Genomic DNA, 144179 nt, shown 5'->3' with positions numbered 1-144179 from the left:
ACAATAAAATAAAATCTATTTTCCAATGACCGTGTAGCGTGTGACGGCTGCGAGAATTTAATCTTCATCGAAAGCAAGTTTTAAGGCTTGCCTAGATGGTCCAGCGGTCTAGCGCGCTGGTTACATGCTGCTGTGAGATTTGGTTCTGCGGGTCATGAGTTCAACCCTGGATACCTATACCTGAATTTCACTTGCATATCGGATTTAATTTGCAGAACAACACTTCTAATTTTTAGCCATAGAGAAAACCAAGTTTTAGAAAGTAACAGCGTTTATATCGTCACATTTATTTCCTTTTTCTACAAGATCTTTGGGTATGAAAAGTGAAGATAACGGATATTGATAAATCCCACAAATTCAGTGAATTCTGAAAAACACAATAGTCAATGTGTTTTTCAATGTTAGCTACTTCACTTTAAATGAAAAAACCTGACTTGTTTCATAGCAATTGTTAGGCCATTCTTGGCACACCGATTTTGACTACGGATAACGCCTTTTACTTGATCTAGATACAGGACTCACGGCGGGTGTGACTGGTTGGCACCTGATCCAATCTCTGGTATACCCAGGGGTCCGTGTTTGCCCAACTCTCTATTTTGTAATAGGAGTTGTGAGATTGATCACTGTACCTTTCATTATATGAATTGTTCCATTTTCTACCAAGAGGTCCGTGCGCTACTAGCACTACACCTCTATCAACGACTTTTTACAGAAATCTTGTAAAAGTTTTTAATATCCAAAATTTAAGTTTAGGTCTAAATAGTTAGTCATATTTTGAAATGCTTTTGGTGCAACGCAATTGATGCTTACTCTAAATTGTTTAAAATCGCGGTTTTCCTATTCTAAATTTGAAACTACTTCGTAGTATGCATATGAATATAGGACAGTCACGTGGTGGAGATTTAATGTAAACATGAGACCAAAAGTAAAAAAAAGGCTGTAAAAAAATACGATAACAATGAAATAAACGACAAACAGCTAAATGGTGAAAATGTACTTAACATACTGCCAGTGGGTTATGAAAATAGTCTGATGCATCACCTGTTGCCAGAACTTTTAAAGGGAAAGGAAACGAAAATGACTGTTTATATCATGTGACTACATTATGTATATTGTCACGTGATCCTAAGCGTTGACAGAGGTGTAAGTGTAGCTTGTGTGACACACTTTATCATTCAAAACTGAAATCAACAAGATTTGGATTGATTGATCGATTGATTATATCTTGCTTAACGTCTCACTCGAGAATTTTTCACTCATATGGTGAAGTAACCAAGACAAGTGAAGGGCTTCAAATTTAGGCCTATGCTTGGCGCTTACGGCCATTGAGCAGTGAGGGTTCTTTAGCGTGCCACACCAACTGTGGCACGGGTCATCCGTTTGTAAGGTCATCTCCGAAGACCCGTGACATTCACATCTGATGCCGAGCGTTTGGCGATGAAACTGTCACTACCTGTTTTAACAACTTAGGTGTGTCGCGGCCGGGATTCGAACCTCGGGCCTTCCGCATGCGGGGCGAACGCTCTAACCTCTCGGCCACCACGGCGGTAACAAGATTTGGAAGGAAAATTGAAATCCATTTAGTGGCTACATGTTTCCTTCAACTTTAAAGCGGACATCTTTTTTTTTTAAAACATCCCATAGTACTGTAGAATCATTTAAATTCGTGGGGGCCAATTTTCGTTGATTGCTGAATTTTTACGGGTTCGTGGGGACGTAATTTCGTTGATTTATATATTTGTAAGAAATATAACTCTGGAATATTTGCATTTGGTTTTTTTTTTCGTTGAGGATGTAAATTCGTGGGTAAGGGGTACTCACGAATTCCACGAAAATTGGGCCACAACGAATTCTAATGATTCCACAGTATGCTGTCTAAAGCTCTTATAAAGTTTACTATTGTAACAAAATATTAAGATTGAATGGTTTTAAACCGACAAATTATAGGTCAAATGTTATTTTACCTCATTCTATGATACGAATTAATGCAATATATGAAATATACACTGCTCTTTCTCTTCAGTTTCCACAACCGGTTCAGATCTCAACACTACAAGTGCAGTCACCGAAATTCCCGAAGCAGAATCCAGCTCTACCGTAACTGACGCCATCACTATTCGTCAAGAAATCAGCACTACCGGTACAGCTACTAGCAAACAAATTGATGGTACAAGGGTTTAAACAGTCTCGTTTAGAGTCAGTGTTTCGCAAATTGTATGATCGTTGTAACGATCTAGTTTGACATCACAACCGCTTATGTTTTCTATTAACATAAAATGAGAGTGCTTGAAAAGGGAATTTTTTTGACACAATCATAAATTATTGTCAAAAGAATTTGTACATTTCGCAAATTCTATGGTCGTTATAATGATCTAATTTGTCAAGACAACCTATCATTGGGTCAAATGCTGTCTGACATGTTTCATACCGAATGTTAGGCCGTTCTTGGCACACTGATTTTGACTATGGATAACTCGGTTTACCTAATCAGGAGATAGGACAGGGGATTCTTACTCTTCCTAGGCACCTAATCCCATCCCTGGTGTGTCCAGGGGTATCTGTTTGCCCAACTATATATTCTGTATTGCTTATAGGAGTTATAAGATTGATCACGGTTCCTTACCCTCACCTTTTATACTCAGGAATATTTACCGTCATAATAATAGCAATACTAATACTAATAATAATAATAATGACAATAATAATGATGGTGATAATAATAATAATATTTTTTGAGATGATAATAATAATAATAATATTAATAATAATAATGATAATAATAATAATAATATTATTATTATTTTTTGATATAATAATAATAATAATAATAATAATAATAGTAATAGTAATAATAATAATAATATTTTTGATATGATAATAATAATAATATTAATAATAATAATATTAATGATAATGATAATAATAATAATAATAATAATAATAAAAATAAAAATAATAATAAAAGTAATAATGATAATAGTAGTAATAATAATAATAATAATATTTGCTATGAATATGAACATATTATTTTTTGTAGTAAGAATTTTTGACACAATATTTCGAATCAGGCAGTTGTTGAATTAGATGTTGCTGTTGCTTTTTTAATTGTTTTACATTTGATAGGATATCAAGAATACATATGTTGCAGCCATTCATTATTGCTATGCGTTTCTAAATCATCTAAAATGAATAATTTTTATATACCTTTAAGTATTTGATGTAAAAAAAGATCATCAGGAGGAGAAATCCGCCGTGAGCCCTACATCTTGATCAGGTAAACGAAGTATTCTTTTGTCAAAATTAGTGTGTAAGGAACGGTCTAACAAATGATATGATATACGTCAGACAGCGCTTGACCCAATCGCAGGTTATTTAGGCAAACTAAATAGTGATAACGACTGTAGAATTTGAAGACTGGCTATAGATAGATATTGAATAGATATTGAACTCTAATTTACCAGTCGAATTGAGATTTCTCATGCTAAAATAAGTATAATGTGTCATTTGTTTTCAAGGTCAACTGATAATTATGTTCACCAAGTACATGTAGAAAAAATGTATACTGCGAATTACTGTTTTATCGGAGTCAATCTTGGGAAATTTTGTTGGAGGCTAAATACTTAGTAGATCCGGTTAATTCTGAAAAATCCGTATCTGCATCGGTGAAGGATATGATAGAATCTAGATTAAAAAAATTTAAAAAAAAGTTATTGATGTGCATATCAATTAATATTTACCGGAAACGGGATACATGTCCATGTGTTTACTAGGATTCTAACGCATACGATTGACATCCAAACTTTCTCGATTCCGGTTCCATGTTTCAACCAAGGCGTTTAGCATAGGCAGGGGTTGTTACTCCTCCGATCAAACAACATAGGCAGGGATTGTTATTCTTCCGATCAAACATTAGAAGTGAAACTCACTGGACTTTTTTAATATGACCTCTAATGTAAAACGTCAAAGAAGTATAGTCACTACGCGTGTTAAATATCTTTGAGTTATCACAATAACCGGAGCTCCAAGTGCAGTAAAGCAAGCATCCAACATATTAGACTATCACACCCATCCGCATAAAGAGATACTGTGTAATTTGTTGTCAGATTCATCTGATGATTCTGGACATCAAGTATGTATTATGGGTATTGCAAATTACTGTTTTATCAGAGCCTTATATTGAATGATTGATTGCTTTGATGTTTTCCGCCACATTTAACCATTTTTTCAGTTATATGGTGGCGCCCAGTTTTTATTGGTGGAAGAGAGAACCCAGATACAATGTACCTGGGAAGAGACCACCGACCTTCAGAAAGTAAACTGGGAAACTTTCTCACTTACCGGCGCGAGCCGGATTCGAACCCGCGCCGACAGAGATGAGAGACCGTGGGATTTTTAGCGCGATGCTCTAACCACTCGGCCAAAGAGTATCTTACTATAAGATGGGAAACTAAAGTGATACCGCTGTAAAACGTGAATTTATTGAAACTGTGTTGATTTATCATTCAATAAGTTATCTGACTATAAGATGGGAAACTAAAGGATAAATTAGTTCCCTTACTATAAGATGGGAACTAAAGGATAAATTAGTTATCTTACTATAAGATGGGAACTAAAGGATAAATTAGTTATCTTACTATAAGATGGGAAGTAAAGGATAAATTAATTATCTTACTATAAGATGGGAACTAAAGGATAAACTAGTTATCTTACTATAAGATGGGGAACTAAAGGATAAATTGGTTATCTTACTATAAGATGGGACACTAAAAGATAAATTAGTTATCTTACTATAAGATGGGACACTAAAGGATAAATTAGTTATCTTTCTATAAAATGGGAAACTAAAGGATAAATTAGTTAGTTTACTATAAGATGGGAAACTAAAGGATAAATGAGTTATCTTCCTATAAGAAGCGAAACTAAATGATAAATTAGTTATCTTGTTATAAGATGGGGAACTAAAGGATAATTTAGTTATCTTACTATAAGATGGGAAACTAAAGGATAAATGAGTTATCTTACTATAAGATGGGAAACTAAAGGATAAATTAGTTATCTTACTATAAGATGGGAACTAAAGGATAAATTAGTTATCTTATTATAAGATGGGAAACTAAAGGATGAATTAGTTATCTTACTATAAGATGGGATACTAAAGGATAAATTAGTTATCTTACTATAAGATGGGACACTAAAGGATAAATAAGTTATCTTTCTATAAGATGGGAAACTAAAGAAAAAATTAGTTATCTTACTATAAGATGGGAAACTAAAGGATAAATTAGTTATCTTACTATAAGATGGGGAACTAAAGGATAAATGAGATATCTTACTATAAGATGGGAAACTAAAGGATAAATAAGTTATCTTACTACAAGATGGGACACTAAAGGATAAATTAGTTATCTTACTATAAGATGGGAAACTAAAGGATAAATTAGTTATCTTACTATAAGATGGGACACTAAAGGATAAATTAGTTATCTTACTATAAGATGGGACACTAAAGGATAAATTAGTTATCTTTCTATAAGATGGGAAACTAAAGGATAAATTAGTTATTTTACTATAAGATGGGAAACTAAAGGATACATTAGCTATCTTACTATAAGATGGGAAACTAAAGGATAAATTAGTTATCTTACTATAAGATGGGAAACTAAAGGATAAATGAGGTATCTTACTATAAGATGGGGAACTAAAGGATGAAGTTATCTTACTATAAGATGGGAAACTAAAGGATATATGACTTATCTTACTATAAGATGGGAAACTAAAGGATAAATTAGTTATCTTCCTATAAGATGGGACACTAAAGGATAAATTAGTTATCTTTCTATACGATGGGAAACTAAAGGATAAATTAGTTATCTTACTATAAGATGGGAAACTAAAGGATACATTAGTTATCTTACTATAAGATGGGAAACTAAAGGATAAATTAGTTATCTTACTATAAGAAGGGAAACTAAAGGATAAATGATTTATCTTACTATAAGATGGGGAACTAAAGGATGAAGTTATCTTACTATAAGATGGGAAACTAAAGGATAAATGAGTTATCTTACTATAAGATGTGAACTAAAGGATAGATTAGTTATCTTACTATAAGATGGGAAACTAAAGGATGAATTAGTTATCTTACTATAAGATGGGACACTAAAGGATAAATTAGTTATCTTACTATAAGATGGGACACTAAAGGATAAATAAGTTATCTTTCTATAAGATGGGAAACTAAAGGAAAAATTAGTTATCTTACTATAAGATGGGAAACTAAAGGATAAATTAGTTATCTTACTATAAGATGGGGAACTAAAGGATAAATGAGATATCTTACTATAAGATGGGAAACTAAAGGATAAATGAGTTATCTTACTATAAGATGGGAAAATAAAGGATAAATTAGTTATTTTACTATAAGATGGGAAACTAAAGGATATATTAGTTATCTTACTATAAGATGGGACACTAAATGATAAATTAGTTATCTTACTATAAGATGGGAAACTAAAGGATAAATTAGTTATCTTACTATAAGAATGGACACTAAAGGATAAATGAGTTATCTTACTATAAGATGGGACACTAAAGGATAAATTAGTTATCTTTCTATAAGAAGGGAAACTAAAGGATAAATGAGTTATCTTACTATAAGATGGGGAACTAAAGGATAAAGTTATCTTACTATAAGATGGGAAACTAAAGGATAAATGAGTTATCTTACTATAAGATGGGACACTAAAGGATGAATTAGTTATCTTAATATAAGATGGGAACTAAAGTGATACCGCAGTAAGACGTGAAATTATTCAAATTGTGTCTACTGTATGTATACATGTCAAGTGTAATTCAATATTCTACAGATGACACAGCTGAGCTGATAGCTATACAGCGGAAGATACTGGAGTTGATCATGGCTATACAGAGGGAGAAACTGGAAATGATGTGGAAGGTGCATAAAGCATTTGAAGAGTTTGTAGCTTCTAAAAAGAAGATTGACAGTTAGAAGATGGGACAATCGTCGATCATATTTTGAGTTGTAGATTGTTAAATATGTAATTATTATAGTTTTTCATTATCTTTGAAATTATCTCGTATAGAAACATACCTAAGTAAAGGATATTTCTGACATGTTGTATTGCAATAAATTATTTACATTATCAAAACGGCTCAATAATTAATTCATTCATATTATGATTACGGTCCACATCAGTAAAGTGCATTGGCTCTCGGGTGTATATGGAAATACTTCAACATGAAAGATCCGTGTCATAATAGTGGATCTTTCCATGTTCATTCTAGCACCTAAATTCAATATTTATCTATTAAACTAAATTACTTTGATTTGTTTATATCGACAACGTTTTATCTTTTGGCAAAACTAATTTGCATTCATATAGCGATTACCAGTGGCGGTAGTATTCGTTTCCAAACGGGAGGTGGTGAGTTTGAGCCCCGCTCGTTCCATGGCTGCGTCCAAAATAAAACGTAAACTTATGTAGTGATTGCTCCTTCGCTGGACAATCGACATTTGGAGATGACAATCGAAGGTCTTTCGGATATGACGGAATTGAAAATTCTCACTGATACTGCCCTGAGCGAAAACTATAGGTCTGAATTTGTGGAACTTCACCTATAGCTGGCGATGTATCAATACGAGTGAACAATCCTCGATGGGACGTAAAACAATCAGTCAATCGTAGGTCGATTCGATATATCCAAGTAAACTAAACAAAAGACATCACAAAATCTTCCACATCGTTTTCATACTTGGATATTTCATTGAACATGTATGTCAACAGTAGACTAACGTTAACAAATTACTAACTTCCGATAGGTATACAATAATTCAGTGTCATATGAGGGCTGATTAATTATACATTGATTAACATCCCACTCGAGAATTTTTCACTCATATGGAAACGTCACCACTGCCCTTAAATGGCTGCAAAATTTAAGCCTATGCTCGGCGCTTACGATCCTTGAGCAAGAGGGAATCTTTATCGTGCCACACCTCCTGTGACACGGGACCTCGGCTTTTGCGGTCTCCTCCGATGGACCGCCCCCATTTCGTCGCCTCTTACGACAAGCAAGGGATAATGAAGACATAATCTAGCCCGGATCCCCATCACACACAAAACTGTCACAAATCGGATGTCTATTCCAATCAAAGTGATTCATATAGTCCAAATTTAGCTTGATGGTCCCTAAGCTAATTACGAATTCTTTCGAATGCTTACTCACCAGTCTTAATATCACAGAAATCCCCATGTGATGAACTTTCCAGAGCCTTCATGAAAGACGCGGTTATATGATATTTACAGCGAAATAGGTGTTACATCACCTTTTTATTGAAGCGATAAACATCGAACATCTACAAAAATCTAGGTCACAGGTGTCAATCAATTACAAATACATTACATAACTTGGATATCATTAGTTTCATCCGATCATTCCAAATCTAACAATTATAAAAATTTCCAATTTACCCCCACCCTCTAGAGGCCCCAAAAGGTACCTCTACAACCCCAATATGAGGGCGAGGAATGATAGTACATGAGATCGTCTACCTTACTTCCATACTTCTGTGATTAAGATGATTATCTCGGTTATGACTCTATATGATGTATAACTAGGAACTTTCAGTGAGCTCAAAAGCAGTTGAAACTAGGCTAGGGATGTATGTGTTCAATGTCCCCAATATTGTGATCAATTTAATTTCATCCGACCTTTCCAATGTCCTCAAAGGCGGTTTTGAGTGGTATGGGTTAATCTACTTTGTACCTATTATTCATTTTATTCAGTCATTAAACTAGCTAACTATGGAGCTCTAAAATGTGAACCTACCCATGGACACTCCAAGGTGTTATACCAACAGCCCCAAACTGAGGTACGGGAAATAATAACCCAAGAAGTGTCCTGTACTCTCTCCATAACTATTTTGTGGTACTTCAGATATTGACCTATCTACCTTAATTATAACCATTTGATGAGGAAACGTAGGAACTTTCCGGTGAACCCTGTTGCCCTAAAAGACCAATGTGACCTATTGCTTTAGTTTTAGAATTCTATTCATCTATATTGTTAGGTAGCTTTCGATCGGTTTAGTTGCATCTTATCTCGCTATATAGAGAATAGTTATAGATATTTGAAGAAACAACGCCTTTGAAAGGCCCTGGTGGTAAGACAACAGCTCCAAACGAAGGGAAATGACAGGCCCTGGTTTGCCTCAAAACTCTGTTTGTGAAATCTTAAAGTATTGAAGATGTGTTAGTCTTTATTGTGACCCTCTGATAAATAGCATTTCGAATTTTGGGTGAGGTGAATTAGCTTTAAAGACAAACATCATTTCTCTTTTAAGCTTAATTCTTTTTTTTTCTTTCATCCATTTAGTTACATTTGGTCACCAATGATCCATGATTGTAATGTCCAGCAAAGTAAATATTCAGTAAGTGTCTACTATTCACAAATAACAATATGTTTTTTTAATCCGTTTAAAACATTAATTGAATATTCCGTCTGTGTACTCGCGGTACTTTGATTATTTTTCTTATTAGCTGCTTCTTTCAACAGACACATAGACTGCTCGTTTGTGTCTGTTATAAGCTAGTATTCAAGTTAATGAGGATATAGATGTCATGTAACCAAAATAAATAAACAACAGCATGCATACTCCAACACAAAGTGTTTAAAAAGTGATGTGTTAACATTGACATGTAAAAATAATCATTGGGTAATGGTTAAATCACCGACATACCTTGAATAATCTTGTAACATGTTACTGGATTCTTTAAAAGAGATGGATATCATATAGTTATACTTTTCAACTTACTCTACTTGCGTTATTCATTGATCATTAACATATCTTTTTCAATTTCTCTGTCCGGGCGTTGATTGGTATCGAGTTACTTATCTCGGGTTTATAATCATATACAGAGGGTAGTTCGCTGGCTACTCTACTCGCACCGTGTTCCTGAGCCAAGTTCCTATTGCTTAGTGAAAGTACAAGGTGACACACCTTTATTCAGGATAATTGCACCCAGAATACCACTGCAAATTCCTTAAGCGCTTTCCTCTAATTCTTTGATTATTCTTAATTCTTATAAGAGACTTATAAGCTTATTCTTTTTCTCCCTAGCCTATTTATTATTTTTATTGTTGGCCTACCTATTCCTTCTTCTCACGTTTAGACCTGTTCACATCAGATTGACTGATTTCTCCACTGCAGGCTCTTATATACTACTGGGCCATGTCTATCGAAAAGGGGCGATCAGTTCCTTGGACTATTCTATCATAATTCACTTCAGCGTTTGGAAGACATGGACCTAATACACTAAAATTATTAATCATCACATTAGGCCGTTCTTGGCACACTGATTTTAATTACGGATAAATCCATTTACCTTATCAGGATATAGGGCTCACAGAGGATGTGGTCGGTCAACATGGGATGCTTACTCCTCCTAGGCACCTGATTCCACCTCTGGTGTGTCCAGGAGTCCGTGTTTGCCCAACTGTCTATTTTGTATTTCTTATAGGTCATGCGATTGATCACTATTCGTTATCATCACCTTTAATTGATTTAATTTTCACACACATGTAAGATTGTAATCGGGATACACCCATTACTATTATGATGGGTAACCCGGGTAGCGGAGAGGTTAACACACTGGCTTTTCACCGCTGCGACCCGAGTTCGACCCCGTGATCGGCAGTGGTTGTATGTGAGAGGGTATGGTGGTCGCCCACTTGAACACCTGGGTTACCTCTGGGTACCCCGGTTTCCTCCCACTCAAAGCCCCCCCCCCCCCCCCCCAACGCAAATATCCGTGCGATTAGTTAAACTAGCTAGTATATAGGTGATGTTAATTATCCGACTGTGAAAATAAAGATTACTATTATTATGAAATACTGACACAATATCAAAAACAACGATATACACGATGTTGCTATTTCAAACTAAGAGTAATTTCCAATTAATGAGTAATGACACTGATTCATTAAAGTGAAACTTATCTCAGGAAAGTATATCCAGGGGTCCGTTTTTCCGTAACTCTCTATTTTGTATTGCTATAGGAGTTATGGGATTGATCAATATTCGTTATATTCACCTTTCATACTTCAGTTGTCATGGATGATAACATATAACTTTTTTTATCATCTACCCGGGTCGGCGATGCCCGGTAACTGTTTTAGGAATATTTTTGATGACTGCGGATACTGCTATGATCGATTGATTGTATATTGTTTAACGTCTCTCTCGATAATCTTTCCTTCAAATGGAGACGTCACCACTCCCGGTCAAGGGCTGCAAAAGTTAGGCCTATGCTCGGGGCTTACGGCCATTGAGCAGGGAGGGATCTTTATCGTGTCACACCTGCTGTGACACGGGACCTCGGTTTATTTGGTCTCATCCGAAGGACCACCCCATTTAGTCGCCTCTTACGACAAGCAAGGAGGTATTGAGAACCTATTCTAACCACGATCCCAACAGGACACTGTTATGGGATGTTTTTGATGTCTGAGGACACGTTTATGGAATTATATAGAGAAGGTTTGGAATTCCTTGTCGTACAATATGTAAAATAGAAGAAGTCAAATTCCCATATTTATGTAGCAATATTCCATTATCACCCGCATATGGTATTTATATATCTCAACTGATTCGATATGCAAGAGCTTGTTCTGCGTATAGTCAGTTTTTAAATCGAGGTAAGCTGCTGACAAACAAGTTGATGGTACAATAGTATAAATAGTATAAATATTCTCGATTGAAGTCAGCATTTCGCAAATTCTATGGTCGTTATAACGATCTAGTTCGTCAGTATAACCTCGCATTGGGTCAAATGCTGTCTGACGTGTTTCATACCAATTGTTAAGCCGTTTTTGGAACATTGATTTTGACTGCGAATAACTCCGTTTAGCTGATCAGGATATAGGGTTCACGGTGTTTGTGACCGGTCAACAGGGGGTGCTTACTCCTCCTAGGCACCTAATCCCACCCCTGATGTGTCCAAGTGTCAGTGTTTGCCCAACTATCTATTTTGTATATCTTATAGGAGTTATAAGATTGATCACTGTTCGTTATCTTCACCTTGCATTCTAATAGAAGCTATGAATTGGTGCTTTGCATAAATACAGCGAACTATTCTCGAGCGGGGCGTTAAATAATATACAATCAATCAATCGTAAGGTGAAATTATTCAAAATCATGCTTCTGGTTTCAACACATTTAACATTCCAGTCAATTGGTCGGATGAATATGATTTAACATGCCTATACTAGATTCCTGAACTTCATAAACCCTTACAGAGATACATTTCTGGATCCAGTAAATGTTTCACCGGGCCCTAGCTTTGCTATCCATGAAAATATTAACAGCTGTGAAGTAGAAACTTTAAACGTAGTGTGCCACTACATGTGCCAGAAATAATGTAAATCAAATGTGGTTTCTAACAAGTTCTAAAGAACATTTTAGTAAGCTGAAAGTAGCAATTCTTTTGTAAAAGTAAACTCTGTCATTGAACACTACAGTTACACCTCAATGTTTATGTTCATAATGCTGTATTGACAAACTATGTCTGTGTATGCCGCATTTACACCTCAATGTTCATGTTCACAATGTTGTATTACCACAATGTGTCTGTGCTTGAATGTAAAACAATCAGAAAGCCAATTTTAATCAAAATTGAATCGGCGAAGATTTTCAATATATATTGAATGATTAAATTGATTATTTTGTGAAACATTTCAGTCCATCCCATGTACACTTCTACACAATTATCTCCTGATTATTCATAATGATGGTATTTACATTTCATGCCAAAAACTATAAGAGTATCATTATTTCTGATGTGTTTCAAGAAATCATTGTTGATGAATTAAGATGCTTTTGTTATTTAGAAGACTACACTACGGATCCTGTAAGTATCTTTGGATGAATTTCTATTTGGTATGTATATTCACTTGTTTGACAATTGAATAATACCTACAATGAAAGAGAAAGATAACGAAAAATGACATACATTTTAGGAAATGTGTGGTCAAGAACATTTAAATTACAAACTGTTAAAACATGATTCTTTTTAGGTCTGTGATCTTTTTCTCACTTCATCCCGCCCAATATATGTATGATTCCCTGTAGAATATATAAAAATATATTGATGATAGTGACTTGATTGGTTCGTCTATTATCTCTTCTCAAAAATCATAATTGCTTCATTATTACGCTTCAGGTCCTTATATACTTACTGGCGCTGATTGTGGAGGCTTAATTAGAGTGCCGCTTAATTGCATCTTTCATTTTACAAGTTCATATTTTGATGAATGAGTCTGTACTCAGAACGAGGTAGTTCAATGGCAGAGCGTTTGCTTCATAACAAGGGGTCGTAAGTTCAAGCCCAGGCTATGTCATGGCCGCATCAAACCTAAGATGTAAAAATACGTATTGATTGCTTCTTCGCCAGGCGCTAGTAAGAACCATAGGTCATCCGTATATCACCTTATAAACAAGTCCCATGTCGTCAAAGACTTTGACACGTTTTTTTTAAGAGTAAAAAATTATGGACGGGTCGCAAAAAAATTGCAATAATAAATCACAATACGAATAGACAATCTATAAATTTTGTTATTCTATGCTTAACAAAAACTGGAAATATACTACGCATCATTGATACTGTGCTTTTTTTAAGAAATGCCCCTTTTCAGACACCTTAATCTTCTGAGAACTATAGTACAATAAACAATAATAATAACTTATAATAAATAATTATTAATTTTGTTGAAAAGAATGAATGTATGTTCCTTGTTATTCTATCTCAAGAACAACTGACACTAATCCTGGCCTGCAATTAAACACATGTATTGCACAGAAAGCAAATACTAGTGCTGCGCAGAAAATAGATTTTCTAATATTCTACTTCCTGTCTGCGGTATTTGTTTACACGTATACCTTATCAAGACATGGGGTACCCAGTACGTAGCTAAGTATGGAACCTTGATATGCATGTCAGTCCGCAACTTTGACCATTTCTTGTAGTTTGACATGCTTCAAACGACCTTTCTGGTAAAAAAAAAAAACATGTGTCAATGGTAGTCCAGTTGAAGAAAGTTTATTTAATAAGATAGAACATAGCAAACTACCAAATTAGTCTGTGTTTTACGAACAATGAATAACCTTTTGAAAATGATAATGACCCGTAATGTTAGCTGATCTGCCAAAATTGAGTCATCATTGGGTATTACTAGTGATTTATATTGTCAGCGAATTTGTACATAAGATTTCGACACTTGCATAGTATTTAAATATTTTTCACACAATCCACATTGATATTTTGGAAATGTGTGTTTGTTCGGCATAAACGCATTAAATTTTTAGGTACATACACAAAAAATAATCTACATTCGTGTTAGTGTGTTCGCTAACTCTGACAGTCAGACACCCCTGTATCGCTTATAACTTTCACATGACATTATAAATGTATCTATTTTGTATTGCTTGTGGGAGTTATGAGATTGATCACTGTTCGTTATCTTCACCTTTCATGTACCAGATGCTTCATAATTGTAGATAGGAGCTTAAATTCGTTGTCAGACTGGAAAGAAATCTATACAAGTGACCTTCGGTTTTAATATTATGAATGCGGAGCTATCCAATTAATTTTTTAATAAAGTTATGATGCAAATAAATCAATGGTTGATCTTTTTAAAACTTTTATTTGATACTTTCTTATCAGGAGTAATCAGGTTAAACCAGATATATATCATGCTCTCAGCAAACACATATTGCATCAAGTAAATATCTTAGTAGAAAACCCAGGGAGTTTCAATTACAAATCAAGCCAATTCCAATTGAATATAAATGGTATATTATGAGAATTGAAGATAACGAACAGTGGTCAATCCCATAATTCTTATCAGCAATACAAAATAAAAACTGTGGCAAATACGGACTCCTGGATATACTAGAGGTGTGACCAGGTGCCAAGGAACTCCATAATCGGTAAGCAACAATAAATAATTTAACGGAAAACTCGCAATACAGATTAGATAGTTGGGCAAACATGGATCTTTGGATATGCCAGAGATGGGGTCAAGTGTCTAGGAGGAGTAAGTATACCCTGTCCACCAGTCACACCCGCCGTGAGCCCTATATCTTGATCAGGTAAACTATAGTCATCCATAATTAAAATCAGTGTTTCAAGAATGGCCTTGTTACGGCAAGGTTGGTCATTTTGGCACGTTTGGTCGCCGACGACCATTCGTGCAGCATGATTGGTCGCAGACGATCATTTGTGCCGCACGTATCGTCGCTGGGCGACCGAACGTGCGGTGAGGGTGGACACAATTGGTCGCCAATTTTAGGCCATACCCGAGCCCGAATGGTCGCCACCCAGTCCCAACTCCAAAACCCCAACTTTGCTTTTCTCTTCCTCCTCCAGCACATATTCCCCTTCCTTCTCTTTCTCCCTTCTAATCCTCATCCACCCTCTTCTCTAAATCCTTCATCAATTTCTTCCGGTTTAATCAAATCGAACGAGTCTTTTGAATTGACAGGTACCGGTAATAGCTATAAGGTGGATATGGCGCTTTCTAATAGCCTTCAATTAACAGTCTTATTTCGATTCGAAACAGCTCTTCAAGCTTTCGACATGTTTAAGTGTGCAGAGAATAGGCCCAATCTTGTATTTAATAAATGTGGCGTAAAAGGGAAGGCCTACAAGAGGAGCCCCTACAATCATCCCATGCAATTTCTCTCTCTCTCTCTCTCTCTATCTCTCTTTCTCTCTCTCTCTCTCTCTATCTCTCTATCTCTCTCTCTCTCTCTCTCTCTCTCTCTCTTTCTCTCTCTCTCTCTCTCTCTCTCTCTCTCTCTCTCTCTCTCTCTCTCTCTCTCTCTCTTCCACGCCAAATCCAATAACAGAGAGAAAGAAAACCGTGTTTCTACTAAATACATTAGAAAATAATGGCCCTATTATCTGAGAACCAATTTCATGTTTGAAAAATGCTTCATGCCTGCAACTCGTGTGTTTGCGAAATAAATTCCCATCAATTCCATCTAGTAATGTCCAGATATTTTGTTTGTTGGCTTTGTATCGTACTTGACTTGTGTCACAAAGGTGTGTACGTATGCGCGTATGTAATACAAAACAAACTTTATTACACATGAATGCACACATAAGCACGCATGCATACGCGCATATATATACACACGTGTATATATACGCGCATACATGTACACATACACGCGCGCACACACTCACACTATCACTCAAATACACACAGACAAGCACGAAAGAACATAAACACATAAACGCACACCCCTTTTGCAAAACAAAAGCAAAGTTTGGGGTTTGGGACATGGGGCTTCGGTGGGGACCAATCGTGCTCGGGTATGGCCTTGAATTGACGACCATTCGTGTCCACCCTCACAGCACATTCGGTCGCCGGGCGACGATAAGTGCGGCATTTTGGTCGCTGGCGACGAAACATGCCGCACGAATGGTCGTCGGCGTCGAAACGTGCCGCACGTATCGTCGCCGGGCGACCAAACCTGCTAAGGCGACCAAACGTGCCGTAACATGGCCTAACAATTGGTATAAAGCACGTCAAATTCAATTGTTATAATGATCACATAATTTGTGAAATGCTGACTTTAAACGGGACTGTTGAAACCCCTACACCACCAAAATACTGTATTGATCTATAAACTGATCATATGTAGAACAAACTCTTGTGTATTGAATCAGTGAATCAGTTGAGAAATATTTGGGCTCACGGTGAGTGTGGCCGATCGACAAGGGATGCTTACTCCTTTTGGTCACCTGATCCCATCTCTGGTATATCCAAATATCCGTGTTTGCCCAACTCATTATTTTATATTGCAAGTTTTCCGCTACATTAGTTATTGTTGCTTACAATTTATGGAGCTCCTTGGCACCTGATCCCAACTCTGTCCGTATTTGCCAATCTTTTAATTTGCATTCCTTAACGGAATTTTGAGATTGATCACTGTTAGTTATTTTCACCTTTCTTGAAACAGCAGGATTCAGATAAATTGAAAACTTTATGATCGCCAACAAAACTTCTTTCACTTGAATGTTAGTTGTCGATGTCAATTAGCTCAAAAGATTGTTATTGTAAACATTAGTTGTTAAACAGAATATACAAACTGAGCCTATGTTTTAGTGTAAACAAATGTGTCAACGCAACACTACTGTTTTTCTATTCTTAAAAAATCTTCTGAAATCCTGAACACGCTTCTGGAAATGGAAATAAGATACAATAAGATGAAGCTAATAGGATACTGATCCGAATATATCTCTGCTTTAGATACTTGTATGATAATCGAATAACAACGATACAGAAAGAGGCGTTTGTTGGATTGGTAAAACTACGAAGAATGTAAGTGGTTTCTGTTCACTTTTTTGACATCTGTATGATCTGTATTTCTCACTATCATTATAGAACAGGTGTGAGATCTGTATTTCTTACTATCATTATAGAACATCTGTCTGATCTGTATTTCTCACTGTAATTATAGAGCATGTGTGAGATATGTATTTCTCACTATAATTATATAACATGTGTGAAATCTGTATTGCTCACTATAATTATAGAACAGGTGTGAGATCTGTATTTCTCACTATAATTATAGAACAGGTGTGATATCTGTATTTCTCACTATAATTATAGAACATTTGTGAGATCTGTATTCCTCACTATAATTATAGAACAGGTGTGAGATCTGTATTTCTCACTATAATTATAGAACATCTGTCTGATCTGTATTTCTCACTATCATTATAGAACAGGTGTGAGATCTGTATTTCTCACTATAATTATAGAACAGGTGTGAGATCTGTATTTCTCACTATAATTATAGAACAGGTGTGAGATCTGTATTTCTCACTATAATTATAGAACAGGTGTGAGATCTGTATTTTTCACTATAATTATAGAACATCTGTCTGATCTGTATTTCTCACTATCATTATAGAACAGATGTGAGATCTGCATTTCTCACTATCATTATAGAACAGGTGTGAGATCTGTATTTCTCACTATACTTATAGAACATCTGTATGATCTGTATTTCTCACTGTCATTATAGAACAGGTGTGAGATCTGTATTTCTCACTATAATTATAGAACAGGTGTGAGATCTGCATTTCTCACTATCATTATAGAACAGGTGTGAGATTTTTATATACAATACAATCTAGTGTTATATCCTGGATGAAATAACCTGCGTGTTCTCCTCTTAATTCCATACTCCACATAAGATCAGTGAGATTGATTAGTGTTCGTTATAGCATGGATCTCAAATTAATCATATACATAAAAAAGCAAAAGGAGGGGTAAAGTGATACCAAATCTATGTTCTTTGATAAACGTCTTCCTTTAATACTTATCTATCTTAATGGAAATCAGGATTTACAAAACTCTGCTGAGACTAAGCGTTTATATATTAGGAATTAAAATCGTACACCCTAAATAAATCGGTTATAATAGTTTTCTTTATATGTATTTGTTATTCCCTTATCAATATTGGTGAGGGGTTTCGTTATCCAGGATCCTGTGTTTCGTTCTTCAGCAACACCCTCTTTCAATCTTTGATTACGCCTACTGTAGGTGTCTTGCGTCACAGTCTACTTCATTTTCTTCTTTATCAAAATAAATTAATGTATGCATGATTAACATAGATAATTATTTACTACTTATAAAAATAAAAAAAAAATGCTAAGATCTTTCCAAGGAAGTAAAGAAATCAATTACTAGTGTTGTGGATCATAACAACCCTCTTCGTGACCAGCAGAAATGAGTCACAAAAAGATTTTTTTTTTTTGAAAATTACAATATATTTACAACTGTATACTGACAAATATCATGAAAAAAACTTACTTATGGTGGACATAATTAATTAATAATGTATCTGTGATATCTGGAACATAAAGTGCTACGACAAACAAGTATTACATCATCTTTCTAGTGCACTCGGATAAACGACGCTCTAGAAAACGTCCAGAATATTTTATAAATGATGGTTGTCATACACGTTCGGTATAATACCAAATACTAAAAGATGAAAACAATGCGCAGACATGGAAATATCTTTAAATTATTTTTTTCGTTAGTAGAAAATAATGAAATAGCTAATTCTAACAATATTCCACATATTCATTGGAGATAAGATGTATAATATAGTGAGTTATCTACTTTTGTGATATCGTATAACAGATTTAGCTGATTAAATAATGGGATACGATACACAACAGTGGTCATGTCCCCGTTTTATACCTTTATACCTTTCAGTGCAATAGGAGGAAACCCTCTACGTTGTGATTGCAAAATGTCCACCTTCATCCATTTTGCAAAATCGAGACGATTGCATTTAAAGTTAAACAAATGGAGCATTGAACCTTCCTGTAAAAATCCCCTCGGTTTGAAGAAATCATTGCTGAAGGACCTAATATCTCGAGAAATAGTTTGTGATCCAGGTATGATATTTATCCTCGATGATTCAAACACTAATCTGATATCCAGAACAGGTATGTTCCCTGGTGTAGTTTACGAAATATACTAAACTAAAGCAGGCATGTCTTTCGGTATAGTTACTAATCTCATGCAACTATGAAAGGTGAAGATAACGATCTGTAATTAATCTCATAACTTATATAAGCAATAGAAAATAGAGGGTTGGGCAAACACAGACCCCTGGATGTATATGTACTAGAGGTGGGATAAGGTACCTAGGAGGAGTAAGCACCCCCTGTCATCTGGTAAAGTTCACGAAATGTACTCATTCAAAACAGGCAAGTTCCCTGGAATAGCTCAAGAAATGTACTAATCTAAATAGTATTTGAAATGATCAAATGTGTAAACCACCTATAAGGAATACAAAATAAAGCGTTGGACACACAAATACCCCTGGACATGCCAGATGGGGGATTGAGTGCCTAGCAGGAATAAACACCCCCGTCAAATGGTCACACTAGCAGTGAGTTCTATGTCTTGATCACGTAAACGGAGTAATCCGTAGTCAAAAACAGTGTATCAATAAGAGTCTAAGAATGAATGCTGGACAACTCGCCACCAAGACAACACGCCCCTCTTAAGAAAGCTGGCCCTCTCTCGGGGCAAGTCGCCCCTTTCCTTGATACATCTCGCCCCCAATATTATATATAAATATATTATCACACTTTATTTTTATTTTTTGTTTGTAATTGTACAAACATTTACACTTTTAATCGTATTAAGGTACGCCTTTTTATTTCATACTTTAACACGAATGGTAAATTCTAATAGACTTATGCATACATTTAATTAGTACATTTCAGAAAAAAATGATACATTTTTCATGATTCAATTGACTAGGAAATTAGAATTACTGATATTCGGGTAATTAATTAAAAATCTCCAATATTAGAAAATTAATTGGGATGGGGGTGAGGAAAGACGTGTGAGTATGTGTTTTATCGATATAGTATGTATACCACATGTGAAGCATGAATATTCTGATCCATGTAATCGAAAGGACATTCTGTTGAATCTATAACGCCCGAAGGGTGTATTGAAAGTACACAATTTTGAACTGTTTTCATCAAGTTGCATTTGCCAGAAACCTGACACTGCATCAAGTTGGCTAAAATATTTTGCATTTGGCATATTCACGATCACATGCTCAATCGTCTTTAGAGGAAAATGTTCCCTCATGATTGCACAATTAAGATCCTTGGGGTCAATACAGATCCTGATCTTTGTTCCTTTATTGACGACAACCATGCTATTTACCCGTTCAGTAGGTTCTTTCTGTTGTACTATTATTCTTACGTTTTCCATCCGGGTAAGTTCCTGGCGTACCTTATCCTGGAGTGGAATTAGTATTTTCCGGGGAGGGTGAATAGTTGGAGATACTGCTGAGTCAAGTTTGATGGAATATTGGCCTGGTAGACAACCCAGTCCTTTGAAAAGTTCCTGATATTCCGGTCGATCCAAAATTTCATCTCGTGTTTTTTGTACATGCTTTTCTTCTACAGTAAGACTCTGAACTCTTTGAACTAAATTCATTTCTGTGTACGTCTTTTCTCCTAGAGTATTTGGTGACTTCACGTTTACGACGTAGAATTTCGTCCAAAAGGTATTATCCTTGTGCTGTACAGGTAAATTAATAGTTCTATCAGCTTCAAATCTTTGACCTGAGAATGACTTAAGTGAATTTTCTGGAACAGATAATGGCACAGTGTTTTTAAATTTGTCATACAACGTTTCACGCATGATGACGTTACACTTTGCCCCATTATCTAGCTGTAAATTCACAGGTGCCTTGTTTATCTGAAGTTCCACTGACCATTTATCATCAATATCTACACTATTCACATCCAGTGTGAGCATTCCTAGAAATAAATGGTGGTCATCCTCTGAATGATCACTTTCACTATCTTCTTGATGCACATGTTTACCTCTGCTGTCTCTGTGATGCTGAAATTTCTTGTTTGTTTTTGTTTTACACACTCGTGCAAAATGATCTGTTCTGTGACAATTTCGACATTTTTGTCCAATTGCTGGGCATTTTTCTCCTGATCTGTGATCCGGAAATCCACATCTACCACACGTTTTGGAGGAATCCTGTCGGCATTTTGTTTATCTGAAGCAGTTTTATGTTTCCTTTGTTTCCCATGTTATTTCATTCGACTTACTGTATTCACAGGTAGCTTTATGTCTTCCGCAGTCATAGTTTTTAACTGTTCACGTGACACTTCATACCTACATGCTATTTCAATAGCTTTATCGATAGTAAGCTCTGAATCTTGCATGATTACTTTTTCTCGAATTTAATCGGACTTTATCCCAAAAACGACTCTGTCCCGAACTATCTCATCCGAGTTTTCATAACCATAGTCTTTTTACTTTCATTTTCAACGCGGTAATAAACTGTTCACAAGTGTCACATTTTCCTTGCGTAATGCACTGAAATGTATAATGTACAAACACTTTGTTTGAATTTGGTTAAACATAAGTCCGAAATTTCTCGAATAATACAGTTAGGGATTTCTTTTCCTCGTTGGTTAACTGCCAAGTACTTTATATAATACGACCCTTGTTTCCTACCCACAACATTAGATAGTTACATTTTTCTTCTTCTGACTTTTTCTTTAGAGGACCTTTGAACATGAACTCCAGGTGGGTTTGAAACTTTTCCATGTCAGAGGCAAATCATCACTGTCCCAGTCTAGAGTGGGATTGCTCCACCCAAATTTTCAGACATTTTGGTTATGTGTATTTGTTTCTTTCACTTACTATTTTCTTTTGCTTTGACCTGACTGGTATAAAGTCAGTTTAGCACTGATTCTGACATCATGTCGTATACTTGGCCAGTACTCAAGATGGAAGCCGTGAACAACAATTTATTATAACAAACAAAATCCATAAGGTAAAGATTACAAATTCCGGAAATATACAACACTAATCACCAAATAGATCATCGAATACTGCGACGATATTGTCATTGAGGAACTCCAGCATATTTCAATTAACCTTTAATGCAATATATGAAAGATATCTTGTGCATTACCTTTTCAGATTTCACTACTGATTCAGATCTCAACACTACAAGAGCAGTCACCGATATTCCCGGCTCTACCGCTTCAGACGCCAGCATCACTCGTCCAGAAATCACTACTACCGGTATAAACGCCACCACCACTCGTCCAGAAATCACTACTAACGGTATAAACGCCACCACCACTCGTCCAGAAATCGCCACTACCGGTACAGATGTCCGCACTACTCGTCCAGAAATCACTACTAACGGTACATACACCCGCACTACTCGTCCAGAATTCTCCACTAACGGTATAGACGCCATCACCACTCGTACAAAAATCACCACTAACGCTACAAAGAGCACTAAAGTATCCACTGGAGTAACAGGTCCTGACCAGTATTTATTTATTTACAGTATTTTCATGAAATTTTATAAATTTTACATGAAACTTATTTGTCATGCTACAACGACAAACCAAGACTAATGGTACACATACTGAACGTGGTAGTCTGGTGGTTAGGACGCTTGCTTCTCTGTACTTTGAGCACCAGCTGCTATGACAGCTCAAAATATCTTTAGTGTTTGTTGTGATTATTCTTCCGTTAAACGTTCTACATGGACAGGTCATATCCTTAAAAAAAGAGTGCCAAAAAAGTGAAGTCAAATTCATCTAAGGATAAGAGCTATGCGGGAGGGAGATCATCCTTAATTTTGAAATGAATTTTTAAATTTTATAACAGCAATTACATATACATCCGTATTTTCAAGCTTGTAACGAAGTACATAGCTACTGGGCTGTAGAGACCCTCGGGGACTACCAGTCCACCAGCAGACACCTCGACCCCGGGGGTCATAATGTAAAACTTAAGCAATACAAAATAGAGAGTTGGGCAAATACTGATCCCTGTAGACACCAGAGATAGGATATGTTGCCTAGGAGGAGTAAGCATCCCCTGTTGACCGGTGACACGCGCCGTGAGTCCTATATCGTGATGAGGTAAACGGAGTTATTCGTATTTAAAATGAGTGTTCAAAGATCGCTCTAACAATCGGTATGAAATACGTCAGACAGCATTTGACCCAATGATAGGTTGCATTGACAAACTCGATCGTTATAACGATCATATACTTTGCGAAATGCTGTCTTTCATCTAGATTTTTGAAAGTCCTTTCCTAGTGTTTAACGAACCGTTGGAGAATGTTTCACTCATGTTGAGTTGCCACCGTACCATTACCGGAGAAGTGCAAAATTTAGGCATATGGTCGGCTCTTCCGGTTTTTGAGCAGGGAAGGATCTCAATCATGACACGTTTGCTCTTACATTTCGCGGTATCATCCGAAGGAAGATAATGCGAAAGGTATTTTACCCATGTTTGAAATTCATTTCTATATTTTGTGTGGGGTAATTAAAACAAAATTAAATATGCTCGCACTTGAGTTTTGTAGTTTTATCAGTTTTGGATTTTTTAAGATCTGTACATAGAAAGATTTTTATGAAATTAAAAAGAAACACTGGAGTCATGGTGCCTGTTATTGAACTACACTAGATTAAACGTTAGGCATCATTTAATAACGAATTCTACACACGCATATTTTGTGGGATAATCAAGTTAAGATTAAAGATCCTCGCACTTCAGTTTTGTAGTTTTATCATTTTTGTCATTTTTTCAATAGGACATTAATTACCTTAAGGTACTCAGGGGTCATAATGTAAAACTTACACGGTACCAATTTTGTTGCACCACATGCGCATTTAGACAAATTATGTCTCTTCAGTGATGCTCAACCGAAATGTTCGAAATCCGAAATAACAATGAAGTTTTAGAGCTATTATAGGCAAAAACAGTGTGCCAAAAAAGTGGAGTCAAATTCGTTAAAGGATAAGAGCTATGCGTGAGGGAGATAATCCTTAATTTTGAAATGAATTTCTAAATTTTATTACAGCAATTAAATACACATCCGTATTTTCAAGCTAGTAACGAAGTATTTAGCTACTGGGCTGTAGAGACCCCCGGGGATTAACACTCCACCAGCAGAGGCCTCGACTCAGGGGTCATGATGTAAAACTTATACGGTACCAATTTTGAAGCACCCGATGCGCATTTCGACAAATTATGTCTCTTCAGTATATGTATAACGACCATACCCATGTCTACTAAATAGATGGTGGGATTTTGTATACATGGTACGAGTCATTTTGAAGAATTCATAAAAAATCCCCATAGGAATTTTCACAATGTTGTTTACTGCTTGATTTGTTTTAGCTAGAATTTAACATTGAAGTCTATAGTAAGAACATGAAAGGCGGATATAACGAACAGTGATTAAGATTAACATTGAAGTCTATAGTAAGGACATGAAAGGCGGATATAACGAACAGTGATTAAGATCGTAACTCCTATAAGCAATACAAATCATCTTTTATTACAATATCTTAAAAAGAAATTGTATTTTCATACAGAGTTGCATTTCACTTTCTCTTTAGGACAGTATGAAATAAAATGAATCATTTACCACACACAGTTTTAGAAAATGAATTTTCTTTACTTCTTACTTTCCAAAAAGTCTATAATGCAAATAGGACAGCTTCTAATCATGTATCAGTCATGTGAATTTCATCCACGTCACTATTTACAAACACAGTATTAGTTTGATTTGAATCTTCAAAATCTTCCAGTATACTTTTGTTATGCTTTGTCTACCTCATCAAGATATAGTGCTCACGGTGGATGTGACCAGTCGAGAGAGAATGCTTACTCCCCCTAGGCACCTGATTTCACCTCTGGTATATCCATGGGTCCGTGTTTGCCCAATCTCCATTTTGTATTGCTTATAGGAGTTATGAGATTGATCACTGTTCGTTATTTTCACCTTTCATTGATCACTGTTCGTTATCTTCACCTTTCATTGATCACTGTTCGTTATCTTCCCATTTCATTGATCACTGTTCGTTATCTTCACCTTTCATTGAATGCAATAAATTTTAAAATGGAATCTGCGAATGTGGGAATTATAGATCAGTTTTTAATTGCTTGAAAAAAATACTGTTTCAATGAAAATAATTCGAAGTAATATATATGAATAAATGTTTTTAAAAATCGTTGTTTTGTATTGATAAACATCTGAATGAAATTTAAGAATTTACAAAATTTGAATTCGTTCCAATTCTGTTCTATCTGTATGATAACTCACAAAGTTGAAAAATACATGTATGTCAAGGGGTATAATTATATACATTATCATTGATACAACAGAATTTCTAAACTCGTGCAGATCTGGAACATTTTGAATTAACAGTCCTTCTTTTAAAAAAAAGTCCTTTAAGGTAACTCCATGCTCGCAGTTTTATCTGATACAAGTTCAAAATGTGCATTTATTTCCATTCATTATAGTTAAAACTAACAAATTGTCAAATAAAATACATAGGTCATCACACTTTTTAAGATGTGAGACGTACATAAACAGAATCATATATCACCGTCAGAAAAGTGCAATTTTCCATTAACAGTGATATTAAAATTTCATACAACCTGGTTATGACGATATAGTAGCATTCATAACAATTTCATGAAACTATCTTCACAAAAATATACAAAATGTCTATAAAAAATAAAGGAAATCATCGCATAATAGACTTGATAAAGAAATCAATAGAAACAGAGTTATTGCCCTTGGATTCAATATTTTGAAACGTATCATTGATTATTCATCTTTAACTTAGACTTTTGAAATATTTTATTCTAACAAAATTTTTTACAATAACTATAGGAAAAGACTACAACAAAATTTGTTCCTAACATGCAAAAATCTAAATAAATCATTGATTTTGCAAAATCTGATGACATCACAGGAGGGTTGAATTACTTTAAAAACTTTTTAATTGATTTTTTTCTCAATTGTACATTATATATGTTAACTAACGCATGATATGTTTGGATAATACCAGAAGTCTTGAATCAGTCTTTTTGTATCATTTTATGCAGTTTTCCTCAGAATCTGATTAACTAACGTACCTAGAACTAAGAGATAATCCATTTATTCAGAATAGAATAGGAAACTGAAATCACTTTGAACTAAATGTTGAATTTATTGAAAATGTGTTTTCTATGAGTTTTGCAATGTATTCTTTATATAATGTAAACCAACTTTTATTCGAGTGAGAGAAAATTTCGCAAGATTTGCGAGAACCTCACCGTCGGGAATACTTCTCGTCGCGCATCAATCCTTAAATGTCTGTCATAGGTTCAACCAAGGCTTGGTCTAAAATACATGATTGCTGCGAACCAGTTTACCATAGATAAATCACGAAATAAAGTATCTGAGAATAAAAGTTGGTTTACAATATATGAGTGTGGTTTTTGTAAGTATATGGCAGTAATTTGAGATATAATTTGATGAAGTCTATATGAGAGGTGACGGTAACGAACACTGATCGTTCTCATAACTCTTATAAGCAATATAGATGCTCATTATTATGAATATGTTACGGGGAACACGTATGAGCTTCTATCTATACAGAGGGAGATGCTGGAGTTAACGAGACAAGACATTGCCATCAAGCGGGATATATTCCAAACTCTCAAAGCGTTTGTCGCTCACAACACGAAAACAAATGGAAAGAAGCACAAGTCGTGGAACAGATTTTGAATTGTACATTGTTATTTTTGTAATTATCTTTTCATATCCCTCGAGTGCTTATTGTATCGCATAGTACCGTATAGCTACACACCTTTCTTTTATTTCTATATGTAAGCAAATATTTTATCTGACATTTCGTATTCCAATAAATCAGTTCTTTGAATATCAATAAATATTATTGATATTATGATCAAGGTCCCCATCTGAAAAATACATCGGCTCTCTGGATACATTTTCACCAACCGTACGGTCATGAGAGAGGTCTTTAAGGAAGTTAGCTCCTGGACTTTTCAGTACTACTCCGCAGGATGGTACAATTAAGTTTTTACTGGTTCAATACTGATCCTATTGGTGCAAACATATTACATATGTATTGCTGAACACTATCCAGTTGAAACTTGTTTGTGTCAATTCAAATTTTGAAAGGGTTTGGCAGGGACTATAATTTGTGACGGAAGGATTCGTTATTCAAAACGTTCTAATTCTGCATGGTATTCCAGTTTCTGTTTTATCCAATATATCGTCTATTTTTATACTCCTATACCTGTATCTCAGTTTTATGATATATGATATAGGTGTTTGAGACTTGGAACTAGTTCAAATGTTGTAATTTGTTAACTTGGTTGATATATTTTTCCAAACAGAACACCGATTCTTAAAAAAGTTTTAATTAATGTACTCGAAATTTTGTATAAAAATTAAGTATTTTCGCCAATAATTCAAAAATGTGATCTCCAACCCCCACTTTTTTTAGTTTCATTTTAAATTATGAGACCAGACCTTGAAAATGTAAAATTTTAGAAATTGACATTACTCATATGTCCTTTTAAACTATTAATTTTTATATCATGAAGTTTTCGTATTTCAAGTGCAAATGGTCATTATTTATTTCCATTACTAATATTAATATATTTATTTTTTATTTGTAGTGTTGGAAGATATGATTATGTATCTATTTTAAGAAATGATTGATTTGTGTTGCTTAGGTTGTGTTGGCACCGACAGAAATATCAAGTTTAATTCAATAAATTTTAAGTGCAAAAAGGTCATGTTTTTGAACACTGTATCTCAATAACAAGCAGTGCGACCCCAGTTGTTCTTTTTAATTTCCTAACTACCCTTCGATGTAGAAATCAAAGAGATACACTTCCCAAAAATTTGACATTAACCTAAATCTCAGGAGCGAACCTCTTTAAGTACTGAATTTACTTTATCAAAACAAAGCGTTCATGGTGGATGTAATTGTTCGAGAGGGGATGTTTACTCCTCTTAGGTAACTGAATTAATCTTTGGGCCCATGTTTACAAACTGATTTTGATTACGGATTACTTCGTCTATCTGATAAATGTATAGGTCTCATGACGGGTGTGACCCGGCGACAGGAGATGCTTAACTCTTTCTGGGCACCTGGTACCACCTCTAGTGTTTCCAGGGGTCCAGGTTTTCCCACCTCTCTATTCTGTATGGAGTTCTCGACTGAATGGGGCTAGGATACCCATATTTGGGGAGGGGTCTTCCCTGGAATCGCCCTGGACTCCCTTGGGACAAATTGTCCCTTGGGGTCGAGTGCCTTTCAGGATGTCACCCTTTACTGGAGGACGTGTGGCTCTGAAGTCGATGGGGCTAGAGGACCTTAATTTATTGGAGGGTCATCTAAAGGGAAACCTTTCTACCCCATGTAGGGCCAACTTGTCCCCTTGGGGTCCCCAGGGGCGGGGCTTGGTAACGAAATGTGAAGAACAACGATTAAGCAATCCCATAAATCCCGCAAATAATAAGAATGAAGAGTGGAGCAATCCTGGGGCATGGACACATCAGAGATGATTAAGCATCCCCCTCGATTACCAGTCACACCTGCCATGGGCACTTGATTACTCGGATCATACACTTTGAAAAATTAAAATTCCCGATCACTTAAATTATAATGAGACATTTACTTTTGCCGATTAGAGAATAATCAAAACACCATAGTCGTTGAGAATGTTTGCTTCATTTTTATTGGAGAGTCGATACCTATGGTCCAGATGTTAAAATCATATGGACGTGCAACAATATTGCAACTAGAATGAGTTTAATGAATTGTGAAGGCCCAATACAATTGAGGGAATAAAAACAATTCAATAAACATTAATAGAATTCGATTAACTATATAAGGTATACTTACAAGATGGCAACATCTTCACTCTCAATAGGTCTGTCCAGTGTAGAATAATATATTAAACGTTCTAGAAGACAGACAGTAAATGGCTGTAAAATAACATATATATTCTTTTCAGGGGGTCTCCATCAATTCACAATATGATATCATGACTTCTGGTGAAATCAATTTTCGTGGATGTTTGGCATATCGAGCGAATTACAGACCCGTTGTTTTTTTTATTAGGAACCATAGAACGGTGAATCACCCCCTAAGACCTGCTCTGGTACACACCCTCGATCACCCTAACTTAGTATCAATTAGCATTTCACAAAACAACATACCTGGACAAAATACTGATAAGTAGATTTATATGATGTCTGATAAATCAACCAATAGAAATTACGTCATCAGACGTAGTTTCTGTACCAAAACTTTTCAAAAGAGGTACGATCAGTTTTGAAATAGAAGCAAGCAGGCTACTGGCGATCAAGCCCATATTCCTTATAGAAATTATGAAATTGATCAGTGTTATTTTCACCCATTCACGATAAGGTGAATTAACACTCACTCTCATTTGATATTTGGGTTAGAATAGGTTATCAGTACCCCTTGCTTGATGTAACAGGCGATTGAATGGGGCGGTCCTTCGAGTGAGACCGCAAAAACCGAGGTTCCGTTTCACAGCATGTGTGGCCCGATAAAGATCCTTCATTGCTCAAAGACCGTAAGCGCCAAGCATAGACTTAAATTTCACAGCCCTTCACCGGCAATGGTGACGTCTCTATATAAGAAAAAAATTATCAAGAGGTATGTTAAACAATATGAAATCAGTCTATCAATTCACAAAACCATCCAACACCTAGCTCATAATTTATAAATTAGAAAACAAACGCATTGCTTTATTGACATAATATTGAATCAGTAGGACACTAAGACACCGGAAGTAAATAATGAAAAAAGATGCTGAAATTCTCACCATGTAAAATATATCATTGTGTACGATATTGTAAGACAGGAAGAGGGAAGTTGCCCATCAAAAGTCATGTGACATGCGAATTGCCTCGTAAATTGATACTGTATATTAGTTCACAGCGGGTGTGTCCAGTCGACAGGGGATGCTTACTCCTCCTAGGCATCTAATCACACCTCTAGATATACAAGGGTCTGTGTTTGCACAACTTTCTATTTTGAATTCTTTAAAAGTGTTAACAGACTGATTATACTTCGTTATCTTCACCTTTCATTATGATATCTTAATTATACTCAGATGGTGTCCATTGAAGAAGCAAACTCTTTATGCATGTTTTTGTGCGCCTTAAATCGAGGGTTTTTACAAGGAGTGGATCTATAGTTCGCTGATCTGTCCCAATATTTTTTTCCAGAGATCCACAGTTCTGCAGCTACACAATTATTTGATCTGGTCTGTAACCAATCAGGTGTGCTTCGTCTGGTCACGTGACCAATATCGATTTGCTTACACAAAGGAAAATCCACGTTATATATGCTGTCTGAATTTTGTAAAATTTTCGGGGTTTGTGTGGGAACCTGAATGCTACTGTTTTGATGTCAATCGTATACGGTACGAGTTTTGATGCACCAGATGCGAATTTCGACAAATAATGTCTCTCCAGTGATGCTCTACCGAAATTTTGGAAATCTGAAATAACAACAAACTTGTAAGAGCTGAAAGGAAAATAGAGTGCCAATGACTGAAACCAAATTCGTCTAAGAATCAGGGCAATGCATGAGGGAGATAATCCTTAATTTTGAAAGTAAAAGTATGTAGCAGCCGAATTCTGTTTTCCGTGATTGTGTTTTTCGAAATCCAGCAGTGCAATTTCTCCTTTCTGCAGGTGTCGGCCAGTTGAATTGATGTGCACCGGTCTGCAATTTGGTTTTATCTTATACTTGGTACTGATTATGTAGATTACCTGATCCCATCTCTGGTGTGTTCAGGGGTCCGTGTTTGCCCAACTATCTATGTTGTATTGCTTATAGGAGTTATGATATTGATCACTGTCCGTTATCTTCACCTTACATTATGCACTGCGTGGTACGGTTGACGTCACAATAGCCAATATCTACGACCGGTCCCAAAATCCATATCACTTATTAGACCGGCGTGCAAATATGCATATCAACCCAGGAATTACGTATTCGCTAATAACATCAACGTATCAATGCTTTTACCATGGTAAATCAATGTATCAATATGTTTACTGTAGTAAATCAATGTATCAATATTTTACTGTAGTAAATCAATGTATCAATATTTTACTGTAGTAAATCAATGTATGAGAGTTTTTACCATAGCTTATTATAATTGATATATCAAAGTTCTTAGCACCATAGTTAATCAATGTATCAGAGTAATTCAATATAGCAATTTTTTTTTACTAAATCAGTGTACCAAGGTTTCTACCATAGAAAAGTAATGTATAAAATCTTCTTTGATCAGCCTTTATGTAAAAACGTGACTCGCATGTGATAACAAGAATGCTATTTTATAAAATCAGCTTTCGAACTCCTTATCAAATTTACAAAAAACATGAACAATACTATCCCGTTCGTGTGAAATATCTAAGCATAAAAAAGTGCAGTATGTGAAACTTATATGGTACCAATTTTGATGCACCAGATGAGCATTTCGACAAATAATGTTCCTTCAGTGATGCTCAACCGAAATGTTTGAAATCCGAAATAAATAAATATGATCAATAAAAGATTACATGCCTTCGGCCCTCGAGCTGATATGGGATCCCTCGGGCTGATACGACATATGATATGGATTTTAGCATGTAATATTCTCTATATCACGGATTTGGAGGTGATATCTAATACCGGGACCAAAATTTGCTTCATGTTGCACGGAAATGACATCCCTTTATTACATGTTTGCAATGCTTTCACACTTGAGTGAGTAAACAACATTGCATTTCTTGTCAAGATACACAATAGCATGACAGATGTTTGTGGAACAAATTAGTTTTTACAAGAGCTGAGGGTGTTTATTTATGGAGGTTAGACCTAGTCCTGTTGGATAATCCAGACTTAATCCAGATGCTGTTGTTTCTTCATCTCCAAGGCATGTGCAAATCTTGGTAAAACATCAAATCAGCCATGCATACATCAGTGTCATTTTACATGTCTCAGACCAGTATACCTTATTTTATTGCTTAGATAGTTTTTAGTATCGCAGCCTGTGCCTTCGGTCATGCCATGTTGCAATAATTCTTCATCTGATTCATGTACTCATACTTATACATTAAACCTGCACAAAAATTCGTGGTTGTTTTTTGTTTAACATCCATGCCCTGGATTGGATTGATATTCAAGCACCACAGGACCAGACACATTTTCTATATCTAATGTTCGTCGTTACCTCCTGATTTGCCGTTACCTTTTGTATGACCATATGTGTGCTTATATACTTGCATTTACACAATTCGGTTTCAATGGGTATATATTTGGTTTGAGGAGGGGGTATATATTTGGTTTCAGGGAGTGGGGTTTATATTTGGTTTGAGGAGGGTCCATACAGTGCCCCAGGGTCTCTGGGTGTCTATCTATAACCTGTGCTTGTGTTTGTCCCTGCATGTTGCTCTAAACAAGTTAATGTGCATGCATCTTCGAGCCAATGATTCATATTATTTGCTTTTTGCTCCTTTTATTTGTTTATCACTTTGAGTGGCTCGTAATGACATTCATTTCCAATACACATGTATTGTATCCTAATTTGTTTGTCCATAGCGGGACACCACCGCGGTTGTCTAGAGGTAGAGTGTTCGCCCCGCATGCAGAAGGTCGGGGTTCGAATATCGTCCGCAACAGACCTAAGCCGTTAAACAGGTTGTGACAGTTCCATCGCCAAACGCTCGGTATCAGGTGTAAATGTCATGGATCATCACAGTAGGTGTGGTACGCTAAAGAACACTCACTGCTCAATGGCAGAAAGTGCCGACCATATGCCTAAATTTGAGGCCCTTCACTGCGATTGGTGACGTCTCCATATGAGTGAAAAATTCTCGAGAGGGACGCTAAATACAATACAATCAACAGTCATTCAGTCATTTATGAATTTCTTGTGCAACATATATTGATTGATTTTTGTGATTATGTAATTGAATTACTATTCATTGGCGTTATTGTTCCATTGCAAGAGAGATGTGTATTGATTTTCTCATTATCAATTGATACGAATGGAGGTATATCGTAGAATAATGTTGATGAAATTTCTTTGATATTTACGATGAACGTTGTAGAATACTTTATAAACAAATAGATAAAAGGGGCAGTTCTGTATAACCAAAGAGAATACATTATCATGGGAGTTGGCCACTACCATCTATGATTTAAAATAGTCTAGTCTTTAATTCATATTTTCCCATACAAAGTTTATAACCTTTTATTATAAACTTTCAATTTCATTTAGAAACTAACAATACTTTCATTTTTAATTTTTTTTTTATTGGTTTAACTGAGTAAAAGATGAAAAACACGAAAAATTTGAAAATTTTAACGACGTAGTTCCGGCTTGTGGATTGATTTTGACGTAATGTTTGCGGGCCGGACTGTTTCCGGGCATATATCGTGTGATATATGCCCGTAAACTCTTAAAGAAAAAAGAAGAGATGAAATTGAGAGTATATAATGATAAGTGATATAGACTTATTCTTGTTACATAACCTTATGATCATGTTCGTGAGACTGTTTTAAGTGCTTATATTTGTATATAATTGTATACGGCGGGTGTGACCGGTCAACAGGGGATGCTTACTTCTCCCGGGCACCTGACCCCACCTCTGGTGTGTCCAGGGGTCCGTGTTTGCCCAACTATCTATTTTTGTATTGCTTATAGGAGTTATGAGATTGATCACTGTTCGTTATCTTCACCTTGCATATATCAAGTGGAAGGCCCTGGGGAAGAATAGTGCGTGCACTAATCAGGTCACCTTCTTGAAATAAAGTATTACTATTATCTTCATACAGGATTTTAATTTTCCTCTTATATTTTAAATTCATTCTGATAAGGTATCAAATTCGTTTTCATTGTTAGCCAATCGTCTGACATAATCTTCGACAGAATTTATAAAATAAGGACCTCAAATATATTAGGTCATAAATGCAGAGAACCTAGATCTTACATTTGGTGACAAAACTTCATCTTTATTGATTATGACGACAATTATGCCAGATGATGGGATAAATATGGAAATTAATAACTTGATTAAAAGTATAAGAGGAAATATTAAACTCACACGAGAGACATATCAAACTAAAAGTGCGTACCATGCGTACCATGAAAAGGTGAAGCAGTGATCAATCTCATTACTCCAATAATAAATATAAAATAGAGAGTGGGGATAACATGACCCCTGGACATATAGGTGGAATTTGTTCTGGATCCAGCTGGAAAAGCTTGTAACAGCATCCTTTTAGTTTGTAAGACTAATTATTGTTCACTATTCTACATTGATTTGTTATAAAGCTAATTTGTTAGTTTGCCGTTAACATTTATGTTCAATACAATATGCCAGTATGAAGCCGATGTGGAAGACACTGTGATGTCATTTATTTCGGGTTTACTGCGATATATCGAATCGACATTTGAATGCAAATGAGTATTGTTAAAAGATCATACGTCGACCATATAAATAAATAAAAAATTACTTTATTGCATAAATATGCATTTCAGGTGCTTGTATTGACACAAAAATGTTCACTACTATGATAATCTTTCATTGATGTTGAAATATTTCATTATGATCCAGAGATGTGATGTATTTTTTCTGGTATAGACCAAGATCACTGCATGAATTCATCAATTAATGTATAAACCTTTTTTGGGAAATGGAACTATTTTATTGCAATAAAACATGTCAGATATAGCCTTTGCTAGCGCATACAGGATAGGATTCCCCACGAGATAATAAGTTTACACGGGAAATGAAAAGATATTTGCATATTTAACAATCTACAACTCAAAAAATGTTTGACGTTTTGTCCTTCTTTCATTAATCTTCGTTTTGCGAGCCACAAACTCGATAAAGGTATGGAGTATCTTTCGCTTGATGTCAATGTCCTGTTTCGTTAACTCCAGCATCTCCCTCTGTATAGATAAAGGCTCAGATGGGTCCCCTGTAATATATTCAAAATAAGAATCATATAGATAAAAGATATATTATATCAAATTGAACTTACAATAAATACATTTTCAATAGATCCACGCATTGTTGCAGAATGAATCTAGATTTTCATTTCATATTAAAATAATGTATTAGTTTAGGAAAATCAGCGCCTCAAATTTTGAGCAGAAAAGCAGAGGATGATATGTAGGGACTGGTTCGATACTTCTATATGTATCCAAACATATCATGCAATTATTATTGAACATGATATGCAATCTAAAAATATTAACCCAAAGGTTTGTAAGGAACTATATTTTGTGAGGGAAGGATTGTTTATTCAAACTGTTCCAAATCTTCACTAGTGCACGCGCCCTGCTTTATGAAATTTCAAATCAGCAAGAGTTTACAATTTCAGTCGTATCCAATATGTTGCCAATAATTTTACTTCTAGATGTGTATTTCAAATTTGCAATAACAGGTAGTAGGGAATCGGAACTAAATCAATTACTGTACATTCATTCGGTAAGATGTTATTTCTATTTATGTCTTTTTTATCTATACATTTATTGTTCTTTGGTTTTAGTTACTTGTAAAGCGCTGTGGGGTAAGTGTATTATATAGATAAAGCACTATTCGAAAGGTGAAGATAACGAATTTACAATAATAATGATTCATCAATTTCGTTCTGATGAAAGGTGAAGATAACACACAGTGATCAATCTCATGACTCCCATAAGGAAAACAACATAAATAGCTCGACAAACACGGATCCCTAGATATGCCAGATGTGGGATTAGGAGCATAATAGGGGTAAGCATCCTCGGCCGATCGGTCCCACTCGCCCTGAGCCATATGTCTTAATCAGATAAGCGGAATAATCCGTAGGTATGTTTGTCAATAGCGCAACAACGATTCCTAAAAACGTTATATGATTTAGCAGAAATATCTTATCAAAAATAACATTTTGCCAAAGATAATTCTAAAATTTCATGGTACGAATTTGTCAATTTTGTCATATTGGACAAATTGACAATGCTCTTAATGGGTGATTTTAAACTCTCGAATTATTTATGATCATTTTCCTTATGCTAAGTAAACAAAGGTCATTGTTTATTTCCAATCCCCAAGTATTAAACTTTTTTTTTAAATCGATATAAGACATTAGTATGAAAGGTGAAGATAACGAACATTTATCAATCTCATAACTCCTACAAGCAATACAAAAGAGATAGTTGGGCACACACGTACCCCTGGACACAAGATGTTGGATCAGGTGCCTAGGGGGAGTAAGAATCAACTGTCGACCGGTCACACCCGCCGCGAGCCCTATATCCTAATCAGGTAAACGGAGTTATCCGTAGTCAAAATCAGTGTGTCAAGAACGGCCTAACAATCGGTATGAAACATGTCAGACAGCATTTGACCCAATGATAGGTTGTATTGACCAACTAGACCGTTATAACGACCATAGAATTTTCGAAATGCTAACTTCAATCGAGACTGTTGAAACCCCTGTACCATGTATGTATGTCATAATATTAATTGGTTTGCATTATGTGGTGTACTTATAGCTATTTGATATATAGAGTCTATGCATAAATTTTGTTAGTAAATAATGCCTAAAAATCAAATTTACTGTAGTGCAACTCAGTAAGAAGCACTATAGCCCCAGTGTTTCATTTTAATTCCAGAATGCTCCTTCCATGTAGAAATTCTAAAAAGCAAATTCAAAAAATACTAAAACTACAAAACCGAAGTTTGAGCAGAGCGAACGATGAGCACATGCTGAACGCACGCAGAACAAACACTGAACGTAATTTGGTGAATGGTGAACGCACGGTGAACGCAAAATGGTCTATCTATTCGGAATATTTCGGATTTTCCCCTTGGACTGTACTTATTTTATAATCAGGTAGGGAATGAATATATATGAATACATATGCTTCTTTATTTTTGCGCAAATACTGGATGTATGTTTCTCATGAACTGATCGTAGATTTCATTTATTGTATTGTTTGGTATTGATGATTGATCTGCAATTTTTCTTGAATTTTCGCAGTTGATAATTCCGATGTTTGTACTGTATAAATTAAATTCCTGATATAATAAGAACATCTACTTTCACTTTTACGCGCCCGTTCCTTTTTCTTTTTTACCTTGCTATGAAGATCGGTTCTTTAACCTTGGGGTTCCAAATGAAAATGAACAATGAACGCACCGTGAACACTTTATGAACTGTGAACGAACGGGGAATGATTTGTGAACGCAAATCTGCAAACGAAGAGTGCACGATGAACGCACGACGAGCGCATCGCGAAAGCACGATGAGCGAACGGAAAATGATGAAGTAGAACGTTTCAGGAACTGTGCAATAAAGATCCATCCCTACTCAAAAACCGTCGTCAGAGCGGGACGTTAAACAGCATGGATTTAGCCAACCAAATCATCTGCATTGTGATGGAATTCTACCTTGGATGAATGATGTTAAGTATGCAGATATCAATGAATATATATCGGTGGAGGAATAGAGGGACACATTCTACCAGAGGTGGGGACCAATCTGTACTAAAAATATATTACTTATAATTGGCAACCAAATATGTAAAATAATATGGAAAACTATGGAGTTCTTAAATTGATCACTCTTCGTTATCTCCACCTTTCATGTATAATATTTTATACCAAATAAATATCTGATTATTTCCAGTACTTAGCAGGAGATATTGGTGTCATATTAAACCCAAGGCTTTTAACATATCAAGTGATTGTTCCTTCTCCAGTCACACGGTAAAGTCACAGGTCATGCAAAAGTCGCGGGTCATGTGAAAGTCACAGGTCATGTGAAAGTCGCGGGGATTTTGGAAGAAAAGGTGATAACGAACATTGATCAATTTCAGAACTCCTGTAAGGTATACGAAATAGAAAGTTGGGCAAACATGAACCACTTGATATACCCTGGATCAGGTGCCTAGGAGGAGTAAACATCCCCTGTCGACCAGTAACACCCGCCATGAGTCCCTTATCTTAATAAAGCAAACACGGTAATCCGTAGTCAGAATCAGAACGACCTGACAATTCGTATGAAACAGCCACACAGCATTTAATATCACATTTCCATGCATAGCGTTTAACAAAGGAATAATCACAATAGATGCTGAATATAGTATGAGTTGTCACAGCAGTTGAAGCTCAAAGTACAGTAAAGCAAGCATCCTAACCCCCAGACTATCACATTCTTAGTCTTTGTAGTATTAACAAATGCAGATTTATAAAATTCATGAAAACAAGTATGAATAAATGAATACTGACCAGTGGTGGTGATTTCTGGACGAGTAGTGCTGGCGTCTGTACCGGTCAAGCTGGAGTCGCTACCGGGAATATCAGTGACTGCACTTGTAGTGTAATCTGTAGAGAAAGTACACGATGCATCTTTCATATATTGATGTCATTGGTTTCATGGAATGAGGTGATAAAGATTCTGTGTGCTAGGTCAATAACAGTATTTGTCCATCTTCTGCTACAATATTTAACTGTCCATCCGGGTTTCCTTGCTTGTCGTACGAAGGGACTAAATGGGGCGGTGCTTCGGATGAAGCCGCAAAACCCGAGGTCCATGTTACCGCAATAAAGAGCCTTCCCTGCTCAAAGACCGTAAGTCCTGAGCACAGTCCTAAATTTCGCAGCCGTTCACCGGCAATGGTGACGTTCCCATATGAGTGAAAGATTCTCGAGCGGTACGTTAAACAATATATAATCAATTAACCAATCAGTCAATCCTCTGTTACAATAGGAAACTGTATGTGAGTTAAGTCATAAAACCATTCTTATCATATCTAGTTTTGATAGTTCCTACCAGTCTATGATGTTTTAGATTGATAGATAGCTACCTGAGATGAAGTTTGACACAGGAGATGTGTACTCCGCCTAGGCACCTGATCCCACCTCTGGTATATCTAGAGGTCCGTGTTTGCCCAACTCTTTGTTTTGTATTGCTTATAGGAGTTACGAGATTGATCACTGTTTGTTATTTCACCTTTCATTATATGACCTTACTGTCACCATAGAATGGCACACGTAGTTGTCTCATACACTCATTGTACATGTTTTACACAATGTGTTGGTTTACCTTTATCTTATCAACCGAAACACATTCAACTATAGAGATTAGATCAATATGTACAGTGATAGGTGAAGATAACTCCTAAAATCAATACAAAATAGAGAGTTGGGTAAATCCTAAGAATAAGTGGTTTACCTGAATCACAAACCATTTCCTGAAGTCTTTTGTCCTTCAACAGTGTTTCAGTGAAATTAAGAGGATTTTGACACGATAGTTCTACATTCCTCTTCAAATTCAAATTTCTCGATTCGGCGAACCTGAGAAAGGCGACTAATTGACAATCGCATCGCAGAGGGTTCATGTCTATTGTGCTAAAAAGACAAAAATCATGAATAGAAAAAACAAAATAAGTTGTGATATATTAGTACGGAAAAGCGACTCTTTGGGATAGATCTGTAGGCTTGTTCTATTCCATGTCCATGTCGTACACCACTTTACAGCAACACGAAAATACTGCTAAATATATTATTTACAAAAACATATTAAGAGACATTTTGTTTTCAACCAGTGGCATGTTCCACTTTAAAATTTCAGGGTTTTTTCTGATAAATTTTGAATTTGTTCAATGTAAGTATTAGTTCCTCCACGGACAGCAATATCGACAGTGTGAGGTACATTTATTTAAAAAAAAATATGGGAGGACTGACATATAAAAGAAATCAATTGCATCCCTTAGATGATAAATAAAATTTACAAGGTTGAGCCAAAGTGTCTAAATATATTTAGATATTTCGAACAAAAGAAGCTGGGATATGTGGGATTATTATCTGTCAGCATTTTTGTTAGCTACAGACATTTTTCAGAGTGGAGGGGCGTTCATCCTTCACCATAGAGATTCAATTCATGATTTCATTTTAATCATACATTCTATCCATTTGTTGCTGCTAGCAAAGTACTGGGACATTAATCAGCCAATGGAAATTGATGCTTGTGAGAAAAGTGCTGAAAACATTGCAAAGGGTACGTGCCTGAGTTAAAAATTGGTACACTTCAATTCCTAACTTGTGGTAATGATAACAGTTAAATAATATGCGACGAAAAATCTTCTAATCAATTTGTGATTGTAATGGCTTCCACCACAAAGTCGGTTTACCGCCGTAAAAACACATTCAGCTTGTATTTTCCAGATGTAAGTTCTGTTTTTGTTTACATTTGACCACATTCCAATTTCTTTGATACACAAAATATGATTGGTTCGATATCTTTCTCGATGCTATTCTAGTCAATAAAATTCCATGCAACATCGGTACTAGTAAAACGATACATGGCGACATGTGGAAATAAATCACAACGATGGGAATATTTGATTTTCTAAGAAAGGTAGAGTCGGAAGTTGTTTACAAAATAAGTACAGTCAGCAAACTGTGCAAGTTAAATTATACCAGTAGCTCTGTGGTGAGCTTTCTCTTCGTGACCGAGATGTCGTGAGTTCGAACCTCACTCAAACCTGAGACATAAACATAGCTGTGATTTTTCCTATACCAGAAGCTCGGCATTTAGTCGTGAGGGTCACGGGTCTTTCGGATATGACTTTAAAAACGGAGGACCACGTCGCAGCATGTGTTAGCATGTTAAAGAAGTTTTATTTCTTCGACCGTAAACACCATGCATAGGACTAAATACAGCTAATCCATCATAGAAGCTCTTGAGAGTTTATGTTACCTATTATATTGCACATAATGTCGACTATTAGTGAATATTATTTACTTATACAACGTTGTTTTGTCAAAATAAATGCATTCGGAATTGATGTTTGCATTTATACTGAAAAATGAATAATTCAGAGTCCACATTATTCTTGAAATTAATAAGTTATATTGATTTATCACACAAAATAAAACTGAACGGAAAAAATAAAAAAAAACGAAGTTTCGTGTCCTCAACCGAACCAGACCAAAAATAAATGTCTAAATACTTGGCCTAGCAAACCGGTTTAATATACCAAGTATTTAACATGATCTATAATTTTTTGATTACCGGAACTGATGTTATAAGCACAATTTATTATTAAAAATTGTATCTTAAACTTAAATACATTATTTTACTTCTTAAATAACTTTTTCAAAAGGTTAAGTTATATATGAATACTCAAAGATTTGTTTCAAAATAATGTATCCAAGGACAACCATTTTGTCCCGTTCATTTTTTTATCAACTCCATTCTGCGATAGATTGTCTTTATTTTTCAAACACGTTTTCTAAATTCTTGTAAAGAAACAATTTTATTAATTTTATGAATGGTATTAGCCCCGTAGGGATCCGGGTTAGAATAGGTAGTCCCTTGCTTGCCGTAAGAGTCGACTAAATGGGGAGCTCCTTTGGATGAGACCACAAACACCAAGGCCCCGTGTCACAACAGGTGTGGCACGAAAAGGAGACCTCCCTGCTCAAAGCCCGTAAGTATCAGGCATAGGTCTAATTTTTGGAACCCCTCACAGGCAATGGTGATGTCTTCATAGGAGTGAAACAATTTCAGGAGGTAATTTAAACATACATAAAATAGTATGATTATCTATATATTTTATTTGATAATATATTTGTTTTAACTCAACTAAATTGAAATGAATATGCAAAAAATACACTTTTCATACCTTTATCAGATATTTGATAAAAATGTGACTTTGAATTACCTTGCAGTTACCTTAAATGAAATATGAAAAGGGATAAAAATGGAAATCTATTTAACTATTACAACAATAAGAACTGTTATTGTAGATGTACATATAGAATGTGAGCTTAAATTTAAAGTGGATATGTCACCCATCAGTCACGTGATGAAGCAGAAAATAAAATGAAATAAGTAGAATTTAGGTAGGTGAATGCATATATCAGGAGTTAACCTGACATATAACAATTTAGTTTGTCAATACAATGTTTACCTGCTCAAGATATAGGACTCACAACGGGTGTGGCCGGTCGACAGGGGATGCGTACTCCTCCTAGGTACCTGATCCCACATCTGGTGTGTCCAGGGGTCCGTGTTTGCCGAACTTTGTATTTTGTATTGCTTTTAGGAAATGTGAGTTTGATCACTGTTCGTAATCTTCACCTCTTACATACTAAATATCATTAATGTCAGGGCACCCCCTCCCCCAACAAACAAAATATTCTTTCTTACGGACTCGACGTATTGTACACCAATGTATGTTTAGACCACCATCAACCATTTAACAGTGTTTCCATGAACTCTGTGACTTATTTTTGTTTTCTAGTATTGTGCAAGACACTGGATTTTCATTTTTGGAACGATGTTTATCGTAACAATGTATGTCCTAGATGAGAATTCTCCAGAATGAAAGGTGACTATAACGAACAGCGATCAATTCCATAACTCCCATACGCAATACAAAATAGAGTTTGGCAAACACGGACCCCTGAATATACCAGAGGCCTAGTATAAATTGACTGTAAATATTATAGTTATAAGCACGTCATATGCACTCTGCAGAATTACATTTGGACGTTTACATTTAGAGATTGGAACATGACGGATTATTTCTGAAAGTTGATATTCTCTGTACGTGATTAACATTTGTGACCTAAACAAGATTCTGGACTATTTTGGGAATTAGCAATTCATAGGCACTCTACAGATTCACATTTTGACATTTACATCTTGACATTGGATAAGATTTGACGGACGATTTCTGAGGGTTGATATTCCCTTGCTTTAATTCATCTTGGTGGTAAATCAGGATCGGGTACTGTTTTTGAGAGTTCTTATTCAACCCATTTATATTAAAACCTATAAATAATACGAAATAAAGAGAATGACAAACACTTTATTTCTTCCAGGATACACACTATTTAACATTACAAAATGTATGTATTCTGTATTAAAATGCTATACATGTTTCTAATCATAACGAGAAATACAGATCATATAGATGTAAAAAAAAAAAAAAAAAAAAAAAAAAAGTTAGCAAAAACCACTTACAGTCTTTTTAGGTTCACCAATCCAGCAAATTCTCTTTCTGTAACGTTGTTAGGCTGTTCTTATGAAGGAATCTAAATCAGAAAAATATTGAGATTAGCATCGATTGATCATAATTCTATTTCTTTTTCCCATAGATTTTTCGGGAATTCTGCAAATCCTGTAAAACTCGAAAAAGATTGGCTACTTTTGTATATTGTGTTTCGCGAGAAACCAATGTTTACAAAGACAATCTATTGAGTTAATTGTAATATACGACTGACGATCAAATGAAAGAATTCTCATTCGGTATAATTAAAGTTATCAACCAAGCTGATTCCCGTTATTCTAAATTTGACATCATTTGAATTTTTACATACTAAACACAACAATTTGGAAGCGTTTTAAAAGTGCTAATTTAAAAAAGGCAATTTCTGGGGGGTTTATCATTTATTTATTTTTTCTTGTTTTAGATGAAAGGTGAAGATAACGAACATAGATCAATCTCATAACTCCTAAAAGCAATACGAAATAGAGAGTTGCGCATACACGGACCCCTGGACATACCAGAGGTTGGATCAAGTCCCTAGGAGGAGTAAGCATCCCCTGTCGACCGGTCACACCATCCGTTAGCCCTATATCTTGATCAGGTGAAAGGAGCTCTCCGTAGTCAAAATCAGTGTGCTAAGAAAGGCCTAACAATCGGTATGAAAAACGTTAGAGAGCATTTGACCCAATGCTAGGTTGTATTGGCAAACTAGAGCATTATTATGACCATAGAATTTGCGAAATGCTGACTTTAAACGAGACTGTTGAAACCCCATGCACCATCAACTTGTTTGTCATTAGCCCGCCTAGATTTCAATAAAACTTACCATACACAGACCAAACTCTTGTGTATCGAATCAGTTGAGAGACATAAACACCATATCGGGTGATGAGGGAACATTACTGCATAGATATGGGAAGTTGACAATGGAGAAGCTGAAATCATCCCACTTAGCATAAAGTTAAGTTGCTAGTTTGCCGTTAGTATCTACTTTCAATAAAATATCTAAGTATGAAGCATAGGTTGACGACTTTGTAATATTTTCTTCTTCTTTTTTCGAGTTCATGGGGATATATCCAATCGACATATGAATGAAAGTTATCATTGTTAATAGATAAAACGTCGTCGATATATCTAAATTTCAAATTGAAGGTCACAGAAGGAGATTTTTTTATTCTCGCGTACAAGTTGAATACATTCTGCATCATAGGAATATAATGGCAGGTCAACTAACAAGGGAGCGAATTTTCTGTATATCCCATGAGATACTCTAGGATTCCCTGCGTTTCAATAAACGTGGACCATTTGTTCGATTATTCATTTCGGTTCCCTGTTGTACGATTTCTGCGTAGGACTGATGTTTTTGTGTGGAGTTTCTGATCTTGACCTGGATGAGGGTCGCATTTTAAAACGTAGATCAAAGTGTTTTCTCCGTTCTGTGATCTTGTATTTGTTTTTGTTTGTTTCTTGTTTGTTTATATAATCTTCTGAAGATTTGAAATGAAAGCTCTAAAGCTTTACTAAACGTCTTCGTGTTTCATTTTTTTTTATCTATACATTTACCGATCATTGCGAAAAGTAACTATATATATATATATATATATATATATATATATATATATATATATATATATATATATATATGCATTTAAGTACTATAAATTCCTAAATACGACTGCCGTCGAAGACAATGTTAATAAGTCATTTATTTATTAGGAAAAAATATTAATTTTGTTTTGTTATTTAAAACCATCATTTTTGCTTTTTTAATAAAGTTTCATAAAACATCTTTGTTTCATAATGATGTAGAATGCAATTAAAAAACATTTTCATAGCTGTCGGCGCACAAAATCCATCTTCATCCATTACATGACATTATTTAACTTCAGAATTTCACGGTAGTAATTTCTTTTGTATGGCCTTCCCATCATCAGGTCTAATGTCATTACATTCACAAATTGTTTGTGCCATTTAAACACTAGTGCCCTGCTAACATTCTGAAGATATGATGTGCTTTCCATCTCGTGTGGGGTTCAAATCACGGCCTACATATATTTTATGATTTCTCGTGCGCCGAGAATGCCGCTGACCACGTCATATTGTGCAAATCTCATAACAAGCACGTTTAGAAATGATATAACATCTTTGCCGTTTATGATGTCCTGTGGTTGTAAAACCAGGATATGACATGAAAAACATCACTGATTTCATTGATATAAATTTGAATGCGATACATTTAATATGAAACCATTTGCTTTCAAATTGAGTGGTACAAAGAAAATATCTACTTATTTTTGTACGTGAGCCAACAATGCAGATGAATATCTTTCTATTCAGTATTACCACATTTATCTCTTTTATTACTTATCTTAAAGTTTAGGTTTTTGTTTGAAATAAGTAAAAAATGTCTCATCTAAAAAAGCTTTTGTATCTGATGCGTATTTCGAAAATTATCAACATTGTTTACCAATTTTTGAGACAACCATCGTACATGTAACGAATTTATCATTGCGTAGATTCGCGACAAACATCACTCGCGAAATAAAATTACTCGCTTTTAATCTTATATCTCCAAATCACATGCTAAAACCGTTGATCAAAAGAGCACTTGCGAATTTATTTTCTCGCGATTTGACGTCCATGAGACATTTCGCGATAAGTACTCGCGTAAAATAAGGAATCTACAATATTCACAGTTTCTTTTCATTTCCACAATTATAGCATCAACAACGTAAAGCGTAATTATGAAGAAAAGGAGATAATTAATGAGTTAAGTTAGCCGCTATAATCAGTTTATAGATATGTTAAGCCGTTCTTGGCACACTGATGTTGACTGCGTATAATTCCGTTTACCTGATCAGGATATAGGGCTCACGGCGGGTGTTGCCGGTCAACAGGGGATGCTTACTCCTAGGCACCTGATCCCACCTCTGGTGAGTCCAGGGATCCGTGTTCGCCCAACTATCTATTTTGTATTGCTTATAGGAGTTATGAGATTGATCACTGTTCGTTATTTTCACCTTACATGTTACAGGGAATCATATAGATATAGGACGATATGTTATAAGAGTTTGACATTCAAACCTTCTTGACCACACATTTGCTAAAATTTCTCTTAATAATGAGGTCATTATTCGTTATCTTTCTCTTCCATTGTGGGTATTATTCAGTTGCCATACAAAGTGAATATAAATACCATGTATATATAGACCAGAGATACTTACATGTACTCTAGATCTCTCAAAGCGTCAAATATTCCATCCGGTAATGTTGTTATCTGATTGCCATACAACCATCTGAATAACAAAAAACATCTTAATTCATCAACAATGGTTTGTATAAACACATTGTGGTATACATTCCACTCCACTTATATTGAAGTCGATTATATTGAACTATCTGTTATATTGAAGTTAAAATAAATCCCCAGTAGCAATATCTGTGTAGTTCAGCATTCGTTATCTTGAACTTTGGATATAATGAATAATTCAGGTTGGTCCCCTGAATTTTATTATATCCGGAGTAGTCTGTATATAACAATGATGATATCTAAACTAATTATCATCTTATGAGTTTTAGAATGACAGATAAATTCCATCATAATGAATAATAAATAGAGTCTTGTGTTGAATTGTACACGGAATAAGCTATAACATATACTTCATATAGTAATTCAATATAATAGTCCAGTGAATAGCCCATTGCACCCAGACCAAATTGGAACAGAAATTTTAAACATACCACTATATTCACCTGGGTCCATAAATTCCTCTATAAAAAAATCGCCAAAAAATTTCCATGTAATAACAATGAAAATTAAAATTTAAAATTGTTTGTTTTTTCACCTTTCTAATGTCCCGTGCGATCCTCCGTAGATAAATTGTTTATGATCATCCGAAGATGGTAAATTGGAAATGGTGACTGTGCCTTAGTTTTGGTAAGTATAAAGTCAAATTTGATGTTGTTTTCTGATAACTTCTACAACCCATCCTTTCAAAACCATAGCATTGTCCATTAAAATATTTTAAAATTGATAAACAGGACAAATAATACATAAAAACTAGACTAAGCAGACGAAATTCCCATAATGCACCATTCTCAAACAAAATTCGCTTTGTACAATTTTTTTCATAAGCGTATCTTTAAAGTTTCAAAGAATAATTCATTTAATGAATATTTATTTTGAATTATAATCTCTTTTCAATAAAATATGCACTTAAAATAAAACTAACGATGCTGACGAAAATATTTTTGTATGGAACACCGTTCGTTCAATACAATGCTGTTTTAAAAGTGTATGATGCGATATATTTATACATAGATTTCTTACACTGCAACAATAATGATAAAAATGTAATAGACAAAAAAAGATAATGATAACAGTATTGTTATAGATCAATAATATTTAAACGTCTATTGTCCAGGTTAAATACGGGAATCTATCGGAAGAAATCCATGTTGTACTTCTTAAATCGAAGGTTTGATCGATAAGTAAGTACTTGAAGCCGTATTTTGTCTCTGCTGATGTTCAATTGTCGGGATTATTGGTTAATTAAAGTTTTGTATACATTAACATGCATTTCTTTAATAAAGCCGCATTCATCTTATTGAACTTAAATCTTATGGTTATGAAATAGATATTTAAAAATACCGTTTATTCTGTTTCAACTATATCTAAAATAGTATATAATTTTTCAATTTTAGATAAAACAAATGGAAGGCCAAATCCAAATTTGTGTCTTCTGCCAAGACTCATTGGACGATGAAGAAAACACTGTTTTACTCAGGGAGAAAGGATGTGATGGTATCAAGAAAGGAAGCGAAACACTCAAGAAAGATATTTCAATAAGGCCAGGACAACGTGTTCATAAATCATGCAGGAGAGATTTTTGTCGCCACAAAGAGATACGCCGCACTGAGCAAAACTCTGTATTGGAAGATAAAACAAGACAGCTACGATCACTGACAAATGCCTTTTCCTTTAAAGATCATTGCCTGTTTTGTACTCTACCGGCAAAAGTCGACGGTAAGAAAAGAGGTTCAGACTGTTTCCAAGTACGAACTTTCGACTTTCAGACGGCTGTACGAGCGGTATGTCATGAAAGAAATGATCAGTGGGGCAAAGACGTACTTGACAGAATCGAATTTGGGCGAGATTTTCCAGCTGTGGATGCCGTTTATCATCAAATATGCAGTACAAACTTTAGAACTGGCAGACAAGTCTCTAGACAGATGCAGAGCCTGGATGTGAAATTTCAAAAGTTGGGCAAAGGTAGACCTCCGAATTGTACACAGACGAATGCTTTCATGAAAACAGTGAGTTGGTTAGAAGACAATGATGACGAACAGGTTACTGTGACTGATTTAGTGCTGAAAATGTCAGAAATGTGCAGCCAAGAACCATACAGTACCAAGTATATGAAGAAGAAACTTCTTGAACACTTTGGCTCTGCCATTGTAATTTCCGAAATCAACGGTAAAGCTGATGTTGTTACTTTCAAAACTACAGCATCACAAATACTACACGAGTTTTATACTCAGCCAAAAGAAGCAGATTTAAAAACAAGGAAAATGAGGATCATTGAAACGGCTGCAAAACTGGTTTTAAGCGATATTAAAAGCGTTCCCACGAATAAGCAGATGTATCCTAATCCTCAAACATTGTCATCATTGTCCACAAACCAGGAATTTCTTCCGGAGTCCTTACAAATTTTTATGGATATTTTGTTCAAAGGGAAAAAGTCTGCGGTCAAAACTTCATCCATAGGGCAGGCAATTATGCAAGCTGTGAGACCCAAAGTGCTCCTTTCACCACTTCAGATTGGACTGGGAATCCAGTTACATCACCACTTTGCATCCAAGTATTTGATTGATGTTTTGTACAATCTTGGATTCAGTTCCTCTTACAACGAGGTTTTGAAATTTGAGTCAAGTGCAGCTGTCTCGTTGAAAACATATTTACCTGATGAAATCATCGACAGCAATATTCAGTTTACGGCGGACAACGTTGACCACAATTTGAAGACACTGGATGGTCACGATACATTCCACGGAATGGGAATTATCGCTACAATCACTCCGGGTGTCGATTTCACAGACCCTGTTCCAAGAATAAATGCAACTGCTGAGGAAATCGTGGAATCTGGGAAAATTGAAATCAAATTCTACAAGTCGCCTTATGAAACACCCCAGCTCACCCTGACAAAATTAAGATCTTTCAAGTGCAGAGACCCAACAGAGGAATTAGATACACTTTTAAAGGTATCGTGGCCACTTCAATCACGAAAGCTGATGTATTCAGGCTTCATGCAAACTATTCCACTGAAAGCAGCAATCCTACGACTTGGAGGGTTCCATACACAAATGAGTTTCCTTGGTTGTATCGGCCATGTTATGCAGTCAACTGTCCTGTTTGAAGTTCTTGAAAACATATATGCTTCAACCACAATAGAGCACATGATGACGGGGAAGGCTGTGTCAAGAGCTGTTCGAGGGCATTTTATTGTAGAGTGTGCTCTATATACTATAATGCTTTCAAGGTTGGTTGGTGTTCCTGCTCTGCAAACCCTTGACAGTGATGAAACCTCGTCAACTACAAAAAAGAGCGCTAACCTAAATGTTGGAGATGATGACGAATCAAACATTGACTCGGGTGATCTGACTGCTAAAAGAAGGTTTCGGGAAGCTTTAACACTATATACAGGGATCCTCGAAGACAAAATAGGAATAGATGATGTCCTACATGATGAAAATTTAACAGAAACCAACGACCTGGTAAGAAAAGAGATGGAGCGTTTGTCAAAATACCCCACAGCCAAGTTATGGATCCAATACCTGGACATGATTGACATTATGAGGAGGTTCCTTAAGGCAGAAAGAACTGGAAATTGGCATTTGCATCTTCACTGTGTACAAGAAATGCTTCCATTTTTCGCAGCAACAGGTCATAATCTGTACCTTAAATCTGCATATTGCTATCTTCAGAAAATGGATTTACTAGAAAAAGATCATCCAGATATATATCAGAAGTTTTGCGAGGGAAACCATGTAATACGAAGAAGCAATAGGTATTGGGCAGGAATATCAAGTGACTTGGTCATTGAGCAGACTCTGATGAGGAGCATAAAAACAACAGGAGGGATGACTAGAGGAAAAGGAATGTCGGAACAGCAGAGAGCACAGTGGTTATTGTCAATGCCGGCATGTTCCGGTATAAATTCTGCCATGCAGAGAGTTGAAATTTTGCAGTACGGGACAAGTAATCAACACAAGGAAAGCACGAATTCAAGACAAGAACGGGATAATAGAGATTTGAGGACGGTCGTTCAGTTTCTCAACGAGAGAAATCCACTCTCTGAGAATGTATCTCTTCGTAATATAGAGACTGGCGTCACTGCTACAAATGAAGTAAATGTTCAGCATGCCCTTAGCGTTGGACAGAGCATCGTCAATTCTATGGAGGGTCAGAATGCATTTTCAATATCATTTAAAAGAAGTCTCCAAGTTAAGACTCTTAATGAAAAGCTTAAAGTTAAAACACAGGGTGACAGTCTCAATGTTAGTTATCAGCCTCTCTTTCAAAGACTTATTACAGCCGCAAGAAATATAACAGAAGACGTTTCGAGGATTTTCGAGTATGAACTGAGCAATTTTCCCTCTTCCATGTTTGAATCATCAGGTGTCATGCGAGAACCCCAGAAATCCAACCTTGCTGAAGCCTTATGGGCACTCGGAGACTGTTCCTCAGAATATATGACTACGACAACAGACGTGCAGTATGTTCTTGATGGAGGATCTTTGCTTCACCGCATCCCATGGCCCAGAGGAGCGACCTTTGGGACAATCGTCAACATGTATGTTGAGTATGTCAGGAAAAGGTATGGTGATGCCATTGTTGTATTTGATGGGTATGGAAATGGACCCTCGACAAAGGATCATACTCATCAAAGACGGACAAAGGGGATTTATGGGACAAAAGTTTACTTTCACGAGGAAACCCCCTTCAAGTCAAAGAAAGATCTCTTCATGGGAAACATTGAGAACAAGCAGAATTCATTACACTACTTGCAAAGCACCTATCTATTCAAGGCTGTAAAGCTATTCATGCCCAGGATGACGTAGATGTTTTAATCGCACAGACAGCAGTGGAGAGTTCAAAGACTACCAATACAGTCATAGTTGGGGAAGACACAGATCTTTTGGTATTGCTATGTTATGACATGGATGTCACGTATGAAAAGTTAATCTTCCAGTCTGAAATGAGGGCGTCGTCAAGGAAAGTCAGAACATGGGATTTAAAGAAAGCCAACCCTGTTATGGGCCAGAACTTGTGCAAAATCTTGCCGTTTGTTCATGCTATATCAGGATGTGATACCACCTCCCGTTTGTTTGGTGTAGGGAAAGGACAGATCTTAAAGAAAGCAGTGAACGACACTTATTTCCAGGATATTGCTTACAAGTTTCTGAATGCCAATTCAAAAGAGGAAGTCAGCAGAATAGAAGAAGAGACACTAGTTTATCTCTATAACAGAGTGCCACATGAGGGTCTTAATCTGCTTCGCTTCAGAAAATTTACAGCAAAAGTAATGACAAGCTCGAAATTTGTTGAGGTATACTGTTTGCCTCCGACCTCCAATGCCGCGAAGTTTCATATCTTGCGAGTATTTCTACAATTAAAACAATGGATCGGCGAAGCAGATGGTATGGAAGCGAAAGATTGGGGGTGGTCAGTTGAAAACAACTTGTGCTTCCCAATCAGATCGAGCTGACCACCCGCACCTGATGAACTTCTAAAGACAATATACTGCAAATGCAAGAGAAACTGTGAAACTAATCGTTGTAATTGTAGAAAACACGGATTGGAGTGTTCTGTGGCCTGCACGGAGTGTAGAGGAAATACGTGTTGTAATATGTCTACAACAACTCTTGATGACCAGCTGGATTCCGATCTTGAAGACTATGAGTAGCTGAATAAACTATAGTGTATTTTTACTCTATTACTGATAACATGTTATTATATTCTTTATGTATTTTTCACAATCTCTTCAAAACTCCAAATTGCTTATTTAATAATTTCTGAGAATTGGAATTTCGTATATTTTTATGAAAAGAAATATTATGTCTTTATTTTATCTTAATGAAATGCTTTAAAAATTAATTGGAAAATCATAAAATATTCTAGATTGCATTAACAATTAAATGATTTAAATTAGTGACTTTTTCCAGTTTTCAGCGATTTTTCATCGAAATTCTGTATTTTTTCCCCAAAAATCTTACAAAGTTCATGTTGGATTTTTGTCAATATTTCATATGATGATCATGACACTTTGAGCTACATAAAAATAGCCTAAGAAACTTTCTGGTGCAGTTTGTAAATGAATTAGTGACTTTTTCCAGTTTTCAGCGATTTTTAATCGAAATTCCGTATTTTCTCCCCAAAAATCTTATAAAGTTCATGTTGGATTTTTGGCGATTTTTCATATGATGATCAGATCACTTTGAACTTCATTAAAAACCCAAGAAACTTTCTGTTGCAATTTGTTCTAGGTCATGTTATTTAAATCATAGATTGACTAGACTATAAGTATTCCAAACAAGTTGTAGATCTTCGTCGATTCAATGCTGATCAAAATTGTCATTCTGAAATATTTAGACATTCCTAAGCAATCACAAAGATTTTTGATATTGCATTATTGTGAATGTCAACATGATTAATTCCTGTAACACTGAATTATTATCATTGGATGACATACATCAGAATGAAACATTTTAACTAATCGTTCATTATCTACATCGTCATTTTGATTACCTACCTTCTTGAAGTTTTCAGTCGTTTAGTTTGAATGCATTTTAATAGTGCGAGCCTATATTTACATTTGCGGATCTCGAATAATTTAGCATATGAAACGGGTTTAACTTCATGAATTTCTTTGGTGATAAGGTCTTTCAACAGTCTGCTGGAATTCCCATGGACACGAATTGTGCTCCTTTGTTAGCTGACCTTTTTATTTTCTTATGATGCAGAATTTATTTAAAACTAGTAAAGAACAGCAAAAATCCCTGCTGTGGCATTCAACTCGACATTTAGAAATGTCGACCACGTTTTATCTATCAACAATAGATATTTTCATCCATGTGGCGATTTGATATAACCCTGTGAACTCGAAAACTCCCTCTTTTCCGCAATGTCTATGCGTAAATAAAAAATAATGACAGCGTCCGAAATGCAGAATTTTGTATTGAAGCCAAACCATCCGTTCCCTTCTAAAACCAAAGCGTTTCGTTCTCGATAAGAAACGTTCCGTTCTTGCTGAGAACTGTTAAGACTGTTTAGCGTCCCTTCCCCGTCATAATTCCATTGGTACGCTTCGTTTTGTTTTGATGCATAGACATTAATAACTGTTTCATTGGATGAGAAGTTCTTGAAAAATTAAATTATCTGAATCAATGGTGTTTCATGAAGTTGTATGTACCATCACTGAAATGGAATAAAATGTCTGGAGGGGGGGGGGGTTCTCTTCGATAAAACTTTGCTACCTCTTTTCCTATTACTACTGAATTACATATTGGTATCACACATTGGCTTATCAAAATCAATATGCGACAGAAAAGATACACAGTTCAATTATATTCAGAATAACCTTCTGCAACCAATAAAATTGCATGAGATCATATATATTATCAATTTAGTTCAGAAACAAGAAAACTACGAGTCTGTTTAGACCAACAATCACCCAACAAGGGTCTCAAAAGATAACATTTTGAACTGCCAACGATTGAGGACATCCCAACTCGTATGTTTGGCGCAGAATTCATCATCAAACTTCATTGCAACCATGGACACTGTCAAATAACATTGGAAAATGAAAGATGAAGATAACGAGCAGCGATCTATAAGCAATATAAAATAGGAAGTTGGGCAAACATGGATCGTTGGACACACCATAGGTGTGATCTGGTGCCTAGGAGGAGTAAGCGCACCCTGTCGACCTGTCACACCCGCCGTGAACCCTATATCTTGATCAGGTAAACGGAGTTATCCGTAGTAAAAATAAGTGTCTTTTGTATTGCTTATAGGATTACAAAGTTGGTAGCTGTTCATTGTCTTCATATGTCTCTATCGGTATGAAACACGTCAGACAGTATTTGACCTGATGACAAGTTCTACTGGCAAACCAGTTCGTTATATCGACCATAGACTTTAAACGAGATTGTAGAACCCCGGCATCATCAACTTCTTTGTCAGAAGCCTGCCTCAATTTAAAAACTGATTATACGTAGAACAAGCTCTTGTATATCGAATCAGTGGAGATATATAAACATCACATGCAGGTGGTGATGGAATATTGCTACATAAATATTGGAAGTTGAAGCTGAAAGCATCCCGTTTGTCATTAAGTGGAGTTATTTCTAAGTTTGCCGTTAATATCTACTTTCAATAAAATATCTAAGTATGAAGTAGAAGTGGGCGACTCTGTGGTGTCTTTTAATTCGAGTTCACGGTGATATATATTGAATCGACATATGAATTAAACTTATCATTGTTAATAGATAATACTTCGTTGATATATCTAAATGTCGAATTGTATATAGACGCAAACGGAGACATATGATCAAAAGGAATGATAAATTCGAAAATAGCAGCAATAGAGATAAGCAAGAGCGGTGAATTAAATAAAGTATATATATATATATATATATATATATATATATATATATATATATATATGAGAATACTTATAGTTCATTTAACTTCCCCAAGCCGTCAAAGATTCCATCCGGTAACACTGCTATTTGAGTCTCTATTAAGGATCTGAATAACAGATACAGTGATTAAGTATACGAGTCCACAGCAAGGAAAATGTGAGGATAACCAACAGTGACCACCCCCATACAATACAACTATAAGATAACCAACAGTGACCACCCCCATACAATACAACTATAATATAACCAACAGTGACCACTCTCATACAATACAACTATAAGATAACCAACAGTGACCACTCTCATACAATACAACTATAAGATAACCAACAGTGATCACCCCCATACAATACAACTATAAGATAACCAACAGTGACCACCCCCACACAATACAACTATAGGATAACCAACAGTGACCACCCCCATACAATACAACTATAAGATAACCAACAGTGACCACCCCCATACAATACAACTATAAGATAACCAACAGTGACCACTCTCAAACAATACAACTATAAGATAACCAACAGTGACCACTCTCATACAATACAACTATAAGATAACCAACAGTGACCACCCCCATACAATACAACTATAAGATAACCAACAGTGACCACCCCCATACAATACAACTATAAGATAACCAACAGTGACCACTATCATACAATACAACTATAAGATAACCAACAATGACCACTCTCAAACAATTCCACTATAAGATAACCAACAGTGACCACTCTCATACAATACAACTATAAGATAACCAACAGTGACCACTCTCATACAATACAACTATAAGATAACCAACAGTGACCACCCCCATACAATACAACTATAAGATAACCAACAGTGACCACCCCAACACAATGCAATTATAAGATAACCAACAGTGACCACCCCCATACAATACAACTATAATATAACCAACAGTGACCACCCCCATACAATACAACTATAAGATAACCAACAGTGACCACTCTCATACAATACAACTATAAGATAACCAACAATGACCACTCTCAAACAATACAACTATAAGATAACCAACAGTGACCACTCTCATACAATACAACTATAAGATAACCAACAGTGACCACTATCATACAATACAACTATAAGATAACCAACAGTGACAACCCCCATACAATACAACTATAAGATAACCAACAGTGACCACCCCCACACAATGCAATTATAAGATAACCAACAGTGACCACCCCCATACAATACAACTATAAGATAACCAACAGTGACCACCCCCATACAATACAACTATAAGATAACCAACAGTGACCACTCTCATACAATACAACTATAAGATAACCAACAATGACCACTCTCAAACAATACAACTATAAGATAACCAACAGTGACCACTCTCATACAATACAGCTATAAGATAACCAACAGTGATCACCCCCATACAATACAACTATAACATAACCAACAGTAACCACTCTCATACAATACAACTATAAGAAAACCAACAGTGATCACCCCCATACAATACAACTATAAGATAACCAACAGTGACCACCCCCACACAATGCAATTATAAGATAACCAACAGTGACCACCCCCATACAATACAACTATAAGATAACCAACAGTGACCACTCTCATACAATACAACTATAAGATAACCAACAATGACCACTCTCAAACAATACAACTATAAGATAACCAACAGTGACCACTCTCATACAATACAACTATAAGATAACCAACAGTGACCACTCTCATACAATACAACTATAAGATAACCAACAGTGACCACCCCCAAACAATACAACTATAAGATAACCAACAGTGATCACCCCCACACAATGCAATTATAAGATAACCAACAGTGACCACCCCCATACAATACAACTATAAGATAACCAACAGTGACCACTCTCATACAATACAACTATAAGATAACCAACAGTGACCACCCCCATACAATACAACTATAAGATAACCAACAATGACCACTCTCATACAATACAACTATAAGATAACCAACAGTGACCACTCTCATACAATACAACTATAAGATAACCAACAGTGATCACCCCCATACAATACAACTATACGATAACCAACAGTGAGCACTCTCATACAATACAACTATAAGATAACCAACAGTGACCACTCTCATACAATACAACTATAAGATAACCAACAGTGACCACTCTCATACAATACAACTATAAGATAACCAACAGTGACCACTCATACAATACAACTATAAGATAACCAACAGTGACCACTCTCATACAATACAACTATAAGATAACCAACAGTGACCACTCTCATACAATACAGCTATAAGATAACCAACAGTGACCACCCCCATACAATACAACTATAAGATAACCAACAGTGACCACCCCCACACAATACAACTATAACATAACCAACAGTAACCACTCTCATACAATACAACTATAAGATAACCAACAGTGATCACCCCCATACAATACAACTATAAGATAACCAACAGTGACCACACTCATACAATACAACTATAAGATAACCAACAGTGACCACTCTCATACAATACAACTATAAGATAACCAACAGTGACCACCCCATACAATACAACTATAAGATAACCAACAGTGACCGCCCCCATACAATACAACTATAAGATAACCAACAGTAACCGCCCCCATACAATACAACTATAAGATAACCCACAGTGACCACCCCCATACAATACAACTATAAGATAACCAACAGTGACCACCCCCACACAATGCAACTATAAGATAACCAACAGTGACCACCCCCATACAATACAACTATAAGATAACCAACAATGACCACCCCCATACAATACAACTATAAGATAACCAACAGTGACCACTCTCATACAATACAACTATAAGATAACCAACAATCACCACTCTCATACAATACAACTATAACATAACCAACAGTGACCACTCTCATACAATACAACTATAAGATAACCAACAGTGATCACTCTCATACAATACAACTATAACATAACCAACAGTGACCACTCTCATACAATACAACTATAAGATAACCAACAGTGACCACTCTCATACAATACAACTATAAGATAACCAACAGTGACCACTCATACAATACAGCTATAAGATAACCAACAGTGACCACCCCCATACAATACAACTATAAGATAACCAACAGTGACCACCCCCACACAATGCAATTATAAGATAACCAACAGTGACCACCCCCATACAATACAACTATAAGATAACCAACAGTGACCACCCCCATACAATACAACTATAAGATAACCAACAGTGACCACTCTCATACAATACAACTATAAGATAACCAACAATGACCACTCTCAAACAATACAACTATAAGATAACCAACAGTGACCACTCTCATACAATACAACTATAAGATAACCAACAGTGATCACCCCCATACAATACAACTATAAGATAACCAACAGTGACCACTCTCATACAATACAACTATAAGAAAACCAACAGTGATCACCCCCCATACAATACAACTATAAGATAACCAACAGTGACCACTCTCATACAATACAACTATAAGATAACCAACAGTGACCACTCTCATACAATACAACTATAAGATAACCAACAGTGACCACCCCATACAATACAACTATAAGATAACCAACAGTGACCGCCCCCATACAATACAACTATAAGATAACCAACAGTAACCGCCCCCATACAATACAACTATAAGATAACCAACAGTGACCACCCCCATACAATACAACTATAAGATAACCAACAGTGACCAGCCCCACACAATGCAACTATAAGATAACCAACAGTGACCACCCCCATACAATACAACTATAAGATAACCAACAGTGACCACTCTCATACAATACAACTATAAGATAACCAACAGTGACCACTCTCATACAATACAACTATAAGATAACCAACAGTGATCACTCTCATACAATACAACTATAAGATAACCAACAGTGACCACTCTCATACAATACAACTATAAGATAACCAACAGTGACCACTCTCATACAATACAACTATAAGATAACCAACAGTGACCACCCCCATACAATACAACTCCTATAAGAAAAACAGAATTAAGATTTGGGCAAATACGGACCCTGTGCCTAGGAGGAATAAACATCTTCTCTTGTATCAAATGAGACTATTTCCTTCACATTCTTGTTTAAAATCATAATCTATATCAGCTTCCTTCATCAATCTGTTAAGTTGCCCATGCAATTTTGACACTCTTTATTGGGAGAATAAATGCCTGTTTACAATATAAACTTTGCATAAACATGAGGAATAATTCTAGTTATTTTTGTCTGACTTAAAACATTCCCGTCATATCAGAGTGTTGTTCGATTCCCTTTTATCTGTCTGTACATTTTTTAAAAACATTGTTAACTGATTTTCAATTGCTCTTTCAAAAACTTTTGATATTGCAGGAAGAACACTAACAGGTCTATAGTTGCCTTTCTCTAATGAACTATCCAGAAAAATTCCAAGCTATCTCTGTTGGAAATAAAACACACAATGAAAACATAGTTTTTGATTTAGATGGAATAAAAATTTCATGTGATGAAGAAATAAAATTGTTGGGCATTACAATTGATTTTAAACTTTCTTTCAACACACATATTACCAATATTTGTAAAAAGGCAGCAAGGCAATTAAATGTTCTTAAACGAATAGGCAAACATCTTAGCAAATTAGGTAAATTAACCATATATCATTCATTTATTATGTCAAATTTTAGTTATTGCCCGTTGACATGGTACTTCTGCACTGAACAAAACAACTGCAAAATTGAAAAGATTCAGGAAAGAGCTCTGAAGTTTATTTATGGTGACTATAAAAGTACTTACGAAAACTTATTAAAACAATCTAAATTGCCTTCACTAAAAACCAGAAGAATGCGAATAGTTTTAGAAACTTTTAAAATTATCAACAAAATGTCCCCACTTTTTTTTACAAGATCTAGTTGTTTTAAAAAACCATTCATACAATTTTAGATATACAAATACAGCGGAAGTACCAAGACCTAGAACAACCTTCTACGGGATTAAATCTTTTAGATATGAGGCAGCAAAGCTCTGGAACTCTTTGCCAAACGAAGCAAGAAATATTACATCATATAATCTATTCTCAAATTATATTCAAAATTGGTGTGGGGAATTAAATTGTAAATGCAGCTCATGCAGACTCCAGCCTCTCCTGCCTAAATCTTAACGTTTTGATCCAACTTCTAACTATACTTCAAAGCTGACATGTACAAATTTAACTGTATTATTTTTACTCTGCTCTGTCTCTTAGGTATGCATATTTATTTAGTCTATGTATATATCCATATTTTTGTTTTTGTTGCAAACTTTGTTTCCTGCTGTGCATCTTAATATAGCTAGTCCCTGTATATATATATATATATATATATATATATATATATATATATATGCATGACTTGTGATGTCTGTATATATGTATGCGTCCTGTTTTATTTCAAATTTCTGTTTTTTATGTCTATGCATGCAATTATATATCATTAATGCTTTGTGTTTTTATGCTATATAGTCGGTTAAAGAGCTCTTAGCTCATGTTTATTGTTACCTGTATATAATTCCGACTTTAAAAATTACTTACTTACTTACAGGAACATATTCTTTAACAAGTGCTTATGGTATATTTTATTTCATTGCTTGATATCTATAATATTTTAATTTTGTATGAAAGGGGAGAGACACCTCTGGTATATCCTGTGTATGCCGAAATCTTAGTTCTGTATTCCTTATAGGCGTTGTATTTTGTATTGCTTATATGAAATTATGTTCGTTATCTTCACCTTTCCATACATTAATTTCATCAAACCATATAGTATCATTGACGTGAAGCATACTTATCAAGCTGACAACAGAGATAATTAATCAATTAATTCAACCTCAATGGTCAATTTCAGAAATTTCTAAAGGGAATCAAATAATGATAGAGTGAGGTGAAGAGAGATAGAGATACACAGTCTTGATATTGATTATGTGCCCCCCTTTCCTGGTAATGCGACACATGTTATAGCAATATTTAACATTTAAATGTTATTGATCTCATGTTTCGTAAGATTACCTCAATATATGTCATTGTTATCTTCACCGTTGCATACAGGTATTATTCAGTTGTCATACAAATAAACAGATTCCATAAAGAGGAACTTACAGATGGTTTAGATTCACCAAAGCGTCAAAAATCCCATCCGGAAATGTTGCTATTCCATTGTTGAACAAGTATCTGAATAATGATAAAGAAATCGTCATTAACCTTAATTCATCAACACTGAAAGTATTAAAATAGATTGTGTGTCTAGGGTCCGTGTTTGCCCAACTATCTATTTTGTATTGCTTGTAGGAGTTATGAGATTGCTGACTGTTCGTTATCTTCACCTTTCATGTCTACAATTTTAAAATTACTTTTCCAGTACTATTCAAGGTAATCTTATCAAATAAATCTTGACCTAAAAGATAAATTCCATCATGATGAATAATCAGTAGAAATGAATAATCAGTAGAACATTGTGTACAACTGTACACGTAATAAGCTGTAGGAGTTACTTTATATAGCTATTTAGTATATATTGTGGATCTTTGGCGGTTCGATTTTGAATAAAACGTCATTTTGTATTGCTTTACATTCAGAATCAATCACAAACAGTTTTTGCTATCATATTGTGTATTTCAACAATGAGATGTAATTGAAGTATAGCATGAAAGACTCAAAGTTTACTTTCTTGTAACATTTACTTGTTACTATCGGGTAATATATATCACGATGAAAAATCCTAACTAATCAGTTATTGAACACTCCAAAGCTTCCAGTCGCTTAATTGCAATATAGTTTTACAGAGCGAGTGGGGCTATATTGTAAATCAATTTTTATTCGCGTGAGAGAAAATTTTACGAGGTTCACGAGCAGCTATTCATCGCGAATTTTTCCCTCCAGACCTTTAATGTTTCTTGAATGTTTAAGATTATCTTGGTCGTGAAATTTAGTCGCATCGAACCTGTTAAACACTGGTAAATAACGAAATAAAATCATCGCGAATAAAGATTTGTTCACAGTATATAAATGCACAGTCCCGAAATACCTTACGATGGGAAAGGAATTTCACCGCATGCTTTTGTTTTCAGGGGTAAAATGATTTTTTTTTTTTATAAATAGCCTTAATACTTGAGGTAATGAAGAAAATTGGAACTCCACAAAATTTTAGATAAGGTTCCGAATTCAGTTATTATTAACCCATTAATCAGTTGCTGTCTTGACTTCCCCCTGAGTTGACTTTCATACCACTGGACTTTCGACTTCCACAGTCATTTGCATATTAAGAAATGTCACAAACAATAATAAAGACGACACGGACAATATTTAGAACATTATAGTAGTTCAGATGAAGGAAACATTCCAGTTTCATTTTTTCAATAAATAATTTTAAATTGAAGCTGCCACAAATAGGGACAAAACGTAGATGTTAAATAGAATAAAATGCAGCATAATCTCTCAACTTTTTTTTTCAAATTTACATCAAGTTTCCTGGAATGAATAAAACACAAACCTTAATATTCTAGGGATGTTGAAATATATATCAAACTTTGAAAATTAAGATAATTTACACTTTCATAATTTTTAGCTATCTCGTCGATGCATGAATTTGCAGTTTTGGGTAGGGTAGATGTAAATAGGAAACAAAACAAAGCTTTTGAATGATGTTCAAAATGAAGCTGTGAGGACAATATTCCCGAATATAAACTGGGAGGGACACCATTAGATATTGTATTTTATTGATAAAGCAGATGTCAGATTGCCAAAGTCAATACAGCTTTACTTTAGTGTGTGGGATGAATGGCGAAAAAGATATGGTAAAAATATAAACAAAATCACTGTAATCTGATCTGGGTTATATAGTAATTGACCAATCACCAATCCAGTACTGACATATTTTGTGTAATTTCAGGTGGAGAGAGGTTTTTATCAACAGTAGATATGTGGAAATAGATAAATTTTCCGTAGAGTATCAATGTACTCTATACCTCACAATGTACTCTATACCTCACAATGTACTCTATACCTCACAATGTACTCTATACCTCACAATTTATCCTATACCTCACAATGAACCCTATACCTCACAATGTAGTCTATACCTCACAATGTACTCTATACCTCACAATGTACTCTATACCTCACAATGTACTATATACCTCACAATGTACTCTATACCTCACAATGTACTCTATACCTCACAATGTACTCTATACCTCACAATGTAATATATACCTCACAATGTAATATATACCTCACAATGTACTCTATACCTCACAATGTACTCTATACCTCACAATGCATATATTTTCAATGCTAATATTGTATAAGATATTTGGATATTTAAAATCAGTATATTAAGTCAGCTGTAACCATACATTAAGTTGACAACATTATCGATTCTTAACATAAGAGACGTGTTAATCCCATTTAATGTAACATTACAGGTAATTTAATGTACAGGTTTTAAAAGTTGAAATCAAGAATACATTAAACGCATTTTTTGTGGAACTCAACATAAATGAAATAGAGCAAATTTTTAATTCAACACATATTTAAGCAAAAATATCAAACATTTGAAATTGAAGTTTTCAACGATGTATCATTTTTGGAGATGACAAATCTAGTGCTAAAATAGACATGATATCTGATGAATGTTAATTTCTCAACTTGTACATCACAAAAAGTTTTCTTTAAAAGTAAAACATAAATTCCATCTTTTTTACACAATTGGTAGATTCTTTCTTTGAAAATATTTCAAACAACAAATCCTCTTTCGGATAGACATTTAAATCAGAAAGACTTATTTCCTTATGAAATTTTAATATAATTAAATGCACTACAAAAGGAATCATTTTAGGATAAAAACCACCCAGTAGGGGATGCTTACGCCTGATAGGCACATGATCCTACCTCTGGTATGTCCAGGGGTCTGTGTTTGCCCAACTCTATTTTGTATTACTTATAGGAGTTATGAGATTAATCACTGTTCGTTATCTTCGCCTTTATGGGAGTTATGAGATTGATGACTGTTCGATATTTTCGCTTTTATAGGAGTTATGATATTGATCACTGGTCGTTATCTTCGCCTTTATAGGAGTTATGGGGACCTCCATAGCCGAGTGGTTAGAGTATCGCGCTCAAAATCACGCGGCCTCTCACCTCCGTCGACGCGGGTTCGAATCCCGCTCGCGCCGATAAGTGAGACAGTTTCCCAGTTTACTTTCGGAAGGTCGGTGGTGTCTTCCCAGGTACATTGTATCTGGGCTCTCTCTTCCACCAATAAAAACTGCGCGCCACCAGATAACTGAAAAATTGTTGAGTGTGGCGGAAAACATCTATCAATCAATCAGTATAGGTGTTATGAGATTGATCACTGTTCGTTATCTTCACCTTTATATGAGTTATGAGATTGATCACTCTTCGTTATCTTCGCCTTTATAGGAGTTATGAGATTGATCCCTGTTCGTTATCTTCGCCTTTATAGGAGTTATGAGATTGATCACTGTCCGTTATCTTCGCCTTTATAGAAGTTATGAGATTAATCACTGTTCGTTTTCTTCACATTTATAGAAGTTATGAGATTGATCCCTGTTCGTTATCTTTGCCTTGATAGGAGTTATGAGATTGATCACTGTTCGTTATCTTCACCTTTATAGAAGTTATGAGATTAATCACTGTTCGTTTTCTTCACCTTTATAGAAGTTATGAGATTGATCACTGTTCGTTATCTTCGCCTTTATAGAAGTTATGAGATTAATCACTGTTCGTTTTCTTCACCTTTATAGAAGTTATGAGATTGATCACTGTTCGTTATCTTCGCCTTTATAGGAGTTGTGAGATTGATCACTGTTCGCTAACGTCACCTTTCATCTTCACTTGCCATATCTACATTCTCAACATCATATCTAGCTTCCACTAATTCATCATCAGAAATATCGGAGATCATTCAGATTTAGATCAAAATTTGACTGTGGTCTGTTAATTTCAGTTTTCCATATCTGGTATATGACTTTACATATCTGGTATATGACTTACATATCTGGTATATGACTTTACATATCTGGTATATGACTTTACATATCTGGTATATGACTTTACATATCTGGTATATGACTTTACATGTCATTTATAGCTGTATTGTCACTTCCTTGGGATCTTTGTATTTTAAATGAATTAGAAATATATTTTCTCTATTTTGATTTGCTACTCAGTCTCCAGATACATAATAACCATCACCTGGGACATCATTCTGTAAAGTTCTTTCTATCACAAAATGGACAGTTTTCGGACTTTATCCTTTACATAATATATAGATAGATTTTTATGATTGGTTTAACGTTTATCTCGAGAATATTTCACTCACATGGAGACATCGCCACTACTGGTGAAGGACAGCACAATTTAGGCCTATGCTCGGCGTTTATGACCATTAAGCAGGGAGGGGTCCTTATCGTGTCCCACCTGCTGTGACACAGGACCTCTATTTTTGCGTTCTCATCCGAAGGACCGCCCTATTTAGTCGCCTATTACGACAAGCACGGGCTACTGAGGACCTGTTCTAACCCGGATCCCCACGGGAATATATAAATATATCTAGAATTAATTCCGTATCACTTACATGGGGATATGAAACATAATATTTTTGAAATGTAAATGTTGTTGAATAGCTATGTATATATCATTGTTGATTTACAGAAATGAAGTACTCACTTATCTATCAATAACTAGCTATGAGCTTGTGTAATAGATCACACAGATAAGTTAAATTCTAGGTAAGCATCCACAAACAATAATATTCTGTGATATCAAATAAATGTAGATATTGTGCACTGTGATAATGCAGTTATTATAATTGTTGACAGGATGTAATTGTCGTGTGAAGTAAATAGCAGAAGTTTCTCACGGGAAACCTATACGGGTAGATTAAGATATAGAGAACTAAAAGTGATTTTGTGTCGTTCATTTAGTGATATGAAATAAGAAATGCCATTTTGAAACCCAACGGTTCTTGATCACTATTTGCTAAGAATATCATCAATATGTGAATATTGTTAAGTTATCCTACTTGTAGATACAATCATATATACTTACAACACACGTAAATTCACCAAGCGGTCAAATATTCCATCTGGTAACGTTGTTATGAGATTTTCGGCAAGCGATCTGAATGAATAAAGATATATCGGTTAACATGAACTCACCAGCACTGAAGTGTAGGAGTCCATAGCAATCTATTAAACTTGAAAATATTGAGTAAATTCTTGGTCCCGATACCTCGCAGAATGCTGATAGGCTAAGATAACGAACAGTTATCAATCTCATAACTCCTATAAGCAATACAAAATAGAGGATTTGTCAAACACAGACCCCTGGATATACCAGATGTGGGATCGTGTGCTTAGGGGGGAGTAATCACCCAATGTCGACCCTGAGCCCTTCAACCTGATCAAGCTCATTCAGTTGGTTCATTTACTGCATCATGGTTCTCAAACGAACCACATTTTGTGGTAAAATCTGATATCAAATGTATGTAGTATATACCCGTTGTTTAATGCTGCGATTAAGGTCGATTTTAACATTACTGTTGACCCACATATTGGTAGTACACAATGAATTATCAATTTCAAAATATATGAGCTTGAACAATAACTATCTCTATTAAGCCGAACTCAAGCTTAGCATCGGCAAAAACAGTTTGTAAAAACAAAAAGAATATTAATGATGTGAGAAGCAATAACCAAACAATTATGCTTGTTAAAGACCGAGACAATTCTCATTTACGGACTCTCTTGAGGGAAACACATAGTGATAGAGAGAGCAAAAGAGAGAGAGAAATATAGAGTAAATCAATAAAGAGTATGTGTTCCTTCCATCGTGATATACATGTCATAACGTTTTCACATTGAAAAGTTCCTAAAATTACTCTCAATATGTAGATGTTTTTCAGTGATCATACAGTAAAGCCATACTTACAGTGACTGAAGATTCACCAAAGTGTCAAAAATACCATCTGGCAACTTTGTTATTTGATTCTGACGCAGTAATCTGAATAAAAAGATATGTTGATTAATTTGAATTCATAACGGGATCATGGAATTTCTTTAAAGGATTTGGAAAGACAACTTTAAGATGGTATATTCTCTTCGACACATCATCCCACCTCTGGTGTGTCCAGGGGTCCATGTTTGCCCAATTCTCTTTTTGTATTGCTTATAGAAATGATGAGATTGATCACTGTTCGTTATCTTCATTTTTCATTCATACTAATATTATGGGGAAAGTGTTGTATAAAGCTAAACTTGTTTTTCACTTACGAGATAATACATCATGGTTCAGCAGAAAAGTAGCCAATGAAAGGTGAAGATAACAGTGATCAATCTCATAACTCCTTTAAGCAATACAAAATTAAAATTACAAAATTAAAAGTTCGGCAAACACGGATCCCTGGATAAACCAGGTTCCTAGGATTGATCCCCTGTCGACCGGTCACACCCGTCGTGAGCCCTATATCTTGATCAGGTAAATGGAGTTATCTGTAGTCAAAATCAGTGTGCCAATATCAATAATTGGATAACATCAAACAATATACCGATACCAATCCTAAAACTTGATATCGTCGAGTAGGTCTCGTCATTAATTACAAATCCTGCTCAATATGTCTTTACTAATTAGTTTGCCAAAGAAAAGGATATTGACAAAGGTGTGTACAAAATATAAAAAAAATAATAGTGGCGCTTATTCGAGTTCTACTTAACTCATGCACATTTTGCATTAAAGAAATTTAAATGCAATGTAACATACCCCTAAACTCAATTCTACAATCACTGTCATTTTGAAGTTAATTTCTATGATAGTTTTTGTGAAGTCATGGACGAACTGACCCACTATAATAATAAAAACGTCTATATTATAAAGAACATATCAGATGCTTTTAAACTTCTTTATTTTTTCAGCAAAATTAATTGATTTCATGCCGAAAATTACTTGAAATGTGTTTTAAATCAAATATTGTGTGCAGTTTTTCAATTTCAAAGCGATGAAATTCAAGTCTTACGATATGCATATTTTTGCGATATTTTACGCAAACGTGTGTCTGACGTCACATCGAGTGAGATGGGTTGCAAACAGTTAGCTATTTCATTAACAGATTAACAAAAATGCTAATAATCACGTTAACCACTTGTAATAACATTGCAATAGGATGTGTTGTAGTGTACTAGCTGTCAGAAGAGAGGATTTAGACTGAGTTTTTTTCTTATTTTTCGGAGGAAGGTGTGGGGGAAATGAGGGAACATTTTTCGACGGCACAAGGACTTTGCCATAAAAAGCCCCAGTCGCCTTCTTTCATGTAATTCGTTTTTGGAAGAAAAAACACTTTGATAGAGACCCAGAAAAGCTGGTTATATCGAAGCTACACATATGCATTGCTACAGTATACATGAAGGTGAAGATAACGAACAGTGATCAATTTCATAACTCCTATAAGCAATACAATATAGATAGTTGGGCAAACACGGACCCCTAGACGCACCAGAGGTAGGATCAGATAACTAAGACGAATAAGCATCCCCTGTTGACCGGTCACACCCGCCGTGAGCCCTATATCCTGATCAGGAAAACGGAGCGTTCTGGTCTTCAATACTTTCTCGAACTAACTCACCTTCGCCTAGTAATAACATACAACTTTTGCTCCTACTTTCTACCTACTGGTAGATTTATAAAACGATACATGATATTTGAAATGTTAATTGTACAACTTTGAATTGAATTATGTGTAACAGGTACAGGGGTTTCAACAGTCTCGATTGAAGTGAGCATTTCGCAAATTATATCGTCGTCATAACGATCTAGTTCGTCTATCCAACCTATCAATGGCTCAAATAGTGTCTGACATGTTTCATACCGATTGTTAAGCCGTTCTTGGCACACTGATTTTGACTACGGATAACTACATTTATCTGATCAGGATATAGGGTTCACGGCGGGTGTGACCGGTCGACGGAGAATGCTCACTTCTCTTAGGCACCTGATCCCACCTCTGACGTGTCCAGGGGTCCGTGTTTGTCCAACTATCTATTTTGTATTGCTTATAGGAGTTATGAGATTGATCACTGTTCGTTATCTTTGCATTGTATCAAATTCTTTCATCTCTTTTTAAATGAACTCGTAACATCAAGTAGAGTATAAAGCCGTGCTCCCACTTCCTTACGACGTGAAGAGCACAATGCAAAATTAATAATAATGACTTTTTATTCAAATAAAGTATTGCGATTTCAAGTTTGAATTTAATAATTATAAGTAACTTATTTTTTATATGTACCCGTGACAGTATGCTTAGTTGTCAATGATCAATCTCAAGACTGCTATGACGAATTCAGCCTAAGGTAGACACAGACCTCTGCACATACCATAGGTGAGATTTGTGTTACGTATACAGTGATGTGAAAGACTATTACAACGTTTTAAATTTCAAAGGATCTTGATCACATGTTTCCTAAAAGACCCCAAATACCTACCTATTAAACAGTTGTCAGGGCGCCTCAATATGAGTGGACAAATCTCGAGAGGGACGTCACACAATATACAATCCATCAACGATTCATTTTTACATACTTACAGGGTCTGTAGATTCGTCAATGCGTCCGGCATTCCATTAGGTAACATTGTTATTTGATTTTCCGATAGGTCTCTGAATAATAAAGTAATTCTAATTAACCTGAATTGCTGAGATATATTGCAATAAACACAATTTCTAAATGGTTCCAATAATATCGAATGATTTCTGACATGAGAGTTAAGATTAATACACTGATAAATACATAATATTGTACGATGCTATGTTCCAGGGGACAAAATACGCTGCTTTAACTGATCAACCTCATTCACAAATGAGGACAATGGGCAATGAAAAAAATTCCCTCAAATCTTAGGGTATGAATAAAAATGGATATAACGAACAATGATTTATTTCATAACTCCTATAAGGGATATATAATGAAGAGTTCGGTTACCACTTACCCCTAAGCATAACAAAAACATTCATGGAGCGAGGTTAAATCATTTGAAACTAACACGACAGCTGTATATATGTCTAACAGGTCATTACATTCAACACATTTTAATGTAAAGGTCAGGATGAGTTTGCCTCTTGTAGACATCCATACAGTTGACCCCTTGCAACAAAGTATCGGAAGATGCAGTTTGATGTCCGTCCCTCTGTATGTACGTCTGCTTATATACCGATACGGAATGCTGAGGAACAACGGTATTCTAAGCCATTTTTATAATGTCACTATCAAAATCATTTTTCGTACATAAAAGCTCTCTACATGTCTACAGAATAAGGCATTTGAAAGGTCACGGAACGTAGCGGGTTTTGGAAAAAAAAACATTGAAACTTTTTGTCTTAAAAAACCAGGTAAATTTGTTTCTAGGAATAAAAAATGGAGTTTTATGCAGTGATTTATTTTGTTAAAGTCAACTATATCCTCAATGCAAACATCGAAAATGATTTTAAATAAGTATTGAAAACGCCTTATCTGAGTACTTAATCAGATAAACGGACAAATCAGTATTCAAAATTGGTATTTAAAGAGATGCCTAACAATACATTTGAAACGTGCAAAGGGTATTCAACTTAATGAGAGGTACTAGATGTGTTTGCAAATAAAATCATCAAAACTACCATAACATTTGCGAAATATTGTCATCAAACGAGACTGTTGAAACATCAGTAGCATCAACTTATTTGTAAGTAACCTGCCTCAATAAAAATTGATAATACGGAGAATATCCTTTGTGTGTGAGGACAATAAACAGAAAATACAGTTGATTATACAGTACCCGCAGCGTTGTTCTTGACATGATAAACGATAGAACACGATACATGCATATTATGACCCCTGGGTCGAGCCCTCTGCTGGTGGACTGTTAGTCCCCGAGGGTCTCTATAACCCAGTAGCTAAGTACTTCGTTACTAGCTTGAAAATACGGATGTATATTTAATTGCTGTTACAAAATTTAGAAATTCATTTCAAAATTAAGGATTATCTCCCTCATGCATAGCTCTTATCCATGGACGAATTTGGCTCCACTTTTTTGGCACACTGTTTTTGGCTATATTTAGCTCTAAAACTTCATAGTTATTTCGGATTTCAAACATTTCGGTTGAGCATCACTGAAGAGACATTATTTGTCGAAATGCCCATCTGGTGCATCAAAATTGGTACCGTATAAGTTTTACATGCATGATAGGATAGGATACATGCACGATAGGATAGAATACACGCACGTTACGATAGGATACCCGGTAAACCTGATTAACGCAAACCACGATAAACAATCTTCACGATAAACGCAACACCTAATAAACGATCTTCACGATAGACCTGATAAACGCAAAACAAGATAAACGATCCTCACGAGAGACCTGGTAAACGATCCTCACGATAGACTTGATAAACGCAAAACACGATAAACGATCCTGAGGATAAACGAGAAACCTGATGGAAATATTGTAAATTTAGACACAATTTATACCGAACAAAATTTTCATAGCTACAACATAATTTCATTATGTTAGTAATGATAAGAAAATATTCCAATATTCATTACATAATACTTATATCAAAAGTGAAGATAACAAACAGTGATCAATCTTATAACTCCTATAAGCAATACAAAATAGAGAGTTGGGTAAACACGGTCCCGGATATACCGAAGGTGGGATCAGGTGCCTTGGAGGAGTACGTATCCTCTGTTGACCGGTCACACCCGCTGTGAGCCCTATATTCTGATCAGTTAAACGGAGCGTTCTGGTTTTCAATACTTTCTCGAACCAACTCACCTTCGCCTTGTAATAACATACAACTTTTCCTCCTAATTTCTACCTACTGGTAGATTTATAATACGATACGATATATTTCAACTGTTAATTATATAACTTTGAATTGAATTACTTGTAACAGGTACAGAGTTTCAACAGTCTCGATTGAAGTGAGCATTTCGCAAATTATATGGTCGTTATAACGATCTAGTTCGTCATTACAACCTATCATTGGGTCGAATGGTGTCTCACATGTTTCATACCGATTATTAAGCCGTTCTTGGCACACTGATTTTGACTACGGATAACTACATTTATCTGATCAGGATATAGAGTTCACGGCGGGTGTGACCGGTCGACAGAAAATTCTCACTCCTCTTAGGCACCTGATCCCACCTCTGGTGTGTCCAGGGTTCCGTATTTGCCCAACTATCTATTTTGTATTGCTTATAGGAGTTATGAGATTGATCACTGTTCGTTATATTTGCATTGTATAAAATTCTTTCATCTCTTTTTAAATGAACTCGTAACATCAAGTAGAGTATAAAGCCGTGCTCCCACTTCCTTACAACGTGAAGAGCACAATGCAAAATTAATAATAATTACTTTTTATTTAAACAAAGTACTGTGATTTCCAGTTTGAATTTAATAATTTTAATTAACTTATTTTTGATATGTACCCGTGACAGTATGCCTAGTTGTCAATGATCAATCTCAAGACTCCTATGACGAATTCAGCGTAGGGTAGACACAGACCTCTGCACATACCAGGGGTGAGATTTGTGTTACGTATACAGTGATGTGAAAGACTATTACAACGTTTTGAATTTCAAAGGATCTTGATCACACGTTTCCTAAAAGACCCCGCATACCTACCTATCAAACAGTTGTCAGGGCACCTCAATATGAGTGGACAATTCTCGAGAGGGACGTTACACAATATACAACCCATCAACGATTCATTTATACATACTTACAGGGTCTGTAGATTCGTCAATGCGTCCAGTATTCCATTAGGAGGTATCATTGTTAATCGATTGTCCGACAGGTCTCTGAATAATAAAGTAATTCTAATTAACCTGAATTGCTGAGATATATTGCAATAAACACAATTTCTAAATGGTTTCAATAATATCTAACAGACAGATCATCGAATGACTTCTCACCTGAGAGTTAAGATGAATACACTGATAAATACATAACACTGTACGATGCTATGTTCAAGGGGACAAAATACGTTGCTTTTATTGATCAACCTCATTCACAAATGAGGACAATGGGCAATCCAAAAAAACTTCCCTCAAATATTAGAGTATGAATAAAAATGGATATAACGAACAAGGATTTATTTCATAACTCCTATAAGGGATATATAATGAAGAGTTCGGTTAACACTTACCCCTAAGCATAACAAAAACATTCATGGAGCGAGGTTAAATCATTTGAAACTAACACGCCAGCTGTATATATGTCTAAAAGGTCACTACGTTAAACACATTTTAATGTAAAGGTCAGGATGAGTTTGCTTCTTGTAGACATCCATACAGTTGACCCCTTGCAACAAAGTTTCGGAAGATGCAGTTTGATGTCCGTCCCTCTCCATGTACGTCTGCTTATATACCGATACGGAATGCTGAGGAACAACGGTATTCTAAGCCATTTTTATAATGTCACTATCAAAATCATTTTTCGTACATAAAAGCTCTCTACATGTCTACATAATAAGCCATTTGAACGGTCACGGAACGTAGCGGGTGTTGGAAAAAAAACATTGAAACTTTTTTGTCTTAAAAAACCAGGTAAATTTGTTTCTAAGAATAAAAAATGGAGTTTTATACAGTGATTTATTTTGTTATAGTCAACTATACGTTCACTCCCAACATCGAAAATGATTTTAAATAAGTATTGAAAACGCCTTATCTGAGTACTTAATCAGATAAACGGACAAATCAGTATTCAAAACTGATATTCAAAGAGATGCCTAACAATACATTTGAAACGTCCAAAGGGTATTCAACCTAATGACAGGTACTAGATGTGTTTGCAAATAAAATCATCAAAACTACCATAACATTTGCGAAATACTGTATTCAAACGAGACTTGAAACATCAGTAGCATCAACTTATTTGTAAGTCACTTGCCTCAATAAAAATTGATAATACGGAAAATATCCTTTGTGTGTGAGGAAAATAAACAGAAGATACAGTTGATTATACAGTACCCGCAGCGTTATTCTTGACATGGTGAACGATAGAACACGATACATGCATGATAGGATAGGATACACGCACGATAGGATAGAATACACGCACGATACAATAGGATATACGGTAACCCTGATAAACGCAAAACACGATAAACGATCTCCACGATAAACGCAACACTTAATAAACAATCCTCACGATAGACCTGATAAACGCAAAACACGATAAACGACCTTGAAGATAAACGAGAAACCTGATGGAAATGTTGTAAATTTAGACACAATTTATACCGAACAAAATGTTGATAGCTACAATATAATTACATTATGTTAGTAATAATATGAAAATATTCCAATATTCATTACATAATACTTATATGAAAAGTGAAGATAACAAACAGTGATCACTCTTTTAACTCCTATAAGCAATACAAAATAGAGAGTTGGGTAAACACGGTCCCGGATATACCGAAAGTGGGATCAGGTGCCTTGGAGGAGTAAGTATCCTCTGTCGACCGGTCACACCCGCCGTGAGCCCTATATCCTGATCAGGTAAACGGAGCGTTCTGGTCTTCAATACTTTCTCGAACCAACTCACCTTCGCCTTGTAATAACATACAACGTTTGCTTTTAATTTTTACTAATTGGTAGATTTATAATACAATACGATATATTTCAACTGTTAATTGTATAACTTTGAATTGAATTACATGTAACAGGTACAGAGTTTCAACAGTCTCGATTGAAGTGAGCATTTCGCAAATTCTATGGTCGTTATAACGATCCAGTTCGTCAATACAACCTATCATTGGGTCAAATGGTGTCTGACATGTTTCATACCGATTGTTAAGCCGTTCTTGGCACACTGATTTTGACTACGGATAACTACATTTATCTGATCAGGATATAGGGTTCACGGCGGGTGTGACCGGTCGACAGAGAATGCTAACTCTTCCTAGGCACCTGATCCCACCTCTGGTGTGTCAAGGGTTCCGTGTTTGCCCAACTATCTATTTTGTATTGCTTGTAGGAGTTATGAGATTGATCACTGTTCGTTGTATTTACATTGTATAAAATGCATTCATCTCTTTTTAAATGAACTTGTAACATCAAGTAAAGTATGAAGCCGAGCGCCCACTTCCTTACGACGTGAAAAGCACAATGCAAAATCAATAATAATGATTTTTATTCAAATAAAGTATTGTGATTTCAAGTTTGAATTTTATTATTTTAATTAACTTATTTTTGATATGTACCCGTGACAGTATGCCTAGTTGTCAATGATCAATCTCAAGACTCCTATGACGAATTCAGCGTAGGGTAGATACAGACCTCTGCACATACCAGGGGTGAGATTTGTGTTACGTATACAGTGATGTGAAAGATTAAGGATTATCTCCCTCACGCATAGCTCTTATACTTAGACGAATTTGACTCCACTTTTTGGCACACTCTTTTCCCCTATAATGGCTCTAAAACTTCATTGTTATTTCGGATTTCAAACATTTCGGTTGAGCATCACTGAAGAGACATTATCTGTCGAAATGCGCATCTGGTGCACCACAATTGGTACCGTATAAGTTTTACATTATTACAACGTTTTAAATTTCAAAGGATCTTGATCACACGTTTCCTAAAAGATCCCGAATACGTACCTATCAAACAGTTGTCAAGGCGCTTCAATATGAGTGGACAATTCTCGAGAGGGAAGTTACATAATATACAATCCATCAACGATTCAGTTTTACATACTTACAGGGTTTTTAGATTCGTCAATGCGTCCAGTATTCCATTAGGTAACATTGTTATTCGATTGCTCGACAGGCTTCTGAATAATAAAGTAATTCTAATTAACCTGAATTGCTGAGATATATTGCAATAAACACAATTTCTAAATGGTTCCAATAATATCTAACAGACAGATCATCGAATGATTTCTGACATGAGAGTTAAGATGAATACACTTATAAATACATAATATTGTACGATGCTATGTTCCAGGGGACAAAATACGTTGCTTTTATTGATTAACCTCATTCACAAATGAGGACAATGTTCAATGAAAAAAAATCCCTCAAAGCATAGGGTATGAATAAAAATGGTTATAACGAACAATGATTTATTTCATAACTCCTATAAGGAATATATAATAAAGAGTTCGGTTAACACTTACCCCTAAGCATAACAAAAACATTCATGGAGTGAGGTTAAATCATTTGAAACTAACACGCCAGCTGTATAGATGTCTAACAGGTCACTACGTTAAACACATTTTAATGTAAAGGTCAGGATGAGTTTGCTTCTTGTAGACATCCATACAGTTGACCCCTTGCAACAAAGTTTCGGAAGATGCAGTTTGATATCCGTCCTTCTGTATGTACGTCTACTTATATACCGATACGGAACGCTGAGGAACAACGGTATTCTAAGCCATTTTTACAATGTCACTATCAAAATCATTTTTCGTACATAAAAGCTCTCTACATGTCTACAGAATAAGGCATTTGAAAGGTCACGGAACGTAGCGGGTTTTGGAAAAAAATTATTGAAACTTTTTGTCTTGAGGTGGGTCCTTAGTCCTGGATTTTTGGGGTTAGGTAGCATTTTTTTGTTTGGAATCAATACATTAACATTCAGAGAAATGAAAAAATGCAAATTAGTTAAGGATTTCCATAGTAATTTTCATTACAGACACTACTGAAGTCATGTACCTCTTTGTAGATTTTTATGAAATTCATTGGAAACAATTATTTGTCGTTATTTTAAGATAAAAACAAGAAAATTCTTTAATTGCATTTATTTATCAAGAAACATTTCAATAACTAAAACACATGTCATTTTCAATATGTTCATCAAGTTTTAGAATAATAAGTGCAGAATTATTGAATTAGTGTTATTTTCCAAAATGTTAAAAAAACGAATACATGTGGACACAATTTCCTTATAGCATGGTTTACATATATATTTTTTTTCTGTTTATATTAGTAGATGTACATCTCTTATAGTTTTTTATGGGAAAAAATTCATACCTTTCCTTAATAATATAAAATTTATAGCTTCTAGAGTATGTATACCCCCATAAAATAACCGAAGTCTGGCACCATTTAGCTGAGCTATTCAAAATCACTCACGGATTAAAATTTTATGTTATTTCTCGAAAAGACACAGATAATGATTCCTTATCATCTTGGTAAAATGTTTGTGAAAAATAAAGGAAATGTATCGCATAATGGACTTGATAAATGATTTATTGAAATGGGGAATTATTGTCCTTGGATTCAAAATTTTGAAACATATCATTGACTATTCAAATAAAACTAAGACTTTTGAAATATTTTATGGCTGGCAATTTTCTTTAAAAATAACTATTGAAAAAGACTCCAACAAAATGTATGTTCCGGTCATTAAATCATTGACTTTGCAAAATCTTATGACGTCACAGGAGTGTGGAACTATGTTAAAAACCAGGTAAATTTGTTTCTAAGAATAAAAAATGGAGTTTTATACAGTGATTTAATTTGTTATAGTCAACTATATTTTCACTCCCAACATCGAAAATGATTTTAAATAAGTATTGAAAACGCCTTATCTGAGTACTTAATCAGATAAACGGACAAATCAGTAGTCAAAATTGGTATTTAAAGAGATGCCTAACAATACATTTGAAATGTGCAAAGGGCATTCGACCTAATGATAGGTACTATATGTGTTTGCAAATAAAATCATCAAAACTACCATAACATTTGCGAAATACTGTCTTCAAACGAAACTGTTGATACATCAGTAGCATCAACTTATTTGTAAGTAACCTGCCTCAATAAAAATTGATAATACGGAGAATATCCTTTGTGTGTGAGGAAAATAAACAGAAAATACAGTTGATTATACAGTACCCACAGCGTTGTTCTTGACATGATGAACGATAGAACACGATACATGCATGATAGGATAGGATACACGCACGATAGGATAGAATACATGCACGATACAATAGGAGACACGGTAAACCCGATAAACGCAAACCACGATAAACGATCTTCACGATAAACGCAACACCTAATAAACAATCTTCACAATAGACCTGATAAACACAAAACACGATAAACGATCCTCACGATAAAAGCAACACCTAATAAACGATCTTCACGATAGACCTGATAAACGATCCTCACGATAGACCTGATAAGCGATCCTCACGATAAATGGGAAACCTGATAGAAATGTTGTAAATTTAGATACAATTTATACAGAAGAAAAATTTTGATAGCTACAACATAATTACATTATGTTAGTAATAATATAAAAATATTCGAATATTCATTACATAATACTTATATGAAAGGTGAATATAACAAACAGTGATCAATCTCATAACTCCTGTAAGCAATACAAAATAGAGAGTTGGGTAAACACGGCCCCTGGACATACTGGAGGTGGGATCAGTTGCCTAGGAGGAGTAAGCATTCCCTGTCGACCGGTCACACCCGCTGTGAGCCCTATATCCTGATCAAGTACACGGAGTAATCCGTAGTCAAAATCAGTGTGCCTAGAACGACATAACAATCGGTATGAAACACGTTAAACAGTAATTGACTCAATGATAGGTTGTATTGACGAACTAGATCGTTATAACGACCATAGAATTTGCGAAATGCTGACTCTAATCGATACCGTTGAAACACCTGTAACATCAATTTGTTTGTCAAAAGCTTGCCTCGATTTAAAACCTGACCATACGCAGAACAAGCTCTTCCGTATCGAATCAGTTGAGATATATACACCACATCTACTGATAATGGAATATTGCAACATAAATATGGGAAGTTGACGATGGAAACGCTGAAATAATCTTGTTTGTCATACAGTTGAGTTGTCAGTTTGCCGTTAATGTCTACTTTCAATAAAATATCTAAGTATGAAGCAGAAGTGGACGACTCTGTGGTGTCTTTTATTGCGAGATCATGGGGATATATCGAATTAACATATAAATGAAAGTTATTGTTAATAGACAAAACATCGTCGATATATATAAATGTCGAACTGAAGGCCATAGCAAAAAAAATTTTGATGTGCTTAATATTAGTTCAAGTGAAGAAAGTATACACTGTACATTTTCATAGGCTTATCCCTAAAAAGAAAACATTTATTTTTCCAAAAATGTCAATATTTGTAACATTTTCACTTGTATGGAAAGAATGCATAATTGTTTTTTTTTTATAAAGATAGTGGAGAAAATAAATGATGCTTAAATTTAGTTGTAGTGTATTGGACTTTTGTATGAGTTGTTTCCCTTGTAGAAATCTATTTCAATATAGCTATGGTGACCTTTACTTTTCTTCGCATATTGGAAAAACGATTTTAACATGAAAGGGTTTTCTGTGGACATGATACCCTAGTTGACTTTATTTGTATGAAATGTGCTTTCTCATAGGGACTAAGGCTACATGTAATCTCTATGATATACATTTCTTATATGATTATCAATTTTGAAAATTCTTTTTTGTAAATCACTGTCTGTTAATATTACATTCCATTTGTTGTGTACCAATTTTTGTCTTGCGTAACAATGTATTTTGTGGATTGGTTCGGGGTCCGTGTTTCACAATTCTTTATCTAGTATTCGCTTTGGAAGTTATGAGATTGATCATCGTTCGTCAGCTTATATGCTGCAAAATGATGTACGGTTTTCATAATACCTTTCATGATACAAGTGCTAAATATTTTATATAAAATATACTTGTGCATGCTTGAATATATGCATTTTATTCAGTAAGTGTACAAATTAAATAGAGATACTTACAGAACCTGTAAATTCTTCAATGCGTCAAAAACCCCATTCGTTAACGCTGATAATTTATTGTACCCAATATATCTGTATAACAAAGATATTATAATTAACATGAACTCACCAACACTGAATTGTTCAAATACATAGTAAGAAATGAAATTTGAAACCCTAAATTAAGATATTAATTTCAATAATATGTAACAGAAAGATCATCGAATAATTTGTGATATGCAAGGTGAAGATAACGAACAGTGATCAATCTCATAACTCCTACAAGCAATACAAAATAGAGAGTTGGGCAAACACGGATCCCTGTACACACCAGAGGTGGGATCAGGTGCCTAGGAGGAGTAAGCATTCCCTGTCGACCGGTCACACCGTGAGCCCTATATCCTGTTCAGGTAAACGGAGTTATCCGCAGTCAAAATCAGTATGCCAAGAACGGCTTAATAATTGGTATGAAACACGTCAGACAGCATTTGATCCAATGATAGGTTGTATTGACGAAATAGATCGTTAAAACGACCATAGAATTTGCGAAATCCTCACTTCAATCAAGACTGTTGAAACCCCTGTATCATCAACTTGTTTGTCAGTAGCTTACCTCGATTTAAAAACTGACTATACACAGAACAAGCTCTTGCATATTAAATCAGTTGAAATATATCAACACCATATGCAGGTGATAACGGAATATTGCTAGATAAATATGGGAAATTGACGATGGAGAAGCTGAAATAATCCCGTTTGTCATACAGTTGAGTTGTTAATTTGCCTTTCATGTCTACCTTTAATAAAATATCTAAGTATGAAGCAGAAGTGGAGGACTCTGTGGTGTCTTTTATTTCGAGCTCATGGGGATATATTGAATTAACATATGAATGAAAGTTATTGTTTATAGACAAAACGTCGTCGATATATTTAAATGTCCAACTGAAGGCCATAGCAAGATATTTTTGACGTGCTTTATATAAGTTCAAGTGAAAAAAAGTATACACTGTACATTTTCATAGGCTTATCCCTAAAAAGAAAACATTTATTTTTGAAAAAATTTCAATATTTGTAACATTTTCACTTTTGTGAAAAGAATGCATAGTTGTTTTTGTGATAAAGATGGAGAAAATAAATGATGCTTAAATTTAGTTGTAGTGTATTGGACTTTTGTATGAGTTGTCTCCCTTGTAGAAATCTATTTCAATATAGATATGGTGACCTTCACTTTTCTTCGCATATTGGAAAAACGATTTTAACACGAAAGGGTTTTCTGTGGACATGATACCCTAGTTGACTTTATTTGTATGAAATGTGTTTTCTCATAGGGACTAAGGCTACATGTAATCCTTATGATATACATTCTTATATGATTATCAATTTTGAAAATTCTTTTTGTAAATCACTGTATGTTAATATTACATCCCATTTGTTGTGTATCAATTTTTGTCTTGCATAACAATGTGTTTTGTGGATTGGTCCGGGGTCCGTGTTTCACAATTCTTTATCTAGTATTCGCTTTAGAAGTTATGAGATTGATCATCGTTCGTCAGCTGCAGCAAAATGATGTATGGTTTTCATGATACCTTTCATGATACAAGTGCTAAATATTTTATATAAAATTTACTTGTTTATGGTTCAATATATGCATTTTATTCAGTAAGTGTATAAATTAAATAAAGATACTTACAGAACCTGTAAATTCTCCAATCCGTCAAAATCCCCATTCGTTAACGCTGATAATTGATAGCGCGTCATGTCTCTGTATAACAAAAATATTCTAATTAACATGAATTCATCAACGCTGAATTGTTCAAATACATAGTAACAAATTAAATTTGAAACTTTAAATTAAAATATTGGTTTCAATAATATGTAACAGAAAGACCAGCCTATAATTTGTGATATAAGGCGAATAATCAGACATTTGAAATAACTGTAACAGGTGTATGGATATCCAGAATAAGTTTTGAATTGCCATGTGCTCCTCCTCATGTGAGGGGACAAAAATGCTTGACATTTTAGTGATTGATCTCAGTCGTCGATGTAGAAAATGGGTAATTGGAACAATCCTTCAAATGTAATTGTATGAAAGGTGAAAATAACGAACAGTGATCAATCTCATAACTCCTACAAGCAATACAAAATAGATAGTTGGGCAAACACGGACCCCTGGAAACACCAGAGGTGGGATCAGGAGCCTAGGAGGAGTAAGCATCCTCTGTCGACCGGTCACACCCGCCGTTAGCACTATATCCTGTTCAGGTAAACGGAGTTATCAGCAGTCAAAATTAGTATGACAAGAACAGCTTAACAATCGGTATGAAACACGTTAGACAGCATTTGACCCAATGATAGGTTGTATTGACGAACTAGATCGTTATAACGACCATAGAATTTGCGAATTGCTGACTTCAATCGAAATTGTTGAAACCCCTGTACCATCAACTTGTTTGTCAGTAGCTTACCTCGATTTAAAAACTGACTATACGCAGAACAAGCTCTTGCATATCGAATCAGTTGAGATATATAAACACCGCATACAGGTGATAATGGAATATTGCTACATAGCTATGGGAAGTTGACGATGGAGAAGCTGAAATAATCCCGTTTGTCATACAGTTGAGTTGTCAATTTGCCGTTAATGTCTACTTTCAATAAAATATCTAAGTATGAAGCAGAAGTGGCGACTCTGTGGTGTCTTTTATTTCGAGCTCACAGGGATACATCAAATCGACATATGAATGAAAGTCATTATTGTTAATAGACAAAACGTCATCGATATATCGAAATGTCGAATTGAAGGCCACAGCGAGAGATTTTTTCTTCTCACGTAGAAGTTTTTGAATAAATTCTGCTTCATCTGAACATAGAAACAAGTCAGCTAATAAAGGAGCACAATTCGTGCCCATGGGGATTCCAACAGACTGTTGGAAGACCTGATCACCGAAGACCATGACGATATTTTTCTATCAGGAACTCTAGCATATTTTCTATTTCAACTTCAAAGTACTTGTGCGTGAATTCAGAGTGGTGTTTAACAAAGTAAGTTTTTGAATGACTGATCACTAGATATGAATATTTCCGTTTTCCATATTTGTGAAAGAAGCAACTGTCTATGATGTCAAAAAGTATAGTCTTTAATTTATCGTGAGAAATGGTCGTGTATAGTGTTGAAAAGTCATAGGTTTTAATGTTATTGATTTGGGGGGGGGAAATTGCGATTTCAAGTTTACTAAAAGTTCTGTAGAATTGTTTAGAATCCACATTTACACCACTTCTGATATATGTAGTCTCACAGTAAGTTTGAAGTTTCTCCTTCACAGCTGTTAATATTATCTTGAGGAGCAAAGATAGGGGCTTGGTAGAGCACTTACTGGATCCAGCAATGTATCTTTCTTTGTAAGGGTTTTTATGTAGTTTAGGAATTCAGTATAGTTATGGTAACTTATATTCATCCGACCCATTGACTGGGATATTAAATGTGCCTAAAACTGAAGCATGGTTTTGAAGAACTTCATCTTTTGAAAGGGCAGTTGGAGTATAAGTACTATTACCAACAGTGGAATTAATGCCAAGTTCGTTGAAAATACAGTTATAATAATGCGCCTTACAAACAAAGACAATATTGTTACTAGCTTTGTCAGCTGCATAAAGAGTGTATAGATATTCCAAAACCCCTTTCCACAAATTAGTTTCGTGAAGTTATTTTCTCCCGTCAGAAGTCAACATAATTTAGAGTCCTCGAGAAATTATGAAGAAGAAATGGGCTCGTTTGTTTTTAATAATAAACAAGTAATGTTGCACCATGGTTATAGCTGAAATAAATTGTAGGATTGATTCTTGGGGTTTGTTTTTTATAACATACTAGAGGAAACCACGCGCAAGCGCGGGAAATCACTAATAATTTTGCATAGGGAAGGACTTTTTAATGCGTTTTTGAATTGTTGCGCACATGTATTGAAGAAATATATCTTTAATTCAAATGAAATCTAGAACAATTTATGTATAATTGCGTGCTATTAGTTTTGTTACATGTATTGATATCATATACAATAAATAGATATTGATTGATTGGAACTCGCATGGAGCTTCAAACTAAATATTCATTATGTAATTAATTGATCTCTCTCCGTGTTGAAAATTAGATAATTATTTTACGAATGCAATTGTAATCCGTCATGCCGAATACTTGATCAAAGACACATGAAAGGTCGTTCATATTTTCAAAGTTTGAAACTCAGTTTTGCAAATGTGTAAACTTATAATGATAGTTTTTGTACAGTGCGGCAAAATTAAGAATATATGTCGTTTCTTATCGTCATACATAATAATCAATTAAAACATAATGCACTATATGAAAGACAAACAAACACTCTGCTATATTGTAAACAGTGGTCTGATTTCTTGGACATTGCCATGTGTACAACCTAACTTCGGTGAAATGTTTTAACCTTTAAGTCAAACTTCCCAGAACAGCCCGGACAATTCGATGTCTGACATATTAGACAATTTTCTGCATATCACTGACTTTCATGATCTATGTCATCACAAAAGATGATCAACCAAAATAAAAACTTTTTGTGTTTATTCATGCGTTTTTATATGCAAAGTGAAGATAACGAACAGTGATCAATCTCATAACTCCTATAAGCAATACCAAATAGATAGTTGGGCAAACACGGACCCCTGGACACACCAGAGGTGGAATCAGGTGCCTAGGAGGAGTAAGTATCCCCTGTTGACCGGTCACACCCGGGAGCCCTATATCCCGATCAGGTAACTGTTTAAAAAATTCATTTTTTAAAAAAGCAGTAACATCGACAATATCAGATGAATATCGTATTTAGAAATTAATATGTGTGTCCAATCGTTAGTCTCGGAAGGGGGGGGGGGTCCTTTGTTGAAGATCTTCAATAAAATGATAAATATGGGCCTAGTTACAAATATCGTTAGTATAACTAACAGTGAACGCCTACAAAATTTATACTAATCATGTATACTGATCATGTTGTAAAACCAATCACAACTTCTCGGCTAGCCGGAAAGAACCAAGAATGTGCGATTGCTTGTTGACCTAGGCGTCTATGGTGATGTAATGCTTTGTTCTTGGCGCTTCAGTCTGAAATTTTCATAAGGCTGATTCAGGACTAAAATGCTGGATTGAAGAAACAAACAGGCATATTTTATTTATTAAAAAATTATAAACTTATTTCTTCTGTCAAATCAAAATCAAACAAATATCAAATATATAAACAACGGATTTACTCCATATTGTATTATCCTAAGTTGTCATTAAAAAGAAAAAAAGAAAACTGGCTTGGATCCGCCTAAGAGTGTTCGCCACTGTACTCTCATTTTTGTTATTTCAAGGTAGTTTATCGAACACAAAAGTAGGTTCCTAATTGAATTTAAGACATTAACTAACAAATTAAGATTCTATTATATCTTATGGACTTCATCTCACATATGGAACAATGTTAAAAGTGCAAACAGTTAATCTGGAGTAAGCATGTCGGAGTTTATTGGCAAAAATTGTTAATTTGTAAGTATAGTTTATATATATATATATATATATATATATATATATATATATATATATATATATATATATATACAGGTTGCATACAGATATAAGATAAATGATATCTTATTTTCTTCAATATTATTTCGCGAAAAAATATTCTATTAATAATTTCAATATATATTGCATTGTATCAACATATTGAACACGATGAACTCATTTTCCATTTTCCATTATAGGAGTTTTGAGATTGATTATTCCTTCGTTATCTTCACCTTTCATCAATACAACTTTTCAACATGATTTTATTTGAATTACTTACGAATTAATTACAAGTGAAAAAATCCTAAATGATGTCTCTCATGGTACATTAAGATATCCAGGACAGGGGGTGTAAATTTCTTTTGGTTAGCTGAAGCACGACAAATTTTATTAAAGGTATTATACACCTCTGGTGTGTCCAGGGGTCTGTGTTTGCCCACCTATCTATTTTGTATTGCTTGTAGGAGTTATGAGATTGATCACTGTTCGTTATCTTCACCTTGCATACAATGCATATTTTAGATTTGCTGCATTTTTACTTCGATAAACACATTGCATGTAAATGCATTTTTGCACTGATGACGACCACTCCAGTCAGCCAATATATTTTACTTGTTCATTCTCATGATGTGATGATGAATATCATCTGTGCGTTTATAACTGTAGATTGAGACCTTAATTATATCCAATCATAAGAATATTCTTTAATTCTAACGTTAAAATGTTAGATTCCAGTTTTGACCTTGCTATCCAGGGGTCCGTGTTTGCTTAACTCTCCATTTTCTAATCCTTATAGTAATGAAGTTGATCATTATCCGTTTTCTTCATTTTTTCATGATTCCAAACTATTCAGAAATAGTGATTTTAGATCTAAATAAATGGAGAAATGTAATTACTCAAATAAGATAGAAATAGTTTATAATTACATTTAAGATGCATCAAGAGAAAATAAACAAATAAAAAATGAAATGAATTCAAATTTGATTGCGATGTTTGTCGTAGGGAGTAATTCATCATCAGATATATCAATATAGCAAAAATAAGAAAACGTATCTGGTTGGAAAAAAATGTTCCCCTAAACGGCGTTCCTCTCTGTGGACACTCACAATAAAATGCCCGAACGTATCTATAAAACAAACTGAATAAAAAAGAAAAAATCAAACTACCTTACTGACCGTATACACCCGAGAAGAGTTCACAAAATATGACACTTTGCTTTCAGACATATTATCACTGGTGTGCACTATAATACTCACGAAATTCTAATTCTTGAGAAAAAAAGATCAGCATCATTTATAAAGTTTCTAAAGAAATGTATGTATATATTCTTATCGAAATAGAGAGAGAAAGAAATATTTCAAATGGTTTGTATTACTTTTAAGGTGATAAGAATCATGATATCTAGATATATATTTTCATTGGGTAAAATGCTGTCTAACGTGTTAGGTGGTACTTGGTACACTGATTCTGACTACGGACTACTCCATTTACCTGATCAAAATGTGAGGTTCACGATGGGTGTGACCGGTCAGGAGTGGGTGCTTACTCCTCCTAGGCACCTGATCCCACCTCTGGTGTGTCCAGGTGTCCGTGTTTGTCGAACTATCTATTTTGTATTGTTTATGGGATTGATGATATTGATCTCTGTTCATTATCTTCACCTTTCATATTTATACAATCTACTTATTCCTACCATGTGAACGTTTCAACCCATATCAGATGTTTTAACAATTCATAGTGCATACAATATGTACATATTTGTATTAAGCATTAAATGCATTGCTCATTAACTCGAAGCCACTTTGCCAAAAAAGTGATCACAAACAACGCCACAATGAGAACATTTTGAAATCTATTTTTAGCAACAACATACGACTGGTAGCCCCCAAAATGTGATTTCCTAAATTTGTTTGATATGTGCTTAATATAATATCTGATAAAAATGGTAAATTTTTTATATAAAAATTTACTTGTGGGTGCATATTATTTAGCTATCATTAAGTACGTGTGCAATTCATATAGATATACTTACAAGGTCTGTAGATTCGTCAATGAGTCAAATATCCCCTCCATATAGATATACTTAGAAGATCTGTAGATTCGTCAATGAGTCAAGCATCCCCTTCATATAGATATACTTACAATATCTGTAGATTCATCAATGAGTCAAACATCCCCTTCGGTAACGTTTTAAATTGACTTCTCTCCGGTAACAGGAATCTGAATATTAAAGGTATTTTGATTAGCCGGAATTCATCAACACTGAATACTTGAAATACATTACAATGCATAAAATTTACAATCTTGGTTTCAATGATATCTAACAGAAATATCATGGAATGATTTGTGATATAAGAGTTTAAATTCATCATGATGAATAATCAGGAATTCGATACAACTGTTTGCAGTTATATAAATATCCAGGATAAAGATAAATTAAAGGCTACACTTTTTGACATTACAGACAGTTGCTTCTTCAACAAAATTGGAAAACGCAAATATTTTTATCTAGTGATCAGTCATACAAAACATGTCTTTCTTTAACACCACTCTAATTCCACGCACAAGTACTTTGAAGTTGAAAGAAAAAGTATGCTGGAGTTTCTCATTCACAATATCTTCGTGGTCTTTGGTGATCAGGTCTTCCAACAGTATGATGGAATTCCCATGGGCACGAATTGTGCTCCTTTCCTAGCTGACCTGTTTTATATTCATATGAAGCAGAATTAATTTTAAAAAGTATAGCTCAAAAGAAATAATCTCTTGGTGTGGCCTTCACTGCAACATTTAGATATATCGACGACGTTTTATCTGTTAATAATGCTAATCAAAATCAAAATTAGAATGTCGATTCGATATATCCCTGTAAACTCAAAATAAAAATTACCACAGAGTTGTCAACTTCTGCTTCATGCTTAGATATTTTAATGAAAATAAATTTCAACGGCAGACTGACAACTCAACTTTATAATAAATGGGATGATTTCAGCTTCTCCTTCGTCAACTTCCCATATTTATGTAAAATATTCCATTATCACCTGCACATGGAATGAGTCGATACGCAAGAGCTTGTTCTGCGTTTTATCAGTTCTTTAAGCAGGCTACAAACAAGGTGATGGTGCAGGGGTTTCAACAATCTCGTTTAAAGGGGCATGGACACGGTTGAATTGAAAATTTAATTTTTCCATTTTTATTGTTTACAGTGCTTAACTAACGTATTTCCAACGGTCAACCAAACTTTGAATATCAGTTTTTGAGTTACAAGTGATATGCAGTACTTACGATTCTTTGTTATGTAAACAAGGATGGTGCCATGTTTTTGTTTACATATAGATTGATTGATAAAAAATAACATGTTTAAAAGAAAATGAGATGTGCTAAACACTAGAAAATAAGAAATTATTTTCACAATTAACTTGTAAATTATAAAAAAAAAAATCTGCTTTAAACGATCTTTTACTGGTATATCTAGCTTATGTGTAAACAAAAACAAGGCACGAGCCTTGTTTACATAATGTAAATTTTATACGGTACCAATTTTGATGCACCAGATGCGCATTGCGACAAATAATGTCTTTTCAGTGATGTTTAAGCTGGAATATTGGAAATTTAAAATAACAATAACTTGTAGGAGCTAAAAGGAAAACTAGAGTGCCAAAAAACTGGAGCCAAATTCGACTAAGGATCAGAGCTATGCATGAGGGAGATATTATCCTAAATTTTGGAAAGAGTTTCTAAATTTTATCCCAGAAATTAAATATACATCAGTATTTTCAAGCTAGTAACGAAGTACTTAGCTACTGGGCTGTAGAGACCCTCGGGGACAAACAGTCCACCAGCAGAGGCCTCGACCCAGGGGTCATAATGTACAACATATACGGTACCAATTTTGATGCACCAGATGCGCATTTCGACAAAGTATGTCTCTTCAGTGATAATAAAGAATTGTGTGTTTTGTATCTCCCATGTACCTCAACAACTGGCATTCAAAGTTTTGCTGACCGTTAGAAATACTTTAGTTCAGCATTTTAAACACAAACATTGGAAAAACAAAATTTGAAAATTTTCAGCTCGAATCGTGTCCATGCCCCTTTTAAGTCAGTATTTTGCAAATTACATGGTCGTTATAACAATCTAGATTGCCAATACAACCTTTCATTGGGTCAAATGTTGTCTTACTTGTTTCATACCGATTGTTAGGCCGTTTTTGACACACTCATATTTGACTACGAATGAATCCGTTAACCTGATTAAGATATAGGGCGCATGGCAGATGTGGCCGGTCGACAGGGGATGCTTACTCCTCCTAGGCACCTAATCCCATCTATGGTATGCGCAGGGGTCCGTGTTTGCCCAGTTCTTTACTTTGTATTGCTTATATGAGTTATGAGATTGATCGCTGTTCGTTATCATTAGGGAGCAAATACATACATGCTGAGCTTTTTACCCTTTCCCTCTTGAAAAAGAACAAAAGTAAGAAAAGAAAGCCGAACCGATCCATTAACTGACTACTAACGTTGGTCAATGCTAGTAATTTGGACCTGCGAGTAAATTAGAAATTTTGGTCAAATGAATGCCGACTGATCGGTGTGTATTAAATTGTTATATTTTAAAAATTGAATTGTTCAATATCATTAATTCGGGGAAAAAAAAACTTTTTTTGAAAATATAAAGTCATGCATACACAAGTATGTCAAGTTTATCAAAAAATGGAGAGAAAATATTAAAACCCCGGGCCCAATTTTCTCATGACTTTGCTGTATAATTTGTTATTTCAATTCATCCATTTTGACTAGGTTAATATTAGTTTTGTCTAATCACGAAATTTTATGACGATAGAAAAAATAAGCATCCTCAGTGTCCTTTTAAGTAGCAGTCCACGTAAGAATCATGCAGAATGAAAAATAAGTGGCACAGCTATAAAGGACAAGGGACGTTATTGGCTATATACCGCCGAGATTTTTTTCATTTTTTCAACTTTCATACTATGCTTAATTATTCTTTTTATTTACACAACTAGGATCTTCTTCTAATCCCTCTTACATGAAAATGACGTAATATTTTATTATGACGTCATGAATATACGCTAAAGATGAGCTGTTTAGCAGAATCGGTTGATTTGAAATAAATTATTAATAAACTTTAGCAAAAACAAATACCTTTGCATGCAACAACCACATTTATATTTTGCATGTTTAATTATCCATTAATATTCTTCTTTCATTATCAATATGGTGTCGGTTGTTGGCTGCAAACAATATGAATTTTAAAAAAGAATGAATGCGAAATTGGCTGTTTTTGATACGCAAAGTCAATATTTTGCATGTTATAGAACTGAAAAAAAAAAATTTTGCATGCAACAACCAGATTTATATTTTGCACGTTTAATTATCCATTGATATTCTTCTTTCATTATCAATATGATGTCGGTTGTTGGCTGCAAACAATATGAATTTTGAAAAAGAATGAATGCGAAAATCGGCCGTTTTCGTTACGCAAAGTCAATATTTTGAAAGTTATAGAACTGAAGCAAACTGTTCCATCATTTAACCTCATAAACTTTTACTTACTTTGCGATTTAATAAATACATGTATGTCCAGTCAAAAAATTAATGCTTTCCCTAGTTTGCCATAAAAATCTGCACCTAATAAATGCAGATGATGTCTACCTTTCAAGTCACGGAGGCGGATCAAACATCCACCGCATGATGAATGGAAATTATTCTACTTTCGTTTTTAAAGGTCACGGGAATATGTGTGGACGTCCTGTCTTTTCAAAGAAAGATTATCTAAGAATACATTGAATTAAAAAAAATCAAAGACACACATAGACCTTTAATAACTCGAAATTATTTTCTTTTTACAAAAATCGGTCCAAAATTCGTTCATTTTCGGCAAAAATGGGTACTGATACGTTATATCTCAAGAGCTAGATAGTTGGGATGTCTATTACTTTTTTCGCTAAATTTTAATCTATCTTTAATACAAGAATATCAAATATAATGCATAAAACTTATTGCTAATAATATTGACGTGTTTGTGCGTTGTTTTGGGGTTTTTTTTCTTACATCAATTTTAACGTACATGCATGTATGTATATATGATGCATGTTGAAATTAAATATTACTACATTAGTAATTAGATATTGATTTCAAAGGTTCTTAAAACGGTTTAAAGAACAAGGTACGATTGTGTACATAAAAAGGCCCAAAAAATTCTCTGATTTAAATGTGTCTTGAATCAAGCTTGATCTGTGTTTTGAATAAGTTAGATACATGCCAAGTACACAATCTCAACTTAAATCAAAGTTATTTCTAATTTTATAGCATTATTACGCCATGGATAAGAGTTTTTCCCGCCATTTTTCAAAAAGAGTTTGATAACTGTTAAATTTGATCCAGATTATTGCTTAGGAAAAGGTGTGCCCATCCGTCGAGCAAAATGCAATTAATATATATTGTGTATTAAGAGAAGGCGAAAAATGTATTTGAATATGAATTTGCTCGACGCATGGGCTGTATGTTTTCTGAAAGGAAAACACCCTGAATTTATGAGATTTTTCATTCATTTTGAAATTTTTGGCAATTTTATGCCAACTTCACGCTCCTGTCATACAACACAAAGTAATTTCGGATCAAATTAAAGGTAGTTTTGATTTGCTTATATATTCCTTATTTGAATGCCAGATTTTGGGACCCCTGCTGAAATCATCTATTTTCTGGGCCAGATGACAGTAGAAACTGTACCTACTTCTTAGAAATAAAATAACAGCAAATCATTATTTATATCTTCCAGCAAGATGTAGGTTCTTTAAATCGTCGAAAACCTGTGATCGATTTGAAACTTCGACCATTGTTGTGGTAGATTTTTTTTCTATATCGCATATGATTGATTGATCGAATATTGTTTAACGCCCCTCTTGAGAATTTTTCACTCATGGAGACCTCACCACTGCCGGTGAAGGGCTGCACAATTTAGGCCTATGCTCGGTGCTTATGGCCATTGAGCAGGGAGGGATCTTTATCGTGCCACACCTGTTGTGACACGGAACCTCAGTTTTTGCGGTCTCATCCGAAGATCGCCCCATTTAGTCGCCTCATACGACAAGCAAGGGGTACTGAGGACCTACCCAAACCCGGATCCCCACAGGATGATATATATATATATATCCAAATTGTGTTTTTAAAAAAAATCACAGTGTCCGGTATAAAATATTAAAAGAAATAGAATAAACAGTACACAAAGTTTTTAAATTTTTAACTTTGTGTACTGTTTAGCGTTAAATTTTTAACTTTGTGTACTGTTTAGCGTTAAATTTTTAACTTTGTGTACTGTTTAGCGTTAAATTTTTAACTTTGTGTACTGTTTATTCTATTTCTTTTAATATATATATATATATATATATATATATATATATATATATATATACTGATTTGATTACAATTTTATATGTATTCACACAACACTATCACTATCTGCTGTCCCAGAAACTGATGTGTGAAGCAGTTGGGTTATTTTATTTATCATGTTGTTAATTTAAATCTTGTCTGTAATCAGTATTTCATATATAATTATAGATATGTACAGTGCAGAAGTGTGAACTCGGACAGTATTACCGGTAGTACTTCGGAATGATTGTCATTTATTTCCATTGTTATAATTAATTGCCTGTTAACATGTCCATGCCCCTGAGGGCCCTTGATTGGTGAATAAACTATATGCTATTATATATATATATATATATATATATATATATATATATATATATAAAGCACAAACAAACAATTATAACACCCAACCTTACGTTTACCCCTAGGATCTAAACGATACATGTGAAAATCAATTAATTAATATATAAAGCACTAAATAATCACAACTAGGTACTGAAAATTTTCGCCCCAGCCCGGGGTCGAACCAGCGACGTATGGCACCCACCGCCTAGCAAGATTGTCAAACCAGTGCGTAAGTCCACTCGGCAACAACGACTTCCCTAAAAAGGAAGCTTTGTTATGCTCCTAAAGCGCTACTTATACACACTGATGCAATCCCACATTATATATATATATATATATATATATATATATATATAAAGCACTGAAGAACCAACAACATTCAGTATCTAAAACTGTCAGATCTATACAAGTCCTGATGAAGGGACAGGTTGTCCCGAAAATTTGACAATTCCAATTGTTCATGTCGTTGGTCATTCTAGTGCTTTATATATATATATATATATATATATATATATATATATATATATATAGATGCACATTTACAGGTACACATATATAACAAAGGTATTTGGGCAGAATGTACATGTGTGTATATACATGTATAGATATAAATATTCAGACACCGTAGTATCGATGAGGGGTTGCCCCTCCATTTTGGGGGGTGGAGGTGGTGGGGGTGATGTCGACCATTTCCTTGCTATGGGAACAACTTGACCAGCCTAATGACACTTCAACTTTTATCAATCTTGTAAAATATATAATATATGTGTTGTGATGATTGTTACTAAAATTTTATATTAGTATTGACGTATGCCCCCTCCATGATTAGGATAGACACTTCTCTCTCTCTCTCTCTCTCTCTCTCTCTCTCTCTCTCTCTCTCTCTCTCTCTCGTCAAGGTGTTCTTGATAGGCCTGGCCCGCACATTGAAAAACGAAAATACATGCATGATATTTATTAAATTCATTTTTTTTAAAAAGTCTGATGTAGTTACATATACTGTCTCTTGGAAACAGACACGTAGCATCATTTATCGGGGAGGGGGGGGGGTCGAAGGATAAGTTGGTAGTTAATAAGCAAATGAAAAAAAACCTTTCTGCCTGATCTTCGAATTCTTAAATCGTCGGGGAGTGGGGGGGGGGGGGGTATCCTTCGCTACATGGGTTCAATTCAAACACGGACGCATTTTTGTGAGGTTTTTAAATACATTTGCTATATGAAATATACCATCTGAAGTTACATGCATATTACTTGACGTGTTTTGCTGTACCCAAGAAAATGATATTCCATTCATGCAACATAAATTTGTATCGTTTAGTACATGTACATTTACCACACTTTATTCAATATATTTTGTAAATACCCACAGCAGGTAGACATATTTTATTCGTATGTACTGTAACATGTATATTGCATACACATGTAAGCAGACCTGTTATATAGTCCTTGGTGTACATGGCATAACAAGTAATTTTTTCCGACTCAATCGACGTTTTTAATCGAAGTGTTTATATTTATGACCAAAAAAAAACAGAAAAAAGAAAATTCAAGAGCCATTTTATTTTCCATATTTCATTTGAATAGGAGGACATTGAACAGCACCTTCGAAAATATGATTGCGTTCTACTCAACAATTTTTGACAAATACACGCATTATTTTCTTCACTCTAATTAACACAAGATTCTTCCGCAAAATGTCTATGACCACGATAAAGTTACATGTAAATGAATAATGTATTTTCCATAGCATGCCAGTTTTCAATAGTCTTTGATCTCAATGAGTATTTTTATATAAAAAGTTAAAATTGTAACTTTTAGTAAAATATTCTAGAAGAATCAGGAGACTGTAAATCCTATAAGGTCGATGACGTCGTTCCGAAAAAGCGACCGTCGGAAGATAGCATCAGAGTTAACAATGCAATATTGTAACGTTATTTTCTCAATATCAGCAACAAGTTAGTGGTACATGTTATATATGAATGAAACGAGAAAATTATCACCTTTCTACCTGCAAAATATGACTGGTTTTTGAAGTGCGGCCAATTTTCACCTTGGATGCTTCTTAAGATTTTTAATCGGCTGAAAGGATATTCGGTTTCAAAAATATTTTCCTGTTGTTTTCTTTATAAAGAGCACTAATGAAAATGATCATAAAAATTAATTATCGGGCACTCTGTCATTAAAGATTAATAAATACATAAAGTCAATAGTATGGACAGTAAAGAAATAACAAACATAATTTGGAAATATGTTTATAAATTAGTTACAGATTTTTAAAAACTATGTACGATCTAGCAGATTGACGATTTTATTATCTCCCTTTGCTAACTCTTTAGTGTTAAAGATACGATTGTTTGGGGAAACATGACAACATGTCATACGGGTTGACGGTTTGAAGACAGACGATGCCGTTTTGTAGCATTTCTTTATGGACAAATACTCCATGTTAAGAGGTTTCAAAGACAGTTTATGTGAATGACTAGAAGAAATCGGTAGCTAGACATTTATGCTCCTTAAACAAATCGCATTGCGGGAAATCCATGACGGAAGGCCTGTGTCTATTTTCACAATCACACGTTGGAATTTTTCGGTTGCTTCATATCATCAGAGCTCTTTGGAGTGGATGAGGAATACTAAATGCATTTTTCCCAGATCACTCGGTCAGTTGTATTGGATATACGAACCGGATATTGGCACATATCATTAACATTCAGGATGAGCAACATGTTTGTGGAAAAATGCTTAACTGGCTAATATGGCCAGTATGGGTGACGATGCAGGTAAGTTTATATGAATAAATCATAAATGTGTATTAATTACTTACGCTAATTTCATCATCCGTTATTTTAATCATTCTTTTGCTTTGGGCCATAAATAATCTGTCGACTAATGAATAAATAGAATCAGTATGTGTGGGGGAGGGGGGTTGAAAACTAGTTTAAAAATATTATACATTATAATGTAGGCCTTTTTAGAAACACTTCTGTTTTCCCTCTGCCAACCAGTGGTTGAAAGTGACCTTTTCTTCCACAGGCTAAAATGAAAACTCACAAGCTAAAATAAAACTAATGAATCATTGCTCTTTTTTATGTTATCTCAATGAATGATCCCCCCATCTGATTACTGAACCTGGTGGGCCAACTGTTACACATTGTTTAGACAAGTTAATGACATGTGCCACTTGATGATATGTTGGGGTATCTTGATCCTCACAACTCTAATCTAACACTTACATGTACCGCAGGTTTCAATTTCACAACACATCTGGGTTGTTACTAGAGATTTTTAAAAACAAGCCCCACACTCATGGTTTATGAGCAGCTTCAATCCCACGAAAATTCACAAGTCCCATGAATTTTCATGAGTCCTTTTTGTATCTGATTTTTCAGAAAAGTACAATTGTTGATTCCACATAGTTGTTAATCATGATGTCATCACAGTGGGAATTCAAAATTATTGATTTTCTATTTTCTTAGCCATGGAATAATAACTAAAATGGGAAACACTTTTTGTGACACCCGATTCCATATCGAAATCCTTTAAATGTTCTTATAACCAGTATATATGCATATTTTTAAATCCAATCACAACCCATATAGTTAAAAATACATATATTAAAAGGGCTCTTCATTAGCTAACTTTTATCACATCAAATATGAAGACCTCAAGAATTTATTGTAATTAATTTTGTGTAAGATGAACAATATCAAACATGATTTTTAATCAAATGAATATTTCTTATCAGCAAAAATGTATCGGATGTAATGATTTAGCACGGGTCTTTTAACTAAAAGTCTGTATAGCTTACCTGATCACAATTTTTCTGTAATCATAATGTCTGTTATACTTGTTGTCTACATAATTTGGAAACTTGTGAACTTGATTGAAAATTGAATTATTGACACCTCTGCAGGTATCAAGATCATTGCCATCACCACAAATTGATAGTTGTTAGTTCAGCTCCATTGAATGAAATATATTTACTTAAATTCCAATGTACAAAGAATCTATTCACTGAAAGTCCAAGAAGATTCCATGACTTGCTTGCCATACAACAAACAACGTATTATGGACATGATTCCTGGAACTAGAACTTGAATGGGTCAGACTTGAACACATGTAAAGTCATGTGGCAATATTAAAGGTATACATCAAGATATCTGCTTTGTATGTATGAAAATGGAAAACCGTTGTCATTGTAAATATACACATGCATATATTTACATGTAATATATGTATTGTTCAGATTGTGATGTTGTCCTGTATATGTGAATTGGAATTTTAATTAAGTTTGCACCTGTCAGTCACACCAATTGCATGGTTGACAACAAACTTGGCATACCGATAAACCACAGAGCAGATTATTCAATTTACATCACCTGAGTTGAACATTTTAGTGAGCTTTTGTTTGTCTGTCCGTCTGTTGGTCTGCTTGTAGACTTTTTAAAATTTCATCTTTTCTACAACCACTAAGCCATTATCAGTCAATCTAGCAAAAATCATCCATGAGAAAAGGGGATTCAAGCTTGTTCAAATTAAATGAAGGGTCATGCTCCCTTCAAAGACAGGATTGGGCAGTTATAAGTATATCATAAACTGATAGTGCATGTTATGAATTACAGAATTTACCATAATCAAGATAATGGCCACTTGAATATTTAAAATAACAAATAACACAGACTATAATGACTAAATAATTTTCAATCGACCAGTATTGACCAATATTGACCGGTTTTAACCAGTATTGACCATCGGCCCGGTCAATACTCATATTGACCACTTTTTTTGCCAACCCTGTTCAAAGGGGAGATAATCAAGAAATATGGAATCATTCCAATTGTGGATTATCCAGATTTTAATTGGGATCTGATATCTGTAAATTGAACCATTGTGATTTGAAAGTTGAGGGATAAAGGTATCCCACAATTTGTGTAAATTGAATCCCCATGAAAGCTAATGTCCACAATAATGCACAAAGGGCATAGATAGTGGGGGGTTCTTTTTAAAAAAAATAATCTTCTCAAAAGCACTGGGCCAGAAAAGTTAAAATTTACAAGAAAGCATCCTTAACATAGTGTAGATTCGATCACCATAGGGGATTAACGTATACTGGAATTTTTAAAAATAAATCTTCTTCATAAAATACAGGTACTACTAGTAGTAGGGTTAAACTCATAGATATTGCACATTTAAGTTTGTTCAAATTGTGGTCCTGGAAAGTAGGGTATGGCACAATAATTGATCGAAGTTTTATTTGGGTATATGTATGGAACATCTTCAAAAATATTAATTTCAATAACAGATGACCATGATTAGGCTAGCCATATCAATATGCATGCATGAACAGGTTTTCAAATTTGTGTATGTTCAATTCTGGGCCCTAGGGGTAGGGGTGAAACTGGGAATTTATATTAGACTATTAAGAAAATTAATTAAAACAAATGTTTAAGACAGTGTAAGTGTCACAGAGCCACACTAAATCATATCATAATGCAAACATAATTAAGTGCAATTGAAGTTGTTTCCCTCCAAACAAAATTAACCCTTGGTTTATGGTTACTCAATGAATCAAAATTTACATTTATAGGACATATATGCTTGAAAGAAGATCTTTAAAAAAGATGTTTTCTCAATAACAGCAAGACCATGTTAGTCATATCGGTATTGAGGCATTCCATATGTGAATTCAAGTAGGCTATATCGCAACTTTTGGGGCTAGGTTTGGGCCGCAATATAGGGTTAAAAAAATTTCATGGGAATAGAGATTGGAAACAAATCTTTTAAACATCACTACAGCAGGGTCAATATCACTCAGGTGAGCAATGCGACCCGAGCTTCTTGTTGGTATTTCAGGCCACAAAATCAAAGACAAAGGTCGAATCAATCATAATATTAGAAATATTGCTCAATGTCTTTAGACCCCTTCGTTTGACAAAAAATGATGAGTTGTAATTAATTTCAAAATATGTTAATTTTTTCCTTCTTCAAAATAGGTGTTGTACTTCAGGAAAAGGAGAAGCATATTTGTTGGAAGATGGATAAAGAAAAATTGGAGCATGCACTAGACTTCTTTAAATCCTGTTTTTTTATCAGGTACACAATAAATTATCAACGATGCCAAATTATGTCTTCATCAAATGGATATGATTAACATGCATTGAAATAGCTCACACTGCACTCTGAAGAAATGCATCCCATGATTACCCAATGTAAAATTAATATTTAATACTGTACCAACTGACATACATTTATGGAAAATACCTGTTTCAATGAATAGGCATTTTTGACATTGTGCAAAATTCTTTTTAAAAGCAATATCTCTGATCCATCATTCAGAAATTTGATCACATGGTATACTAAAGTAAATGACAAAACTATTTTCAGGTAACATCATTGAGTACAAAAGAAATGCACATTCACAGCAGACATCTTATAACCTTTCCACAAGTAATTGGGACTGCCTGCCATTCAACCATTGTACAAATATGAAAGTTTTGCTTGTTGCTAGGGAAAATTGGTTGCTCTGGTGATATAGTCAAACCTAATGTCTTCATTGGATTCAACATATCAGTAGAAAATCATATATTGGTACATTTGCATTAGGTTCTCATTCCTGTGCAATCTAATCACACAGCTTGAAATTTTATGTGCGTTGCTAAGGAGAATCAGTTGCTAAGGTGATATGCTTTAAGTCTGATTTCTCCAATTGGCCTGCAATGTCAGTAAACTAAAGTGAACCCTGCTGATTTGAATATATTTTCAGTAAATAGAATCATTTTAATGCATATTTTTGCAGATATTCTTGTTTTATTGTGTTGGAAATGGGCCTGAAAGATTTGCCTAGCAACCGCTACTATATGCATTTCCAACTCTTTTGATTTTTATTTTGAGTACACTTAGTATTGATTGTTTAGAAAATATGTATCAAAATTTGGCACTTTTCGGATAATTAAAGTAATATGTATTTAAAATACCTTAAAATTGTCGAATTTACAGAAAATTGATAAATATTAAAACAATGCCTATTCCAAAGTCCTCTACAGATACCATATAATAATATTTCATTAGTATTGTACATTTTCATATTGAGGTAACCTTTACCTCGCCTAAATAAATTATCATTATACAGTGTATTTGAAAAAATGTTATTTCCATTTATATACAAATTTTAAGAAGTATGTATTTCTGCACTTTACAAAACCCAATACAGTGGTTGCTATGGAAACACAAATGCTTCGATGTCCATAGCAACCATTGATGCACAATGTTTTTACTCTTCATGTCTTCATATATCATTATTATGAAGAGTTATGGAAAGTTTCATGAAAATCCAAGATTATCAGTGTGCCACCTTCTGCATGATTCTTACGTGGACTGTTACTTAAAACGTGTTGACTGTCCTTTCAAACGAGTACAATTCCAGGTTGTACTATCCACACCTCCGTTCTTTACTGATATCAGACTGATGCATGATGTGGAGAATAACTGTGATTAAGTACCATCTTATATACCCAATAAATATTCCTAATTAAAAAGTAGAAATACTGGATTATGTTTATTTTACCATATATAAAACTTATACGGTACCAAGTGTGATGCATCAGATGCGCATTTCGACAAATAATGTCTCTATAGTGATGCTCAACCGAAATGCCTGAAATCCGAAATAACAATAAACTTGTAAGAGCTAGTTTACGGAAAAACATAGTGCCAAAAAGTGGAGTCAAATTCGTCTAAGGATAAGAGCTATGCATGAAGGAGATGTATATTTAATCGTAATTCATTTTTAAATTCAATGGTATTGATGTTTACAAACTTTTTTGGTTGAAAAGTTTCGAATTATATAAAACCCGCTAATCGCTGAATGTATACACAAAATTTATTAATGTTGTGATATTGGAAATTTTAATACATTGTGTAAAATAATTGAACGATTTATCATATCTTCATTGATGTAAATTAATGTTTATTTATATACATTAATGAGGCCTAATTAAGATATAGTTTGAGAAAAAGGAATATACTTTCACGTGTTTTAAGAAGTGTGATACTAGAAGATTAAAAGTAGAAACAGTTTTAAAAAATACAATATACATTCTTCATAGGAGTTAACAGATATATCAATTTGTGTTACCTTTACCTTTCATTATGTAGAAATCTAAGTGGGATTAATTCGATTTAAAATTTCTTTAGAATATTAGATATATTGAGATTATACACTTAGATTTGATTGAGATGATGAGATAAATTTCTGAAATTTCATCAGACGAATGAGTTTACCTTTGGAATCATTTGAGAACATTATAATGCTATGAGGTTTATCAATATTGTTATTTGAGAACATCCTCGACATTGTCGAGAAATACAATCAATGGAGATGATATAATGAAACATTTCTGAAATATATCAGATGCATAAGAATTCTTTTGGGGTCAAATACCGTCGGACATGTTTCATACCGATTGTTAAGTCGTTCTTGGCACACTGATTTCGACTACGGATAAGTTGGTTTACCGGGTCAAGATATAGGGCTTACGGCGGGTGTGACCGGTCGACAGGGGATGCTTACTCCTCCTAGGCATCTGATCCCAACTCTGGTATATCCAGGGGTCCGTGTTTGCCCAACTCTCTATTTAGTATTGCTTATAGGAGTTATGAGATTGATCACTGTTCGTTATATTCACCTTTATAGGAGTTATGAGATTGATCACTGTTCGTTATATTCACCTTTAAATATGAGTTATGAGATTTATCACTGTTGATATTATTGAAAAATACACTTAGAATATTGTTATCGCTTGATTTATTGGTTTTTGATATTTCTCTAAACATATATTTGTTCTGAGTGGCATTCTGGGACAACATTAAGGTGGATCAATCCTCATGTGACTTATCAATAATAATGGTTAAAAGTGCAAAAACTGTATTAATTTCCATTCAATATAGTTAATTTAAACAATAACCAAAGATAATGTGTATGTTGCCACACTTTTAAAGATGTCAGACTTAAAAAAAAACGGAAGTATATGTTAACATAAGAAAATCACACATTTTCGTTGTACAGAATAATTAAAATAGATAACATCTTGTTGAAATGACAAATTTTAAATGTCAACAGTTTAAAAAAAACTGTTAATTCATAAATATATATAAATCAATAGTGGGTATTTGGGAAATCATGCATAATAGACATGCTGTAGAATAAATACCAGCATAGGAGTCATTGCCCTTGACAACATTTTTTTAATTATAAAGAATTGAGTATCTATAGAAAATATACACTTTTTCAATATCAATAGTTTACCAAATTTTTTATTTTATGCAGTGAATAAAATTTCTCTGAAGATATATTTCTATCATGTGCAAAGTTTAATTTGATAAAGATTTTTGTAAAACCTATGACATCACACGAGGATCAATTAACCTTAAAGAGAAACCAAGCGTTAGTCTTCTTAAATATCATTTTTAAAAGGTATTTTTTCACATATCAAAGCGAGTTTGTAATTTATTCCAACAAATGTTTTATGCACAATATGTATGTCACTGCAAAAAGCGGTCATTTTATTAACTTCAAAATCTCGTTATTAGTAATTTTTATATTGAACAATGATATGAATTGCTATAAAATCTTTTTATTCTTGCATTTCATACAGAATATTTCATAAGGTAATTCCCATCAAAAATGCTAGTCTAGCATGCATCATTTCTTAGAAAAGTTTTCCAATATCATATTCTTTCATCAGTTATCAATTGCAAAACAAAACAAAATCGATGTTGAACGACAGAGCTTCATAGAATAATCCACTCATTCATAACTTGTACTTAGATTATCATGCGACATGTGCACTTTGATATCGTTCGTGAGAAGTTTATAATAACTTACAGTTCACAGGTGTCCGTGGAGATGTTGGTCGGTAATTCTCTCAGTCCTATACTAAAACAACGTAGAAGAGTTCCATTGCAGAAATACGCCTTTTCACAGAAACACCCGTCAGGACAGGCGTCCGTCCCCTGGCTGTAAAGCACAGAGAGCACGACAGACAACAAAACCACCAGCTGCATCATCACATTATATAAGAGTAGAGTTATTACGTAAGGCAAGAACTAAATTATCCCTCTAACGAATTGACCTTGCACTTGATCTCATGTGGTAAATTGAGTCAGCATACACGCATTCATTCTATTTTGTCACAAACAAATCGAATAGTCCTTAGATGAAGCTTAAACAAAGTCGAATAGTCCCTATGTGAAGGATGATTTGGTTTTTGTTTGGTTTTTTTGTGATACACTAACTTTAATTAAGGTTTTCAGTTAAGAATTATTGCTATTGTTAAGTTTTTCTTTATCATTCATTTCTTACAATTTTATGCTCCCTAAAAAAAACTTGAGTTGAAGTCATATCTGTTCGTTCAAGCTCATGTCTCTTAATTTATTAAACTGATTTTAGACGTTCCTAGAAACAAGGAGTTTTGAATCAGGGTCTTTCAATGTCGTTTTTTAAAGATCAAGGTCACTCAGAACATATAAAATTTCTTATATCAACAGTGTTTAATGTAAAGGTTCCCGTCTCGTAAACCTCTCATCAGAAATTTATTATAATTAATCACAAATAGTCCTTGAGACAAAGGCTTTTATACCAAGGTTTTTCAAGGTCATTTTGGATAGGTCAATGTCACTCAGAACGTATATAAGCTCTTTATCTAAAAGATATCATCTCCTAAATAAATGTGAAGATAATGAAAGATTGCCTGTAAAGCCATTATATTCATGGAACAATATTCCATTTTCACCTGATATGGTGTTTATATCCCTCAACTGTTTCAATATGCAAAAGCTTGTTCTGCTTGTGGTCAGTTTTAAATCGAGACAGGATACTTACAAACAATTTGATGCTGCAGGAGTTCCAACAGTCTCGTTTAAAGTCAGCAATTTGCAAATTCTATGGTCGTTAACACGATCCAGTTTGCCACTACAACCTATCATTGGGTCAAATGGTGTCTGGCGTATTTCATACCGAATGTTAAGTCGTTCTTGGCACATTGATTTTTACTACGGATAACTCCGTTTACCTGACCAAGATATAAGGCTCACGGCGGATGTGATCGGTCGACAGGGGATGCTTACTCCTCCTCGGCACCTAATCCCACCTCAGGTATATCCAGGGATCCGCATTTGCCCAACTCTCTGTTTTGTATTGCTTATAAGAGTTATAAGATTGATCACTGTTCGATATTTTCACCTTTCATTAAATATCTCACAAATACATGTAAGTAAAGTTTTTCAAGTTAACGTTTTGATTCTGCTGATATCGGCAAAACTATCAAATAAACGATTGATTGGCGAATAATGTACACTGTACGAAACATCGAAGCCCCCGGTCTCTTTAACAATATTTTGTAAAGCAATTCCAACGAACATTGTTCGGAATATTATCAAAAATCATATGTCACATTTTTCTTGAAAGGTGAAGATAACGAACAGTGATCAATCTCATAACTTGTAAAGATATTGGATGACCAACCCATGAAACTGAATATCCTCATTACTTCGAAGTCTAAAAATAATTGGTTAATTTGTAAAAATTGTGAAAAGGGCATGTAGATTATTTCAAGACTTATTATACGATATAAAGTTTTAGGAGTCATTCCCTCAAGTAAAGGACCAGGAAGGGTGAAATGTATTTCCAAAACATCTCAAAATATTTACCGAATTATCTTGGCATTATTAAAGTAATATTTCTTCGAGTGGACGCTTTCCAACCAATGGTAGCATAAAAACGATCAGGATGCATGGAAGAACAATGAATGAAAATTCAATGCTTTATGTAAAACTTATATGGTACCAATGTTGATGCACCAGATGCACAATTCGACAAATAATGTCTCTTCAGTGATGCTTAAGCCGAAATTTTGGAAATTCAAAATAATAATAATTGTAAGAGCTAAAACGAAAACTAGAGTGCCAAAAACTGGAACCAAATTCGTCCAAGGAGAAGAGCTATGCATGAGGGAGATAATCCTTAATTTTGGAATGAATTCTAAATTCTATCCCATCAATTAAATATACATCCGTATTTTCAAGCTAGTAACGAAATACTCAGCTACTGGGCTGTGGCGACCCTGGGGGACTAACTATCCACCATATCTACATCTCAGAGTTTCAAGCTCTTTTCATTTAATATTACTTTTATTGGGGAAACATCTATTATTGCAAAAAACCTGAAATAATTTGTCATTTTATTAATTTGTTCTCATAAAAATTGCAAACATATCAAAAACTACTACAGAAGGGATACATTTCAAGCCTTATAAACTATGTAAAATCCTGGAGTTTCCGGAGACTTCGTTAATTTAGTTGGTGTGTTGGTTGGTTTGTTGTACAGTGTTTAACGTCCCTCTTGAGAGTCTTTCACTCATATGTAGATAACATCATTAACGATGAACAGCTGCATAATGTTGGTCTGTGTTCGGCGCTTGTGGTATTTGAGCAGGAAGGGACTTTTCTCGACCAGAGACCTAGGCGTTTACGGTCTCATTCGACGGACCGTCATATCACTAAAAGCAAGGGGTGCTGAGGACCTCTTCGTCAGAATTGTAATCTGTATTACGTCTATTGCATTACATTATGTAAGGAATGAATCTATTATTTTTTCGTTGCCCACTCATGAGCATACTATGCCGGAGTTCGAAACCATCTTCGGTAACGGGTAAGGGCTTGAATATTGCAGTTGCTCTGAGGCAGTGTGTGGTGTATCTAGCATTAGGGTTTGTGACATGAAGAAGTTGTCGCAAGGTGTATACCGGACTACTGCTATCCCCAGTTGAGTACATTGGAAACTCAGAATTGCAGAAGCAGACATGTGTTGTTTTGGTCTGTTTTAATTTTTCCTCAAATATCCATGTTTATTTCATTTTGCAAAATTAATTGTTTATCTAGTATTTGTATTTGATATATGTATTTGTTAAATAAATTTATAAAGATCGATAGAATTGTTGAGTTTTTCTTTTGAGGATTTCCAATCTATAAATAGATCTATAAATAAGACGCATCTAGAGGAATCTCCAACATTTCAATTAAAAGTAGTTCCGGTAATTTGTTTTTCAATTGACACGATATATCAATAAATTATCATCCATTGAAAAAAAACGTGTAACAAGTAAAGTTAAATGATTACAGAATCAAACGGAAGACTTCCACGTTGGTTACAACGAGGTCCTGTCTGATATGTTTGTTACATTTACCTGTAACATATGCTACACTTTCCTATTCTATTGACAGTTGTCTGTGTTACAGGTCTCCGTGTTGTACGTTCGTACTCTAACTTTCTCCGTTCAATTATGTGCTGATTTTGTACCGTACCATCCTCTCGAAATATTTTGCAGACATCCATTTGTAGGTGAAGTACAACAAATTTAGACTTATGCTTAGCACTTACAACCGTAGTGGTTAGGGTTCCTTAACGTGTCAACGCAACACGGGGCCTCCGTTATTAAGGTCAAATCCGAAAGACATGTAACTCTTAAATGACAAACGTTTGGTGGAGGAGCAATCACTACCTATGTGTATGTCTTAGTTTTGTCGCAGCCACGGAACGAGTAATCACTATCTATGTGTATGTCTTAGTTTTGTCGCAGCCACGGAACGAGCAATCACTACCTATTCTAACATCTTAGGGTTGAGGTGGTCATAGTAAGAGCGGGGATCGAACGCACGACCGGTCGTGGTAGCTTAGTGGTAGAGTGTTTGCTTCATAATCCCGAAGATCGTAAGTTTGATCCGAAGTTTCCTTTTAATGACTGTCATCCGTTATAATTCGTGTTATATCGAAACTCCTTCATTAATTATCGGTATGGTATATGAAATTCAAAGTGTTTACCATTAAACTGCGCACAATAATAAATTGTCAAATGTGAATTAAAACCATGCGACAAAGTAATATAAATGCCACAACAATTTACATTTTGAAGCTCTTCGCCATTTCCTTACAGTATCGTATATCTGGTCTCTGATTGAGTTACACGGGATAAACCCTGTCTGGTAGAGATGCTGGACCCTGATTAAGTTACACGGGATAAACTCTGTCTGGTAGAGATGCTGGTCTCTGATTGAGTTACACGGGAGACCCCCTGTCTGGTAGAGATGCTGGACCCTGATTGAGTTACACGGGATAAACCCTGTCTGGTAGAGATGCTGGTCTCTAATTGAGTTACACGGGATACCCCCTATCTGGTAGAGATGCTGGTCTCTGATTGAGTTACACGGGAGACCCCCTGTCTGGTAGAGATGCTGGTCTCTGAATGAGTTACACGGGAGACCCCCTGTCTGGTAGAGTTGCTGGACCCTGATTAAGTTACACGGGATAAACCCTGTCTGGTAGAGATGCTGGTCTCTGATTGAGTTACACGGGAGACCCCCTGTCTGGTAGAGATGCTGGACCCTGATCAAGTTACACGGGATAAACTCTGTCTGGTAGAGCTGCTGGACCCTGATTGAGTTACACGGGATAAACCCTGTCTGGTAGAGATGCTGGTCTCTGATTGAGTTACACGGGATAAACCCTGTATAGTAACGATGATATGCATGTATCATTGTTAACGTTCTTTAATCTTTGTACAGTTTCTGCTTATCGTGAAACATAAGAATGTTTGAAACATCAATACAGATTACCAATCTGACTAAAACACAAATCTCTCAAATAGTGAATAGCGCATATGCTATTTGTTAGATCTCTACTTCAATCAGATTGTAGAGATTGCAGCATTACTACCATCGGCATTGGATCCAAGTCTCAGAATGAAAGTCTGCAATAAAACAAAGGCTACGGTAGATCCAGGGCCCAAAAAGAAATTTAGGTTTGACCCTCCTTCTGTTAAAACACTGAACGTTTTATTAGTAAAGTTTGTATATCCATATCTTAAACAACATGAACTATGCTAAGATTGAGATACTCTTCTATATGATTTGATGACGTTTGTATATACATGCTGTTAACAATACATGAAATGATTTATTGAGGGTTAATGCTTCTAAATAAGACATTTTGTATTGTTTTAATATAAAATTTCAAACCTTTTACCTATCAAGTAGCTAAGGAACGAAAGTTGAAGATAAAGAAAAGCGATCAATCTCATAATTCCTAGAAGCAATGTAAGACAGAGAGTTGAGCAAACATGGGGTCCTGGATATACCAGAGGTGGAATCAGGTGCCTAGGAGGAGTAAGCATCCCCTGTCGACCGGTCACACCCGCCGTGAGCCCTATATCCTGATCAGGTAAACGGATTTATCCGTAGTGAATATCAGTGTGCCAGGAACGGCCTAACACGCGGTATGAATCCTGTCATTGAAAATATACAATGACTGCATGTTGTTTTGGAAAATTGCAATAAATTGATAGTATCGTAAATGTTTGACTGTCTGTAATTTTAAGAAGTGGACATGGACAGAATTGCAATCTCAAATTTTGTATTTGTTAAGATGTATTATAAGAGGGCTCTTGGCTTAATGAAAACCCACGGATATAAACACTTACAACAGTGTATCAAAATATACTTGAAATTTACGTAACTCCCCTTAATAGGTGCTTAATAGGTTCCAGACGTCTGTGTACCAGTAATGATTATCACCACGGTGTTGTTTTTCTGGGGCAACTTTAAATGCGTCTATTTTATTTCCACAAATGCATGAGGTTGAAATTATGAAATTAACTTTATTTTTATACGCCCGTCATTAGAAGGGACGTATTATGTTATGGCGCTGTCCGTGTATCCGTCCGTTCGGCTGGCTGTCCGTCCGTCCGTCCCGGGTCATGTTTTCCGGACTTTTTTCCGTAACGGATGCATGTACAACTTTGAAATTTGGTTACAATATCTCCCTCAAGAATTGTAAGAGTGAGTTTGCATTTAAGCTAGATTGGTCTATCGTTGACCTACTTTAGGGCTATAAGTAAGTTATACAGTTTCCCGGACTTTTTTTCGTTACAGATACAGATATTGCGCTGAAATTTACATATAAGCTTTCTTTCAAGAAATACAAGTTCAGTTTGCATTTCAGCTGGATTGATCCGTCCGTCCGTGACCTATATTAAGACTAAAAGTAGGTAAAATCGTTTTCCGGGCTTTTTTTCATGATGGATACATATATTGCCCTGAAATTTAGTCGGAGGTTTTCTCTTGGAGGAATACAAGTTCAGTTTGCATTTCAGCTGGATTCGTTCATCCATGACCTACTTTTAAGCTAAAAATACGTCAAACAGTTTTCCGGGCTTTTTTTTTTATTACGGATACAGATATTGCCCTGATATCTAGTCAAAGGCTTCCTCTCAGAGGAATACAATATCATTTTGCATTTCATCTGAATTGGTCTATCCTTGACCTGCTTTAGGATTAAAAATAGGTCAGACAGTTTTCCGGACTTCCTTTCATTATGGATACAGATATTACCCTGAAATTTAGTCAGAGGCTTCCGATTGGAGGAATACAAGTTCAGTTTGCATTTCAGCGGGATTGGTCCATCCTTGACCTACTTTTTGGAAAAAAATGAGGTCCAACATTTTCCAGGCTTTTTCCATTACGGATACAGATATTGCCCTGATATTTAGTCAAGGGCTTCCTCTCAGGGGAATACAAGTTCAGTTTGCATTTCAGCTGGATTGGTCCATACTTGACCTACTTTTGGACTAAAAACAGGTCAGACTGTTTTCCAGGCTTTTTTCATTACGGATACAGATATTGTCCTTATATTTAGTCAAAGGCTCACTATCCGACGGGCTTATATTGTACCGTTTGCGGTACTCTTGTTACTACTATGGCTAGGATTAATTAAATGGAAAAAGAAGTCAACACAGTGATCAATTTCATGAATTCCATAAAATGAACAATTAAGATTTGGGCAAACACAAGCCGCAGAGCTTGCATAAATGTATTCAATTTGATACAAAACAAATGGAATCTATGTTGCATATTTAGAGACACACGAAGATGTACATTTGGTTTTCTGGGTTTCAAATCGCAAAACGAGCTTGATCCAGTGATATTCTCGGTGTATACATTGCTGGATCCAGTAAGTGCTCTACCAAGCCCCTATATTTGCTTCTCACGAAAATATTAACAGCTATAAAGGAGGAACATAAAACCTACTTTCTAACTACACATGACGGAAGTGGTGTAAATCAAATGTGGATTCTAAAAAATTCTAAAGAACTTTTAGCAGACTTGAAGTAGCAAAACCTTTCTAAAATCAACAGCGTCAAAACGTATGACTTTTCAACACTTTACACGACCATACCTCACGATAAATTAACCACTACAATTTTGGACATCATAAATAGTTGTTTCTTCAACAAAAATGGAAAACGGATTACGGCGGGTGTGACCGGTCAACAGGGGATGCTTACTCCTCCTAGGCACCTGATCCCACCTCTGGTGTGTCAAGGGGTCCGTGTTTGCCCAACTATCTATTTTGTATTGCTTGTAGGAGCTATGAGATTGATCACTGTTCGTTATCTTCACCTTGCATTCATATCTTGTGATCAGTCATCCAAAAAATCCTTTTGTTAAACACCATTCTGATTCCACGCACAAGTACTCTGAAGTTGAAATAAAAAAAATATGCTGGAGTTCTTCATTAACAGTACCGTCTTTGTTGATCAGGTCTTCCAACAGTCTGTTGGAATACCCATGGGCACGAATTATATTCCTTTGTTAGCTGACGTGTGTTTTATATTCATATGAAGCAGACTCTATTTAAAAACTTATCTTCCTGTGGTCTTCAATTCGATATTTAGATATATCGACGACGTTTTATCGATGAACAATAATAACTTTCATTCATATGTCGATTCGATATATCCCTGTGAAATCGAAATAAAAGACACCAAAGTCGTCCACTTCTGCTTCAAACTTAGATATTTCATTGAAAGCATATATTTACGGCAAACTAACAACTCAGATTTACGACAAACAGGATGATTAAGTTTTTCCATCTTCATCTTCCCATATTTATATTCCATTATCACCTGAATATGATGTTTATATATCTCAACTGATTCGATATGCAAGACCTTGTTCTTTTTTTCAAATCGAGGCAGGCTATTGACAAACAAGTTCTTGGTACAGGGGTTTCAACAGTCTCGTTTTAGGTCAGCATTTTGCAAATTCTTTGATCGCTATAAAAATCTAGTTTGTCGATACAACCTATCATAGGATCAAATGCTGTCTGACGTGTTTCATACCGATTGTTAGACTGTTCTTGGCACACTGATCATGTCTACGGATAACTTCGTTTACCTGAGCAGATATAGGGTCCATGGCGGGTGTGATTGGTCTGCAGGGGTTGCTTACTCCTCTTAGACACCGGATCCCACCTCTGGTGTGTCTAGGGGTCCATGTTTGCCCAGCTATCTATTTTGAAATGCTTATAGGAGTTATGAGATTAATCACTCTTTGTTATATTCATCTTTCATCATATAGATCCTGTGAGTAGGAGTCATGGGGCCATTAGAGGAATTGAGTACCTGTAAAATCTAATCTTACATTGATTAGTTCAATAATGGATATTGATTCCTCTTTAATTGTCAAAGAGTCCATGAAACGAGTATAGAAGTAATGTAGAAGACTCCGTGGACTATCATTCCCCCTTCTAATTTATGGGCATTAGGGGACTTGGTGGGGCTTCCCGAGCGTGGGATAATCTACAGATATCCATACTTGTTGGATACAGGGTGATAGAGTGATTGATTGATGTTTTCTGCTACACTCAACAATTTTTCAGTTATCCAGTGGCACCCAGTTTTTATTGGTGGAAAAGAAAACCCAGATACAATGTACCTGCGAGGAGACCACCGACCTTCCCAAAATAAACTGGGAAACTTTCTCACCGCTGCGAGCGGGATTCGAACCCGTGCCGACAGAGATGAGAGGCCGTGTGATTTTGAGCGCGATGCTCTAACCACTCGACCACGGATACCCCCCGTGATAGAGTGAAACAGAGTGGAAAATAATAGGCTATTACATGAAAGGTGAAGATAACGAAAAGTGATCAATCTCATAACTCCTATAAGCAATACAAAGTAGATAGTTGGGCAAACACGGACCCCTGGACACACCAGATGTGAGATCAGGTGCATAGGAGGAGTAAGAATTCCCTGTCGAGGGTTATTCAAACTAGACATCTAATTACCCCTTATAAACATAGAAGTTTGCAAAAATATATTTGGTATTCCTCCGAAACCGCTGAACAGAATTTCAAGTAACTTTGCATTCAATATCAACAATCGACAGGCAATTGGAAGTGTTGTTTTAAGCAACTATATAGCTGTTGCTTAGCGGTTTTTCCTCTTTACAACTATCATCATAGCTTTTAATTGTTTGCTAGACAACAGTTTTAAAGTGTGTTTCACTGTTTGCTGAAATATTTTCGATTTCCTCCTCTAAAGAGTTATCGCTCTTTGATCGTTCTTCGATATAAGGAGAGAGAAACCGCGTAAGCCTCGCGAGATTTTCGGGACAAACACAGTTGTCGAAGACGCTACAGTTGTCAAAGACGCTATGCCTGCGCGACATTGCATTGCTGTCGGTTGTACTGACGATAGTAGAGCGTCAACCAAGGTGGAGAGTGAATTGAAGAAGTGGCTGTGTTTGGTGAAGAGAGGGGGTGTCTGTAGACAGTAAAGCCGGTAATAGGCATTACGTCGTCTGCTCCAAGCATTTTATCGATGGAAAATCAACTCCAAATGACCCCCATCCCACTATGTTTGCCTATAATAATTGAAAAATGGCTACATCAAGAAGAACAAAAAAAAACTCCCACTTAGGCAGAAAAACCAACGAAACTCAAAAACATTCAGAAAACAAAAGAATCAAAATTGTGAAATGCGATTCATCCACGGACAAAAGTCAGATATGCTACCGGTATAGACATTCCATTAAAAATTGACAATAACAACAACGAGTTTCAAACAGGCTTGTTCAACATTGACAACAACAACAACAACGAGATTCACACAGGCTTGTTCAACATTGACAACAACAACAACGAGATTCACACAAGCTTGTTCAACATTGACAACAACAACAACGAGATTCAAACAGGTTTGTTCAACAATTATTACGTGCATTTTTATGATACTGAGTCACTGTGAGTTAATTGATTAAACTGAAAAATTACGGACCCCTGGACACACCAGTTGTGGGATCAGGTGCCTAGGAGAAGTAAGCATCCCCTGTTGACCGGTCACATATTCAATAGAACCATGATCTTCACTATGGGATATTAGTTATATTATAAGGCATTTATTTGTGTATAAACAATTATATATGTTAATTGCTAAAGTGGCTACTCATGGACACCTCACGCTGGAAAGCCTGTATATATCCCCAGATGGTGAATGTGTGGTTAAACCTATTGAGGTGGGGATACACTGATAATTAACAGTATTCTTAACAAAACACCAATGCAAACATCCCAACTGAATCGAAACATCAGTGATGACAGGTGTTTTGAAGCACTTTGAACAATGATGGTCACCCAAACCCAGGATTGAAGCACTCATCATTAAAAAATGCAACTGCAAAAATTCCTTAAGTACTGATATGATTCATATCATCATCTACAATGTGTGTATATTATTGTATATTAATTGTTTTGGCTATAAAAATTTGAAATTACTAAATTATTTTGGCTATAAAATTTTGAAATTACTTAAATATTTGGGTCATTTAATTAATATCATGTACACCTTACATTCAGTGTAATATAACATGATTTTGTCTGGTGCCATGTTCATGCATTCAAATCACTAATTTTATCTTGAATAATATTGTTTCTTTTGTATAATCTAGCTATTATAATATATGTGCCTTTGCCAGTAATTGTTATTGTGCTTATGCAAATAAATCCTTGTTATTAATTACTTTTGTCAAAAGTAATAGTACAAAAAATGCAGTTATGTAAATTTAATTTATTCAAATCTGGGATATTTTCTCTAGATGTTGTTCAATGCCAAACTTTGCACCATGACCATTCCTACATATGCTGTAATCCTGAGATGAAGTATTGTAGAGAGCAAGGCCTTATAGAAAGAATAAGACTTTTAGAGGCAAGTTAGTCCTGGCAAAGTAAAAACATAAGTCATCAGTATAAATACATTGTGCCAATTTTATTTATTTACTGCTCTTCTATTTTTGTTCACTTGGATTATTAGTGGTGGATCCAGAAATTTTTAATTTCTTTTTAATTCAAGCAATATTTATTCAATACCTTTCCCCCTTTGACATTGAACAAATAAATATTTCCTCTTACATAGATAAAATTTACCTTCAGTTGTAGAAACTACACAAAATTGTTTGAGAATTTCAACAAAAATCATCTTTTTATATTATAAATCACTTTCTTTAATAATCGAAGTCTTACAATGTAGATAAGAATCAGTAATCAATCAATTTGTATGCCTGTTTTGAGATATAATCTGAGGATTGTCCCCCAACCCAACCCCCTTCCCAGGAAGCGCATGACTGCATTTTCAAAAATTCCCTTTAAATATAAAATGGGTAGTAGGCCTAGCATCTAAAAGCTGGATAAAACCCTGATTGGTACCGGTTATATATATTCTAAATATAGTACGCATTTAATATATTGAAAAATTACTTAAATCTCTTGATAAGTGCAATAAATATTCATGCACAAGTTCAAAAAGATAATATTTGTGATAATAATGTATAGTGTGGATTACTACACTTTTAGAAAAAAAATGGGTGGGTGGGGCATTGTCTCTGTATCCGCCACACTGATCATTCACTCCACAATCTACATATTGTGAATGTGGTGATTGAATACATTCCAGGTTAAATGCGGAGAACTTGAAGTAGAAAACAAAGAACTGAGAAAAGAGAATGGAATCCTAAAATCCCGTGAAGTTGATTTCCGGAAGGAACTTCTCAACAAAATACTTCAAGATGACAAAAAATATCAAGCATTTTCTAGGGTTACCCTCTCTTAGTTTTCTTACATTCTTTTTGTAATTCCTTGCAGTATTTTATGATAAGGTTTCATTTTGGAAAGGGGCTGGGAAGTCAGGATCCAAGAAATGGCAAGAAAAACAGCAGAGGAAACCAGGTAGACAGAGAAAACTATCTATGAAAGAGAAATTTGTGATAGTGATGTTGAAATTAAGACTGGGATAAGATAATTCAACTCTTGCTGTGCTATTTGATGTTTCTGTTGGGTATGTTTCAATCCATTTTAGCTCATGGACAACTTTTTTAACTCAAATTCTAGACTCTGTAATTAAATGGCCAGCAAGTGAAAAGGTAGGTCAGGAAACACATGCCATTGTCATTTAAGCTCAAATATCCCAAAACAACATCAATAATTGACTGTACAGAAGTCTTCATCCAAAACCCCCAAAACTGTTCAGCTCAAACAATCACATGGAGTAATTACAAGTATCATACATGTAACACCCTTACAACTCTGGTTGCTATCCAACCCAATGGGGCCTTTACTTTTGTATCAAAATTCTGGAGTGGCAATATCAGTGACAGAAAAATTACCATTGAGAGCAAGTATCTGAATCACATTTCTCCATGGGATGAGGTGATGGCTGACAGGGGATTCCAGATACGAGACCTTCTTACTTTGAAAGGTGCATACTTGAACATCCACTTTTTACTCATGAAAATAGAAATGGCAAAGGAAGGGTGCTAACTTCAAAGCAAATTATTGAGACTCGCAAGATTGCTTCACTTCGTATCCATGTAAAGCGAGCTATCAGAAGACTAAAATCTTTCAAAATGTTGGTAGGGATTCTACCCTTGAACATGAAAAATTTGCCATCTGCAATGCTGTGAGTAGCTGCAGCTTTTTGTAACTTTCTGCCACCTTTGTCAAAGAAATTTAAATAGAGCATTGTTTATCATGTGACACTACAGGCATATTAAAGCAATATTAGCTCTAAATCTCAAAATTTTAAGTTGTACAGTTGTAAAAATGTATTATTTTAATAGTTTTGTCTGTAATTTCTACTTCATGTATTATTCTTGGTAAAATTGAATCTAAGTCAAAATAAAGATCCTGGTTCTATTAAATATGTAGCTTTAACATTAAGCAATATTTTGTATGGGAAGACAATAAAGTAATTTTGTTTCATTCTAACTTCTGAATAATTTTTAAAATGCAAGTTGATTTTTTTTTAAAGTATAAACCATAATTTTTCAACAAAAGTTTTCAACACCAAATTATTACAGCTTATATTGCTTCAAAGTTAACTTTTCCCATAGCAGTGGCATTTACAGTATGCAAATGTATGTACTACAAAATCTAGGAACTGTATTTTATGAATAAGATACATCATTATCTTTGGAAAGTAATCTGCATTGAAACATTGATTGTTTGTTCAAATGTGTTCATTGAATTAGTGATTTCCATAAAGTACAAGCACAATGCACATTAATAAATTCATCAAACAACTTGTGTAAAAACTTCAATATATAATTTCATTTCCTTTGTATGGACCTGTGTCACACTTAGATATCTTCAACTTGCATTCTGTAGAATCCTGACTAAAAAGCAACATGCTTAAAGGAACTAATTCACGATTTTCCTCAAAATTTTGTTTTTCACTTTTAATGATTAAGATCAATTCTATGTAAAAATCAAAGAAATCAGATAGGGTCTGGCCACTCAATGTCACAGATTTCTTTGATTTTCACAGTATTAACTTTACTTGCACCATCTTACATAATTTCAACCCCACCACCGAATTTCTACCATCCGTTGCCATGGAAACCGACAGCAGTCTATGAGGGCTAATTGAACTGCAAAATTCAGCCCGTTTTGCCCATGTTTTGTCCTTGTGGTATATAAAAAATTGAAAAAGACAACTAATTTTCTCCATAAATCTCGATTCCCCATAAAATTCCCTCCTTATTTATGCTATCTATATCCACCTATGGTAAAGAGTGTGTTACTGACCGCTGTACCAATGTATTATAATTTGGCACTTTGCCAGAAAGTGATTTTTTGTTGGATTTCGTTGATGAATTTAGATAATTTGGAAAATACATACAGCATAATCAACTGTCATCAAAGGATGTCCATATCAAAGACTCTTAATGTATATAAAAAGATTAATGGTGAAACGTAGTGCAATAGATCTATTGTAGTACGAAAACTGTAGATTTGGGCATTTTGCCAAAACGGGATTTTTTGTTGGATTTCGTTGATGAATTTAGATAATTTGGAAAATACATACAGCATAATCAACTGTCATCAAAGGGTGTGCATATCAAAGACTCTTAATGTATATAAAAAGATTAATGGTGAAATGTAGTGCAATAGATCTATTGTAGCACGAAAACTGTAGATTTGGGCATTTTGCCAAAACGGGATTTTTTGTTGGATTTCGTTGATGAATTTAGATAATTTGGAAAATACATACAGCATAATCAACTGTCATCAAAGGGTGTCCATATCAAAGAATCCTAATTTATATAAAAAGATTAATGGTGAAATGTAGTACAATTGATCTTTTGTAGTACGAAAACTGTAGATTTGGGCATTTTGCCAAAACTTCATACTAATGACAAATAATACAACCTACACCATTTTCAGTTAAAATGAACAATATGAGCAATTGATATTTCAAAAATAAACATGGAGAAGTTTAACATATTAATAAAAATTAGTTAGAGTGATTTAAAAAAAACATGTAAACATAAACTGTAATCCAGTAGTACCCCCCCTCCCCAAACACCAAGTAGATTTTGCAATCATTTCCATAAACGAGCTATATTACATGTACTGTATTGTCATGTAAACTATTATCAATAACTATAAAAAGTCTTCTCAAGATATTGGGTAGATATCAATTAATTGTCCATTGTACTGCCTTGTATTTGTTGAAATTTGACCTGGAAATCATTGGGGTCATCTACTATTCATAACCAACCAACATATGAAATATCATAATTGAACAACAGGCCCAAGATATTGGGGGGACACCATTGCATAGAGTACTAGCTACATTTTTAATTGATTGATTTATTGATATTTTCCGCCACACTCAACAATTTTTCAGTTTTCTGATGGTGCCCAGTGTTTAATGGTGAAAGTGAGAACCCAGATCCAATGAACCTGGGAAGAGACCTTCCGAAAGTAAATTGGGAAACTTTCTCACTTATATGTAATACCAGCGCGAGCGGGATTCGAACCCGCGCCGACTGAGGCAGTGTCATTTTGAACGCTATGCTCCAACCACTCGGCCACGGAGGCCCCTGCCATTTTTAATCTTTTGACCTGAAAATCAATGGGGGTCATACACTACCAGTGACCAACCCCTGTATGAAATATCACTATCAATCAAAGGGTTCTGAAGAAATTGGTCAGACATCAATTGTACAAAGTATTGTATTGCACCTGGTGACCTTTGGACCAGAAAATCAATAGGTGTCATTTTCTACTGCAGAAACTGCATGAAACTTTAAAATTTATTGAAGTTTGTTCAGTGTTACCGTAATCTATGTTGACATACCAGTAATTAGTAAATTTATAATATTAACACAGAACAACTCATTTTTGCAAAGTTGTTTATTCAACAAACATGGATCACAATGTTATCCAAACAACACAATCATCTTTTGTTAAAAATCATTATAATAGTGATTTTCCTTCAACTGTTCAGTAATGAATCCTTATTCAGTAGGCTCACATAAGACACTTGCAGGTTAATTTTGCAATGTTTTAGTTACATTAGTCTTCTGACACCAAAACTTGATCTTAACTAAGTCATGGTGTTTCCTTAGAAGAATAGTTTACTGAATCAGGATGGACTTGTGTCGTGAGGTGTGTTCATTGACTGTAAAACTCGCATTTTTTTTCCATTCTCAAGAGCTCTTTTTTGTCTTCTATATCACATAAGAGTCATGGAATGCATCTTCTGCTCTTCAAGTTCTAAAAAATGTGTTGAACAAATATTGAAAAGTTCATCTTATTTTTCACATTTTCATACAGTACACACCTAATTCAATTTGATTAAACTAAATTTACATGTACAAGATCATTCATGATGCTAGAATAGTAATTTTACCACTTAATTAATTACTTATTTGATAGATTACCCGCCCCTCAAAAATCATCTGTGAAATAACATAGATTTATATATCTGGCATTAAATTATGCACTTCTGTTGACAAAAACTCATTTGTCATCAATATATTTCTCAGAAAATAAAAATTAAAAAATAAAATCTTCCCACAGTCTGCCCCATACTTTTTGGTGACCCAGGATGATAATCTTACTAATTAAGTTGAATTGGCCTAAAGGATGTTATGTTTTGATACAGTTTGTATACATGTGTTTATGCTGTATTGAAGAACTATTAATAGTGTTAATACTCATAAATTAACAAGATGTCCACAAACCTTATTGGTTACCTGAGTATTAATCAAATTAAAAAAAAATTCAAAGTATCACTATAGCTCTAAGGGCTACAAAATCCATGTTATACACTATATGACTCTTTTGGACCCACATTCACAACCCTGTGTTTTCGAAATTCGCAATTTTGATACCCCTTTCTGTTTTTCCTTCATCAGCATTCAGCTTTATTTAAGGTAGTTCCACCCTCCTGTGATGTCATAATATTTTGCGGAGTCAATGATTTAATAAGATTTATGCATAACAATGTATGGCCATGATGTAACAAAGTATGTAAATATTAACTAGTCCTCAATTTCTTTAGATCAGAATCATGATGTCCTTAGTATATCAGCAATTCTTCATTAATAATTTCTATCAATATTTTCGACAACCAAACACAACAAAACATGCAATAAGATATGCCTAAAACACATGTATAACCAACGCATACATGTACATTATTAATTTATCGTTTCACAATGAACAACACTACTTGTTGCTAAATGTACACCAGATGCCAATAATCAAAGCATGTTAATTATCTTGAATTGGCATCTCTAGTGTAAAATTTTTGTTAAAATTTACTTGTTAAGAATTTTCAGGCATTATTATGAAGTCACCCCCCCCCCCCTCCTTATCACATGTATGCTTTCATTGTGCTCTTAATTCTAGGTGTCTGTTGTTTTAAAAACAGACTACTACTGAAATCATCAGTATTAATTGCATAATTTGGACACAAATAAATGTCAAATACACTTATAACCCCCCCCCCTTCCCCAACTCTACAATTTAACCAAGTGTATATCTGAAAAAGTTTTCTCCATAAAATTGAAGAAATCAAACCCTGGTTCTAAAACAAAATTCTCAATTTTGGTATAGAGCATTTTTAAAAGTACCGTCAATCCAGAGTCCTTAGATTTACAATCTATGTTAATTCCCCTTGTCCCAAAGATGCTTAAAAGAAATTTGAAAAGAATTGGAAGGGTGGTTATCAAGAAAAAAATATTAATGTTCAATTAACGTCTTATGATGACTGACGCACACAAATAGCAACATGTAGGTCACTTGAGTGATTCTCAACATTGACCTAATTAGAATTGATCATTTTTACAAATGATACTGAGCTCATACACATGTGTACATATATATGTGCGTCATTGACAACAAAACAACTAGTCTTTTTGAGTATGCTAATTAAGTGAAGTAATACATTTTTTTAGGAAGTTGTGATGAAAAGGTTTCAAGTCATCATGTCGCATAAAAAATGGATGGTCTCCTGTGATTATTCTAGAGAATTTAGTTTCCATGCAGGCTCTATAACCAAGAAACTAAACCCAATGTACCACATTCCCCACATCTATTAATTTGTTTTAGGATTTATAATACTGGGATTCAAATTTGAATTTCAAATTATGTATTCAATGTGTATGTATTAATGCTGAATATTTACCTCCTCAAAGTCAGCAACTTGGTCAACTCCATCTTTAGGTGATTTGCACAGTATGATGCTCATACAGCTGAAACACAGAAAAGCACACATTAATTACATAAAATAGTGGTCATGTATTTTGGCCAAAATATGTGATTATTGGATGAAAAAGTAAGAATTCAAAAGTATTTGAATATTTACAATTTACATTCAATATTTTTTGATTTACTTCAGTTGACAGGACCTACATGTATTAAAATTTGAGGGCCCAGTTACAGGACCCAATTCAAAATCATCAATTTTTCATCATTTAATTTTTCCAAATCAAGTGTCCTAAAGTTCATAATTACAGAGATGAGAAAACTTTAAATCATAATAGTATTTGTGTGATTTCTTCTGTAGATTAGAACCATCACATATTAGTGGGGGTTACCACAGGTAAACAAACTTGAAAGTAGCCTGGCTCACCAATATATATGAGTTTAACAATCTTTATCTAGAATGCACACAGGCATTCACATGTTTGTTTTTATTGTAAACTTGACAGTCAGAGAGAGAGAGAGAGAGAGAGAGAGAGAGAGAGAGAGAGGTCATTACTTAGGATTACATAAGGATTACATAAATGAAGCCTAGTCCTTTTGAAAATTTCCACATGAAACATGATTTTATAAGTATTCCCCAATTTTTACTGATCCTGAACTCTGTGTAAATGTGATAGGAAACTCCCTGAGTGAATGTTAGGTTGGGGACATACTTAACTAGTATTCTATATTGTACACCCATGCAGTAAATGACAGGACTACTTACAATGTTCAGTCTACATGTATACCACTATAGCTGACTAGCCTGGCTGGCAGTATAAAATAAATTGGGGTTCTCATATGTTTACTAAAAGCCAAATTTTCTGATACATTTTATTCAGCCTTCACGTTAGAATTTGGATTCTAAATCAAATAGAATACTTACGTCAATACAAGTTCCAACACGGCAACAGGCAGGGTTTTTTCATATTTTCTATGAATATGTCTGTCAGCCTTCTGTTTCCCTGGTCATTTTTTTAGTCGGATGTGATGCAATAAAGCGTTAAATTCCACAACATTTACTTTTTCTACGAATACGTAGACGATTGGATGCTAGAGTCCGGTGACTATGGCAAAGATCAAACGGATTTGTATTCCATGGAATAAACCGGAATCCTTTAGCACAATTGAAGATAAAGATCGTGGTAGTGAATTAAGTGAACAAAGAGCATCTGACATTGATAAACTTCTGAAGAACAAATTGAATAAAAACTCAATTTCCACCTCCTGCCATACTGAAAACAAATGAAGGCTGTTCATATCTCCAATACAAGAGAGTGTTACAAAGGGCAATAACTCTTTCTTGTGTATTTTGGTTTGTGCACCAGAGGAAACTACTGGTTTATGTGTTTACCTTTGGTTTCTCCACAAATGTGTTTCTGTACTTTTTTAAAGTAAGATTCAATACATTTTACTAGCATGTGAGTTTACACCAAATGACTGGGCAAATATATTTTATCCCTCTCTAAAAATTACATATATCAAACCCTTATACATCATAAAAATAATTATTTCTATTGTTTTCAAGGATTAAATAAATACAAAAAAATTTCTAAAAGCTAGAACCTAGCTCAAAATATTTTTTTACAAATGTTGTTTTTAAAAACAATAGCGTTTAATTTTTTATTATTCAAAATATAACATACATGTGCATATCTTGTCCACCTGTTGTTAGAGGATCGGTTTCTATGGCAACCGTTGCTAAGTCAAACCTTTGCATGTCCTTTTTGTTTTATATCTATCATAATATTTTTACATACAAAGTTTCATAAAAATCTGTGACATACCGTGGCCACTGAATTTTGATAGTTACATAGAATCAGTCTTAAAATCTACTGTCTAATGTGTTTAAAAGGTTTCACAAAAAAAATTAAGGTTATACATTATCACAGAAGCTCATTTTAGAGAGTTTATTATTTGTTTTGTAAACAAAGATTATGGTATGCAAGGTGAAGATAACGAACAGTGATCAATCTCATAACTCCTACAAGCAATTCACAATAGATAGTTGGGCAAACACGGACCCCTGGACACACCAGAGGTGGGATCAGGTGCCTAGGAGGAGTAAGCATCCCCTGTTGACCGGTCACACCTGCCGTGAGCCCCATATCCTGATCAGGTAAACGGAGTTATCCGCAGTCAAATCAGTGTGCCAAGAACGGCTTAACAATCGGTATGAAACACGTCAGACAGCATTTGACCCAATGCGAGGTTGTATTGACGAACTAGATCGTTATAACGACCATATAATTTGCGAAATACTGACTTCAATCGAGACTGTTGACATCCCTGTACCATCAACTTGTTTGTCAGTAGCTTACCTCGATTTAAAAACTGACTATACCCAGAACAAGCTCTTGCATATCGAATCAGTTGAGATATATAAACACCATAGGCAGGTGATAATGGAATATTGCTACATCAATGTGGGAAGTTGACGATGGAGAAGCTGAAATCATCTCGTTTGTCATACAGTTGAGTTGTCAGTTTGCCGTTAATGTCTACTTTCAATAAAATATCTAAGTATGAAGCAGAAGTGGGCGACTCTGTGGTGTCCTTTATTTCGAGCTCACAGGGATATATCAAATCGACATATGAATGAAAGCTATCATTGTTAATAGACAAAACATCATCGATATATCTAAAAGTCGAATTGATGGTCATATCGAGAGATTTTTTCTTCTCACGTAGAAGTTTTTGAATATGTTATTATTTACGAAATTTTCAAAAGAAATGGATTTTGATTTAAGTTTATTATATCTTTCACATTTCGAGTATTCTTTGGGTAAAATGTGTCATCTAGAAGTTAAAATTTTTGACTATGCAAAATTAAGATACTTTATATTTCTTGCATTCAGATCAAAAGTTTGGCTGTCAACATTAAATGATTTATATTTTTGACGTTTAACATCAAAATTGAAAAATATTTTTTTTTCAAAAATCATGAACCAGTCCCTTTAAGAAATAACAAGCAGCATGCGCAGTGCAGTAAAACAATTGAGAAATTCATATTGCGACATATGCATGCAAGGTGAAGATAACGAACAGTGATCAATCTCATAACTCCTATAAGCAATACAAAATAGATAGTTGGGCAAACACGGACCCCTGGACACACCAGAGGTGGGATCAGGTGCCTAAGAGGAGTAAGCATCCCCTGTTGACCTAGTACAATGCATAGCATACACTGTACTAAAACTAATGATGATAATATGATTTTATCATATAATAATTATATCAATATTAAAACATATATGATAATTCTTAAATGAATATGCAATTAAGAATTAGTATTTTGAAACCTATAATTACAAGTTGTGTCTATCAAAATTTAACTGAGGTTTGGTTGAATTACTTAAAAACTTTCACTATGCCTGTTTGCAATCTCAATGGTCGTTGTGAAAACTATTTATTCAGACAGGTTTTATAAGAAAGTGTGTTTCAACGTGGTCACAAGATGAAATAAGATTACTTAAATTAACTTTGAATTGACTTTCTTGTTGACATCTTAAATAATTGATCAATTTTCATTCCCATAAGATAATTGGACCCCATATGGTGGCCTCAACCTAGCCGAAAAGGGTCATGATATAACTGAACTTACATTCAAAAACATGGGGATGATTTGATACCAGCATGACTAAATTAATCTTGTTCTGGAGAAGGTGAATGTCACAAGGTCAAAAATACATGGTGTATGAAAAAAGGTCTTGTCAAAAGAAATCTAAACCAAGCTTGGCAGGACAAAGCATGTATAAAAACTCTTCAGTTTGTCTGACAGCGATTCCCAATCTGCACTTGAATAGTGAACTCTTTTAACATGGATATCTTTCTTTGTATACAAGACAAAATCACAAAATGAAAAATTTCCTATTGCCATTTGACCAAGCATCTGGACATAATATGGAGAGGACATATTTTTTTCAATTTATATTTGCCATCAGCTGAAATACAAGATGAATTTTTTGACATAGCAACCTGAGAAATCTCATTCTGAAAACTGAATGGACATTTGATTTCCAACAGTCCTTTTCCACAACATTTACATTCTGTAACACCATCTGGGGAAGCGGCAAGGTAAGGACAGTCCTTGTACACAAATATACCTGTCTCAGAACACTGACATGATGGATGCCGACTGAGCTTGTACACAATGTACTTTCCTCTGGTATCAGGTTCTTGCGACTTCCCATATTCAACAGACTTCGGAGTGAATTTGCATTTTCCCAAGATACTCTTTACAATGTAATTTTCTGTGCTGTTGCCTCTGTAATGAAATGCACTGTAAAAGTTCGATGCAGTTAGTCTACCTTTCCTTCGATGCTGCCACATCAAGTTATTTGATTGGCCCCGTGTTAGTTCCTTACCTTGATTTATGTAAGAATCGTCAATGCTGAGATTTTCTTGCCTATGTTTGGCCAAAAGTTCAATGATGTTAAGAGGAGTATCTTCAACCAACATTGACACATCACTTTTGCTGTCAGAATCAGACAGTGTATATAATGTCACTGCAGCTGTCTGGCTTTGCTTTAGGACTTTCATGATGCCTTTCTCTATTGCCCTTTGATCCAGTGTTGCCAATTTCAGGGGTAGATAGCCAGAATCCACAGATGGGCGTGCCTTATTGGGTAGATTCATATCAGATCTGCAATTGAATAAGGCCTAATATATATAAGTAAAAACTGAAACAATGTGCATTGTAAATTTCAAATCGATTTATCATTCTCAATGTTGAAATACAATTTTAATATTGTTCTCTAAACTTGATTGTTTTCTTCTTCAATTTTAAGAGGTGTAGGGTTCCATCTAGAATTTTGAAAATACTGGATTTATGTGGAATTTTGAAAAAGTGTTTCAATTTTCACAAACTCAGAATCTATTTCAGAAATGGAGAAAGAAACATTGAAGAAAATTAAGATCTAATTAATTTTACATAGAATAGTGCCTGTTAAATCTTATCTTTAAAAAAATCAAAATTATAGATGAAGATATCTGCACTCTCTGTAATAGCGAATGTGAAATCATTATGCACGTGTTCTAAATGTAGTAAATATTTGGAATGATCTTAGTCTACATATTTATAATACTACATCAAAACGTACATGTTTTAATGCCAAAAATGTAATTTTGGAGAGATACCTTTTACTCATAATTTTTTTTTATAAACTTCATAATACTATATGCCAAACAATATATTTTTAGCTGTTTGAAATATGGCAAAATGACAAATTTACTTGGATTGATAAACTTTTTAAGAATCCATTATGATGTTGAAAATATATTTCTGTAAAGAATTGAGCTGTTGATAAATTTGATTCTCTCTGGGAACAGTGGAAAAATATGCTGGAAGTATAATGACACTGTATGTAATATAGTATACATGTCCAAAATCAGGACTGCAATTTATTTTGCTTTTTTTCTTCTTTTCCATATAAGAAACTTATCTTAGGTTACTATCACTTGATTTGGGGAGGTGGGTGCGGGTTATTGAGGTTTGTGGGGCTTATTGGTGCAAACGATATGCAATGAATTTGTAATATTCAACACATATTGCGCAGAAATAAAGCATTATTAAAAAAAATTAAGGTTACATAATGTAAAAGGAGAAACATTTTCAAGATTTTTAACAGTTGAATGGCTGATGAGGGTTAATAATTCCAAAGCAAAGGACTTTTTCCTGTCCGATAAATACTTAATAAACCCGAAAATGCTTACACTGCATAAAACACGAAATTAGCCACAACACATGTACACATACAAAAGATACATGTATAAAACACATAATACCAGAGTATATGAATACTTATGTAACATTCTTGTTCATCCATATCACATCTAAAGAATTACATCTCTTTAAACAAGAGGGAAATGGACAGTCAACGATTTTATATTTAATGAACAAAGACCTTATAAATTATCAAACCCGGGGGAAAACAGAGTTTAAAAAAACCTCTTGGGAAAAATCTCTGAAACTGGACGAGATAATTTATATATACAAAATATCAATTATATTTTGAAGTTTTGAAGTTCGTCTTGGTTGGCGGCTAGAGAATGATCACGTTCGATACTACCCATCGAACCATTTAGGCATGATAATTAACTGATTGGCTCGTTCATTCAAGCTCGACAGACATATATACAAAATATTGGCATGGATCCATTAATACAACATTTTTCTGCTCTTCTATCAAACCGCGAAAAAAATTAAAATTCACTGCATCTCAATCAAATCATTTCTTAAATAAAACCAAAAACAGCAAATACATTTTGCTGACAGCCCGCAAAACGTAACTAGAAAATACAAAGATAGGTGGCACAGAGAGCAGTATAACGTAATAAAGTTTCGATGATAATAGCCGGATAAAAAATCTAACAGAAGACAATGGACAAATGTTGATCAAGAAACGTCACCTTAGCGTAGACTAAATAATTCTCATAATCCTTCAAAAGTCTTCTTTTGAAGTTTATCCTTGTTTTTCGAACTTTTCCTAAAATGATGTTCATTTTGGATCTTATTATCGCTTCTGACTGGCCACATAATGTTTTATGTTTTGTCTGTGCATATGGAATTGCTTCGGTGTACACATTTGATTTTTTAAATCTGAATAGCAAAGGTTTCCATTTTTACAGTTCTTCTTCTTCTTCTTCATCTGTCCATCTTCTTTTACAACCTAAAATCACAAAGAATGAAACCAGAAATGTATAGTAAATAAACTGCGTACTTCTAAACAGGACAAGCACCATTTTATCTGGGTATAGTTTGAAACTATTTTGGTTTCAAACAAGAAAGTGCATCCCTATGAGACATGGTTAGCCTATTATCTGATATCGCTTATCGTAAACAAATGAATGTGTATAGAACAAAATCATGTCAACCTTGTTACAAAGTTCTCAATGATTTCTCTATTTCTAATGTTGATGTGGATCTCATATGCTGTAGTTATTTATCAGAAGTACATCATTCATGACACAAATGCCCAATCTGCAGCTTTTTCATTGTATATTATGAAAGTTGAACAATGTCACTGCCTCATAAAACCTAAGATAGGGTTTTGCCATACCATCTTGATTTGACTTCATGATATACATGTATCAATCAATGACCGTCCTAATCAAATTGAGAAAATTATCAACATTTTCAGGACACTGGGAATTACGATTATCTCTGACATCACCATAATACAAGAGAACCGCACATAGAGTCATTAGAAATATGATTATTGAACAAAAGGCTCATGAACCATAATGCTCACCTTAGTAAATATGGCCCTTCTTGTTCTTAATCAGCAGATTCTTTTTCCTATTTAATCCTATGTAAAACTTCAATAGCCCATTGTAGCCCCACCTTACCCCCTGAGGTCATGATTTAAATGAAATTGAATCTACATTACCGGAGTATGCTTGCATACAATCATTACTGATCATAGCTTTGCTGTACCTGGATAAAATATTTTTCCTATGTATTCACATGTAAAACTTTGAAGGCCCATTGTTACCCAACCCTACATGAAGGGGTCATGATTTGAACCAACTTGAATATACATTACCTCAGGCCTCAGAATAACAACTAAAATGGTTGAACTCAAAAATATGTTTGGCGACAAAGAATAAAAGGATGATAGTCATCTGGCAACATAGTTTTCTTCCTTCCGATTCGCATAAATGTACGAACTGTTTAATGTACGGGTTAACAATTCTGTGAAGTCTGTATTGTGAGAGAGTTTGACCAAAACACATGATCGTTATAACTTCTTATTTGGTTTACTTTAAACGCTTAAGTGATTCAGATTAAACAGATTCGAGGCCTCTGCTGGTGGACTGTGAATTTTATGTTTCACCAGTGGAGAAAATTTGCCTTATGGCCAGAGAGAGATATCGTCGAGTATTATACACCAACTGACTTCCACCGGTAGTTTCCTATCATTAGGGTGATCATCGATGGAACTGAATGTCCTGTGATGAAACCAAAACAACTCAGAGCACAACAGAGCACCTTTTTGACCTATAAGAATAGAAACACAGTTAAAGTTTTAGCTGGAGCAACACCAGGTGGTTTAGTTTTTACCTTTCCCCGGCATATGAGGGTTCAACTTCTGATAGGCAAATAGTTGAAAGATCAAGACTTACAACATTATGTGACAAGGTGGGCAGCATAATGGCTGACAAAAGGTTTAATGTTCAATACCTTTTTGTATCTTATGATGTTACTGTAAATATGCCCACTTTTTTAAAGAACAGAACCAGTATGTGTCGGAAAACTATTCAAAGAGACCGCAAAATTTCAGGTACCCCGGGTAAACGTGTACATATTGAACGAATTATTGGTTTGGCAAAGACTTATAAAATTCTTAGTCAAACTCTAAATACAACTGAAACAAAACTGAAATCTTAATCAGTTGTTTCATGTTTTCTAATTTCAGACAGGTATTATTCCAAAAAATGCTTAAGAACATGTACCAACAAGTAAACTGGTAATCGCAGTTAAGATTCTACTCAGCTGACAATTGGACTGCACGGTACCTTCGTCAACTCGTGGAACAGACCGCCATAATTTATGTCTGGAAATAATTCCCCAAATCTATACGTTATTGCAATTTAATTAACAATATTTGAAGGACTTACCTAGGTATTCCCAATTCAGTTCTCATTTCATGTGTTTCTTACCCTTACAAAATTCAAAACTAAACAGGTTTCAAAATTTGATATGAATTTGGCAGCTATTGCAGTGTTAGACTGGAAAGCTTTGCACCAGGGTACATTCACTGCATAGCAGCTGTAAACACTGGCTGCCAAATTCATAACAAATTCATGTATACATCAGCAGAGTCAACTACATGTAATATTACAATAACAATAATCGGGCGCTTTACGGTTACCACAATGTCTATCAGTCGACTAGTGTACATGTGAGAAATATTAACCTTTGAGAAGTATCATTGTTTTGATAAAGTACTTGTTTATCGTTGAACATAGAACGTTTGTATTTTGTGAGTATTTTATAGTCCTTTAGATACTGTACACTGAAAACATCGAATTGCATGTATCCTCTTCATTGTAATATTTCTATTCATACTTTCTGAATAAGTATTTGACAGTTGTTATCGAAAGTGAAGCGGCTATTTTAGATTTTTAGTTCTATAAATTTTAATTGTAGATTTATCTGATCCAGTACATGGAATTTGTACACAGGGTATTCCATTAGTAAATATCATATTGCTTACTGTCTGTTAGGTTTTACTGACTTACACAACATATCATTCAGAAACTTTGTTTTAAAAAGTCTCCTTATCACTATTGGATGCTTTCCACAGGTCTACATACCAAACTTTCAGATTTCTGAAGTTATCAACTGAGAGACAAGAAAAATATGGATTTCATTTAAACTATATATTCAAGTAGGTTCTACTGCACATTACCAATTTAAAGTCGAGAATAATGTCATCTTCATTAAATAAACACCATAATGCAACAATTTACAAAATAAGAGAACAGATTTATATACCGGTATATCAATTTTATGCGGATAGCTTTGGGTACCTACAATTGCCTATGCTAAAAATATATACAAAAAAAATCTGATAATGTTTACAACATTGACTCATGATAAAATAAACAGATCACAAAGACAATTGAAGTATACTTCAATTTGCTATATATAGTAGTACAAATCTATTCCAATTATTTCTTATGTATTTATTCATTTTTCGTTTGATTATATTTTTGAAAAAATTAGTAAATTTCAGATTGAGTAGGACTTCTACGGCGCATCGGATTGAGTTGATATTTTTGTAACGCTAAATTTCATTCGTCATTAAGTATTACCCAATAGTAATGATTCACCTTTAACTGTATAAGTTACCGTTCAAACTCAGTAAATCAGAGCAGTTTACATTTTACTTCAAAGATCTAGCTGTCCAGCTTTCATCAGGTGCATCTTGTGGTACTTAAGAATCATATTTACTTAGGTCTTACTTTACTACAATATTTTTGTATATGACTCTTATTCTTAATTGCAACGATTATACTTTATTGTATTTTTGCAGTTAAAGTTGTCTAAGTATATTTTCAGAATTTGTAAGTTCAATGGTCAATTTCTTACAGAACATATTTTTCTATTATAAATGTATGCTGTATTATTGTTAACTTATTGTCAACAGTTTATCTAAATTATGAACTTGTACTTTTTGTCTAATACCATTGTTATTTGTTTTGCTTATAGGTCAATGCCTTATCCTTATCCTTGTACATTTCTACAAAAATAAACAACATAAAACCTAATAAAGACTTTCCTTGCTGCTCGGTTACATATAGACAAATCAATGACAAACTTTATTTTGTCTAATCCTTTTGTGGAGATACGGGTTAGAATAGGTCTTCAGTACCCCTTGCTTGTCGTAGAAGGCAACTAAATGGGGCTGTCCTTCAGATGAGACCGCAACAACCGAGGTCTCGTGTCACAGCAGGTGTGGTACGATGAAGATCCCTCCCTGTTCGAAGGCCCTAAGCGCCGAGCATAGGCCGAAAATTTGCAGCCCTTCACCAACAGTGGTGACGTCTCCATATGCGTGAAATATTCTTGAGATGTAAAATTGCTCTTTTTGCTTGAAGTAAAACTTCTCAAGAACAGCATGCTTGAAATGCGACTGAAAAAAGTTTTTCTAACATCTGCTCTATGAACATCTCATCCCTCTCAATTTGAAATATCCTGATATCTCGAAATGTATAAACAACAAAATCTTTTCACAACAAAATAACTGCCCCTGAACTTGATAATAATAATAATGTGTTGGGTCTATTGTAGTTTGACCATTAATAACTTTCAAATAAAGAACTGTCTGTTTTGTAACAAGTTGAGTTCTAGAAGAAAAAAGACATTTAATTTCTACACGTTTATCTTGTTCTACAATAGCGTTTGGGTTGGCTGCTAAAAAGGTTCCACAACTTCTGGTGACTTCACCCGTTACCTCAAAATATTTCTGAAGAGCAACAGACCCGAACTTCTTCCCATGAATTATGGTAGCTGATTTGATATCATGAACAATTGTAAGAGATTTTGCCAATTAATTTTTATCTGTCCTATTTGTAGATTTTGGAATTCGACCTAATTTTGAGGAATGTAATCTTTTGCATCTTTCTGAGAGCCATAATTGATTTTTTGATTGACCCAGACTTTGTTTTCGTAAGGAACGAATTTCTGCACTGCTTATATATCGATTGAAGTCAGCATTTCGCAAATTCTATGGTCGTTATAACGATCTAGTTCATCAATATAACATATCATTGGGTCAAATGCTGTCTGACGTGTTTCATACCGATTGTTAAGGCGTTTTTCGCACACTGATTTTGACTGCGGATAACTCCGTTTACCTGATCAGGATATAGGGCTCAATGTTCGTTATCTTCGCCTTTCATTTGTAATATTTTGTTCTCGAAGCCAGATTTTTTCAAATGAATAATCATGGTTAAGGTCAACTGTAGATGGGTTTGCTGGAGTAAATAATTGAGAAATAGAACGGCGGTTGATTAAGGCATAATTAACACAAGTATTTCTAAAATAATCATTGCAACTGGTGCTTTTTCTGAATTTAGTAGAACTGGGTTCAGAATTAAAAGCATTGATGTCTTGTCTAGCAAGTGGCAAATCTTTAGCTTTGATGAGGCTTCCAGAAAATGACTTACATTCATGAAAAGTTTGAATTTGAAATTAAAACCTTACAATTGGTTATTATCACGTGACCGTGGTGTATAGACGTTAAATATAATCGGTCGTTCTGGTACATCCCGAAAAGTCTGTATTCTATATCTGTATTACTTATGGGAGTTACGACACCCATCACTGTTCGGTATATTTACTTTCCATGGGATTGATGAGATTGACAATTGATCATTATCTTCACTTTTCACCGAATATTTCCAAATCTAACATTGTTTTACCTGACAATTGTTTTCTATCAAGGACTACCAATTGCATCTATGCATATTTTTATAATTTTGACACAATATGTAAACTCATGTAATTCAAATTTGTGTACCACTTCATCAAACAATGACATCATAAATTGTACATCGATTAAAACGTTAACATTTCAACAAGCTTGCAGAAAGGGTTCCCCTCTAGTCATGAGTAGCGTTAAGGTTTTAAATCAACAACATACGGCAATTGTATCACACTCAAGTTGTGGAAGTGTGGTGAAAGAACATCACAGGTATAATGGACTAAATTTAGTGAATATTGAAGTTGTCCAGGTATTGTGATATAACGAAAACACAAGTATTATAATCAGATATCATTGTTTAAAGGCATAGGGTCTATCTTTTATCTCAAAAATGACATCACAATATTTTGCATGAAGAACTCCAAATACAAGTTTGTACTATTAATTATGAGTTATCTATAGCTGCAGCGCTTTGAAATTGAAGTCATTTTAACGTTTTAGCCCTTTATAAAATGTTTGTCTGGAGGACAATGTATTAGCCTGGTACCCTGCTGATTGGTGGCTACACACAAACATAACAGATGCAAAGTCAACAGGGTACCAGTTTAGGCAAATTAGAACCGGGAATTATTTTGTATTTACTATCGTATCCTATGTGTTTGTAAACATTCTGAAGAACATTTTGTGATTTTCTAGTTATGATCTTTAATTTCGCCACCTTTTTGGAACATGCAAAATTTTACCAATATCTTAAATCCTATGCCTTTAAGTTTTATGAATTCTCGTTCATCATTATGATATAATTTCCGTAAATATTTAGATATATTATAATCCTATGATTATATTATATCATTGTTTAAGTTGTATGAATACTTCTTCATCATTATAATATAACTTCTGTAAATCTTTAGAAGTATTATAATCATATAATACCATTGTTTAAGTTGTATGAATGCTCGTTCATCATTATAATATAATTTCTGTAAATCTTTAGAAGTGAACAAGGTAGATTCTACTCTGGAATATCTTTGCTTTGAACATGTTTTATTGCATATATAATACACAATAGGTTTGAACACAAGTTCTGACAATTTACGAGGTTCTCACCTAAAGAAATCTTTTAGATATTTTATACGTTCTTTGTGAAATAGGAATTAGATATTAAAAAATAGATAGTCTGGATCATGGATTTTAATGCATTTGATCATAGAGCAAACGTTTAATACACGAAACTTCTTTTTGTATAGTATCAATGATCTAGATGTATATCTAATGAATATCTTAACATACAGCAAAGCCATGGCATAAATGAAATGCAATTCCATTTGAAAATCATGATTTACAACCTAGAGTTATTCCCCTTATCACAGTGCTTTCTAATAGTACTAGATTTCCGTGTTTACCAACTTTCTATTTGTTATTGTTAGTAGGAGTTTGATCACTGTTCGTTATCTTCATCTTCCATGTTCATTATTTTTAAGGTTTATATAACATGTATATACATTTTTTAAACATTCTACTAAACAAACATAAATTATAATATTTCGAAACATATCAAATTATACAATATGGTACACAATATGCAATTTTGTAGTTATTTCTCATTACATTGTTTTACAGAAAATAATTACAGTACAAGATTTGTCAAACCAAACAGTATAATTGTTGAACAAAAATTCCTATTACTTTCTTGATAAAGAAGCCATACATTTACTATTAAAGAGTGGAAGACGTTTTAATATTGTGTACATCATTTCAAAATTGTATCAAATGCAAAAAGATAAAACCTGAAATCGGGTATTATTGTAATTTGAATAGCATGCATCTGTTGTAATAAAAACGTTCCCCTGTAAAAATAAAATCTATCTATTTCCGTTTCTATTAATAGAACGCACCAAACACCCTCAAATCAAATGTGGAATCTTATGTTAAAATTCATTTCATGCAATGTTTTGTTTTTGTTTTTTTTTTTTGGTGTTAAAATATTGAATTCATATCTTGAGTTTAATATAAGCATATTTTTTTAAAAATATTTCATATTAATGATCAGTTTGTTTAACACATACATCAATGGATACGTTATAGCCGTTGGTGTATTTCTACATGTAAATTCATGTGAATTACAGTATACCTAGTTTATTTTTATGAAGAGTTGCATCTGATATCGTTACTACATTTACTTAGACTTGCTGCCAGTATACCTTCTTTAATTAATGTATTTTACTAAGACAAATTAAAGTTAGCTAGTGCAACGCGAATAATCTAAAATTTCAAAGTGTACAATACACTATATTTTGACGTGGATATTCTAAAACTTGTACATTGTTTGACTTTTTGAGGTGTTTAAGAACAACCATACTCAGACATGCTAGACGTACTGCATTATGTCAATCAACATTCAAAACACGTCTATTGTCTTATACTATCAAATATTGTTTTCCAAGCATTCATGTTTTGATATTTCATTCAAGTTTATTCAGTTTCAATGTTACGCTTCAAACATCGCCTATTTTAGGCCTCTCTTCCGTCCTTGTTTTGAGGCTAATGACACATTTCCGAGACTATTTATCATCTGACACTTATTGAGTGCCCAACATAAGATGAATTCAGATATTTCTCCTAAAACACTTGATACCTACCACTTAATCACACAGCAATGTAAATAAACTATAGATATATGGAATGGGATTTACGGAGAGTTTAAGTGAATTTAATTTTTTCAATGAATTTAAATATATATATCGAAGTATTTGGGGGGGGGTGTAAAAATGCAACAACAAAAAAGTTGTGATGAATAAATGCATGTTTTAGTAAAGTTAATTTGCACACACTGTTTTACCGATTTCTACTTCATAGGTTTTTTTGTTTTGAGAAAGTTATGTCCCTGAGTGTACCAAACATTCTATAGGTAGGCGTGTAACACCACTACTTTTAATGATTACATATATATATGCATGTGTCATTCTGAGAAATGTTTATAAATAAGACATGTAAATATGACATACATTTCCTGCATATAAGCAGATTGTGGCGCATTAAAGTTTGGATTTGTATTTACTTAAACGAAACTGAGAGCTTTATAACTTTTGTTATTGAGTGATGTTCTAAATGTGCCACGATAGGCACTATACAGAAGCAAAAGGGGTAATTCTCTCACAGGTCTTTTTCTCTGTTGAACCAGGAGAAAACTCTAATCTGATTTTGTTCAAAGAAGGAAATGATGTATTGTGGCGCTTTTCCCTGGGGAGAAAAGACTAACACGGACCTGATTTTTTTCGGGGTCTATATACACGGGTAAATATATGCTACAATAAGATCTTGCCGACTACCTCAATGATAAATCTTCTTTCGTGTGCTAATTTACAAATACAACATGTCGGTAGGTAGATAGTATACAGTCTGATTTCTTTTACACCATTTTTCAACACTAATATCGACTACGGATTACCCCGTTTACTAAATAGCTGAAATCGGTTGTGGTCAGTCAACAGTGAAGCTTTGTCATCAGAACCCACATCTGGTATGTCGAGGGTGCGTCTTTGCCCTCTTCATAGCTTGGTTTCCTTTCTCGGATTGATCACTGTTCGTTATTATCACGGGTATTCACGGTGTGGTTTAGGGTTAATCAAGGTATTCCAAATATTGAGGCATCCTTTAATCAATGCAAATGACAACTTACTTCTCGATTTGTGTTTGCTTGCCTTCTGTTAAGAAATTGTCAGGTAGTGAATTCATGAAAATGCTTAATAACTGTATAGTGTTTGGGTAATTCTATGTAGACTGTCAACTAAACTTGTAATTAAAAAGTACATAACAGACGACACTGCTTTCCCCCTGTAGTCCCATCATGTACAACAGTTTAAGGCTCCACATCAATATTAAGTGACATTTTTCTACATATTTTATTAAGAGAAGATTAGATTCAGCAAAACAGTCATCTTGAATATAAATGTACATATACAGGTTTTAATAGACACTGTATTTACAGTCATGGATTTTCATTTTTATGAAGAACACCGTTGATAATTGATCGGATATCGATTATAGCAGGCTGCATACGATATAGACACCAGGAATATATCAACAAGAGGAAGTTCCTGTATCACGTGTTCCGATGATGTGTCGTATCAATCCATAGTGATTTCTCCGGCTATCGGTCGTTCTTAAGCTGATTCAAGCTATAAGTAATAACTTATGGTCACCTTTTTAAAATATTGTATAGCATCATATAATAAGATTATCTATCCAATACATTGAATACTCATGATTAGCCCAACGATATTGAATATTATATCACTGGTATAGACTGCAATAGGTTAATGAATTATGATTATGAATATTGACCTATATTCAACGGACACGTCTTTTAGAATACAAGTATACTCATTGCAAAACGCAATATAAACTTCGTAAAATGAAGGGGGAAACCCAAAGTTAAACATTTATTGAACAGTACCCATTTAATAATATTAAATTACTAAGGAAAGGAAAACTAGAATCACTCAGGGGGAGTTTTACGTCTGCATTTGTACGCTCCTCGGACACCCGAAATATATATGTAAAACTTGTACGGTACCAATTTTTATGCACCAGATGCGCATTTCGACAAATAATGTCTCTTCAGTGATGCTCAACCGAAATGTTGCTATTATAGCCCAAAACAGCTATATGTATACCTAACCAAACGGACTAAACACGTTTTACCGGTTCTACAGTTAAATATAGAATTAACATCAACTCCATGACTGGTAAAGCATTAGGATACAAAAGTAGTCGATAAATTTATCCTGTAAATAACAAATAACGACAACTCGTGGAAAGTCGAAGTAGGCGATAAATTTATAATACAAAGATATCTAACATTGATATAATATTGTGATAATGCTTCATCAATCTCAAATCTCTACATATGTGCACACAACCACAGAACAAGACTTTCTGATGCATGTGAAGCTGGCATTGAAATAGATCTACACAATTCTTTGTTCGTTTGAACTTCACGAGAATATTTATATAATCCTAAATATCCATATGAATCGTTATACTACAATGATCTGCAATGTATGCCTAGAATGATCTTTTCATTTCTTCCTAAAAATGAAGATCAAACATTTAAAAGATTCCTAATTATGGATATTGAACCTCTATGATCTTCCTAAATATGGAGACTGAAATTATACAAGACGGTATTCATGCAATAATGCATAAACGGCAAAGATAACGAAGAGTGATCAATCTCATAACTCCTATAAACAATACAAAATAGATGGTTGGACAAACACGGACCCCTGGATACAGATGTCTCGGAGGAGTAAGCGTCCCTTACTCATCTGACTTAAATACCCTAGACTCATGATTTTCTGCATTCTGCCCATGATACACATTGATCATGCGCTATTTGCGTTATTTCCCTTAAAATCTCTTGTTTACAGTTTTTAGGTCAGCATAAATACCATGTAAGGACAAGCATATCCCCTCAAATGATAACAGAACAGCAATATACAAATCAAATATTTCAGCACATTAATACACACATAAAAGAAGCTGATCAGGAAGGTTTTGTAAGAGGTCGTGTATTCCAATAATTGAAGAAAAATCTGTGAATCTGATTGGCTCTCTTTGAAGTTGATTAATATCAAGGATGTTTTCCTACAAAATCTATCTGGCACTGGCAAGAGAAAAACCGCCCTTGATTCTGAGTGGTTTTCCATAAAATCTGTTAAGTATCAAGGAAGCTTGTGTCAAGAGAGGGAAATGTTTTCTTCACGCAAATGCTAGGAATAGATATTTGGTCTGTATACAGACACGAACCCTTGACTTCTAGTGTTTTCTCAGGATGCTGACAAGAATCAATGAAGTTTTTTTTTTTGTTTCTTGGCGAGAACAATATTTCCTGGACCCATCTATTTGTAAAACAATTCCGGCATGTATACAGAGTTTTAAAACAGCCTCTGAATAATTATGATAAAAGGGTCAAAATTTATAAATGGGTAAGTGAAAACAATATTGATATTGTTTTCTTCCAAGAAACCCATTATTGTGAACAAAATGTCTTCAAATTTGATTCAATATGGCAAGTCGAATCCTTGCATTGTTTTTCAGATTCAGTTCATAGTAGGGGTGTGTCAATTCTGATTTTGAATGCAAGGTGAAGATCACGAACAGTAAACAGTGAACAATCTCATAACTCCTATAAGCAATACAAATGAATAGTTGGGCAAACACGGACCACTGGACACACCAGAGGTGGGATCAGGTGCCCAGGAGGAGTAAGCATCCCTGAATGTGAAATCATTAATGTACATAGATCAATTGACAGCAGAACAATTCATACAAAAATAAAACATAATGACAATACTTACTGTCTGGTAAAGGTATACACCCCAAACAATGAAAATGCTCGAACAGACTTCTTTAAAAGACTCAAAACGTGGATTATCAAAAAAAAACTCTTGATTGGGACAATATCATTTTAGTGGGAGATTTTAACTGTGGTTAAGAATTCTATTCTGGACAGAATAGAGACAAAAAAATTAAAAATAAAAGTTCATTTTTTAATTAATATTTTAAAAGAAATGGATCTTAAAGATCTATGGAAAGAACAAAACAAGAGGCCCATGGGCCACATCGCTCACCTGAGTCACCTTGGCCAATATCTGAAGACTTTCCATATATATTTGCATGTAAAACCTTGGTCCCTATTATGGCCCAAACTACCCTTTGCAAACTTGAATCTACACTATGTCAGAAAGTTTTCATGTAAATGTAACTTCTTTGGCCCAATGGTTCTTTTAAAGCTTTTTTCTATATTTCTATGTAAAACTTTGACCCCCCCCCCCCACTTGTGGCCCCATTCTACCCCCCGGGGACCATGATTTGAACAAACTTGAATCTGCACTATGTCAGAAAGTTTTCTTGTAAATATCAGCTTTTCTGACTCAGTGGTTATTGAGAAAAAGATTTTAACTATATATTTGTATGTAAAACTTTGATCCCCCTTGTGGCCCCATCCTACCCCCGGAGCCCATGATTTGAACAAACTTGAATCTGCACTAAGGTAGAAAGTTTTCATGTAAAAATCAGCTTTTCTGGCTCAGTGGTTCTTGAAAAGAAGATTTTTCCTATATATTTGTATGTAAAACTTTGATCCCCTATTGTGGCCCCATCCAACCCCAGGGGCCCATGATTTGAACAAACTTGAATCTGCATTATGTCAGGAAGCTTTCATGTAAATCTCAGCTTTTCTGGCTTAGTGGTTCTTGAGAAGAAGATTTTTAAAGTTATTCCCTATATATTTGTGTGTAAAACTTTGACCCCCCCCCCCACTTGGGGCTCCATCTTAACCCCGGGGCCATGATTTGAACAAACTTGAATCTGCACTATGTCAGAAAGTTTTCATGTAAAAATCAGCTTTTCTGGTTTAGTGGTTCTTCTTCAGAAGATTTTTAACGTTTTTCCCTATATATTTGTGTGTAAAACTTTGATCCCCCCCCCCTTGGGACCCATCTTATCCCCGGGGGCCATGATTTGAACAAACTTGAATCTGCACTATGTCAGAAAGTTTTCATGTAAAAATCAGCTTTTTTGGCTTAGTGGTTCTTCAGAAGAAGATTTTTAAAGTTTTTCCCGATATATTTGTGTGTAAAACTTTGATTCCCCCTTGGGGTACCCATCTTATCCCCGGGGTCCATGATCTGAACAAACCTGAATCTGCACTATGGTAGAAAGTTTTCATGTAAAAATAAGCTTTTCTGGCTTAGTGGTTCTTGAGAAGATTTTTAAAGATTTTTCCTATATATTTGTATGTAAAACTTTGATCCCCTATTATGGCCCCATCCAACCCCAGGGGCCCATGATTTGAACAAACTTGAATCTGCATTATGTCAGGAAGCTTTCATGTAAATTTCAGCTTTTCTTGCTTAGCGGTTCTTGATAAGAAGATTTTTAAAGTTTTTCCCTATATATTTGTGTGTAAAACTTTGATCCCCCCCCTTGGGACCCATCTTATCCCCGGGGGGCCATGATTTGAACAAACTTGAATCTGCACTATGTCAGAAAGTTTTCATGTAAAAATCAGCTTTTTTGGCTTAGTGGTTCTTCAGAAGAAGATTTTTAAAGTTTTTCCCGATATATTTGTGTGTAAAACTTTGATTCCCCCTTGGGGCCCCATCTTATCCCCGGGGTCCATGATCTGAACAAACCTGAATCTGCACTATGGTAGAAAGTTTTCATGTAAAAATAAGCTTTTCTGGCTTAGTGGTTCTTGAGAAGATTTTTAAAGATTTTTCCTATATATTTGTATGTAAAACTTTGATCCCCTATTATGGCCCCATCCAACCCCAGGGGCCCATGATTTGAACAAACTTGAATCTGCATTATGTCAGGAAGCTTTCATGTAAATTTCAGCTCTTCTGGCCCAGTGGTTCTTGAGAAGAAGATTTTTAAATGACCCCACCCTATTTTTTGCATTTTTGTGATTATCTTCCCTTTGAAAGGGACATGGCCCTTCATTTGAACAAACTTGAAAGCCCTTCACCCAAGGATGCTTTTGGCCAAATTAGATTGAAATTGGCTCAGTGGTTCTGGAGAAGAAGTCGAAAATGTGAAAAGTTTACAGACAGACGGACAGACGGACAGACAGACGGACGCCGGACAAAATGTGATCAGAATAGCCCACTTAAACCTTCGGTTCAGGTGAGCTAAAAATGGAAAAAATGGATATACGTGGTGCGACGGGAATGGTAATAATGACTCTCGAGGTCCGGGTTCCTGGAAGTTAAACACATCCCTGTTACTGAATACAGATTACATCAAAAGATTTAAAGATTAACTCGCTAGTAATGAAAATGAGTTAAATGGTATTCGTAATGATCAAATGAAATGGAAAAAAAATATTGATAAAAAAAAACTATTCTATATCTTCCGCAAAGCACAATAGCAATTCACGACGTAATAAAATACACAAACTAGAACAGGAACTAGAAGAAATAGCAAATACGGACTCGCGTCTCATTGATGAAAAGTGAAGATAATGAACAGTGATCAATCTCATAACTCCTACAAGCAATACGAAATAGATAGTTGGGCAAACACGGACCCCTGGACACGACAGAGGTAGGATCAGGTGCCTAGGAGGAGTAAGCACCCCCTGTCGACCGGTCACACCGCCCGTGAGTTTACACCAAATGACTGGGCAAATATATGTTATCCCTCTCTAGGGGGAGAACAAGCTTCTGCATATCGAATCAGTTGAGATATATAAACAGGTGATTAACAATAAAAACTTTCATTCATATGTCGATTCGCTATATCCCTGTGAGCTCGAATTTAAAAAATACCACAGAGTCGTCCTCTTCTGCTTCATACTTAGATATTTTATTGAAAGTAGACATTAACGGCAAACTAACAACTCAACTGTATGACAAACGGGATGATTTCAGCTTCTCCATCGTCAACTTCCCACATTTATGTAGCAATATTCCATTATCACCTGCATATGGTGTTTATATATCTCAACTGATTCGATATGCAAGAGATTGTTCTGGGTATAGTCAGTTTTAAATCGTGGTAAGCTACTGACAAACAAGTTGATGGTACAGGGATTTCAACAGTCTCGATTGAAGTCAGCATTTCGCAAATTCTATGGTCGTTATAACGATCTAATTCGTCAATACGACCTCGCATTGGGTCAAATGCTGTCTGACGTGTTTCATACCGATTGTTAAGCCGTTCTTGGCACACTGATTTTGACTGCGGATAACTCCGTTTACCTGATCAGGATATGGGGCTCACGGCGGGTGTGACCGGTCAACAGGGGATGCTTACTCCTTCTAGGCACCTGATCCCACCTCTGGTGTGTCCAGGGGTCCGTGTTTGCCCAACTATCTATTTTGTATTGCTTTTAGGAGTTATGAGATTGATCACTGTTCATTATCTTCACTTTTCATCAATGAGACGCGAGTCCGTATTTGCTATTTCTTCTAGTTCCTGTTCTAGTTTGTGTATTTTATTACGTCGTGAATTGCTATTGTGCTTTGCGGAAGATATAGAATAGTTTTTTTTTATCTTCACCTTGCATTTATCAAATTGCAGGTCTCTAGAGGCCAATTAACTTATTTGAATATCTGATTACTCCAAGGTTTAAGAGATGGGAACTCTTATGCTAAAAACTGTTGAAATAAAAACGCATATATGTTTTGAGTGACCTTGACCATGCAGAAATGACTTTCAATAACCTTGGTTCACAAATCAATGTCTCAAGAAACATTTGCGATCAATTCTATCATTTTCTGAATAAAGGTTGAGGATATATGAGCTGGGACGGATGGAAGGACGAACAGACATGACGGCGACTACCTACCCCCCCCCCCCCCCCCCAATTTCTCGGAGAACAAAAAATCCACTACCGACTGGCACATCAAAACTAATTCAAGCGTCAAAAAACCATCACATTGTATTGCTTACTATAAAACCATGGCTAATTGATTTTTTTTCTTATTCCTATTTTTTCGATTTCACGGATCACCATATCATCCCAACGCAATTGAATTTAAGATGGGGTGAACTGCACAACCGGATGTTGGTTATTCGAATTTTCTTTCAAAATCTTATCTTATGGAATACATGGATTAATGCCTGTGTATTAGCTGAAAATAATTCCAAAACTCATTCTGTATTTTGGTTTGTTTTTGTTTTTTTCATATAGCTAACTAATTCCAGACATGAATATAGTCTACAACATGAAAATAGTTTTCAGACACAATTGTAAAATCATTTGTACTTGCTCCAAGATGATTAAAAAATGTAAATTTACCATCTGCATCACCGAGAGTACGCCCATTGTATATCCGTATACTTGTAGAACAACATAAATCTAAAAGCTTTCTACCAAA

General features: G+C 34.8%; 2 protein-coding genes and 2 long non-coding RNA genes across 31 annotated transcripts in view; 2 read left to right on the top strand and 2 right to left on the bottom strand.

Moving 5' to 3' along the window:
- The window catches only part of LOC125666554 (leucine-rich repeat-containing protein 15-like), a 72430-nt gene extending 65291 nt beyond the window's left edge, over positions 1–7139 (top strand). Inside the window, exons 11-12 of the mRNA XM_056151727.1 lie at positions 2024–2167; positions 6867–7139. The gene's annotated coding sequence lies outside the window, so the exon portion shown is untranslated. The remainder of the gene's footprint in view (positions 1–2023; positions 2168–6866) is intronic.
- Positions 7140–35166: 28027 nt separating this feature from the next.
- Positions 35167–103506, bottom strand: LOC125666546 (leucine-rich repeat-containing protein 15-like). 28 transcript variants are annotated; one of them, XR_008799222.1, is made up of 17 exons: positions 103313–103506; positions 87839–87916; positions 81821–81892; positions 80152–80223; positions 76108–76179; positions 73125–73199; positions 69940–70011; positions 67296–67367; positions 66414–66485; positions 61443–61514; positions 55277–55348; positions 46761–46832; positions 43512–43582; positions 42454–42581; positions 39711–39886; positions 38765–38860; positions 35167–35465 (listed from the first exon to the last, which is right to left on the bottom strand). XR_008799222.1 is itself a non-coding variant. In XM_056151721.1 (14 exons), exons 1-13 carry the CDS (start codon positions 103492–103494, stop codon positions 43525–43527), a joined length of 1041 nt encoding a protein of 346 aa, XP_056007696.1. In that variant the 5' UTR covers positions 103495–103506; the 3' UTR covers positions 38939–39886; positions 43512–43524. The 28 variants fall into 28 exon arrangements, 5 of the variants coding, with proteins under 5 accessions (XP_056007696.1, XP_056007698.1, XP_056007699.1 ...); XR_008799221.1 differs by lacking the exon at positions 42454–42581; XR_008799224.1 differs by lacking the exon at positions 55277–55348.
- LOC130050881 (uncharacterized) lies at positions 93962–104076 on the top strand. Its single transcript, XR_008799261.1, has 3 exons — positions 93962–97573; positions 99423–99522; positions 99814–104076. It is a non-coding gene; the product is annotated as an uncharacterized LOC130050881 (long non-coding RNA).
- Positions 104077–118996: 14920 nt separating this feature from the next.
- Positions 118997–122625, bottom strand: LOC125666561 (uncharacterized). Its single transcript, XR_007366733.2, has 3 exons — positions 122238–122625; positions 121293–121359; positions 118997–119374 (listed from the first exon to the last, which is right to left on the bottom strand). It is a non-coding gene; the product is annotated as an uncharacterized LOC125666561 (long non-coding RNA).
- Positions 122626–144179: the final 21554 nt, after the last annotated feature.

Source organism: Ostrea edulis, chromosome 10 (genome assembly GCF_947568905.1).
Source record: "Ostrea edulis chromosome 10, xbOstEdul1.1, whole genome shotgun sequence".
Lineage (NCBI taxonomy): Eukaryota > Metazoa > Mollusca > Bivalvia > Ostreida > Ostreidae > Ostrea > Ostrea edulis.
Note: the sequence above shows the minus strand (reverse complement) of the source record. Positions and strands in the feature narration are given on the sequence as shown.

What these genes read in the sequence shown, in the direction of transcription:
- LOC125666546 (XM_056151721.1), bottom strand. Translation starts at nt 103,494, where the DNA reads ATGATGCAGCTGGTGGTTTTGTTGTCTGTCGTGCTCTCTGTGCTTTAC. An exon ending in TCCACGGACACCTGTGAACT is followed by an intron (nt 87,917 to 103,312) that starts GTAAGTTATTAT and finishes TTTAATATTCAG; the next exon opens with ATTCCTGTTACCGGAGAGAA. An exon ending in TTGGTGAATCTTCAGTCACT is followed by an intron (nt 66,486 to 67,295) that starts GTAAGTATGGCT and finishes TTATTCATTCAG; the next exon opens with ATCGCTTGCCGAAAATCTCA.